Genomic DNA, 101,624 nt, shown 5'->3' with positions numbered 1-101,624 from the left:
TCCCTATGAAAACATCTGCAAGAGCTTCGGTTATGTCTGTTTTTCTAACAGTCCTTCCTGGCTCACTGAGTGATCTTTTGACTTGGGAACTAACAGAAAAAGAACAAAAGGGTAAACTGAAAACCAGTGATTGCAGGGAAGACCCTATAGTTCTCATCTTATAACTACACTTATCACCTATCTTCACCCAAGAGAAATCTTTTTAATATTAATGGCACAGTACAAAGAAGAATGACAGTATGACTTCAAGTAAATCTCCATTGTGAACTGCAGAACTTCCAACCTTTACCATTGGTGAGGATGAGTATATCCTCAAGGAAAATAACAGAAGAGAACTGGCCATATCAAGGTAACCTGCAAGAGAATGGGAGCTGTATGAAAACAGAAACTAAACTTACTTGAAGACACAGAGAACTCTTCACATGGAACTTCCTGCTCACTGGCAGCATTCTCAACTACACACCCAACCTGACAACACAGCTGTCAAATACCCCCTCTTGCCACCTCTCTTTGTGGTACATCTTATTACAGGCTCAAGGCCTAAAAATCATACTGAAAACACCATATAGATGTTTCGATTTGATCTTAAGATCAATTCTAATGTGGTTGTTAAATTTCCTCAGAAAAACTCTGGTGGCAGAATGTAATGAACATTCCTGCCTGACATATTCAGTCCAGGTCTGATCCGAGGTACTCTAAGTACCCTCCAGGAAGAGCTGTACTCAGGAACTCAGTACAAGTAACTACATTGCTACTCATTGACTAGCTTTATTCAAACAGGTTAGTACTGGATTTGGGAAGAATGCCTGTTTCCTATAAAAACCTGAATTTAAGAGCTAATGAGTCTGTTTTGCACAGCTGAATCCATGACACCCCAACCCAAATCACCAACACAACATTTTGAACATGTTAAATTTTATTAAAAATATTAACATTGTACAAATATTCCAATACAGTTATGGTACATGAACACTGTACCAAAAGCAGGTTTTTCTTAAAATGATTAAATGGAAAATGTCTTGCAAATTTCCCAATTTGGACATAGCTCATGTTACTGTATGCACACAAGGAATCTAGTGTCTGTAGACATTTTCAGTTCAATTCTAAAAATAGCCAGAGAATGTAACTCTAAACACTGTAGCGATTCTTTAAAGTACAATTCTATATTCTTTAGCAGGCCAGAGAAATTTCTTTGGCTGTTTCTTTTGGCCTTTACCTGTGAGAAATCAAAATAGACAATGTTCTAGGATTCTGAAACAGCTGCTACGTGAAATGGAAGCCCTTATTTGAGCAATTTAAGTGTTCTTCCATAGCCTCCTTCTCTTTCTGGTCCCATAAAGTGTATTTTGTTATAAATGCATAAGGTTAATAAATTTGCTCTCTTTATTTCTCTTAACTTACACAAACTCATCAAACTGAGTGTTTCTAATACCAACAATGCTCACAAGAACCATGCTTTTTTTAGTGCAAGCATTCAAGTTCTATACCTGATTGTTTTCTAGCACTCACACAACATGCATAAAATGTGCACAAAGAAACAAAACTTGAACCCAACCTTGAAATTGCTAGTTATTCTGTACGACTTCATTTGTGATACTCAGCTAGCCACTCTACAGTAAACTGAGAGCTAAGAATTACACTTACAACACTGACTAGCACATGTGTAACACCTACCAGATTCTGTCTGTACTGATACTGCCAACAGAAGGTTAAGCTCCACAAGAATAACGAGACAGTTCTTCTGACTTAAATAATTATATTTAATTTGTGATAAAAATTTTATTGAAATTATTTTTGTATAGTTATTAAATCGATTTCTCTCAATTTATATTTAATCATCATGAAATTCCCTGAGTATAAGCTGGGATAAGTTTTTGTTGCTGCCTAAGGAAATTTTTTGTGCTACTAGGTATTGACCTAGATTCTTAGGAATTCTAGGCAAGCGCTCCACCACTGATCCCGATTCTCGTTGCGTTACCTAGAATGAACTGGAGCTCACAATCTTCCTCTACAGACTCACCCAGTGCTGGGATTAATGTGAGCACCACCACATACAGTACAGAATTTTACTTTAGCAATCATTTAGTATTTTGAGTATTAGTTCTAGCAGTATCTACAAATCTTGTCAGTTGACAGGCATATAGCGTTTTTGTTTTATTTAGAACAGCTAGCTGCTGAGGACTGAACTTAATGCCTCAAACATATTAAGTATGAGCTCTCACTGAGCTACATCCTCCACTCTACTTTTATGTTTCCGTTCACATTCAAGGTCTTAAGACTTTAGCCATATAAATTTCCTATGGATCCCAAATTACCATTATCAATGTATCTTTAAGCCAATACCTTTTTGTATTAAATTGATAAAACTTTAAAAAGTTTAATAAAAATATACAGTATACTGTTTAAACCCTCCAGTCTAGGCAATAGCTTCTCATTTTCAATAAAAATTAGTGCGCAATAAATCTCCCTACATGCTAATATGCTAACTTACACAATAAAAATATAATAGACAACAAAGACACTAAAATCACAGTAAAATAAAATGTGATTGCTTCAATGGATGTTCTAGATTGTAAAGTATCTATTTTCTAAGTTATAACGGGGAATATTTCATTAATTAACATTTGTAGGTCTTTCCAGCCGATCTACTAATCTAAGAATGAGTGAAGTTCTTATTATATGTTCCTATTGAGAATACAAATACTATTTAAAATCTTTATTTTTCTATAAGGCCAACATAATTGCCTACTTATAAGATATGGGCAGCATTTTCCCACAATTCCCCACTAATGAATTTTAAAAAAAAAAGGAAAAGAAAAGAAATAGGAAAAAAAAGTTCTTACCAACAATTCCACTGGTTATGGTCCCCAGCGAACCCCACCTAGCAAGTCGACATCGTGACATGTCAGGGCAGGGCAGCCTCAACCTCGCTTCCCTGATAGTCAGGTGATAAAAGGAAGGAGTTAAAACAGGAAAAGAACACTTGCAGATTTCTGGATAACATCTGAAAATGATAAAAAAGCAAAACCAAAACAAAGCCAGAGCTTCTGGTAACCTCAAAATTACAACAACAGTAACATATATATATACACATATAAACATGATTTTTTAAAAAGAAAAAATCTCCAGAAAGAGTACCAATAGCTACTTCAAATTAAATATTAATATGAAATTACTAACCAATACTAACTTTTAAAAAACTTGATGTTTGCATTTCAAAAGTTAAGACCTGAACAACCAACTTCTAATGCAAAAGTAAACATGTTTGGTCCATGTATCTGTTCTTTTGCACTCTCCAGCAGTCACCTGAGCACTGGCGTACTCAGAACTCTACCCTCAGTTAACAGAAGCTCCCATTTCAGAGAAACAGAAACACATTCACAGGTCCAGTGCAGTCTTTCTATAAGGCTTTCTCTTCACTGCTCACTTAGGAAATTCCAAATCAGAGAGCAGCGCAAACAGCAAGTACAGCCAACTGTCCTGAGAACAGCTCAGTACAGGTAGATTGTCTTTGAAAGGTAGACTTCGAAAGGCAAACTTGTAATAAATTTTTAAGTCTTTAGAACAAACAAGGAATAGCCTTATAGCAAGTATTTACTGGAAGGGTTTGGTTTTACAAATAATACACAATTAATAAAACATAGGTATGATTATATTCAATGGGCAGGAGGCAAATGATGTAATGAGTTTCAAGAATAATTTTATAAGGCTTTATGATAAGAGTGGAATTTTATGTCCCTTCTCTTCTATAATTTAAAATACATAATTTATTTTGATGCATGCTAACCTTTGTATGACGGTTCATATCCTAAGAAAAATGATCTCTAATTAGGAGAAAGCATTGGGCTTTCTTTTGCAGAATAATCTCTGCAACTAAGAAAAATAAAACACAAATCTGCTATTTTTTTAAAAAAAAGAACTTTAAAACCATAATTAATTTTCCTTATCTTTTTTGATCAGGTAAATCTGAATTTAATTAGAAATCTGGCAACTTATTAGAACTTTTTGCTTTTAATTAGAATGGCTTCATATAAATATACACATTTAAACAACTGCTATAAATGAGTGATCAAATAAAAATTAGCATTCCATTATGGGGAAGGAATATACTCGTTAATGTCAGGAGGGTACCTACAAAGCGGCCTACCTCAATATAGGTATTACTTCCTAACACTTAGTCTGACAGGCTCATAAATAATGCTTCATTAACTAGGTTGGGGAGAAGAAAAAATATATGGAAAAGTAGACAAATAGGAGGTCAAATGCCTCAGAATTCATAATCTGTGACTATTTACTTATAAATAAACAAATAAATAAAATTCCCTACTGCAAATCTACAAAGTTCCTTGATTGACATTTGTCCGATGCCCATGACAAGGTGAGCACTGGTTTTTGGTGAATGCCAAGGCATAACTATTACACTATGACATCAAATAGGAAAAGCTCTAAAACAAATTTTTTTAAATGGGGTCATTGATTTTTAAGAAAACTTTTAAAGCAAAGATGAAAGGAAATCTCTGTAGATATATTTTTAATTAGTGAAAGGGACAGAAAATAAAGTGCCCACTTAAAATTCGAAGTAGAATATATAAAGGGTTTTGAAATGGAACTTGAGCTTCACTGTATTTGCTAAACTTTGTATTTTAGGGTGATTGGCAGAAGCACAATGAACTGCTTTTTCAGAATCACTTCCCTAATTTTATGACTAATATCTAATTAAATATTTTTAAAATCAATTAATTGTGTGTGAAGCTGTGTGTCACAATCACAGAGTCAGGTCTGACAGCACTTGCTGGGCCACCTTTCTAGCCTGTAACATGTATTTAAAAAAAATTTTTACTTGTACATTTTTTCCTTTCCAAGAAAGAAAAAAGTAATTTAAGTCTAATTTACACTCAAGGTTTTGAATTATATTTTCAAAATTTAAAGGCAGCATCTAAAGAATATCTGCTGTCTTTATGTATATACATGGGCATAAGTAAAATTAAAAACTGGACTGTAAACCTTACCAAGTAACACCCATGTTAACTACAACAGGCCACATAATTCCTTTATCAATTTCTACAAAATAAGACTATTTAAAGCCTGTTAAATTATTGTCCTATATAAATAAACTTTGAAAAAAATGTGGTATTTGGCTCTCATCAGCAATTGTTAATTTTAAAATTCAAAATGAAGTCAGGAAACTGAAACTATGGTTGACTGTGCCAACAAGGAATTAAATGGCATGTGATTCTGATACCTAAAACTGTGACCACAAAAGACACCAAACAGGAACAAAGCATAAAATGAGGGAGTCCATTTTAATTCCCCAGTGGTTTATAATTTAAAACATTTTAGGGAGATTAGAGATTCAGCTCAGTGGTTGCACATGTGCAAAGCTCTGGGTTCAAGTCCCAGCACCAAAAGGAAAAAAATTTCAAATAGAAAATTTAATTCTTCTGTTCTTTTCATTTAGCAAAAAGTCATTAGAATAAATTAATTTCTAAAAGAAACAAGGAAATAGATAATGCTATTATTTTGGTCGGCAAAAACTTAAGCCAGTAGACATAATAAAAATTTAAAAATAAAGAGAATTTAGCAGAAAGCCAGAGACACAACTACATGGTATTTAAAAGCCTCTTCTAAGGCATGACTGCTTCCCAAACCAAGTGTACTCAGCGATAGAAATCGTGGTCCTAAACCAGTAAGTAACTAAAGTAGGGGTGCTGAAGTTTAATCCATGGTGCAAGTGATGCCACAATACTAAGTTTTCTCTGTATTTGTATCTACTTATTCAGCCAATAAGATCTTCAGTCACAAAATATTCTTGATTGGATATATTGTGGGTCAAATAAATTGTAGTCTGCTTCCCCAGTTCCATTTTGCTTTAATGAAAATTATCCAATACCTGTTCAAAAACCTTTGAGTCTGTTTTGTTTTAAGGATAAAATTTCAAAATTAGAAGAGATTAAGAAAGAACACCAATCAATAAAATGCTATTGGGAATATGTGAATTTAGAATAATCCTCAAATCTGATATCCACAATACATGATGGAATAGACAAGAAATTTTTCATGAATTTGATCACTCACATAGGCAGTTCTACTTTGAAAACAGTATTCCTTCAAGGATTACGAATAAAATAATGTTTTAGGACACAATTGAATTTGAAATAGGTAATGTTTTGAATAGATTTTTGAGTTTTATTGAAATCTTACATGAACAAGAAATTGGAAATACAATCACATCAAAGAACAAATTGTCACGGCTTTGACGTTTAAGCCAAACAAATTTTGTAGGGCAGATTTCAAAAAGATGTGAAGTTATAACAATTTAAAAACACAGTTAACCTGCTTCTAGGAATGCAAAACATACAGTCATAGGTTATTTTCAATACAAGGAAACTTAAAATCTGTTTGCTTTAATTTCTTAAAACTACTAAGACAAAGCACTAGCTTGTACTTTTATTTACAGCATACTTCATACTCCTATGTAATCTATTCCAAATCCAAAAAAACGGAACTGTCCAAACCAAAGGTTCTGCAAAATCATGATTTAACAGTTTGTTCTGAAGCTAAAATGAATCCTGGAACGATAAAAGCATTGTGACCCCAGAATAAGGGAACTCTGCAAGCCCAATAATGTCCAAGAGCATTTAGAAAAGAAGAAAAATAAAAAGACTTGAGTATATACACAATAGTGATTTCTTCAGCTGAATACAAATGGCAGCAAACTGCTACTTAAAGATGAAACAGTTAAGCCAATTTTGTTTTGAAGAATGTAGGTCTAGAGCCAATCGTATCTTGCCAGTATCGTTTTCAAGCCCTCACTTGTCTATTTCCACTGTTGCCCATAAGTATCCTGATAAAATTCTTGGTTGTCATTATTGTAACCATAGTTACCGGAATAGTCACCACCTTGCTGAAGCGGCTGCTGAGCGATGGGTTGGGAACCCCAGTTCTGTTGGTTGTTGGTCTGACGACGTTTGGAATCAGGCTGGTTGTACCCATCTGCCTTTCTCTTGCCTCCTACATTGCCCCCTCGATTGCCCCGAGCTCCACGAGAACCACGGCCTCTCTGCTGTTGTGCAGGACCCCCTCTGCCACCCCTTGAGCCTCTTGGTGGTCCCAAAGGTGCCCCCCTCTGTGAATAGCCAGCTCTACCTCTTGGAGGTGGTGCTCCCCGCCCCCTTGGTGGTGGTGGAGCACCTCGCCCTCCCCTTCCTCCTCCTCTTCCTCTTACTGCATAGCCATCATCATAGCCGTAGTAGGGATCTTCATAGCCTCCACGATAGTCGTGATAATCATAACCATAGTAATCATCATAGTAGTCTTCATAGCCATAATAATCTGGAGGGTAGCCATATCCACCTCTCCCTCCACCACGACCCCGACCTCTCATTGGAGGTGGCATTCGGGGAGGAGGGTGATAATAATAATCTTCATACCTAGCAATGGAGGGAAGGGAGAAAAGGAACAACAAGTTAGTTTACTTCAACGTTCATACTGCCTTTATTATCTGAGCTTGTTACCACCATATTCTCTGTTCAAATAGTAAAATATAAACTCACGCAGTGCTTCTGGAGGCCTGTCTAGCAGCTTGGCGCTCTTTCCTTTTCTTGTCCGGTGGCTTAGCTAAGACAATTTCAATTTCTTCCCCTTCTATTTCTTTTCCATTCATTTCATCCATAGCCTAAATTACAAAAGTAAGTTTATTGTATAAGAAACAATATTTTAAAATGTAATATAAATAGGGAACTTGAGAGATGGCTCAGTGGGTAAGGTTTGAGAACTCTGGGCTAAATTTTAAGCACCAATATGGAATCTATATCACCAGTTCCAAACGATGTGGCATCCATCGTTTCCGTGGATGCTATGCATGTATGTCATGCAGAGACATACATGCAAGCAAAATACCTATACACTAAAAATGTTTTTAAATCTTCAAAAGGCATAAACTTATCACTGCCTCTACAAAACATTTTACTTAGTAAACATTTAACTTGCAAGAGTAGTCTAGCCAAAAATCTTTCTTTCATCTTATGCTTTACACATAAATTATTATTGAAAACAAAAAGCAATATTCTAATATTATATTTTAGGAGGTGAAAGAATCTGGAAAGATGGCTCAGCAGTAAAGAGTACTTGCTGCTCTTGCAGAGGACCCAGGTTTGATTGCCAGCACCTACATGGCAGCTCACAACCATCCCTAACTCCAGTTCCAGAGGATTTGATGCTCTCTTCTGAACTCTGAGGGCACCAGGTACACATGTAGAACATATACACACGCATAGATGAAACACCCATACACATAAAATAAACAAAAGGTTTTCTTTAAAAAAAAAACTTGCAATTACCCAAACTCCTTAATTCCAAATAATTCTTTTTTTCTTAATTGCTTATTTTTATTTTATTGTCATTGGTGTCTGGCCTGTATGAGGGTGTCAAAATTCCTTTAGCTGGAGTTACAGACAGCTGTGAGCTGTCATGTGGGTGCTGGAAATTGAACCTGAGTCCTCTGAAAGAACAGACAATATTCTTAATAGCTAAGCACCATCTCTCCAGCCCCCAAATAATTCATTCTTGAAGCAATTCACACCCAGGGAAAATACACAACAGAAAAAAACTAACTCTTCAGATCTCAATAAAGATGTGGTATTTAACATTCAAGTCTTGGACAGATGTTTCATGGATGGGAAATGAAAAGGTTATCTGTGAAATTTAGGAAGACACTAAGTCTAATTTTCCCTCACATCTAACACAGGACTTACTGTGCCTAAACCAAATGTAAGAGCCTTAAGCAACCACCAAGAAAGCAAAAACCACTGCTTGCTCTTTCTCTCTCTCCTTCCCTCTCCTTCTCCAAAACCATTGCTTCTTCTTTTCCCTCCCTCCCTCCCTCCTTCCCTCCCTCCCTCCCTCCCTCCCTCCCTCCCTCCCTCTCTCCACCCCCCTCCTCAGGGTTTCTACGTGCGGCTCCTGTCCTGGAACTCACTCTGTAATCCAGGATGGCCTTGAATTTAAAGGGATTTAATACTAGCCTACCCAGGCATGAGTCACCATCTCCATCTGCCATTTCGTTATTTAAAGAGTTTCTCTATCTAGCCTGGAACTATGTACACCAGGCTGGCCACGAACTCTACAGAAATTCACCTTCTTTTGACTATCAAATGCTCAGAAAACCACATTTATTTTTTAAAGTGCTGGATATCAAACCCAGAGCCTTGCACATGCTAGGCAGATTCTACCAATAAGCTACAGGACTGCTTCAATTAAAGCAATTTATTATCTTCCTGCTTCAGGGCTTGTAGCTAAGGAGTAAAACCCATGCCTAAATGTGAGTCTGATGTCCACCAGCACAGCACAAACACAAATAGTGTTAACGTCTATAAACAAGAGAACGAAATACCTATGTTCTATCTGCCCTGACCATCCAGAATTCTTCCCAGTTCCTAGATTAGAAATTTTTTAATCTCACAGGCTTCTTTAACGAATTATCCTACCAGGTCTTATATATATTTCGAGTTCTTGCAAATATTTCCTACTAACTCACCCAATTATTTAGCACCAAATCAAAAGCAATATTTATAAAGTATTATATAAATTTATCAAGCATGTTCTTTACCATAGAAATTTAAGAAGCCAAACATTAGAAAACTACTGCACACTAACTATGAATTTTATAATCAATTTTTCAACAGACTCCAGCAGAAAGCAAAGTGATTAATGCTATACTAGAACTAGAACTCAGAGACAGAGTTAAGGTCTAATGCTTGGGGTACGATGTTTGATCATCAGTACTATAAAAATAAGAAGAAAGCACACAAGCAAAGCCCTGTAGTAGTCAATGATTCTATAAGTCCTACTTCAAAGCAGCAGCCTAGGAGGAAAATGTTCAAATCAGAAACTAACAGCAAACTACTGTGCTATGTCAGCATATGTTAATCATCTGTCTAGAAAGAGGGAATCTCAACTGAGAAAATTTCTCACCAGATTAGCCTGTGGTTAAATCTGTGAAGTATTTTCCTATGAGATAGTCCAGTCCCCTGTGGAAGGTGCTACTCCTGGCCTGGTGGTCCTAGGTACTATAAGAAAGCAGCAAAGCAGGCTGCCAGGTGGTGGTGGCCCACACCTTTAATCTCAGTACTGGGGGGGCGGGCGGTGTAGAAGTAGGCAGATCCCTTTAAGTTGAACTCAAAGTCCAGCCTGGTTGACAGAGTGAGCTCCAGGACAACCCGAGGTACAGAGAGACCCTGTCTCAAAAACCAACAAAAAAGAAAGAAAAAGGAAAGAATAAAGAGAAAAGAGGGAGAGAAAGAAAAAAAAGAAAGAGCAGGCTGAGCAAGCCAATAAGCAGCAATCCTCCACTTGAGTTCCTGTCCCTGAATGATGAACTACAAGTTTAAAATGATATAATCCCTTTCTTCCCCAAGTTGCTTTTGGTCATGCTGTTATATCACAGCAACAGAAACCCTAACTAAGACAACCACCAACAGAGAATTTGGAAAAAAAACCAACAATGTTTGAGTTACTTAGTATTTTGGACCCATTTGCCTGATCATATTAAAACAAACAAACAATCAAAGAAAGAATACAGAAGAATTTTGATTTTCCTGCTTAAGGAAAGAGACGAGAATAAGAAAATGAAGGCTGGGGCTGGAGAGATGGCTCAGAGGTTGGGAGCACTGCCTGCTCTTCCAAAGGTCCTGAGTTCAATTCCCAGCAACCACATGGTGGCTCACAACCATCTGTAATGAGGTCTGGTGCCCTCTTCTGGCCTGCAGGCATACACGCAAAGCAGAGTATTGTATACATAATAAATAAATATTAAAAAAAAAAAAAAGAAAAAGAAAATGAAGGTTTCACCCATTAAGAGCTGGGGCTGTGGTGTATGCCTTTGATCCCAGCACTTGGGAGTGCAGAGGTAGGTGTGTACCCCTCCGTGAGTTCAAAGCTGATTTGTTCTAAATGGTGAGTTCCAGGTCTGCCAGGGCTACACAGAGAAACCCCATCTCAAAAAACAAAAATAAATACAACAGAAATGAAGAGTTAACTGATATTACACAGTATATCATACTTTTTGAGACAGGGTCTCTCTGTGTAGCTCTGGCTGTTCATGGAACTCGCTTCTGTAGACCAGGATGACTCAAACTCGGAGGTCCAACTACCTGTCTCCTGGGTGTTGGGATTAAAGTGTAACCACCTGGTTACACTATTAGTTATTTTTAAAAGTTCAAAGTTTGGCTAAATTGTGAAGACTATAACTAGGTGTGGCTCAGGGGAAAAGCACCTGCCTCACGTATGAGGCTCTGGGTTCAGACTGCAGTAACAAACACACAACCACTCAACATACAAACTCCAACATACAAACACCAACTTTATTTCCACTTTAAAAAGTTACTTTATGGGCTGTACAGCTGGCTCAGGTTAGGAGAATATAATGTTTTTCCAGAGGAACCAAGTTTGGTTCCCTCACTGGGTAGTTCACAACCACCTGTAACTCCAGCTCCAGTGAACTCAGCACCCTCTTCTGGACTTCTCTGAGCATCTGTATACTCACATTTGCACATGCCCTCAACACAAATATACCCTTATAAATTAATTAACTTAAAAAAAATCTTAGCCAGGCAGTGGTGGAGCATGTCTTTAATCCCAGCACTGGGGAGGCAGAGGCAGGTGGATCTCTGCGAGTTCAAGGACAGCCTGGTCTACAGAGCTAGTTCTAGAACAGTCAGAGCCACATAGAGAAACTTTGTGCCTTTGAAAAAAAAAAAAAGTAAGTATTTTATGTGTCTACCAATTTTGAAAACAAATAGTTAAAAAAGGAAGAAAAACCAAAACCAGCAAAGCTCCTACCTTGACAGCAGCTCCTCTGTCTTCAAAATGAACAAACGCATAATCTTTCAACTTCTTCACTCTCTCCAGTTTCCCAAATTCAGAAAATGACTTTTCTAATATTTCTTCAGTCACCGTAGTAGCCAAGTTTCTCACAAATAAAACTTTCACCTAACAGCAATAAATACACAAAATTGGCACTCCTAAATTTTAGTTTAAACCTTAAAATACTACTTCTGTATTCATGGCATAGGCTTTAGGCTTTTCAACTCTAAACTACCAAGTCTAAAAGTACAGTCATAGAAAGTCTGAGAAACATTAAGAAACGATTTTTGCATTAGCTACTATTTTACTAAGGCTTTTTAAAAAGCAACCAAGTTATACAAACTGTTGGCTCCTGCCTTCTCATCAAAATAGTCATCACTGAGCAAAATCTATTAGGCACCAACACATAATTATCATTACTAATTCGCAAATTTATCGTAATTTCTAAGTACCCCTCAAAACAAGTTTATCCATTTCACTCCTAAAGCTGTTGATATTCATTTAAAAACTGTACAAGCAAAGACTTACTTGGGCTGAGGAGAAAGAACAAAATCTAGAAACAAACTACAAAGCTTAAATTAAATCATTTAGAGTAGAGTAGCATTAATGGAGAGCATTAATGGAGAAAAAAAAGTCTATATTACACACCATATACCAAGATAAACAGATCAGAAGTGTAAAATAGTAATGTGGGGGTTGTATATCAGAGGAAATCAAGAGGGGATTGCTTTATAAAGTATTGGTGTCAGGGAAGGGGGAAATAATACAATCTCAAAAATTAAGTTTTAAAAGTCACATGGTGTGGAGCACCCTTTTATGACTTAAAAATCTAGAAGGCAAATGAAGGAATACTAACTACTGAGAACAGGGTTATACGGCAAAGCCATCATAAACAAAGTCAGAAGACAGATGATTAATATGGAAAAGAAATTTACAACTTACATCACAGAGACATCAAAGCATCAGAAAATAAGAAAAAGCTCAACAAATGAACAGAAAAATAAGTAAAATTCATGACATGATTGATATAGAAATACATGTTAACTCCTCATATATTAAACACTCAAACACAAAGTTAGTAAAAGAAACAAATCACCTACAGCACTAAACAAAAATATAAGTTTGATCATATACTATTTTGTCAGGTATGAGGGACACCTGCTACAGAGGAAAGCATGAGACTATCTTAATAATTGCATTTACCCTTTAGACTATAATTTTCCCCTAAGTATCTATCCTACAATATATTTGCCCTATATCAACACACACAGTACATTCTTACTATACTTATAACAGAAGATCAGAAACAATCCAATGTCTATCTACAGCTGAGTATACTATGGATATTAAAAACTTAAGACGCGCCTCGGGAGGCAGAGGCAGGCGGATCTCTGTGAGTTCCAGACCAACCTGGTCTACAAGAGCTAGTTCCAGGAAAGGCTTCAAAATTACAGAGAAATCCTGTGGGGGGAGGGGGGGGCACGCTATACGAGCTGATAAGGGTCAGGATATATGGGTGCTAAGAGACATTCTTTCCCTACTCATCACATCTCTGAAGGAGAGCTATAACTTGCAGTCAACAGATGAATAACCACCATGCTAATTTAACTAGCAGCATCATGTAACTTTTTAGTGTTACACATAATGTTGTATCTTCCCAGGGCTGATCACACAGAATGGTGAATAAAGCAAATATAGATTAATAAACACAAAAGGCTGCCTACAGCCACTCATTTGAGAATTAAATAAAATAACATATATTTTTATTTGCCTATACTTGTCTAAGTAAATGCTAGGAGAGTAATCTATCGATTATTAAAACTAGGTCCCTTATAAAAATCATAGCAGACATGATGGTAGGTGCGAACTTATTTATACTTTTCTGTGTGATTTTTTATTCTTGAATTAGGAAACTAATTCAAACAAAATAAAAAACTGAGCATACCCACTAAAACTGTTGCCTCAGATAAAGGGCTCTATGATTCAGAAAGATTTGAGCCCAGGCATAGTAGCACGTGTCTTAATCACATCACTTGCAGGGTGGGGACAATGCAGAGAGATGTGAGTTAATCTGTGTTTGAGGCCAGCCTGGTCTACTTGAGTTCTAGGACAGCCAAGGCTATGTAAAGAGACCCTATCTAAACAAACAAACAAAAAACAACAACAGATTTGGAAAGATTAGATTAATTCAAAGAGGAAAAATTTTTTCATACTTTTTAACCTCTCTACCTTTGCCTTTACATTTTCCATACTTTCAGACTGAGCTCTAGCCTCTAGACTAGACAGGCTTCCACTGGCTTTTGAAAAGAAAAAAAAAAGCTACTCCTTGGACTTGGACTGAAGTGTAACTAACTTAGTGGCAGAGTGCTTGCCTCACACTTAGGAAGCCACACGTATGAGGCTGTAGGTCTGGTCTGCAGCACAAAAACAAGCTTGGAATTGCACTTAAAAACTGTTCGAAAGAGTTCTAAAGTATATTTCATTTGTATAGATAGCACTTGCTAAGCACTGCGAAAATATAGTTTAAATACTAAATTAAACATATTCAGTAAGAAAAGGGTACCTGTAAGAGTTACATTTAGGTTTCAGTTGACTATAAAACTGACCCACCTTGCCAAAAAGGTTAAGTTGTGAGACTAGTGAGTAAAAGAGTAGAAGCTTTACCAAACACATAAGCTTTAAGTTAGAAAGAAAGCAAGATCTCGATTTGACTCAATTCCAAGTTAACAGAGGCTTCCTTACCACTCTGAAGCCTTTTCATTTTTCATGAATTTTGGGAGGTTTCTTTTGTTTAAGACAGGGTCTCAAAACTACCTATGTGGCCAACAACAGCCTAAGCTTCTTACCTTAATAGCTTTACCTACCAAGTATACTACTACCATACCCACTTTTATTTGGTATTGGGGGTGGAGCCCAGGGCTTCTAAACCCTATTTTGAACCAGAAAACAACAGTTATAAGGTTAAAATTTCACCATTTTCTGGTGGGGGTGGTGAGGTCGGAAGGTTTATTTTGAACTTCCAATTGGAAGTTTAGCAGGATTCAGTGTAAAGCAAAATTACTAGTTCTGTCTTGAGATCTCTGAAAAATTTTAGTATTCCAAATGCACGATACACCTTTTTTTAGACATTTTTATTTAAAAAAAAAAAACAGAAGAGGATTTGCTTTGTGTGTATAGGTAGTCAAAGCTACAGTGTAGTTTAAGACATTTATCCAGCCCAAATAAAACACAAGTCATCCAAGGTTCAGTAGTTAGCACAAAGCCACAATATACTAGAAGAAACAACGAAGACTGAAATTAAGCAAGAGGAAGTGAGGAAGGAAGGAAGGCAGGCAGGCAGGCGGATGGACATTTGACCGGACAACCAGGACTATTTTAGATTCCTACTCCATTTCCTGGATACTCATCTACTCAAGGAATGTAAGACAAAAAACAGGAAGCAGAACTCTTGAGAGCCTCTCTGGATCACCTCTGCTCAATCCCTCAACATTTTTTGCATACAAAGATACTATACCATACTAACAGAGACCAGAGTCTACAAACTAGACAGAGGGGAACATCTGCCTCTTTAAAATCTGGAATAACTGGGGGAGGGGGGGAAGCTCAAAACAAATAAACAAAAAATTCAGTCATGAATATCCAAACACAAATTTATAGTCATTAATAAAGTTGCTCCCGAGGAAAGAGCCATAACTGAAATACACAAACTCACTGCAAGCAGATGAATACCCTTCAGTCCCAAGAGTCATCCAAAAATTATAGTCTAAGAACCAGGACCCCCAAGCAAAGATCTGACAATGAGGAAATTGAGACTGGCTCTTTGTAGGATCTGTCGAGTCTATTTTGCCACGATCAGATATCAACAAGCATGTTTTGTCTTTTTTCATGGGGGGGGACTGGATATATTAAAATAAATTAACTATAAATATAAACAAGGCACAATTCACATTAATGTAACAAAAGTCATAGCGAGAGCTGGTTCGTGCCTATGTGTCTATACTACCAGCACTCAGAAGTCTGGGTAAGAGGACTGAGTTAGAAGCTGACCTGGGAGGGGCTGGAGTGATAGCTCAGTGGTTAAGAGCACTGGCTGCTCTTCCAGAGGACCCGGCAGCTCATGGCTGACTGTAATCCCAAATGCAGGGGATGTAACAAACACACACACACACACACACACACACACACACACACACACACACACACACACACACACGGCTGACTGTAACCCCCCAAATGCAGGGGATATAACACACACACACACACACACACACGCAGGCAAAATGCCAATGCACATAAGGAAAAAAAAAAAAGGCTGACCTGGGCTACACAGTGAGTTCCAGGTCAGTCTGAGCTAAATAGGGAAATTGTCCAAAAATGGAGAGAAAAAAATACTACTTTTGGCCAATGTATTGCTATTTTTCATGGTGCTAACATTAAATAAATGCTCAGTATATATAAAATACTTGTTTGAAGAAACTGGACTTCAGTTCTTTTGACATATCTGATCTGAAGGAAATTAACCAGAAGCTAAGACAGGCTTTGTCTTTGACAGACTTTTTGCTTTTCTAAACAATTAGAGTAAAGAGCAATTTGTATTTACTTTCACATGCACAAAGTTTGAGCTTTGACTATGAAACTAAAATGGTAACCTACTCCCAGCCCCAAGCAGCTGTATTTACCTTAGCCATGACTTCTGGATCTGGTTCTTCCACAGGGTCAGCCCATTCAACTGTAACTACATTTCCCCACACTTTTACTTTTCCACTCATCAGCCGGCGTCTGGCTTGTGCTGCTGACTTGTGATCCTCATATTCAAGGAAGCAGAACCCCCGATTCTTCTTTTTGTCATCGGGTTGATGATAGAGAATAACGTCCACCAAACCCTCTGTTAAACCAACAGCCAGATATATAAGCCAAAAGCATCCACCACACGTCTAGCGATTAGGCAGACCTAAATCCACTTGCCAATGAGCAAAAAAAAAAAAAAAATTGAAGCCTCACAGTAGTAAACATTAGATCAGCATTATTCAATGCAGGGTTCAGGACAGTATTACGTATTCTCTATTAATTTTATAGTTCTCAAAGTAGATTCAACTACTATGAAGTTTTGCAATTAATGATAAAACATGACTTCATAATTTATAAAGGCACTATCAGGACCTCAAGACTCCAATTACTCACATAAATGTAAGAGAACTAACTTTCAACAACTAATCAGACAAAAAGCAAACAAAACACAAGAAACTTTCCTTGTACCCAACCAAATAGCTACTATTTTTATCATGAAAAAAGATGATCAGCAATTATCTGTGTCTAGTCCCTCTAAGCTTAGTCCTTTCCTTTGCTGTCTAGGTCATATGAGCTAGCCAAGTACTTTATACACCCTTATAAACAAATGCTTCAAGTTTTTTCTAGTCTAGATTTCTCTGAGACCAAGGTGGATGAGCTGCTTAAAATGTCTTGGACAAATTTCACACCGAAAATCTATTTTCCCTACCTAATAAACGATCATCCATTATCAGCTAAGTCCTCAAGCCAGTCAAAAAATAATACTCACCCCCTTTATTTCATCTCTACGGTCCAAATCCATCACATTTATTTTCTCCCACCTCACTACTGCCCTGGTCCATGCTTCTCTCTAACATACTACTAATCCTGCTAAGCTCTAAGACCTTATCTACAGTACAATAGAAAAAGCACTCTGTAAAGATGAAACATCTGTTATTCCATGCATAATACCTCCAAACACCTTTTCATTCTGTATGCAATAAAATTCCATGCATAAGACTTTCAAATACCTTTTTATTATGTATACAATAAAATACAAACTTCTTACATGGTCTAATAGAATCCTGTCTACTTTATCTCACAGAATTGTGCTTTAAATTATCTTTAAACAATCATTAGCTTCCTATCAGTTACTTTAATAGAACAAGTTATTTCTTGAGTTTTATGGAAGGAGAGAAGGTTAGCATTCCCCTTGACAGGGACAGAAGTGACCCTTGGGACTAACAACATATATACAGTTTTTTAAAAAAAGTTATTTCTTGACTGTACTCTGTTCTTTGTAAGCAGTATACTTGAGTTTTCAGGTTTGATTGAAATAACATCTTATCAGAAATGCTAACCACGGAAACAGATATTAGATATTTTGTAGTTAAATACTCTGTATTTTCCCTTTCATAGTATTTTCCTACAATCTGGAAATATTTCTCTTTAATTTTTTGGTCTTAAGTCTTTTCCCAGACGCAGGCCCTATAAAGGCAAAGAACAGCAAAGAATAGCTTTCTTATTCACCACTGTATCCCAATGTTTAGCAGGTAGTTTAATAAGTACATGCTGGAGAAATAAGTAGAAGGACATGAACAGAAAGGAACTGCTATATAAATAGTCAATAAAGCAATTGACCAACACAAAATGAGCACTGGAAATCGAGGTTTCAGAGTGAGCAGAAGGTTTGAAGAAAAGATCCAGCTCTATTCTGGATAACTGAAGTCTGGCCTTAAATTGGCCATCTATATAGATTTTAAGAGTACTATGAGCAAATCAATTTAGGACAGAAGAGGGAGAATTGGCAACCTTCAGGTTAAAGAAAGGGTGAAATCAAGAGTATTGACAGCTTGAAGTAAAGGGAAAAGACAGTATGACTGGGTGACAAAAATATAAAGGAATATAGTTTTTATGAGACTATGAACTTAAATAGTTTTCACATCATAATCTAATATTATTTCTTCCTTTCTTTCTCTCATATGTGTAAGAGAGAGGATGGGGAGAGAGAAACAGAGCATGCCTGCGGGCATACCAGCAGATGCTCCTATGCCAGGATGCATCTGTGGAAGTCAAGAACAACTGTCATGAGTGGGTTCTCTCCTGTCAATTTGTGTAATCTGGAGACTGAATTCAAACCATAAGGCCTGTAGCAAGCACACCTTTACCAGATGAGCCATCTCACTGGTCCATCTCAACATTTAAAAGGTGAATGCAGACCAGGCATGGTGGCACACTTCTTGAATTCCACCATTCCAGAGGCAGAGGCAGAGATAGAGGCTGCTAAATCTCTGTAAATTCAAGGCCACCCATGTCTACATAGCCTGCTAAGGCTAGAGACTAGCTCAAAGATAGATAGATAGATAGATAGATAGATAGATAGATAGATAGATAGATAGATAGATAGATAGATAGATAGATAGATAGATAGATAGATAGATAGATAGAAAATGCTGCCTAAGGAAATGGCTCAGTAGGTTTGAGTACTTGCTGTGAAAGCAAGAGGACCTGAGTTCAAAACCCCAACACCCACATAACAAGTGAAATGGAATAGAAAATAAGATGAATCTTTTGTAATGAATCAAAATACAGTTTTACTCAATTCTTTCATATTATAAAGTCTTCTGTTTTGTTTCTAAGGTAGGGCTTCATATATCCCAGACTATCCTTGGGTTAGTTCTGTTGACAAACTCCTAACATCCAAGTTCGAGAAATACAAGCATGAACCCCTATGCATGACTGGTTATTTTTATTTAATTATGTGGATCTGTGATGTAAAATGTACTTCTCAACCAACTGCATGAATTGGAATCTTTTAAAAATTAAAAATAGGTCAACAGGAAGAAATGAGAAGTCTCTTCTCCCTAATACTACAACTACTGGAGGAAAAAGCTTTAACTTGAGGACTTAAGGCTATACCAAAAACCAAGCTTCGACAGAGACAAAATGAAAAGGAAATTAGATGAAATCATGAATACTTAGACACATTTAGTCCAACCATTATTAAAGCAGAAAGGAAGCAATTCGGATATGAGTCTTTCTTAGTTTACGGTATTATCTCCTTTGAGGGCAACACTTAATTTATAAATAATACAAGAGATTAACACAAACCAAATTCTATATTCATTTTTGTTTTACCTGTGACTTTACTGAACTCTTCCAGAATGTTTTCTTTAGTCTTATTCTTTGGAATGGATCCAACAAAAAGTCTGTTGTTTGCCACAGAAATGCACACTCCCAAGTGTTTACCAGGGCGAATCTCATAGCTGTCACACTGCAAAGAAGAAAAGAACCAGAGACCCCCAAACCACCCACAACTGAGGACAACTGATATTAATCTAAAGAGCCCCACAACTTAAGGTCAAATACTCACCAAGCTCCCTAAAACTTGCAGAGATATGAGTGTGTATTTTAAACTTGTTACAAACTCCAGTTACATCGTGGTTTTGTAACCTTTACTATTCATCCCTGTCAAAGGGGCTCAAGGATATTATTCATTTTAACATTGAATATTTTTCTTGGGGGGGGGGGTGAGACAGGGTTTCTCTATGTAGCTCTGGAAATCATTCTGTAGACCTAACTGCCTCTCTCTACCTCCCAAGTGCTGGGATTAAAGGCATGTACCACCACTAGACTGGCTACATATTTCAATTTTATCGACCTGAAAATTCTTTTCCAGAGAATCTCAGAAGGAATACCTAAAACTATTCAGAGTCCTTGAGGATAAAATTAGAATCAAATAAGCAATAGTCAAAGCAATAATATGTAAAAAGGAACAATTAGGTTTATTCAATGCTTAAAACACCCTTGAGTTTCACACTGTATACAAACCTCAATTCTAAATAGTTGTAAACTACCAAAATACTTTCAAAACTTTATGAATAAAAATATGTTTTATTTAAACTCACTATAGTGATGGATTTTTTTTTTTTTGGTTTTTCGAGACAGGGTTTCTCTGTGGTTTTGGTTCCTGTCCTGGAACTAGCTCTTGTAGACCAGGCTGGCCTCGAACTCACAGAGATCCGCCTGCCTCTGCCTCCCAAGTGCTGGGATTAAAGGCGTGCGCCACCACCACCCAGCCTTAGTGATGGATTCTTAAATAAATTTTAGTTTCTTATGTTTTAACATTACTTACCATTAGTTTACTAAAAAAGATGATTTCAAAGTCACCCACAAACTACCAAAAACGAGAAAATAATGACTTGAAATTGTCTTAATATTAAATAAACAAATTTAAAGAGAAAAATCTACCAGAAAAATTAAAACCCGGGCCAACCCAGGAAAGAACTAATTCAGACCTCACTAATGAAACCAAAGCATTTGATGGATAGGATACAGATGTGCTAAAAGGACAAGAACTGCTCTAGCCTTTAGCATATGCCCTCAGATGTCTGGAACACTGACACTGTTACTTTAACACACTGATAGAATCACCTTCATACAGTAAGAATACAAGTCACCTGCAAAACTAACTGCTGCTTTAATAAGCACAAATGGGAACAAGCCCTGGACAAAAAGAAAACAGTAAAAGGCTATTACACAGCAAAAGAGGACAGACTTAGAATACAATTTTTTAATGGTATAGCGGGATTGTGACACAAAACAGATTCACACTATTTCCTAAACCAAGTCCTAAAAAAGTCATTGTCATCTAGTTATGTTCTGCAGAACCATCTTAGCCTCCATTATACTAAGCGCCAAGCCTAAAGTCTGACAGCAAGAACTGACATTTTTATCTAAAAGAAAAATCTGAATTAGCTTTATACTAAATAAAAAAAACTGCTGAGTTTTTTTATTGCTAAGTTAACTAACCAATCTGTTAGTTAATTTAGAATATTAATCAGGAAGAATAAAGCAAAGATCACATACCAACTCAGTCAATATAAAGATATTAAAAGCAGAAACTAAAGAAAATGAAACCATGTTAACTGCATATGTTTTTGAACTGAAGTTTATTTTCTCAGACAGTAAGGACTTGGACAGTGGGTATTGATCACATACCAGCTTAACTGCTTCCTGGGCAGCTTCCTTCCCACAGAAGGTGATAAACGCATATCCTCTGTTCTGACCAGAAAGTGGATCCATCATGAGGCGTAGATCCCAGATAGGACCAGCCTTCTCAAAAAGGGGTACCAACTCATCCTCATATAAGTCTCTTGGGATTTTACCTACGAAGACCTGAAATAAAACTTCCTTGTTAGAACCCAACATAAGTATTTCATTTAGAGGCAGAGGCAGAATTTCTGTCTTTTGCTAGGGGATAAAAGCTAAAGTATTTAAGGTAGGAAAAGGATAATTTGAATCTGGCAGTCAGCTTAGAGTAAATATGGAACTTTTACTGTAACCTTGAAGTCAGGTAGGTGTGTTGGAACACTCCTTTAATCCCAGCACCAGAGAGGCAGAGGCAGGCGGATCTCTGTGAATTAGAGGTCAGCCTGGTCTACAAAGCAAGTTCCAGAATACCCAGCGCTGTTATACAGAAAAACCTTGTCTTGAAAAACGAAAATGAAAATTAAATAAAACAAACACAAAAAAGCCTTAAGGTTATCAACAGAAGTTAAGTGTATAAATAAAATGAAAACTGATAGTTGCAAAAATCTGTACTAATAACTTCAAAGATCTCTGTGAGTTACAGGCCAGCTTGGTCTATACAGTGAGATACTATTTAGAAGAAAGAATAAAGAAAAAGCTAGTCTGTACCTTCTAAAAATACAACACTCATTTTGTTTGTTTTTTGAAACAACATCATAACAGTCCAGGCTGTCCTGGAACTCCCTCTGCAGACCAGGCTGGCCTTGAACTCACAGAGACCCAACTACCTCTAATTTCCTTGCGCTGGGATTAAAGGCAACCGCCATCCCCCACTAACACTCATCATTTTCATAATAATTTAGTACGAAATTGACCAGGCTTTCATTGAGTTTTCTCAATACTAAAATCGTCATTATTTAAAAAGCAACCTTAATAGTTTCCAAAAAAAAATTCTTGTCTTTGGTCTATTCCTTTATAAAGCAAATTATTTGAAAATGAGGCATTATTATGTTGCCTAGGCCAGCCTCCAACTCCTGTGATTAAATAACCTTCTTCCTTCAGCCACCTTCCTAAGTACCTACCCTGTTTGGCAAGCACATTTAATTGTAAGGTAAGGAAAAAAATTCCTTTTTTACCATTTAAAGAAGTCAAAAAAAAAAAAAGGTCATGTTATTCTTTAATTATAACAAAGAAAAAATAAAATTACAAAGCTAAGTTATAAAATAACATTAAAGTAAAAATAAGTCATCATTTACACCAAATATTTGAAGTTTCTCAAACATCAACATTAAAACAAATTTTTTGGGGCTGGAGAGATGGCTCAGAGGTTAAGAGCATTGCCTGCTCTTCCAAAGGTCCTGAGTTCAATCCCCGGCAACCACATGGTGGCTCACAACCATCTGTAATGGGCTCTGGTGCCCTCTTCTGGCCTGCAGACATACAGACAGAATATTGTATACATAATAAATAAATAAATAAATATTAAAAAAAATAAAACAAATTTTTTGTTGTCCTTTTTTTTCCCAAGACAGGTTTCTCTGTGTAGCCCTGATTGTCCTGGAACTCTCTTTGTAGGCTAGGCTGGTTTCCAGCTTAGAGATCCACCTGCCTCTGCCTCCTGAGTACTGGATATTAGAGATGTGCATGACATACCCAGGTCAAAAACTATTTTTTGATGTAACATTTATAAGCCACAAATATGAAACAGTAAACTAATATTTATGAGAGGCATTTGCTATCTACAAACTCATCTACAGCAATACTTTAAATTCTGAACAATGACCAAAGCATAGATAACAAAGAAACAAGAGTACTCAGAAAGATGTGGAAAATATCACTGGGGCTGGGTAGATAGCTCAATGATAGTGTCTCCTTCAAACAAGAAAGGTCCTTGGTTCAATTCCTAGCACTGCAAGTAAGAAAGCAAAAATATTATTATTAATGGTCATGCCTGGTGGCACATCATTTATTCTTGCCTAGCCCTTAATCACTGCCCAGAGAGACCGTCTCTAATAAAAAACAAAACAACAACAAAAAAAAAACAACAACAAAAAATAAAACAGGATGGAGAGATGGCTCAGAGGTTAAGAGCATTGCCTGCTCTTCCAAAGGTCCTGAGTTCAATTCCCAACAACCACATGGTGGCTCACAACCATCTGTAATGAGGTCTGGTGCCCTCTTCTGGCCTGCAGGCATACAGACAGAATACTGTATTCATAATAAATAAATATTTTTTTTAAAAAAAAGGAAGGAAGGAAAAAAGAGCAGCCTAAAGGCTATAGCTGTCAATTTTAGTGAAGGGTGGTGGAAAGTCAGACAATAATGTCAAATTAAGTTAAACCATGCCTAGAAGTTTAAACCTTTTTCTAGATGTGTTGGGCAGAAAAAGAATGTGACTTACATTCTAAGGGAAGCATACTGATAACTGGGTAGAAAATTAAATGTATGAACAAGCTCACTCAGGGTTAACAGGACAATCCTGGCAAGCTATAACTGATGCTTAATCTAGTAATACATGACTGATTCGAATCTATACTTTTAGTTACTTGGAACAAGTAGTCTAATTAGTGAGCCAATTTCCTCATCTTGCAACCACACATTCAAGGTTCAACTTCTATGACACAGAAAATCCATATTAATTCTTTTCCTAAACAAGCTCTTATATGCTCACTACGTAGCTAAGGATGATCTAGAATTCTTGATTCTTCTACCTCCATCTCCAAAGTGCTGGGATCATATGCCTGTACCATCGTATCTGCCAACTAGAAATTCCTTTTCTGTTATATATCTATGAGTGTTTTGTCCACATGGATATCTGCTACTCAAAAAGCCCAAGAAAAGGCGTTTGATTCACTAGAACTGGAGTTACAATAAGCTTCCATGTCATTGGTGGGAGTCAAGTCTAGGTCTTCTCTCTACAAGAGCAGTTCTTTTTTTTTTTTTTTTTTTTTTTGGTTTTTCGAGACAGGGTTTCTCTGTGGCTTTGGAGCCTGTCCTGGAACTCACTCTGTAGACCAGGCTGGTCTCGAACTCACAGAGATCCGCCCGCCTCTGCCTCCCGAGTGCTGGGATTAAAGGCGTGCGCCACCATCGCCCGGCTACAAGAGCAGTTCTTATTCAGAGTCATCTCTCTAGTTCCTCTCTCCTCGGCCTGGCACTCCCTCTGTAGATCAGGCTGGCCTCAAACTCAAAAACAACAACAACAAAAAAAAACCAAAAAACCCACCAACAACAACAACAACAAAAAAAAGCGTGCCTCTGCCTCCCGAGTGCTGGAATTAAAGGTGTACACCATCACCACCACCACCATGCAGCCTTCTTCCTCTTTTTCAAGGCAGGATCTCATGTATATCAGGGACTAGTCCTCAACTCAATATGCAGAAAAAGACTTTGAACTTTTGAACCTTCTTTTTTTATCCTGGTGTTGTAATTACAAGCATGCACCACGTTTGCTTTATGCACTACTGTGCATTAAACACAAGGTCTCATGCACGCAGCCAAGCACTGCACCAACTGAGAGTTACATTCTCAACCTATAATCCATTTGAAGGAAGAGAGGATATTAGGAATTAAATGTAGAGCCTCACATATACTAGCCAAGTACCCTATAAGAACTGTATCTCTAACCCATGCTTAGAGCATTTTCTTTTTTATATAATTTAACTTTAGTTATTTGCATTGATGCCAGGGTGTCAGATCCCCTAGAACTAGAGTTACAGACAGCTGTGAGCTGTTGTGTGGGTGCTGAAATTTGAACCTGGGTCCTCTGGAAGAACAGTCACTGCTATTAACCACTGAGCCATTTCTCTAGCCCTTAGAGCATTTTAATGAGCTTATTTATATTTGTGGAGTTCAAAAATCATATTGACAGGAGGTTGGAAGTATAGCAAAAAGTAGGGAATGTGGTCTAATTAACATACACAGAACATGAAGGTCACTGCATCGGAGGGAATAGGTTCTAGAAAGTGAAAGCAAGTTTTGCTCTATCTTTCAATTATTATAATGAAATGATGTTTAATAATACTCTGAAATATATACAGCACAGCTACATCAGGTATTTATTTACATTACTTTTGTTAACATTTGTGCCATTATTTTTAGAACCAGGTAAGTTTGTTTCACTAATCTAAACTAAAATGAAAATGCATTATTTCAAAAGACACAATTTAGTAGTTGGTTAATAAATCAGACTACAGAAAAGGGTAAGAAAAGCAGGCAATTTACACTCTATTAGGAAAAGTTCAACCTGTGCTGGGCACGAGCCAACTCCCCAGTTCGAAGTTTACTACTGCAAAACATTTTCTCCCCATTCATAATGCAAGGCTTTCAAAGTCATATATTTGAAAGTCTCTTAAACCTACAAGCTCGGTAAAAACTTCATTAAGAAAAATGAAGAATGACCCACCATTTCTTTTGAATCTTTTTAAAAAACAACCAACTAATACAATGGCTATGGGCTGGGACCCTTTCACAGGGGTGGCATATCTGATAGCCTGCAGATCAGATTATTTACATTATGACTAAAGTCTTGATCCTCTGACCTGACCTCCCAAATATTCACCTTGGGCTTAGTCATGTGCCATCATAACCTACACTAATATTTGTATCTGTTTTCTTACAGCCATCATTAAAATTTCTTTGGTTTTAACTGACATCAGTGCTTCAGAATGGTCCAATATTAAAATTAAACTCATTAGATAACACTTTCTATAAGCTACTTCCAGAGGTATGTACTCATTAACAAACTGTTAAGCATTATCCTGAGAATGAGAAATGTGTAAGAATGATGGATGTTTCTGCTAGAGTTAAAGGGCATATAGTGCTCCTGAAGAGGACCCAAGTTCAATTCCAAGAACCAACTGCCTATAACTCCAGATCCTAGGGGTGTCTAATACCTAGGACCTCTACACACTGACACACACAAGTAGTACACAAAGACATAGGAAGAAACAAAAAAGGTGCTAGGTATGCCTTGAATCTCAGCACTCAGGAAGAGGAGGCAGATGACTCTCTCTGAGTTCAAGGCCAGCCTGGTCTACAGAGACCTATGGGTCTCTGCCTCCCACTGTGTATTGAGGTGTGGACGTTTTTCAGCAAGCCCAGCTTTCAGACTAATGCTGGCCTCAAGCATGTTACCCACTGAGAGACCCTGACTCAAAAATGTGAAAAGCAAGACTAAAGAGATGGCTCAGCGATTAACATTGGCTGTTTTTCCAGAGGACCCAGGTTTAATTCCCAGCATCCACATGGCAGCTCACAACTGTCTCTACACATATGTAAGCACTCTCATACACACAATAAACACATCTTTTTTAAAACATATGGTGGGAAGCAATTGAGAAAGCACCTAGCCTTAACCTCTGGCCTCAACAAGCACACTGAATGGTATAACACTAAGGACTACTTTCAAACTGTGCTGCTTGCCCTCTTGGAGGTGTTTCAGGAAACCTTAAAAACGAGGAAAATAAGAACCAGTTGAGGGCTGGAGAGATGCTCTTCCAGAAGTCCTGAGTTCAATTCCCAGCAACCATATGGTGGCTCACAGCCATCTGTAATGAGATCTGGTGCCCTCTTCTGGCCAGCAGGCATACAGAACACTGTATACATAATAAATAAATCTTAAAAAAAAAAAAAGAACCAGTTGATTCCATTTTTAGTCCAGTCATCTTGTAGATGTGTTTATAATAAAGAAAAAAAAACTGTTTTTGTTTTTCTAGACAGGGTTTCTCTATGGAGCTTCGGAGCCTGTCGTAGAACTCACTCTGTAGACCAGGCTGGCCTCGGACTCAGAGATCCGCCTGCTTCTGCCTCCTGAGTACTGGAATCTAAGGCATGCGCCAGCACTACTTGGCTTTAGTTTATTTCGGCAAGAAAATTCAAATGCTAAGAACAAACTCTAAGCCACAAACGCTGATGCAGTCTCAGCCACACAACAAATGTGAACACAGCCTGAGGTACATGAGACCCTTGCTTCAAACAAGCAAAGAAATATTAAAACTAACAGGGAAAAAAATACTACAAATTCAAAATAAGTGGGTCACAACCTCTCTCTCTGTGATGTTAGGACAGAACCTAAAGCCTTGAACATATAAAGGACTCTATCACTGACTATTATCTCCTCCCTCTCTCCATTTAGGTTTTTTTTTTTTTTTTTTTTTTTTTGGTTTTTCGAGACAGGGTTTCTCTGTAGCTTTGGAGCCTGTCCTGGAACTCCCTTGGTAGACCAGGCTGGCCTCGAACTCACAGAGATCCGCCTGTCTCTGCCTCCCAAGTGCTGGGATTACAGGAGTGCGCCACCACCGCCCGGCTCCATTTAGTTTTTTGTTTCTCGAAGCAGATCTACGTAGCCTGACTGGCCTCAAAACCCAAAGTGAGCTACTTTCCTCAAGAGCTGGGATTACAAATGTAAATTGCATCACTAACCACACCAGCCCTAACCCTTTTTTTCCTTCTATTTTGAGGTATGGTTTCGCTAACTGCCCAAACAGGCCTGGAACTTGAGGCTCTCCTGTCTCTAATTCCCAAGTAGCTATTAATGACAGGTCAAGAGAGAAAAAAAGACCAAAATATTACTTATTTGTATCCTATGTTTCATTGGTGATTCTTTCTATAAAGAACCTACATGGCTCAGAGTCCCAATTCCAACCTTACTGATAATCACATAATTTATTCTTTTATTATATTTATATTGGGGATAAGAGTATACACCAAGACACACGTGTTAATGTCAGAAGACAACTTGCAGGAGTTGGTTCTCTCCTTTCATCATGTGTCCTGGGGATCTAACTCAGGTCATTAGATGTGGCAATTAACACCTTAACCCACTGAGTCTTCTTACAAGCCACATTCTATGATTTAAAAACAGCCACAAACTAATAATACATAGATGGTTCTAGTGTTTCTAAACCGAAAAATGCTTAGAATCCCTTTTAATAGTAAACATTAAGAAACAGAATATTAACTATTATAACATGATAATGAATGTCAAAGAACAAAAGGCAATGACCATACTATACTAAGAGAACACAGACCTTAAAATTGATACTGTGAGCCAGGAGGTGGTGGTGCACACCTTTAATCCCAGCACTCAGGAGGCAGAGGCAGGCAGATCTGTGAGTTCAAGACCAGCCCGGTGTACAGAGTGAGTTTCAGGACAGACTCCAAAGCTACACAAAGAAACCCTGTCTCGAAAACCTGAGAAAAACCAAACAAACAAACAAATAAATGATACTGTGGCAGTGAAATGGCTCAGCCAGTAGAGGTACTTTCTACATAAGCCTAGTGACCTAAATCCAGTCCTTAAACCCACATCAGGGTAGAAAGAACCAACTCTACAAACTGTCCTCTAATCTCCACACATACATCTACACATCACACAAACACTTTTTTTTCTTTAAAGTAATGCTAACTACAGTCATCTTTGCTTATCCATTTACAAACAAAAAAATTATCTTTTCTTTAGGTCATCAAAGTTCTAGCTTTTGGTACTGGAGAGATGGCTCGGCGGTTAAGAGCATTGCCCGCTCTTCCAAAGGTTCTGAGTTCAATTCCAAGCAACCACATGGTAGCTCACAACTATCTGTAATGAGGTGCCCTCTTCTGGCCTGCAGGCATACATGCAGAGAAACGATTGTATACATAATAAACTTAATATATATATATGCTTTAGCTTTTATGACCATTCAATTTATAATAGCCTAAAGATGCCACTCTCTCCTTAAAAACTGTCCATATGGAAGGCTGAGTAAATTTTTAATTTCTTATGTCTCTAACAGACAACCTAAAACTTAACTCTAATGTCTAACAATGATACTCCCCAAATAATGAGCAGACACCATGATTATCTAAGAAGTTACCCTTATCCTCCTCACCCCTATCATGCTACTTAAGAAACTTCTACAAACAAGGGAATGTAGCACATGGCTGTAATCCCAGCCCCTGAGAGGCTAGACAGCAAGTTCAAGTCCAGCCTGGACTGTATGAGGTCCAGCAAATACCTCAGAGGGTTAAGTCACTTGTTAAACAAGCCTGATGATCTGAGTTCAGTCCCCAGAATTGACAGAAGGAACAGGCTCCCAAAAGCAGTTCTCTGACTTCCATCCTTCACACTCATATCCTACATCACACCCACACCCCAATGAGATTCTATCACTCACACACTCTCTCTCTCTCTCTCTCTCTCTCTCTCTCTCTCTCTCTCTCTCTCTCTCTCTCTCTCTCACACACACACACACACACACACACACACAACCTTTCATCAAATACTGTGTGCACTGTGTTCCTGGCTCTATGCTAAGTACTAAAAATAGACAATGGAAACATGAAATCCAAAAAAGTCCCTGCTATAATGGGTTATTTTATTGCCTAGTTTCTCCATTTAAAAGATAGGAGAATGCTACAATAAAAAGCACATGGGGAACTAGGGCTATAGGATGTAGGAGGAACCTAATGGGTAGGGTACTTGTCTATTGAGCACACAAGAACTCTGGGTTAGATGCTCAGCATTACATAAACCTGGTGTGCAGTAAACTTGTCACCCCAGCACTCCAGCAGTATGAGCAAGAAACTTTCACAAAAGTCAAGAGTTACTTCTTAGCCGGGCGGTGGTGGCGCACGCCTTTAATCCCAGCACTTGGGAGGCAGAGGCAGGCGATCTCTGTGAGTTCGAGACCAGCCTGGTCTACAGAGCTAGTTCCAGGACAGGCTTCAAAGCCACAGAGAAACCCTGACTCGAAGAAAAAAAAAAAAAAAAAAGAGTTACTTCTTAGCTGGGCAGGGGTGGTACACGCTTTAATCCCAGTACTTGGGAGGCAAAGGCAGACGGATCTCTGTAAGTTCGAGGCCAGCCAAAGAGAAACCCTGTCTCAGAAAATATAAGAGAAAAAAAAAGATACCATTTCAAATAAAAGGTCTGAGTCAAGGGTTCTACAAAATGGTAGAACACTTGTTCAGAATGCATGAGGCCCCAAACTCAAATTCTTAGCACCCCCCCAAATTAAGGCAAAAAAAAAAAAAAAACCAAACAAACACGAAAAACCACAGGGGGAGGGAGGGAAATAGGTAGGTAGACGGATAGATGATAGGTAGATAATGGCTTCTCCCTTTAGCAGTAGCTCAAATTCCGTATTTCTTTGTGCACACTTTAATCCCAGCACTAAGGAGGTGGAATGATCTTTGTGAGCTCAAGGCCAGCATAGTCTACAAAGCAAGTTTCAGGACAGTCAAAACTATTACACAGAGAAACCCTATCTCAAAAAAACAAAAACAAAAAAGAATTGAGATATCTACACCAAGATTATCCTTGCAACAGGCAGTGGTGGTGCACACCTTTACTCCCAGCACTCTGGTGGCAAAGGCAGGTGGATCTCTGAGTTCAAAGCCAGCCTGGTCTACAGAGTGAGTTCCAGGACATCCAGGGCTACACAGAGAAACCCTGTCTCAAAACACCAAAAAGAAAGAAAAAAAAAAAAAGATTAACCTTTGTAACAATGGCACAAAGTGGATATAGATAGCACCAAATATAACACTTTGAAAAGAATAAAGTACTTTACCCCCGTCATACACTAGATAATACAGTTAATGGACTGGAAAGAATTTTGGCAAAAGGATAAGACATACCTCTGTTCCAATTCCAGGTTGCACACCTGAGTAGACACTGTCTGGTGGAGGACCACCATACTTCCTTTGTCCTGTGGTTACATCCAGAGTATAACCAGTCCTCTCAAGCAAAGCCTAAACATAATTAATTACACATCTGTTATACTTGAAAATATAAACACACACAAATCAGTATAATAATCTTTTTTAAGTTACTATAGCATCTTATTAAATGTATTTTATGGAGGGTTGGAGAGATGACTCAGTGGGTTAAGAACACTGGCAGTTCTTCCAGAGGACCTGGGTTCAATTCCCAGAACCCACATGGCAGCTCACAACTCCAGGAGATCTGATACCTTCATACCAATGCGCATAAAATAAAGTTAAATAAATTTTTTTAAATGTATTTTATGGTGAGATTAAAACGAGGCACCTGAAAATATAACTTAGTTGATAAAGGTATTTATCTAGCTAGCTTGAAGCCCTGAGTTCTATCCCCAGTATCACGTAAAAACCTGGGATGGGGCCTGGCTATAGTAATGCATGCCTTTAATCCAAGCACTCAGGATGCAGAGAAGCAGATGGATCTCTACAGAGAGAGTTCTAGGACTGTCAGAGCTACACAGAGATGCTATGTCTCAAATAAAAGCAAAAAGCAAGCTTAGATTAGCAATTAAAAGAGTTTACTGGTCTTACAGAGGGTCATAGATTAGTTCCCAGCAATCTTGTGAACTATCTCATAATAAACTAACTGTAACTCCAGGTCCAGGGGCCCAATACCCTCTTCTGGCCTCCACGGGCACTGTAGTCATGTACACAAACCTATACTCGAACACACACGTATACATATAATTAAAAACAACACTAAAATATATAAAGGGGGTGGCTGGAGATAAGGCTCTGAAATAAAAAGCATCTACGGCTCTTGCAGAAGACCTAAGTTTGATTCCCAGCACACAAATGGAGGCTCATAACTGTCCTTAACTCCAGTTCCATTTATTTGTTGCATATTCTTACTATAACAAAGTCCAGAAAAACTGGAAATTCTCAAAGTATACTCTAAATCTGGCAACTACCAAATATAGTCAGATTTCAAAAGAAGAAACCTTATTATTTCTTGATTATCGTCCCATTTTATTAACTGTTATGTCATAGAAAATATGCCCTTGTCCTCAAAAAGCATGCACTATAGGTAGCATTCATATGAAAGACATATAGAGCATCTTTTGCTGGCAAACGAAATATACAATCTACCAAGAAAGAGAAGAGTTTTGCATGTTGTTTCTAATTATACAAAGCAACACCAGATTTACGTGTATTAGGTTTAGTTAACCCTAAGATTCCACAGGGATGGACGTCTTGGATCTTTCATTTTTCTACCTTTGATTCAAAGCTTTTAAAAACAAATATACATGTAATATCAAATACAACCAAGTATACATATTATACAAACTACATACAAATTAGCAATTGTACTGGTTGGATTGTCAACTTGATACAACCTAGACATATCTAGAAAAGACAATTAATAAAAACTCCATAAAACTGCCTGGCAAGTCTATGGGGTATATTCTTAATTAACGATTGATATAGGAGGGCTCAACACACGAAGGCAATGCCATCCCTAGACAGGTGGTCCCAGGGTGTATAAAAAGGCAAAATGGGCCAACTATGGGAAGGAAGGCAGTAAGTAAGGTTCTTCAACAGACTCTGCATCAGTTCCTGCCTCCAGGTTCCTGCCTTGAGTTTCTGCTCTGACTTTCCTCAGTGATGGACTGTGATGGAATAAACGTTTTCCTTCCCAAATTGCTTTTGGTCATAGTATTATCACAACAATAGATACTCTTAACTAATACAAAATATACACAAATTATTTCTCTTTTTTTAACTGTATCATTAGAAATACCAGGTTTATCTTGCACAAAGCCAGGAAACCAATGATGCCAGACAGTGAATTTCTATTGTACTGTCTTTTGAACTACACATACTATTTCCATAGTATACCCATCACTAAAGGCAAATAGACAGCCAATCAGCTAGTTAGTAAATGCAAATTGTTAAACTACTACCTCAAACCAGAATTGAAGGCGGTTAAAGAAAGGCTTTAATTAGGGATGAAGAAAAAGAGAGACACATACAGAGAGAGAGAGAGAGAGAGAGAGAGAGAGAGAGAGAGAGAGAGAGAGAGAGAGAGAGAAAAAGGCCTTCAGCAAAACAGAGGGGGTACTCCGGAAGTAAAAATCTTTAAAGGCGCCGGGCGATGGTGGTGCACGCCTTTAATCCCAGCACTCAGGAGGCAGAGGCAGGCAGATCTCTGTGAGTTCGAGCCCAGCCTGGTCTACAGAGCTAGTTCCAGGACAGGCTCCAAAGCCACAGAGAAACCCTGTCTCGAAAAAAAAAAATCTTTAAAGGCTGGGATCTTTGAGTCGTTAAGGGGTCAACCAGAGTTTTTATACAGTAGTTTGAATCTTTTTTTTTTTTTTTTTTTGGTTTTTCAGGACAGGGTTTCTCTGTAGCTTTGGAGCCTGTCCTGGAGTTAGCTCTTGTAGACCAGGCTGGCTGGCATTAGTTTGAAATTTTTAAAGGAATGCGACTAGGTCACTTTACAAATGGTGAGGATAAAAGTGTAAAGGCACATTACAAAGTTAGGTATATCTAAACATAAGCCACCATAACAAACAACTCCAACATTCAATACCATTCAAATTAAATCTGGTAGTCCTGCCCAGGATCAAGCACTTGTTTAGCAGGTGTGAAGCACTGGATCAGATCCCCCAAGGCTGGGGCTGGGGGTAATCTCTACAAAACAATACCCATTTACTAGGTCTTTCAAGAAAAGCCTATTTGTCTTTCAAAGCAGTTTATCTAAATAATAATGATGATTGGAGAGGGTGGACACTTTACATATGAATTCACTTAATCTCCACTACTCCAGGAGGTAAGCACAACCATTACCATTTATAAATAAACTGAGGTCAGGGAAAATTTAAAAAGAAAGTTAGTATACAACAGTTTTTCCCAAGGGAAAAAGTCCCAGACTTGCTCAATTCAGGCCTTTCACTTCAACACTCAGGAGGCTGAGGCAGGATCTCCATGAATTTGGGACCAGCCTGGGATACACAGTACCATGCCAGCTTGAGCTGCATAATGGGACCCTGTAGCAAACAAACAAAATATAAACAGTGCTTATAAAGAAAGTAAAAGCATGCATCTATGTCAGACGAAGGAAGGGCCTGAATTAGAGCTTTTGTACCAATACTGTAGCCCCTGCCCCCGTCGTGTTTACCTTGATCTTTGCCTCATCGGGCCCTTTTGTGGACTCCTGCACCTTGCTGCCCTGTTTCTCTCTCTGCCTGTAGGTCTTCATAACTCCACATAAAAATGCACTTTTGTTCTAAAACATGCAAGCAATCCAAAAGCAAGAATTACCAGGAATCTCTGAAGGGTCAAATACACAATGAAATTTCATTTTCATTCCATTCATTCAACAGATATTTTTATGGTAGTCACTATGTACCAGAGACAGGAACAGACAGCCTCAGGGAGCTTACCTTCAAAACTGGAGGGGGGAAAAACGTGTTCCATTTATTAATATTTAATTGAAGCTGGACTATCTTTCCAAGATGTCTAAAAGTATTTCTCACACAAAAATAGATCAAATAACCCAAAGAATATTTTTAATGTAAGTAATTCAAACTTATAAATCTTAATAATAACAATAATCAAACCATGGGTTAAGCTTTTGAAGGAACTTACTGTATAAAAAGGTGGAGAAGACTTTTGCTTTGTGCTTATGCTTCAGTAACTCTGACACAGATCTTTTTTCCCTTAAGTTTTTCAAAGGAGAGGTAGTCATACACACAAAAAGACCATTTCCCCACAGGCAAAAACAGGACTGTCACAGTTCAAAAGCTGCAGACTATTAACTGCTCAGAGGCATTTGCTAGTACTGACCTTACCTGAACATGAGATAAGTCACTTTCCTTGAACTGCTGTAGTACAGACAGAGCTCCTTCTTCATTAAACTCCCTGAGAGCATCAATTGCTCTTTCATCAAGATCGACATAAGCTACCAACCCTAAAAATCAAATTGAAAAGGGTTAACATTATTGCAAAGAGGCAAGCTAAACTGTCCTAGCGAGAGCTGTTACATTCATTTCTTACAATCTACAGTCTCATTTAACTATATGCATATATATAGTTATACAAATAAGATGTAGAAAGTACAAAAATCAAACATAAAATGTCAACTATAAGCATGAATTTTAACTGAAACAACAACAACAACAAAAAATCTCAAGATCCTAAAATGTTTCCAACTTTCCAAATAGCAGTAAGTTCTGAAAGTCTGATGCACATACCGCACTAAAGATGAACCATTCATTTAAGAAATTCTGGTTTATATTAGAGTGGCAAGAATACACTGTATTTCTTAATAAATATTCAAATCACAGGTTGTTTTAATTGTTCACCATGGAAGAGGTAGGAAAAAAATAGGAGAACCAATTTTACTTAATTCTTTCCACTCCAAAAAGTGTCAAAGGTTTTCCCTCCTTAGCACCAATGATAAATTAAAATGTATTTATCCAAGCATCTATTTTGCTGCAGTCAGAATGTGGAAAGGCATAATTTTCAATGATTCTACAAATGCAAGTGCAGCTTGCTAAATCAGCTCTCAATGTCGTATTTATGGCAGTCTTTTTCTCTTCTGAAATAACAAGCCAAGACTTAAAAGATGCTGTGGCATTCACAACACTGTCAATAATGACCATTTCTTTCAAATGTCAGTAAAAATGTTAGATTTTTAAATAAAGTATGCAGAATATATATGTGCTGCATTCTATATATGTAGTCTCCTTAACTCAAACAGAATATCTATGTTAAAAATAACTTAATACATAAGGCACCTTTTCAGAATTGATCCAATGTAAAATAGAAATATTTGACAGATTAACAGCCCCCTCCCCAAGTCCATATGAACCAACACCAAAAGTGATCCTATTCTGGAAAAGCCAAAAAGAACTTTATTTCATACAGTAAATAAATTGAAAATAAACGTGATGCCACTTGCAAAGTTATTGATTAAAAACGTTGCCATGTCACATTTTAAAAGCTCATGATGAGCATGGCTAAGTGACTTACTTGAATATTTCATACCATCACCCAAAGCCACAACTCAGGACAATCATCAACCCATCCTGTCAATACAATCCTACACCCAAACCATCAGCCTCTTAGCAGTAACAAAACACTATCCAGGGAGCATCTCTAAGCAGATCACTGCCAGTTCTCTAGGGCAGAATGTCACAGAAAGTTCCTGAGAACTGGTTTTCAAGTGGGACTATCACTCAGGAGTCATTTTTATAAGCCATTTTAGTATCTAAAATTAAATCTCAACTGTGAGATTTAAAATATTTTAAGAAAAAAAGCACAGCTATTTGTCTACTGCATTTGAAACTTATGTCTAAGAGAAACAATTCAATCCTCTCTCCTGATCTGAATAGGCACACAAACACAGAGGAAGAAAGTTTCCATCTATGGCCCCAAAGGAGGACACATTTATTTACGAACACCATTCCCTAAGGGTAAATATTTCTCTCCCTCTTTAAACTTCAAACCACTTACAACCAACCAAATTAAGATGTTCAAATTTGCTTAAGCACTTGAGCATGGGACTTACACATTAAGAAAAAAAAAACAAAAACAAAAAACAGCTGTTACAAACCAAACACTTCCAAATTACTGAGAGATGTGAATTTCTGTCTATTAGAAACTAGACAGGCCACAAACTCTCAAGGAGTCTGACATATTATCGTTTCAGACAGTACAGTCTAACTATTCTTCTTATTATGCCACCTAATCAGACCTAAGCTGATTTAACAGTCACTTTTAAAAAGCTAAAAGTAGAAAAGTAAAAGCAAAATGATGACTGATTTAGGTTAAGGGGGAAATGCAAAATTTGGTATGCTGAAACATACATTTTAATTGGTAGTAAATCTAAGACAAATTGATGTTCTGTTCTGAAACAACTAAGACTGCATATTCAACACTAAGAAGGCTTCAAAATAATAAAATAGGAATATCAAAGTCAAACCCAATATGCCCTCAATGAAGGGAAAGTATATTCAGCTCTACACAGATCAGAAACAGTAAGCATTATTTAACCTTAAAAATCTGTAAAATTCAACGTGGTTTGCCCTCACTTTCATAACCAGTCAGAAACAAGAAATGCATATTATACCTGTCTGAAATATTTCATCAAGTCTTTCTGCCACCTTCTGTGGGAGGCCTGCCTCTATCAGTGTCTTGTAGTGTTCTGTGTGAGTTACACTGGAAGTATCCATTGGTTCTTCCTCTTCTTTTAACTGTACCGCATTACCATTCACCTGATTAGCCATTTTATTATGCTGCTGGAAAAAATTCAGGAGCTATATTACATTAAGCCAGAAATAACTAGTTTGTAGGACAATGCATGACTTATCTGAACTAATTTGTACACATGCTGCTAATAACAACTATCCAGAATATCTTATGCCTTTTGTGAGCATCTGATCTAAATTTTCAATAATAATCTTGTGAAACTATAGAAAACGTACATGGAAGTATTAGATTCTTAAGCAACTTCATGTACTCTGGGTTAAAAGGGCTTGAATTTACTGAAGGTACAATTGCTGAGTAACAAAAGCAGCCATTGTGTTCTGGGGAGCAGATCAACAAACCACCACAAAATCCTAAAAGCCCCTCAGCTTATAGATTTCTAAAGTTTGGTTTAAAGCAGAATGAATACCCACACATCACTTAGTCAAGGTTTAAGAACTTTCCATTTTTCCTAGCTCTGCTTCAGAAACAACATAGCTATGAAATAAATCCATGTTGTATCTAGTTCAACGAGCTGGTGGCTTGGATTCTCTCCACCTAACTTAAAAAAACAAAAACACAACTTTCACATTAATTTTGTTCTAAGATTAATTTGCTATTCCCATTCACAGATTTAAAAGAAAAAATGACCAACTTTAAAAGCTAAGCCATTGTTTAAAGTCTACATAAAAATAAGTTGAGGTTGCTTTTTGCTTTAAAAAAATCAGAAGTACAAACTGAATTTTTCTTGTCAGTGAAAGAAAGCTGCAAAAAATGCTGAATGGACAACTTCCAAAAAACTTCACAAACACTATCTGCTTGGCATAAACTTCAGCCAGATTTCTCAGATTAGCCTACCAAAATCATTTTGTATGTTCAGCCTGTATATAATGCTGAAATGGACTAATTCCCTGAAGAGAGAGTAAATAATCACAAAAGCATACAAGGCCAGTCTATACTACCTCAGAGTCAGGGAATTTAAGTGTTTGTTTGCGGTGAAATTATAATGTGATGAAGATAACTGGTGGCACAATAAAGATATTGCGGAACATACTGAAATAAAGGCATGATGACGGTGGGTCTCAAGAAAATGCCTACTTTTCTTAAAGAAACTCAAGATAGACAGCTAAGAAGAAAATACAAGTCACCTAAAAGCACTAACTCCTAAAATAACCAATCACTTCCAGATTAACTCATCAAACACTATGCAAATGCGCCAGGTGATGTTTCTTGATGTAAAACAACTCTTCGCTAGAACATCCACTGGTATTTAGTTGAAGTTAATGAGAGGAGAAAGCCGAAGAGGGCCGGGAGGCAACAGCAGGAAGGAAAATGTGACCGGTGTTACTCTGAGAATGACCTGAACTGCATGACTTCCCAGCATCACGAAACTCTCTACAGAGACGCCGACTGTAGTCAAAGTCTGAAGAGATAAACGTTTCTCAAGGAAAGCCTCAGATTCTGATAAACTAGCAAAAAATGGAAACATCCAAAACTGGCGGCACAAGAAACTATTAGCACATAAGATGAGCATATTTACTGATTAATACAACCTAGTCCTCTCAGAAGTATTCTAAAATCCCCAGTCTTTTTGTGAACATAGAGTTGTGTTTTCCCATCCCCTCCCAAACACTACAGTAAGACCACCACAACTCAAAAGTTCTACCACAAGACCATCACAGCACTGCACCTGTGAATACTAGGTTACAGGAGAAGCAAATTAAAGGAGAAGTTCAATGAGTATCTGTTAAGGTGAAGTGTTTTTTTTTTAAAGTATGCGTGAAGCAAAATGACAAGTTATATTTTAAGCACAAGACAGTTATGACTATCACCGATATTGAAATTGTTTTAAAATTTCCATTTTGTCAACTTTAACCCAAAAAAAGTAAAATAGACTTCAGAAAATAAAACCTTCAGAACAAGACAAAAAGAAAACCTCAAGCCGAATACAAAGTGCTCATTTAAAAGACTTTTATATTATGAGACCATTTAAAACTCATGTCAATGCAACACAATGCCACACAGCCAAACCATATTTCTGGATGCAGCAAATAGACTAACGTAACTGGAATCTTTGACCTAAACTTTTTTTTTTTGAAAAAAAACAAAGCCATTTAAAGTAGGATTTATAAGGGCCACTGGGAGACTTGGGAAGTCAACACTAGCTCCTCCCTGACTTCTGGCGAGCATCTCTAAGCAAAATGTAAAGAGAAGGGCTTTAAAAGAACCAACGAAGGCTAACCGTTATCTCAAAGCTCGGTAGTGTCAAGCCCTTAATCACTACGACTGATTCCAAGGGCAGGAGGAAAAAGTATTCTCAAGCAGGTTAACAAGAAAGGACTGGCCCTTTCAAGAACCCCTGGGCTCTCGTCTTGAAATTCTGGCCACATGGTCACTACCGTGTAAGAAAAAGAAGCGCTTTTTCAATCTGGAGCGCCTAGGACATTTTCAGAATTACCTAGCTCAGGCGCCGCTCGAAACCAAGTGTCACGGCCTCTAGTAGTCATTTTTTCCTTCAAATCTAGGCTCCAAGCATGCAGGACGGGGATCGGGTAGGAGGCACCCCCCATACCTCGGCCCCTCAGCTCCGACTCCCACAAAAGTTTTGCTCCCCGCTCAGGTAACCCTGGGATTTGCACCCCGCCCTCGGCTCACCCCACCCCCTCGGGCGCGACCCGGTTCTCAACACATCCCACTCGATGCCCGGCGAGATGCGGGCCAGGCCCGATTGCGGGCCTAGGGGGAGAGCGCTGGGGTCAAGAAAAATGCCTGAAATCCTAACCCGGCCGGGCCGCCGAGAGCGGCGGGCGGAGGCGGGAAAAGCACCGCGAGACCGGCAGGCCGCGCGGAGGACAGCGGACCGAGAGACCGGGCACCGGAGGGGCTGAGGGTGATGAGCGAGAGAGGAAGCGCCGCGGCAGGACTCAGGCCCACGGCTGCGCGGTCGGCCCGAGCAGAAGCCGCCCCCGGCCCATCCCCACCCCCACCCTGGGGCCTCGGAGCAAAGACCCAAACTGCAGACCAGGTCGCTGAGCCCGGGCCCGGCCGAGTCCGGTCAAACCGGGACTCCCGGCCCCTCCCCCCACGGGCCGGCGCGAGACTCACCAGGGCAGAGCGGGGGGCCGGCGGCCGGGCCCGTGAGAATCAGCGCGAGGCGCTTTGAAAACGACTAGAAATGGCGCGCGCGCCACCCCCTCCCCCCCCTCACGGACCGAGACGCGATCCCGGCAGCACGCGGGGTTTCCCGGAACTACTTCCAGGGACTCCGTGCGGCCGAGCAATCAGCTCTGGAGGTTGCGTGACAGGCAGTTCAGCGGGCCAATAAGAGAGAGGGAGAGCGGCCCCCACGCCGGTGGCTCCGCGAGCCAATCGGCGTGGCCGTCGGGCTGAGCCAATGAGGGTTCTCAGCGCCACTGGCTGAGGCGCCTCCGGGGCGGGGGCATGCACACAAAGGGGTCTGTTGGTGGGAGCCCCTGGTAGTGGCGAGGCTGCGGGGCTGCAGGCCTTGCGTGGCCGAAGCTCCTCCCACTTCGTCTAGCACGGTTACGAGGCCGAAAATCTAGGCCTCGCGCCGCGTGGCCGCCTCCGGAGCCCCGCCCCCTCGGGTCCTTGCGGCCACGCTCTGCAATGGCGCTGCTACCCGGCGCGGGAGTTGCTTATCCCCCAACCTTCCCTCACGCCTTGCTGGCAGAGCGGATAGCGGAGGTCCCAACACACCCTTTTCCACGTTCGGCTCCGTCGCTAGATCACTTTGGCCCCAGTTGAAACACAACAGAAGGATGACTTGAATCGTTTGGCTGGAGATTTTTCGGTAGAAAAGCATCCCTTGGAACGATCGGGAAAAGTGCTTGTTTCCCTCCCTGGCTCCTTTCCACACAGAATAAAGTGGATCGGACTCAAGAGCCATGTTAACAGAAGTCAAGGACTCCAGAGTTTGGAGCATAGAGTAGGTGGGACACTGGATCTACCAGGAGGCAAAGCGTTCGTTTCCCCAAAGAGACTAATTCCTGTCATTCATAAACCTCGCACCTGTCACTCCTATCCCAAACCCAACTGCCAATTCAGTGAGGGTCGAGGGATCTGCTTCCAAATGTATCTGGAAATGAAGTTCCTCAAACCCAATAAACCAAATTGTTCATCGAGCCCTGCGTTTTTTAATGTACGTCTGAAAGAATGCACGTGTGGAGAGCTTGATGGCCTCTGTGACAGTGTTGAGAGGTGGGGCCTTTAATGGGAGGTGTTTCAGGCACTAGGACTCCACCCTCAGTGGGTTGATGCTGACTGTGGAAGGCCTTCAGGCTGTGAGCTTGATATCTGACTCTGGTTTTCTCTACATCTTTTGCACTCCCACCATAGGGTGACATTGCAAGAAGATTCTTACCCTGTGTGCCCAACAACGTTGGACTTCCCTGTCTATAGAACTTTAAAAATTGAAATCCTATTATGGGGGCTAGAGAGATGACTCAGAGGTTAAGAGCACTGCCTGCTGTTCCAGAGGTCCTGAGTTCAATTCCCAGCAGTTCAATTCTCACAACCATCTGGAGCAAGATCTGGTGCCCTCTTCTGGCGGGCAGGCATACATGCAGACAGAATACTGTATACATAGTGAATAAATAAATCTTAAAAAAAAAAAAAAAAACCTGACTTTGAGCCAAGTGTACTCTGAGTTCAAGGCCAAAGTGAGTTTCAGAACAGCACAGCCAGGACCGTTACACAGAAAAACCCTGTCGCAAAAGAGGGGTCTGATGCTAGCCCAGACCCTCAATTATTTCTCTTGACCAGATCCCAACATAACAGCCATGGAGGCACAAAGGGGTGGGGAGGGGAGAAGACACGACTCTAAATTATAAAGAAAGGAACAACAACCTTTGTTAGGTTAGCGACAGACAGCCTGCCTGGCAGGATATGTGACCCATCTCAGGTGTGGCCTATGGCTTGATGGCTTGGCTGCCATGCCATACAGAAATGGGCCTACAACTGACTTTGAATCTGTGCACCTTTGCAAAAAGCCTGGGCTGTAATCCCCAGTGCTGAATAGGGCTGAGAATCACAGGGATTGTCTCAAGGGATTGACATGGAGGGTGGAAGAGTGTAGTGAGCCGGACAGGATCGCCATTACAAGATGGCGCCGACATCCTGTCTTGTTGGAAATAAACAACTCCATATTTGGCTATGCCTTTGAGAGCAGCGCGTCCCCCAGTTCCCGAATGCTCGGTGGATAAGGGTCCTTGGGCCTATCCCGATGCGGTCTGGTGTCAGCTGTTGGTGGCAGCCAATCACAGGGCAACCCGTGTGCCAATTCCCTATTTAAGCAGCTGCCTCAGTGCCCTCGGCCCCTCGCTTCCTGCTCTTCCCTTCCTGCCCCTCGTTTCCTGCCCCCTTCGCTTCATGCTCCCCATCAATCAAGGGCACTCCAGTAAAGTGTGATCTGAGTAGAATCCTGGTGTGGTGGTTGTTCTTTCTCGCTGGTCGAGAAGTCTGCTGCAGAAGAGCAAGATACCCAGCATCCTCCTCTGCCCTTGGTCTGCACCTCCTTTCAGACACACACACACACACACACACACACGCATGCACGCACCTGTATTACCCCATCACAGGTATTCTGTCATAGCCATGCTAAAGAGGCTATGGCACCCATTCTGTAAAACACAGACATGCTGGGAACTGAGGCTGTGGTTCAGTGTTAGAGCATGTACTTCCATACAAAGGGCCCTAAGTTCAGACCCCAACTTGGAGGGAAAATAATAATAAAAGTTCTGGAAGCTGGAAAAACCCAGGTTCAATTCCAGCACCTACATGGTGGCTCACAAAAGTCTTGTTACTGTTATACCCAAATCCGTGGGTCCCCACAAAAGCCAACAAAGGAGACCAAATCCAATATGTAAAGGCAAAGAGCCTTTATTTTAATCAAGTTTGCAAACTCGGTCTCTCCACATGTCCAACGTATTGGAATAACCGGAGAGCCCCGAGCTCAATTAGAATTGGGTTTTTACAGTGGTTGCCACACCAGCACAGCAACTGTCTAAGTGAGGAACATCGGGATTAACACACAACACAACTTCAGGTTCTGCAGACAAGCCTTTATGCCACTTTCTCACACAGTATATATAGCCCTCAGCAGAGGAGGCTGAGCCAGCAAAAGCAAGCAGCTCATCACCTTAGGGGTAAACATCTTTAGAAACACTGCTGAAAACAACAGATTGTTCTTGTTTTCAGAAACAATCAACCGGGGCTGGAGAGATGACTCAGAGGTTAAGAGCATTGCCTGCTCTTCCAAAGGTCCTGAGTTCAATTCCCAGCAACCACATGGTGGCTCACAACCATCTGTAATGGGGTCTGGTGCCCTCTTCTGGCCTGCAGACGTACACACAGACAGAATATTGTATACATAATAAATAAATAAATATTTTTTTTAAAAAAAAGAAACAACCAACCACAAGAGTGCAAAACAGATCAAGTGGGGGTGCGAAGGCCTGTCCTCAAGGGACCCAACAATAATAAAGGTGGGGGTTAAGGGTCTCTGAGGTTCAGGACCCCTGATTGGCTTACATTCGTCTAGGGGTGTCCTGGTGAAATGCTGGCAGGTGTTTCTATCTACAGTGCATGGAATGCCAGGAATTTCCTTTGAATGGTCTGCTTTTGGATTGGGGTCAGGTAATCTGGGCCTGCCAGGCATTGTCTCAGGGTAAACTATTGAGACTCTAGACTCCATTTAAATTCATCTATGCCGGGCGGTGGTGGCGCACGCCTTTAATCCCAGCACTTGGGAGGCAGAGGCAGGCGGATCTCTGTGAGTTCGAGACCAGCCTGGTCTACAGAGCTAGTTCCAGGACAGGCTCCAAAGCCACAGAGAAACCCTGTCTTGAAAAACCAAAAAAAAAAAAAAAAAAATTCATCTATGACCAGAGTCCCAGGTGATAATGGTTGGAGGAAGTAAAGATTATCAGGGCTGGCCCTCACAGTTACTACAGTCTCAAAGGATCCATCTCCCTCTTCTGACCTTCTTAGACACTAGACACATGTAAGGTAAGGTATGCAGATATAAGGTATGCAAAGCACTAAATCATATAAAATAAATAATTAAAAAAAATTTAAATAAGCTTTTGTGTCTTGGAAAAATTCCAGGGCCCAGGACATTCAGATCAAAGCTTTCACATACACTGTTCACAATGTGAATGAAGACGTGCTTGCTTGTTTGCTGAGCCAGGTCCTGAAACTCACTATGTAGACCAGACTGGCCTCACTGAGTGCTGGGATCAAAGGTGTGTACTGTTGTGTCTGACCCATATCTTTTTGGTTAGGTGTTTTTGGTTTTGCTTCTATCTTTTGGTTTTTTTGCTTTTCTTCTTCTCCTTCTCTTGAATGAGAGTGTTTTGCCTACAAGTATTCTATTTACCATATGTGTGCCTGGTTCCTGCAGAGATCAGGAGAGGGTGTCAGACCCCTTGGAACTGGAATTACAGATGGTTGTGAGCCATCATGTAGGTGCTGAGTATTAAACTCAGATCCTCTGGAAGAGCAATAAGTGTTCTTAACCTCTAAGTCGACTTTCCAGCCCTTAACCAAAGGTTTTTTTTTTTTTTTGATTTTGGTTTTCCGAGACTGGGTTTCTCCGTAGCTTTTTGGTTCCTGTCCTGGAACTAGCTCTTTTTTTTTTTTTTTTTTTTGATTTTGGTTTTTCGAGACAGGGTTTCTCTGTGGCTTTGGAGCCTGTCCTGGAACTACCAGGCTGGTCTCGAACTCATAGAGATCCGCCTGCCTCTGCCTCCCTAGTGCTGGGATTAAAGGTGTGCGCCACCACCACCCGGCAACCAAAAGTATTTTTTTTTGTAATTTATTTATTATGTATTCAATGTTCTCTCTGTGTGTATGCCTGAAGGCCAGAAGAGGGCACCAAACTTCATTACAGATGGTTGTGAACCACCATGTGGTTGCTGGGAATTGAACTCAGGACTTTTGGAAGAGCAGGCAATGCTCTTAACCACTGAGCCATCTCTCCAGCCAACCAAAACTATTTTTAAATGGAAAGTATGTTTCCATTTTGGGGGAGCATCTTCATAGATAATTTTCACTTGTTGAACCCTAGAGTCCAATCACCGAGGAAGAGTCTCCCCAAGAGACCATATCTCACACCACAGTTGTTGTAAAAGCATGAGGATTTTATTAATTCTGTCATGACAGGGTCTTTTAGAATTCAAGGAGTCAGAAAGACCCCGAATGGCTGGTACAGGCTACTTTTAAAGGAAAAGGCCACAGAAGCAAGGGGGGTGTCTGGGGGATGTTCTTTATTATGACTGGCTTATTCAAAAGGGCTATTACCAATAATTGGCTGGAGAGCAGTTGCCAGATCAGATTAGGTAAGGGGGAACATCTGAGGGTCACTTTGTCCCCTTCCCAGGGACAGAGTCAAAACATCAGTAACTGGGCTGGAGAGATGGCTCAGTGGGTAAGAGCACTGTCTGCTCTTCCAAAGTCTCTTCTCTTACCCACTGAGCCATCTCTCCAGCCCGATAAATAAATATTTAAAAAAGAAAAACATCAGTAACTGGGTCAACACCTAAGGATTATCTTGCCCCTATTCAGGGAGAGGCCTCAGACATGGCTTCAGAATTGTCAGAAATGGCTTTAGGGTTATTTTAGAGTTCTACACACTATAATGTATTGTATTGACTGTGTCACGTATGCCGTCGCTGGCTTTCATATGGAACCCGGTGCCTCAGTGATATTAACTCAGTTTGTGGACGAAGTGAGGCTTACAGAGTTAAAATGGAACTGGCTTGTGAGAGGGACGGCTCAAGTGAGGTGAGGTGACCTAGATTCAAACTCTGGTGTCACTCTAAACTGCTCAGTCCTTAGTCTTCACTCCAGAAGAGACACCTCAGCCAGTAAGAGACCTCCCTCTACAAACCCTCCTGTTCTGCTGGGGACCATATTTCCCTCCAACCCTGAGTGCAAGCAACCACCACACACCACACCTTGTCAAGGTTGTGGCTCCAAATTTCTTTTTGTGTTAATAATTTGTTTCTTTGTTTGCTATTTGAGACAGGGTTTCTCTGTGTAACAGCTCTGGCTGTCCTTGAACTCACTTTGCAGACCAGGCCTGCCTCTGCCTTCTGAGTACTGGGATTAAAGGCATATGCCACCACACCCAGTATAATGTATTTATTTTTATTTTATGTGTATTGTTTTTTTCCTGAACGTATGTCTGTGTAAGCGTAAGGGTGTCAGAAGCCATGCGGTGCTGGGAATTAAACCCAGGTCCTCAAGAAGAGCAGTCAGTGCTCTTAACTGTTGAGCCATATCACCAACCCTGTGGTGCTTATTTTAATCCCAGCACTCAAGAGGCAGAGGCAGGCAGATCTCAGTGAGCTCGAGGCCAGCCTGGTCTACAGAGTGAGTTTCAGGACAGCCAGAAGTGTTATGCAGAGAAACCCTGTCTCGAAAAACCAAAGAAAAAAGAACAACAACAACAAAAAAAAAAACCGAACCAAAGTTATTGTGTGTGTGTGTGCACGTGCGCGCACGTGCATACACATACCAGTGTAGGCTAGAAAAAAATAGGATCACCTGGAGCAAGCAATCCAAGCAGTTGTGAGCTGCCCAACATGGGTATTGGGAGCCAAACTCCCATCTTCTGGAAGAACAGCAAATGCTCTTAACTCTCTTAACTCCTGATTTCATCTCTCTGGCCCTCCTGCATTCATCTTTTTTTTTAAAAAAAATTAGGAACGAAAAAGATGTGTCAATAGTTAAGAACACCTGTTGCTCTTGCAGAGGAACTAGGTTCCATTCTCAGCACCCACATGGAGTCTCACAACCATCATAACACCAGTTCTGGGGGGATCTGACCTTCTCTTGACCTTCACGGGCATCAAGCACGTATGGTACACATTCATGCATGCAGGCAAAACACTCACACGTAAATAAAATTAATAATAATCTATTTTTTTAGACAGGATCTTTTCATGTCTCCCTCGCTGTCCTGAAACTCACTCTGTAGACCAGGCTAGCCCTAAACTCACAGAGATCCCCCTGCCTCTGCCTCCCGAGTGCTGGGATTATAAGCATGTGCCACCATGCCCTGCTAATAAATCTAATTTGTATATGAGTGCAAGTGTTCACTGGGTCTGTAAGAAGGCATCTAATCCCCTGGCAGTCAGGATTCAGCCAACACTGGGTCCATAAGAAGGCATCTAATCCCCTGGCAGTCAGGATTCAGCCAACACTGGGTCCATAAGAAGGCATCTAATCCCCTGGCAGTTAGGATTCAGAACTGAACTAAGCTTCTGGAAGAGGAGTAAACATTCTTAACCCCTGCGCCTTCAACTTCCCTCCATTTTGAATGAATTCTCTTCTTAGGTTCAGATGAAGAATACTAGGAGGAAAAACAGAAAATTTACCTAACAGAGCTCTGCTTTCCCAGCCCAACTTTAAAAAAAGCAACCATCAATTCTGATTCCAGTTAAGGATTATGAAATCCAGCTTTAGAGTGTTAAATCCTCGGCTGCAACATTCTTCCATGCTGCCATAGCGGAATTCCCTGGCAGCTCACCACCATGGTCTCAGAGCACACACACAGTGGCACCAAAGTCCACCCCCATTTTACAGAGACCAGAGCAGGCAACAGCAGTTGATAGGACCTCTCCATTCCAGAAGCCACATCCCAGCAGGTTGCTTCACGTAACTCCTTTGACCCCAGTTATTTCCACTTCCCCATAGGCAGGCGGAAGAGCCACATGCCGTGGAGGCGGTAGTGCAAGTTTTTAACTCAAAGCCTGTTGGATTCTCAGATAAATATGAACCCATATTCAAACATAGGAGTTAAAGTACCCAGCTCCACAAATCTAATTCTACAGGGATTGTGAATCCTGTTGCCAGCAGCAGTGTGGTGCCGTGCAGTAATTATAGCATTCAGTCTAACTTTAGCACATGTTTGGAAATTCAACAAAACACTAAATAGACTGTGTATATAACTAAGCCCTCATTACCCTTAAGCTAAAATATCCACTGCAGGACGGGGCATGTGCTCTGTAATTATCGTGAATAATAACCACAATGTAAGGTTTTTCCATTTACGGCCTTCCAAATTCCAAACTTCACTAGACATCTTGCCAGCACTGCACTAGACAGGTCCTTTGCCCTGTGACTCTCCTGTCCTGGTCCTTCCTTCAGGGTCCTCTCCTCCAGACCGTTATCTGTTGGTGTTCCCAGGATTCCATACTTCGCAATACTCTCACTCCATCCAAGATTCCTCATTCCTTTCCAGGCTTTGGCCACCACTATTTTTTTCTTTTTTTGGGACAGAAGCTCACGTAACCCGATCAGTCCCCAAGCTCACTATGTAGCATGGAGGATGGCCTTGAATTTCCAGTTCTCCTGTCTGGCCCTCACCAGTGGTAGGGTTGTGCATTGTCCCACTAGGTTTACATGGTGCTGCGGATCAAAACCAGGACTTTGAGCCCGTCCGCTAAGCACTCCACTAAGTCACAACTCCAGCCCCACCCTATCCCACATCCGTGCTAGTCTCACTATTTGCGAGGTATGGTGTTTGTTTGTTTGTGACAAGATCTCACTATGCAGCCCGAGACTGGCAATCCTCTTGCTTCAGTCTCCCAAGCACTGAGATAACCAGCATGTGCCACCACGTCCAGTTTCCATGTTTCTTCTCTTTAAGATAAATCTATTTATTTATTTGTTTATTTATTATGTGTACAGTATTCTACCTGCATACCAGAAGAGGGCACCAGATCTCACTATAGATGGTTGTGAGCCACCATGTGGTTGCTGGGAATTGAACTCAGGACCTCAGGAAGAGCAGCCAGTGCTCTTAACCTCTGAGCCATCTCTCCAGCCCCCCGTCTTCATATTCTTTACTAAGATTTTCTAAATCCCCACGCCTCTACCCTGGCAGGAGGTACTTTTGTCCAGGCTGTTCCCCAACAGTAATGGGAATCTGGATCCTCAACTAAATAGTGCATTGATTTATGCGCTGAGCTTGAAGAATTTAAAGACTGACCAAATTTTTGTCAACTCTCCAAAGACTGTGCTGGATAATTTTATTATCTGCCTGCATGTATGCCTGCCATCCAGAAGAGGGCATTAGACCTCATTATAGATGGTTGTGAGCCACTATGTGGTTGCTGGGAATTGAACTCAGGACCTCTGGAAGAGCAGCCAGTGCTCCTAACCTCTGGGCCATCTCTCCAGCCCCTGTGCTGGATAATTTTATGTCAACCTTCTAGCTCCTTCCCGGTTTGAGTACCTGTCCTGACTTCCTTGACGGATAAACTATAATGTGAAAGTGTAAGCAAAATAACCCCCTTTCTTGCCAAATCGCTTTGGTCATGATAACTAAAAATAATGCTAACTAAGACAAGTTGGTATCATCAGTGGGGCATTGCTGTGACAGCCTGACCCTGCTGTCTGGGGAAGGACTGCAGAACTCGGGACAGCAATCACTGTGTGTTGCGGGCTCAGCGGGCTGTTCTGCAGGAGCTCGGGAGATGAGACTGCTGAGAGCAGAAGATGGTGGCCTGGCTTGTGGAGCTTCAGAGGGAAGTTTAAGGATTCTAGGGGTCATTTGTTATTTTGAATTAAGATTCTAAGGTTCTAGTTAGCTGGGGCTGAAGAATCAGCTGTGATTAAGAAGATACGAAAGTGAAAAGTTTGTTCTGCTGGGACACTTGATACTGTTGGTGGGAGCTAAGACATTAGCGGTGACTAAGAAGACACTAGCAGCCTTCCCCTTCTTCTCTCTTTACCCTCCTGTCCTCTTGGTCTCCTCTTGCCCCCCTCCTCACATGGTTCAGGGTCACATTCTCTCTGGACTCTCCCAGATGTCCCTGCCTCTGAGTATGTCTCCCTTTTATCTACAATAAACTTTCTCCTCCACCAGAAAAAAAGAAAAAAATGACACTAGAAAAGTTGAGCGGTAGTGGCGTACACCTTTAATCCCAGCACTCGGGAGGCAGAGGCAGGAGGATCTCTGTGAGTTCGAGGTCAGTTTGGTCTACAGAGCCGAGTTCCAGGACAGGCTCCAAAGCTACACAGAGAAACCCTGTCTCAAGGGGGGAAAAAGACACAAGACACTAACATCATTGCGGTGAAATCTTCTGGACAGTGTTTCCTGAGAGTACATGGATGCTGTGTTCCAGACACGGCCACGGTTGCAATGGCTGCAATGCTGTCAGCCAAACCTGATATAACATGCAAGAGTCACCCAGGTGGTACTGGTTTTGAAGGCACGAAGGGGCCATGGAAAGCAGCTGAGGCTTGGCACTGGGAGAGGCCAAGAAAGGCCACTGGGGAAGGTGCAGCGTCAGTGGCAGTTGAAGCCCCAGGACTGAAGGGGTCATGAAGAGAAGCTGAGGCTTGGCACCATGAAGAGGCTATTGGTGAAAGTGTGGCCCAGTTGCAGCAGAGCCCCCAGCATTTTGGAGATGCCGGTACCATGGGGTGGCCACAAGGAACAGCAGCAGGTATGGAGTGGAGCAGCCAGAGCTGTGTGCGCTGCAGAGGACGGAGCCTGAGAAGCCACACAAGCCCTTTGGAGGAGCCCACAAGACCACGAGTGAATCCCATAGTTATACTTCGGGATTTTGGTTTTGCTTTGTTCTGATTGTGACTCTTCCCTACTTCGTCCCTCATGAAGAAAATATTTAACTTAATTTTGATTTTTATAGAAGCCTATAGTTGAAAAATTTTGAACTTTTAAAAGAGATACTGGATTTCTAAAGAGACTGGATATTTTAAAGGGATTGAACTTTTGTTTCTTGTCTTGTTTTTTATCAAGACAGAGTTTCTCTGTGTAAGCCACTCACTGTCCTGGAACTTGCTCTGTAGACCAGACTGGCCTCAAACTCATTGATCCACCTGCCTCTGCCTCCCCACTGCTGGGATGAAAGGCGCGCTCCTCTGCAGCAGCTTCTACTGCAACCACCACCTGGCTCAGCAAGCACTCTTAACTACTGCGCCATCTCTCCAGCCCCACTGCCCCTTTTGTGCCTTCAGTGCTGGAGATCAAATTTGGGACCTTGGGAAGGTTTACCCCAAAGTGTGCCATGAAGAGATTTGCCTTTCAGGAAGATCATTAGAGCTGTATAGCAAAGGAGAAGGGACAGAGATTAAGGAAACTCATTATGTGGTTGTTTTATTAAGTAAAATGTCCTGGTGACAGTCTGCGTAACTGCTAATAGCCTGAATCCCAGTACATCATTTAAACCCTGCAACTTGATGAGGTAAATATATTAGACATAACTTTCCATTTATGGTTGAGAAACTCAAAGAAAAGGGAAAGTTAAAATTGCCCAAGTCATACGGTTGTCAGTGACAGTAGATAAAGGGTCAATAGCCAGGCATGGTGGTGTATGACTTTAATCCCAGTACTCGGGCAACAGAGGCAGGCAGATCTCTGTGAGTTCGAGACCAGTCTGGTCTACAAAGGAGGTTCCAGGACATTTAGGAAATGACATGAACTCAACAGCTAATTATGCAACTGACATTTGTCATTGATTGGGGAGGGGAAACTTCAAGGAGCAGGTGGCAAGGATAATATGCAAGTTTCCAGCTGGGAAGTTTTGGGAAGAGCAGGAGAAGCTGTGGGATGGGTGGGAGAAGTGTCTAGTGGGGCGTGAGTTTGATTTCAAGGTATCAGAACCCCCATCAGGAGCTGTAGAGAGGCAACTGCAGGGCTGTGGTGACGCTCAAAGCAAGAGCTGTGCCGCCATCAACCCCAACTTCAACGGAATGGAAAATGGAGCAAACCTACCTTGGGAGATGTTGACAGTGACCCCAACCTTGAAAACAAACGAGTTACAATGAGACTGCCTGTATTTTCTTCCACTGATTTTACCCTATCTCCTCCCCTCCCTCCCCGAGTCTGGCAGACTCTGTGTTGCAATCCTGTCTTCTTCTCAGGAGTCACCAGGCCTGCTAAACGGTCTACCTTATTTCTAAGCCTCAGAGATCCACCTGCCACCTGCCTGTTCCTGCCTCCCAAGGGCTGGCATTAAAGGTGTGTACTGTCCACCTAGTCTAGATTTTAGGATTTAATTATCATTTAAAATTGTGTTCATGTGTGTATCTGTGTCCGCGTGTGTAGGTATTTACTCTAGGAAGCCCCCAGAGAGTTTGAACAAAAGCTTCCTAAGGGCCAGTTTTCCCCAGGGTGTGGGAGTGCCAGCTAGCAACATCTTCTGAGACACCAGGGAACCAGTTAGCAAATCATCATTTCCGTGTCCTCCCTGGCGTCCTAACAGCCTGGAGACTGCTCTGTGCTCTCTTTGTAACCCTAAGCTGCTAGAAGACAGTTCGTACTGGAGCCAGTCTGCTTTGCTGGAAATGCTAGAGAAATAGTAACATCCCAAATATGCTATATGGTAGGCGCCTAGTTACTCTTCCGGTGAATTAATTTCCTCTAACTTCCTTTCCAGCCACCGAGGATGCTGAGCTGCTGGAAGATTCCGCTTGCTCTAGAACTGAGGACTGAAGTCAGGGCCTCCCCTACTCCACTACTGATAACATTTCCAGCAGCCCCCACACCTTTTCACATTTAAGTTGTGTTTATGTGTATAGTGAGTGTTTTGTTTCACGTATGTGTCCACCACAAAACCAGTACCTAGAGAAGCCCAGAAGAGGGCATCCAATCCTCTAGGACCGGAGTTAAAGAGTTTTGAAGAGCATAGGGGTGCTAGGAATCGAACCCAGGAAGGTGTTCTAAAAGAACGCAGGTGCTCTTAACCACTGAGCTATCCTTGAGAGTCTTTCAATGCTGTTCAGCCTAGGTCCAAATCCCTGCTTGATGTGGGAGTGATTTCTTATTAATAAAGAAACTGCCTAGACCCATTTGATAGGTCAACCCTTAGGTAGACAGAGAAAACAGAACAGAATGCTGGGAGAAAGAAGCTGAGTCAGGGAGTCGCCATGGTTCTCCCACTCCAGACAGACGCAGGTTAAGATCTTTCCTGGTAAGCCAGCTCGTGGGCTACACAGATTAATAGAAATGGGTTAGATCAATATGTAAGAGCTAGCCAATAAGAAACTGAAACTAATGGGTCAGGCAGTGTTTAAAAGAATACAGTTTCCGTGTAATTATTTTGGGTAAAGCTAGCCCTGCGGGTGGCCAGGTGCCGGGGACGCAACCCGCCGCTCCTAATTTCAACACCTGCTTGCCAGTGATTCCTTAAGGTGCTCTCCCAAGTAGCTGGGACACAGGCCTATGATACTATCCTCAGCAAGAAACAGCTTAATTTTTTATTACAATTATTATTTATTATAGGGCAACATATGGCAATCTGTTCTCACCTTCCATTCCAGGAATCCAGGGATCAAACTCAGGTTGCCAGATTTTATGGCCAAATGCCTTTCAGGCATCTTGCTACCACAAATTTTTTTTTTAAAGAATTATTTATTGGGCTGGAGAGATGGCTCAGTGGTTAAGAGCATTGCCTGCTCTTCCAAAGGTCATGAGTTCAATTCCCAGCAACCACATGGTGGCTCACAACCATCTGTAAGGAGGACTGGTGCCCTCTTCTGGCCTGCAGACATATACACAGACAGAATATTGTATACATAATAAATAAATAAATATTTTAAAAAAAAAGAATTATTTATTATGTATACAACATTCCTTCCATGTTTGCTTGCACGCCAGAAGAGGGCACCAGATCTCATTATAGATGGCTGTGAGCCACCATGTGGTTGCTGGGAATTGAACTCAGGACCTTCGGAAGAGCAGTCAGTGCTCTTAACCTCTGAGCCATCTCTTCAGCCCTTGCTACCACAAATTAAACATCTTTTTACTGGGTGGTGGCGGCAGACCCCTTTAATCCCAGCACTTGGAAGGCGGAGGCTGGTAGATCTCTGAGTTCGAGGACAGCCTGGTCTACAGAGTAAGTTCTAAGACACCTGAATTTACAAAGATCAACCCTGTCTCAAAAACACAAATCTAAAATAGAAATAATTTTTGGCATATATGAGAGCTTTGTTCGCATGTATGTGTGGGTACCACTCCTGGGCTTGATGCCCACAAAGGCCAGAAGAGGGTCTTGGATCCTCTGGAGTTATGGACAGTTGTAAGCCACTATGTGGGGCTGGGAATCGAACCTGCTCCTTTGCAAAAGCAGGAAGTGTTCTCAAATGCTGAGCCACCTCTCCAGCCCCTGCTCACCTTGAATCACAGGATCTGACTGTTCCTAAGAGACAGCCTGATTGTTTTGCTACTTTTTGTTTAATAACTTGTTTGGGGTAGGGGAACTGTCAGAGGACAACTACCGGGAGTTTGTTCTCGCTTCCTACCAAACTGAAGCCATCTTACTAGCTGTTTTAGTTGTTTTTGTTTTGTTTGTATGGAGACAGGGTCTAGCTATATATAGACCAGGCTGACCTCAAATTCAGAGATCTACCTGGCTCTGCCTCCTGAGCACTGGGGTAACAGGCATGCGCCACTGTGCCTGGTGCTGGCCCTTGGTAATGTTTCCAGAAACTAACTAACTCTCTCTCTCTCTCTCTCTCTCTCTCTCTCTCTCTCTCTCTCTCTCTCTAAGATTTCTTTGTTTATTCATCCATTTGAGTATCTGAGTGCTCTATCTGCATGTACGTCTTTATGCCAGAAGAGGGCAACTGATCCCACTACAGATGGTTGTGAGCCACCATGTGGCTGCTGGGAACTGAACTCAGGACCTCTGGAAGAGCAGCTCTCCAGCCTCTAGAAACGCTTTTTAAAACAAAGATTCTAACTTTTCCTTTTGGACGTGTTTTCCTTTTTCCTGCAAAGCTACTGAGATACTCATTCCCAATATCACCTTGCTTTTGCCACTGGCATGGACATCTTAGGAAACTATCTAGGCTTTTATACCAACCAGTTGAGATGTGGCATACCCAAAGAGCTCAAGACATTGACTGTACCTCAATTCCTACAGGAAGTCTATGCAAAATATCTGTACATCTATGCACAAAGCACAAATGTAAAGATGATCATGCCCAATTTTAATAAACCTGATGAGAGGCTCTGATAGCAACCTGTTTGAGATTACCAAAGTAACTCCATTGTTTTGACTTTAAAAATTATACCTTTAATTATAGAATATTGTTAGGATAATACAGCCATAGACAAGACACTAGGATAATTGACCAATACCAAGGGGATCCGCTCTCCACAACCACAGAACATGGGCACGGAGTGTCTGGGTATGTGCAGGAACAGCCAGGGGCCTGCAAACAGCAGGCATGCAAACAGCATTGGTGAAGTGTGGCAGATGCATGACTTCCACAGAGCTCAGCCCTGGGAGTGGGCAGCGGATGACTGCAGGAGGGAGGGCACTCAGCTGGCGCAGACAGGTATGGGGAGATGGGAAGGCAATCAGAGACCCTCCCTGAGCCTTTCATCTAGAAGGCAAAAGCAGCAAATGGCACACTAGCAAAACCTTTACATGAAGGCAGGAGGTGGCATTGCAGGGCTGGGGGGGATGGGAAAGGGGTAAAATGAAGTTGGATCGGAGGTGCTGTCTTCTACAAGCTACTCCCAAGCAGTCGCTCAGTGACTCAAAGACACGATGGGAGAACGCTGAAATCCAACCAAGTCATTGGCTACATACAGATGCCATATCTGAGTTTAGTTACCAAGAAGACATAAGTCACCTAACGGTTAAAATGTGAATACCCACGGCAGGCTAGATGTCGTACAGAATAGAAACCGTAGGCCCTGCCCCAAGTTCGTACTCAAATGGGAGGGGCCACTCGGAGTGGTTTTCATTCGGTTGCTTTTGAGGCTGTCCCTAGTGAGTGTCATGGTATCACCCAGCTGCGCTCACAGTGACTCTGTAGTGAAAGCACTAAATGCCAAATCCCAAAGAACTTCAACAAAAAAGTTTTTTGTTTTTCAAGACAGGGACTCTCCGTGTAGCCCTGGCTGTCCTGGAACTCGATCCTGTAAACCAGGCTGGCCTTACACAGAGATCTGCCAGCCTCTGCCTCCCAAGTGCTGGGATTAAAGGCATGTGCCACCCCCAATCCCCACCCCTGCAAAAAAAAAAAAGGTTTCTTGAAAAAAAACATGTTAACATTTGCAAGTTTGCACTAAGCACCATAAAAATGCACTGGGCCCCATCCCCTTCCATCCCCACGGGACGGAGTAAGCACCAATATCCGGGCTACTCATCATTCCTGCCTGGGCTGCGATAAAGGGAACTGAGGTACTGGGCAACACTGGGCGACTCTCACTGTAACTCTTTGTCCCTGGAGGCGGGAAACACACTCCTCTTTCGGTTTATTCATTTCTTCTGACGAGGCCAAAGAGGTTTCATCACAGGAGAAGATAACTCAGTCTGAGAAAGGGCAAAGGACCTAACTGTCCAGTCATTCTCTCACAGCTGATGGACACATACAAGCAAGAGTTTAGTTCTGTACAAAACCAAGCCTTACAGGAGAGTGCACGCTCACGCACTAGTGTTCAAATTCCCATAACACAAGAAAAATAAAGGACATCTCTCGCATGGAGTATGCCTACAGTTCTATCTTATGGTCTACATCACGTAAGAACATGCTGATTCTTAGGAATTCGGTCTCTGCTATTAGAATACACACTTCACTGTACATACACATGCCTTTATGCAAGCTACGATAGAGACTGGGCCGTGGCCCTATCAAACCCTAGAGTTAGCAGTACAAGGGCGAGTGACCTAACTGTTAAAGTTAGACGGCAAAGGACACAGAAATGATTGTCGCTCCCTGGGAAGGGCTCGGTGCTCCCTTCCCTGAAGGAGTCAACCCACTTCTACTCCTCCCATCATCACCTGCGGGCCTGTCCTTTCCTAAAGGCAGTTTCCACACTGCGATCTCTAAAGTGATTTCTGAAGACAATTGATAAACCTGATTAAAGACAGCATCAATGGGTATCTCTTGCTAAGGTCACCACCATCCAAGGGCCCTTGGTCCTCAACCTTGTACCCTTCTCCTTTCACACTGTATCCTCCGGTAGCTTTCAAAAGCGTGCAAGCTATACACAAGTGAGAAACAAGGAGAAATGATTCAGTCACTGCCTTCAGTGTGCAGAATCCTGTGCGCAAGATGGCAAGGTACCAATACGAGCTACTCAAGGAAAAAGCCCTTTGGAAGGGAAGTGCATGAGCCCGGCTACTGCGGTGTGTGAACAGTGGCTACTCAGGACAAGTCCTCTTGCCTTCTGCCAGAGCAGCTGCGGCCACCCTAGTCCAGTTCTACATTCCTGCTGCAGTCTTTTGGGGCCAAAGATACGAGAGGAAAAAACCAACTTTTTAAAAATCGACTCCATCTCCAGGCCTAAGTCTTCAGCTTTCAAGTTACTAGAGACGGGGGCTGCTTTTGATGAAGCGATTCATGTAATAAAATCGGTGAAGAAAACTAACTATTTTGGAGAAGGGGAAAACGTCCCCAACGCTGTGGGGTCGGAATTTCAAAGGGGTCGTATTCTTCCATGTTTGAAAATGTGGCCAACAATAAGGAAAGTCAGTCTTAAGGAACCTCACTGATATCAAATCAAATATAACTGTACCGCCACGAGTCATTTCTTACTCAGAAATACAGGACTTAGTCGGTATGGACTCTCTTGTGTTTAATAAGAGCTGAGCTCCGGCTGAAACTCTTGTCACACTCGGTACATTCGTAAGGCTTCTCTCCCGTGTGAACTCTTTGATGGGTGATGAGGTTGGAGCTTTGCGTAAACCCCTTTCCACACTGCACACACTCGTAGGGCTTTTCTCCCGTGTGAGTCCTCTGGTGCTTAATCAGATCTGACCTCTCCCCGAAGCTTCGCCAGCACTCGTTACACTCATAGGGCTTCTCCCCGGTGTGAATTTTCTGGTGTGTGATCAGATGGGAGCTGCGGCTGAAGCTTTTCCCACAGGCCGTGCACTCGTAGGGCTTCTCTCCCGTGTGCGTCCGCTGGTGCTGGACCAAGTGCGAGATGCGGCTGAAGTTCTCCCCGCACTCGTTGCAGTGGTACGGCTTTTCCCCGGTGTGGGCCCTGCGGTGCCGCACCAGGTCAGAGTTCTGACTGAAGTTCTTCCCGCACTCCTCACACTTGTAGGGCCTCTCGCCCGTGTGCACGCGGTAGTGCTTGATGAGGTCGGAGCGCTCGCTGAAGCCCCGTCCGCACTCGTTGCACTCGTAAGGCTTCTCACCCGTGTGCGTCCTCTGGTGCTGAGCCAGGTGCGAGCTCCGGCTGAAGCTCTTCCCGCATTCCTCGCACTCGTAGGGCTTCTCCCCGCTGTGGGTCCGCTGGTGCTGGATGAGGTGGGAGAGCCGGCAGAAGCTCTTCCCACACTCGTTACACTTGTGGGGCTTCTCCCCGGTGTGGATTGTCTGGTGCTGAATGAGGTGAGAGCTCCTTCCGAAGCTCTTCCCGCACTCGTTGCAGTCGTAGGGCCGCTCGCCCGTGTGTGTTCTCTGATGCTGGATAAGGTGGGAGCTGCGGCTGAAGCCCTTGCCGCATTCGTAACACTTGTAGGGTCTGTCTCCCGAGTGCGTTTTTTGGTGTCGATTGAGGTCTGAAATCTGACTGAAGGCCTTCCCACACTGAGAACATATGTGATAGCGGATGCCTGTGTGGACTTCTTTGTGGGCCAGCAGGTCAGTGACCTGCTGGAGAGGGTAGCTGACCCACTCCTCTGCGGTCAGCTCTCCCCACTGCCTTTCGGACCTGTCCCCACTTTCAAAGGCCTCTTCGCTTTCTGGGTTCTTCTCAGCATCCCCAATAGGCTCTTCGGACATGGTCACAAACTCCACATCTTCACTAAGCTCTTCTTTCGGGTTTGTTTCGTTCTCGCTCCTGATCTCAAAGTCTGTAAGGAGTAAATAATGCGGAGACGGTCAGTGCGTAAACATTCCTACTGTGTTCCTGGCACTAAACCAAGGGTTCTGTTTATTCCTCTATCCTCGGTGCTGCACAGTAAACCCAGGATTTTGGGTTCACCATTAGGTGCTCTACCCTCAGCTACACCATGCCCAGCTCCAGTACCAGGCCCTCTTTCTTTTACTTTTCTTTTGTTTTTTCTTTTTTCATCACAGGATTTCTCTGTAGCTTTGAAGTCTGTCCTGGAACTAGTTCTTACAGACCAGAATGGCCTTTAACTCACAGGCCTTTAACTACCTGCCTCTGCCTCCCGAGTGCTGGGATTAAAGGCGTGCGCCACCACTGCCCAGCTTCAGTCTACTTCAGCATCAGGTGAGAATGCAAAAGTGGGAAGTCCGTACATCATCCACAGGGGAGGGTGGACTGAGCTGAATGGCAACGGCAACACACCAAGTTCTTAACATGCATAACCGTGAATGCTCACATTTATCGCCAAAGTCCATCTCTGTGAAGGAGAGATCCATGGCTCAGAGCGGAGAAGTGGCTTTCCCCAGGAAATGGGAGACACAGTAGGGGCTGGAGAGGCGATACTGCTCTTACAGAGGACCTGGGTTTGGTTGCCAGTACCCACCCTGGGCAGCTCCCAACTACGAATTCCAGCTCTAGGGATGCAATGCACTCTGGCTCCTGTGAGCACTATACTCATATACACAAACCCACACTCTCACATACATGTACTTAAAAAATAAAAACAAAATCTAAATGTCCAACTCAAGTCTGCTAAATTCAGACTCTTCAGTTAATTGTCATTTAAGAAACTATCTACACTTGGGAGGCAGAGGCAGGTGGATCTCTTTGAGTTCAAGGTCAGTCTGGTTTACAAGAGTTAGTTCCCTGATAGGCTCCAAAACTACAGAGAAGCCCTGTCTTGAAAAACAAAAACAAACAAGCCAAAAAAAAAAGAAACTATCTATTCCTTTTTTTTTTTTTTGAAATAAAAACAACAAGAAACTTAAATTAGGGTATCTAAAAGACTCTAGAAAAATTTTGGAGCATGTGTTATTTTGTTTAACTTGTCAAGCTTTCTTTCTTTTTTTTAAAAAAAAATAAATCCTAAATATTTATTTATTTATTATGTATACAATGTTCTGTCTGTGTGTACGTCTGCAGGCCAGAAGAGGGCACCAGACCTCATTACAGATGGTTGTGAGCCACCATGTGGTTGCTGGGAATTGAACTCAGGACCTTTGGAAGAGCAGGCAATGCTCTTAACCACTGAGCCATCTCTCCAGCCCCTTGTCAAGCTTTCTTAATTATTATATTTACTCAGAAGCTACCAGATTTAAAAAAAAATATTTATTATTCATACAGTGTTTTGTCTGCATGTACGCCTGCATGGCAGAAGAGAGCACCAGATCTCATTACAGATGGCTGTGAGCCACCATGTGGTTGCTGGGAACTGAAAACAGAGCTTCTGGAAGAGCAGCCAGTGCTCTTAACCTCTGAGCCATCTCTCTAGGCCCCTATGAAGTTATTTCTTAACTATCTCTATCAGGAACATTCGTTTGTGACAGGGTCTAACTCACTATGTCAGCTGACACCGAATATTTCTTCCTGTTGACTCTACCTACCCAGTGCAGTGAACACTGGTGCACACCACAGAAGCAGCTCCTGTATTTTTAAAAGAAGTATTATGTATACAGTGTTCTGCCTGCATGTATGCCTGCAGGTCAGAAGAGGGCACCAGATCTCATTATAGATGGTTGTGAGCTGCCATGTGGTTGCTTTGGAAGGGCAGCAGCACTCTTAACCTCTGAGCCATTTCTCCAGCTCCATGTCTTCATCTCTTATTTGACAGAAAAAGTGATTTATAGATGTCACTTAAAGTCAGAGTATATAAAAGGCTGCACAGAGCAGCCCCTCTTTTGCAGAGGACTGTTGGGGAACAAATCTGACATTCTATGTATGCTAAGCATGTGCTATAGCACTCAACCACACATCAGAACCAACTCAAACCAGCTTTGGAACTACATATATTGCATATACTTCAATATTCCATATATTTCAAGTGTGAAAATAAAAATATACAACCAGCTCATAAGGAACTTCTATCAGACACTATATTTTCCAAACTGGGTTTCTTAGTACACACCAGAAAACTGTAAGTAGTTATGTTCATTAAAAAGGACCTATGGAAAAAAAATAAAAAGAAAAAGAACCTATGAGGGCTGGAGAGATGGCTCAGAGGTTAAGATCACTGACTGCTCTTCTAAAGGTCCTGAGTTCAATTCCCAGCAACCACATGGTGGCTCACAACCATCTGTAATGAGGTCTTGTGCCCTCTTCTGGCCTGCAGACATATACACAGAGAGAATATTGTACACATAATAAATAAATATTTAAAAAAAAAAGATAAAAGTCCAGAGGCAAAAAGTAGTCAGGATAATATAAGTTAAGAAGAGGCTGGAGAGATAGCTTAGAGGTCAAGAACAGTAAATGCTCTTCCAGAAGTCCTCAGTTCAATTCCCAGCAACCACATGATGGCTCACAACCCTCTATACTGAGATTTGGTGCCCTCTCCTGGCAGGTAAGCATACACACAGGGAGAATGCTGTTAACATGACAGAGATAGATAGATAGATAGATAGATAGATAGATAGATAGATAGATAGATAAAAATATGTAAGTTAAGAAAATCTGGCAAGAAACAAGACAAGCTAAAACTGGGTATTCATAAGTAATAATAAGTCTCTATGTGATTTATTTGGGAGCTGGGTGGTGGGCCCCTCAAAAAGCCGAAAGACTAAAAAATTCACACAATAGAAGAAGCCAAAGAAATTGGGATATTAGAGAAAGTCCAAGTCAAGAAAACCCCTCAGGTTACCTTTTGTTCTGAGGATAAAAACATTTTAAAATATCTTAGTCCTGTGCCTGGCTTTATGCACTGCTGAGAATCAAACCCAGGGTTTCAAGTATGCTAAGCACCCTCCCCACTGAGCGGCAGCCCCCAGCCTCATGAGTTCTTCTCTCAATGGGATTTGTGATCTAACCGTGCGAGGATTCCTCTGAGACAACGCGGCACACCTGAAGGATGAGCACCTCTGAAGCTGCTCGAGACGAGAACCTACCCAGATAAAGTACCTGAGGCAAAACTGCAGCCATGGAGCCAAAACAAACACAAAAGGGGCGGCTTCTGCCCTTCGGTGAACCTGCTTAGGAGCCCTCCTCTTCTAGCGCCCTAGAGAAAAAGCACCATTTACAGGGCATTTACAGGGCCTTTATGTCCTGGCAGGCACCACAGCGCCAGACCTGTTTGGTCAGCGATCTGTACAAACAGGCTGCCGGATGGCGAATGACTCATGGAATGAGGATCCTCAAAGTCTCTAAAACTGCAGAAACCATTTTTTTTCCCCGACCATATAACATAGATCATCCCACATTTAAAGCTTTGCATCACTAATTGTCTGGTTTCCCTTAAAAGCAAACAAACAAGTCTGCACTGAAAGACCTAAGTCATTTTGACAGGTTCAAAACAGGAGACGAGAAAAGGTAAAAATGCCCACTCACCCAGTGAGACAACATTTCCGTAATTCTCCTGCATCACGTCCCTGTAAAGGTCTCTTTGTGTAGGATCCAGAGGTCTCCATTCTTCCCGAGTGAGGTACATGGCCATATCTTCAAATGTCACAGGGGCCTGAAATCACACAATGCTTCCTCACTACTTAGCATCTAGGAGTTTAGTCCCAGCCTTTCTTCTTGAAATTAGAGACATGGTTAGAAATGTCGAGAAGGCATTGGCATTAAGTCTGATCTGTAGAGTGCAAAGAAGAAATAAGAAAGAAAGAAAAAAGACATGTGGTCAAAAGGCAGGGCGATCTACTAGCTGCCTCCTCGGGCAATCTACTAGATATCCCTGCCCACTTTGGGACACATCCTCTTCAGACCTAGAACTTACACGGCTCCAGACCTCTACCTGCAATGTTCTCCTTTTCTAAGACCAGTGACATTCTCTTCTTTATGGTCCAGTTCGAGCGCCAACTGTCGTTCTTCCTGCCCCCCTCCCCCCATTTGCTCTTCACTCCTTCCTCGGATACCGCATAGAGTTAATCACGCCACGATTTTGCTGTTCCCACACCACAACACTTTCTTGCTAAGGCAGAGGGTTTATCATATTGTATCAAGGTTAATCGGGTGCACCTCTCTCTCTACAGATAGTTTTGCAAGGAGGTTATTACCCATCTTGTTCGGTTTTATTCTCCTCAGTAGTTAAAGGCATACAGTAGATGTTCGATATATGCCTGTATGTGACTAAATTAGCCAGCACTAAGCCCCTGCAGCAAAATAGTGAAATGAGTTAACCCCAGGGAATTTCCTATAGGGTTTGCAGAACGGGGAAACACCGGGCGAGATGGGAAAGCAGAGGCGAGGTCCGGGAAGCCACCCCTGGCTTACCTGGGACCCAGCCATGAGCAGGGTGGCTGCCATCTCAGGCTCAAACGTTCGTCTCCTGGGAGAGAGAGCAGGAAAAGTAGCTAGTAGACAACGCTGAAGGAGATGAAAAGCAGGGAGCGAGGCGCGGCTAGAGGCCCTGCCCACTCCCTAGGGCTGGAGTTCTGATTGCCGGGTATGCAGGAACGGCCCAGGACCAGTCACTCTCCTCCTCTGACCCCCGAGCGTGACCCGCTCTCCGCGTCTCGGTTAATACCAAGTACAGGCAAGGCTAAAGTAAGGGAGGACAGCCCCTGGCTAGTGCCCCCCGCCCCCGGACTGGGGGTCAGGCCGATGCTATTAGGCGGAGGCTTTCAACCCAGCCCTACAGAACACCTCTGCTCTTCCATCTCCGGGCAAGGGCCTTTCCGGCAGCAGCCTCAACCAATCAGCAGAAAAACCTCATCAAACACGAGGCCAATCAGATGCCAAATCATCAGCCCTCCTCCTGCCGCGTGGCCGAGCATCTCCACCACGCGTGCGCGCGCCTCGCGGCCTGCCGGGACTTGGAGTTCCACTCTGGCGTACAAAGGCCACTTAGAGGCCAAGAGCTGGGGTGGAAAAAGAACAAAAGGGAGGAGACAGGGCAACGTCCTTCACTTTCTTCTCGGAGACCACAGCACGACTCAGTAAAGGAGGCTTCCCTGATTTTTTCTCATGGCCCTACGGCCGTCTTTGAGTCAGATATTATCCGCGAGTGTGGCGGCCTGGGCTGAACTCAGCTGGGATCAACCCTTATTTGACAGCCCAGTCCAGAGCGGGAAAAAGCTCCAGTTCCCTCCCTCGGGAGACTCCCAGGCCGCGGTGGAACTTTGGGCCCCGCCCACGTACTCGCAACACCTCCCAGTGCCGCCCGCAGCGCTTGCTCTCCGCGTCCAAGAACTACAACTCCCAAAAGAACTTGCGGTATTCGCAACCTGCCTGCAGACTACATATTCCAGTAGGCTTCGTGCTGCATGCCCTACGTGGGAGTGCAGTCTGCAGCCAGGATCCATTATCCTATTAACCCTGTAGGGAGCTTCTAGCGCTGTTTTATAGAGACCCGACCCAAGTGCACTTATTATCTAAAACGCCAGAACACTGAAATCAGAAGCGGGTAAGGAGCTAGGATGTGTAGGGAGATAGCTGGTCTCAGAATGGAGCCTCAAAGGAACTTGCACGATTGACGGTCTCTCTGCTGAAACATTCTTGAAGACCTCCCAACACCATGGAGACCCAGGGCCTGTGATGATTGAACCTGAAAGGGTCCTAAGGATGTTAGCAGTCTCTGTTTCGAAGAAGCCACAAACCCGGGTTAGGGCAGAATGAACAGGCTTACCTCCTGGTCTGTGAAACACCGCGGATCGCTGGTTCCAAGATCTTCGAGAGGCCTGAGATCCCCAAGCCTCAGAGTTCTAAAGAGCCCTGACGTTCGAAAAGATTCTAGAGATCACCAGCAGATTCCGGAGATCTCAGAGCCATGGGTAGAAATCCGAATCCATAGATGAACAGGCAAAGGCCAGAGTTTGATGGTAGGATTGAGCCCAAAGCTTCAAGATTTGCAGAGACCTCAGACTGTTCTGTTGCCCCGAGAAAACCACAAGCTCATAAACAGATCCCTGAGGCCACGACAGCTGACCAATAAACACCAACAGCAGCTAAGCTACATTCAGTAAGAGTCCTCCAAACAGTAGGACTTGGAGCCTTCAGCCGGGATGCAGGAATTAGACAATGGAAGACGAGGGCTAGGCAAAGCAGGCATTCTGCCTGGGTAAGAGCTTCCAGCTTGCTGTAGCCTTGGAGAGGGAAGTGATGGAAAAAGAATATAGCAGCTTATTAGGGACTCCCACCCTCTTCAAGTTATAAATATCCCAAGAACCTTGGCTTGATGCCCAGAAGCCTGTTGTCTCTGACTGAACAGGAGACTTCTCTGCCTGGGCTGGGAAAAAGGGCTTTTCTTTTGTTTTGCAGATACATCCACGCACTGAAGAACTTAAAAAAATTTTTTTTTCAAATATGATTCCCAGCCATGCTTTTATTAGTGTCCTGTTCCCAGTGCCCAGTTATTTATGGCTATGACTCAAGGATCTACAAATGAGCTAGCAGGACCCCTACCAGCCACAATGCAGCTTTTCTACCTGTGCTGCTCTTTCACTCCCAAAGCTGGGACACAAAAATGTGTCGATGCCACACAAAATTATTCCTTCTACCTACTGTAAAATTGATCCAGCCACCATGTAAATTAGAATCTTAAAGAATTTACAAGAGCCAGAAGAGTGTGGCCGTAAAGGTCAGACAGAGCAAAATCAGGGCCTAGGCTGTGTTTCTTCAGGAAAAACTCTCCAGACCCATTTCCTTTTTTTAAATTTATTTTATTTGATTTGTATTGGTTGGGGGGGGTGCGTTTATGCACATATGAGTACAGGTGCCTGAGGAAGCCAGAAGAGGGTCCAGTCCCCTGCTGGATTTACAAGTGATTGTGAGCCACTCTATGGGGGAGAGCACTGGACAACAAATTTGGGGCCTCTCCAAGAGCAGTATACACTTGTTGCTGCTCTTGTTTTGAGACAGGGTTTCTCTGAGTAGTCATGGCTGTTCTGGATCTCATTTTGTGGACCAGGCTGGCCTCAAACTCACAGAGATCCACCTGCCTCTGCCTTCCAAGTGCTGGGATTAAAGGCCTGCCACCCCTCCCCCTCTGAGCAGTATACACTTATAGCCACTGAGCTACCTCTCCAGCCCTGTCATCTCCCTTTTCTGTACAGTTGGAATTGTCATAGCTAAGGAAGCCGAGAAGGGATTTAAAGCACACCTGCACAGAATGAACAATCACAGATGTTTGGATGGATCCTACCTTTGGTAGCAGGAAAAACGTACAGAAAGGTCTGTGGGTATATTCGATGGCCTGAAGGTCTGGGAAATCATAGCAACTCTGGGGTGACCTTATCCTTACATTATTGTTTCTGCTGGAAATGCAGAAAGAACTGGAAACTGGGCCAGTGGGTGGGTTCAAGTTCATGATATATATATATATGTATTCAAGCCTAGTATTTGGGATTGCCAGCAGCCCAGAAAGTTGAGCTCTCACTCAGAGAAAACTGAGTCAGAGGTCAATAACCAAACTCCTAGAAACACAGAGGAGGCCTATACTGCTCATCAGCAGGTCTCTAGGGTGAGAAGAGGGCCCCGGTCCCACGCAGAAGGAGCTCCCCTTTCAGGGCTCTTCTAGCAGAGCCTTTGTAAACTCTGAGGCCTTTTGTCCCCTTGCTGTCAAGCTTTAAATCCTCGCCTGTCCCTCTCTTGCTATTCTTTTTATTCCCAAGGACTGCGCCTGGGGGCAGGATGGTTCTGTGCGCCCAGCTTGTCAGCCTCAGGAACGCTTTTTCTTTATCCACCTGGGAGTAGAGAGGAGGCGTGAACAGCGTGGGAAGCACCTGGGGGAGCGGGGCAGGAAGGACAGTGGCTGAAGGTCTTCCTGTGGCAGCTTACTGCTTAACTTCGAGGGTTGGGGCGTGGAGGGGGTTGGGGGGCTGTCCCCGGAGGAGGAGGCAGCTTCCTGCCCTATTGTTCAGTGTTATTCAAAAATACTGTTTTGGGTTTTCTCGAGTGAATTGGAAAGTTCTATCTGTCCCCATCATTCAGCAAATGATGAGCACCTTCCGTGTGGAGGCTTCAGCATGGCTTGGCCCTGGGAAACGAGGGCCTTCCTCGCACATGTTTAAAATATAAGCATTTGCTACTGGATCTGTGTTCCTGGGGGGCTCTTGGAATGGTTATTTTTAATAAACATTTTTTTTCTAAAGATTCATTTTATTAACTTCCCACGCTGTGTGTGTGTGTGTGTGTGTGTGTGTGTGTGTGTGTGTGTGTGTGCTTGCGTGCGCGCGCATGCATGCCTGTGACGATGCCCTGAGAACTCTTGAAAAGCCAGGAGTCGGTTCCCCTGGAGCTAGAATTACAGGCCATTGTGAGCCATCTAATGTGGGTACCTGAAACCAAACTCCAGTTCCCTAAAAGAACAAGCACTTCTAATCTCTGAACCAGCTCTCCAGCCCCATATTTTACTCAATCCTATGGTTATCTATGAGCAGCCCAACTGTAGTTTTTCTTTGCTATCAGAGGCATTAATCTGTTCAACAGTTTAAATTATGGCTCTGTGTTTGTAATTCTCTCAAGGAAATGACTTGGGTCTCCCTTGACCTTACAGCGGCTCCCAGACATGCATCCCGTCATGTCCCCATCTGCCACCTCCTATTCCCTAGGGATGAAGGAGGCTTTGCAGTGGAGGTGACATTCAAGCAGTCTGCAGGCTGTGGGCATGCCAGAGAGGAAGACTGTAGGAGGGAGAGCTTCAGTCTTGAACAGCTTGTGCAAAGGCACAGAGGCGGGAAAGGACAGCTCTGCTCTAGCCTGACTTGGGTTCCTTTGGAGGGAGGAGCGGCAGGGTGAAGAAGCAGGGCGAGGACAGTGTCTCATGTTCCCTTGCATGCCTGTCTCTGCCTTTGGCTGCAGATCAGTGAAGCTGGTAGTCAGTCCAGCACTAAGGCCCTGGGGGCTGGGCTAGGTGAGGAGAGCAGATGGGCCCTGCAGGAGGAGGGCAGGGCCCAGAGGACTGGGGCGCTTGGTCTCCTAATGCTTCTGCTGGTTTTCCCCAAAGAGAGGATTCTCCCAAAGATGTAGAGCATAGCTTTGAAATTGCATAACAAACTGATTTGGTACTGCCTAGACTGTTTAAAGACATCAACTGGAGCCGGGTTATTATCCCCTTTCTGTGCTAGATCCTAAACTAGGAATTGGACACCGCCCCCTACATGGCTGCAGGGCTGCTGGGAGGATTAAGTGTGAGAGTGACACAGGAGGACCTTAGCACATGGTGGCCATTGTCCAAGACAGGAGGGGGTTAAATGTATCACAGATGCTCTGTGTGGTGAAACTATATGAAGTGACTCAGAAGGTAACTGGGCATCTGAGTCCAAATCCAAGTTCTGTCTCCCAAGAACAAATTACTCCCTGAACTTTGGGCTCCTCAGCTTATAAAGAGTCTAATAATACAAAGAGCTCTAGTGGTTGCCAGGATGGGGGAAGGTGTGGGCTTGCAGGAGGGAAAGGCTTCACATGTGTTAGACTCCCAGAGTCTACCACTGAGCCAGTCAGCCTTTAAGAGATGAAAAACTAAGCCAGGCGGTGGTGCCGCATTCCTTTAATCCCAGCACTTGGGAGGCAGAAACAGGTGGATCTCTGTGGGTTTGAGGTCAGCCTGGTCTATAAGAGCTAGTTCCAGGACAGCCAGGGCTACACAGAGAAATCCTGTCTCAGAAAACAAAAACAAAAACCCAAGACTTGGAAGATGGCTCAGTCAATACAGTGCTTGTTGTACTATTTGGTCCCCTGCACCCATGTAAAAGCTGGGTGTAGTGGCATACTGTAATTCCATCGCTGGGGATGGAGACAGGAGAGTCCCTGCGGCTTACTAATTGGTGAGCTCCAGGTTCAATGAAGAGAACTTGCAAACACAAACACACACACACACACACACACACACACACACACACACACACACACAAGAACATGTACATGCACACAACAAAAAACCTGCTAGACAGACTGGTTGTCAATGTGAAGGTTATAACTGAACTAAACTGCCAAACTATGAATTTCAAATGGTTAAGATGATTTTCCTGGGTGTATTTTACTACAATCCTATTGATTGACCATGGATCTCTCTGTGTTGGTTGACCTGGTCAAGAAATTCTGAATTCATTCTCCCCCTCCCCCAAAGGTTTCTCTGTATAACGCTGGCTGTCCTGGAACTCATTGTATAGACCAGGCTGGACTTAAACTCACAGTGATCTATCTGCCTTTCCCTGCCTCCTGAGTGCCGGTACTAAAGGCATGTGCCACCATCGCTCAGTTCAAGTAATTTTTAAAAAAATATTTATTTATTTATTGTGTATACAATATTCTGTCTGTGTCTATGCCTGCAGGCCAGAAGAGGGCACCAGACCTCATTACAGATGGTTGTGAGCCACCATGTAGTTGCTGGGAATTGAACTCAGGACCTTTGGAAGAGCAGGCAATGCTTTTAACCTCTGAGCCAGCTCTCCAGCCACTCAAGTAATTTTTTTTGGTTTTTTTTTTTTTTTTGGTTTTTCGAGACAGGGTTTCTCTGTGGCTTTGGAGCCTGTCCTGGAACTAGCTCTTGTAGACCAGGCTGGTCTCGAACTCACAGAGATCCGCCTGCCTCTGCCTCCCGAGTGCTGGGATTAAAGGCGTGCGCCACCATCGCCCGGCTTACTCAAGTAATTTTTAAAAAGGTTATGATCCCACCAATTCAAGTCGGTCTGTACTTTCAGTTACTTAGGAGGCAAAAGTAGGAGGATGCCAAGTTCAAAGTCAGCCTGGGAAGCTTAGGTGAGAATCATCTCAAAAAAATAAAATGAAAAAGGGCCGGGCAGTGGTGGCGCACGCCTTTAATCCCAGCACTTGGGAGGCAGAGGCAGGAGGATCTCTATGAGTTCAAGACCAGCCTGGTCTACTAGAGCTAGTTCCAGTACAGGCTCTAAAGCTATAGAAAACCCTGTATCGAAAAACCAAAAAGAAAAAAGAAAAAGAAACGGGTGGAGGGGCTGGGCTGGAGTTCAGTGGTAAAGCGCTTGCCTGGCATGCTTAAAGTCCTAGGCTCCATCGCCATTAGCTCCACAACAAAACAATACCCATTTCTGGGGCCAGAGGGTTCTTTGAGAAAGCCAGTGTCAGGTGCTCTTAGCGAAAGGAGTAGCTGAAAGAAGCGTGTATGAAGCAGGATTCTAAACATTCTGCACATGCTGTTAACTTTGTGCTGGGAGTCAGTATTACCACTTTGCAAGTGGAAAACTGGAAGCGTGGAGAGCTACGTAGTGTGCCCCAGACACCCACTTAGGAAATTCCCAGTGACTGGCAGATGCTAGGGCACTGTGAGACAAAGAAGCATTTTAAAATCATGGGCTGCAACAAGAGACTGAGCTAGAATCATGGTACTGAGAGGTACGGGAGCTCTGAGGCCTGGGGGTGGGAACTGTGATGGAATGCGTCTGTCAGAGGCCAGCTTGAGGAATGGGTGCAATTTGCACGGGCCTGGGGTGGGGGAAGTTGAACAGCTAGCCATAGGTGGGAAGGGCCGTGTGGTAACGAATAAGGCAAAAAGCCCACTTAGGCTGGAGCAACAAGAGAGCACAGCAGAGTGGAAGATGAGCCATTTAAGATGGGGGAAGGGAGATGGCAGGATGGCAGGGTGGCTCAGTGGTTAAGAGCACTGGCTGCTCTTCCAGAGGACCAGGGTTCAACTACCAGCCTGTGACTCCAGTTCCAGGGGATCTGGCACTCATACAGGCATACATGTAGGCAAAACAAGTAAAAGGTGGGGGGGGGGGGAGCATTTTCCAAACCATTCAAAAAACAAAATATCCAGGCAGACAGCAGATGGAGGGATGCTTTGCAGGGTGGATAAAATATTTGAACTTTATTTGTGGGCTGATGGAAATGTGCTGAGGATAACTGGGCAGGCACTCAGGGTGAGTTGACAAAGGTGGAATAGGGAGGCCACTGCACTGGGAGAGAATCTTGAGAAGCCATGTTGATGGTGGCAGTAATGGAGAGAAGGCTTCACAATGGAGGGACTTTGCTACATCTGAGAGGCCCCGGGTGACATAGTCTTGAGTTAAAGAGAAGGGAGGACTCAGCGAGATGATTAAGATGGGGGGGGGATATGAGAGGAAACAACACTAAAGAGATGGCTCAGCGGTTAAGAGCACTGACTGCTCTTCCAGAGGACCCGGGTTCAATTCCCAGCAACCACATGGCAGCTCACAACTGTCTGAAAATGCAGTTCCATGAGATCTGACACCTTCACACCAATGAACATAAAGTTAAACAAATCATTTAAAAAAACAAAAACAAAAACAAAAAAACCCCCAAAGAGGTCCAGGGTTCAATTCCCAGCACTCACATTGTGGCTCACAAGCTTCTGGAATTCCAGTTCCAGAGTTCCCTCTCCTGACTTGTGCGGGCACCAGGCATGTTCGTCAAATACATAACCAGGGTTGAGGACAGGATGGAGAGTGTTTGCCAAGCATTCACAAGGCACCACATAAACTGGGCATACTATTGCACACCTGTAATGCCAGTTAAGCGGGAAGCGCAGGAGCTCAAGGCCATTGTTAATTATGTCTGAGTTAGAAGCCCACCAGGGTCCCTTTTCCCAGTCTCTCTCTCTCACACACACATAATAAAGACTTTGATACCATATTTTAGATGTCCGTAACACTCCCGACCCCTTCCATTGTTGGGGATCAGATAACCAAGGGGTCCCATGCATATAAGGCAACGTTTTACCAACTGAGTTATATCCCAGTCCATGTGTGATTGATCTTTGGAAGATACAAATACCTTCTAAACTAGCTGTCGGTTATTTAATTGGCTTTTACTTACTTTCAATATCTTTTTGCTGAAATAACTTGGTGAGATCTTTTCTCCAAACTCCCAAAACATGTCTTCTCTCTGCTTCACCTCATCCAACCTTGTCCTTTTCCTCCTTCGGGGAAGCAATCTTGCCCTCCTGAGTGGTAGATGTTAATGCCAATTTGCCTAAGGCTTGGTATCCACAGCCATGGAGTTAAGTGGCATCCCAACAGTCCACAAATATCAGAGAGGCCAGTGTGGCTGAGGAACCATGTACGGTGAGGCCAGAGCCTGCCCTGCAGAACCTCTAAGCCCTTCCAAGAGCATGGGGGTGGCAGAGCAGGGGACTTGAAGGCAGTCGCCCCTGCGTCTCACAAAGCTTGTATCCAGTCCTTGCCATTGAAATCGCATGAACTGGATGGGTCCTGGTTGGGGCCAGGAAAACACACTGGGAGGGTATTATAAAACCTATGGGCCGGGCGATGGTGGCGCACGCCTTTAATCCCAGCACTCGGGAGGCAGAGGCAGGCGGATCTCTGTGAGTTCGAGACCAGCCTGGTCTACAGAGCGAGTTCCAGGACAGGCTCCAAAGCTACAGAGAAACCCTGTCTCGAAAAACCAAAAAAAAAAAAAAAAACCTATGGACCGTTCAGTCTTTTGTGTCCTTTTGTGAAGGAGCACAGGTGGACTTGCAGCAGCTTGTTCCTTTGCTGTTTAATCTGATTCATCTCCTTTGTAAACAGTAAGGTTACTCACGAAGAAAGCTCAGTAGGTACGGTGCTTGGTGCTTGCCACCGAGGTTGAGGACCTAAGTTAGGTCCCCAGGACCCATGTGATGGAAGGAGAAAACGGAAAAAGCCAGTTCTTACAAGTTGTCTTCTATACACACATTGTGGTATGTGTGTGCACTTGCACATACATACAATATGAATGAATGAATGTAAAAAAAAATTTTTTTTTGAGACAGGGTTTCTCTGTAGCTTTGGAGCCTGTCCTAGAACTTGTTCTGTAGTCCAGGCTGACTTTGAACTTAGAGATCTGCCTGCCTCTGCCTCCAAGTGCTGGGATTAAAGGTGTGCACTACCACCACCCAGCTTTAAATTTTTTTATTTCACATGCACTGGCATCTTGCCTGCACTGTGTAAGGGTGTCGGATCCCCTGGAACTGGAGTTACAGATAGTTGTAAGCTGTCATGTGGGTGCTGAGAATTGAACCCAGGTCCTCTGGAAGAGCAGTCAGTGCACTTAACCACTGAGCCATCTCTCCAGCCCCATCTGTGACATTTTTCAAGGGTAAAATGTTACCACTATAACTCCTGTTATTAACAGCTTTATAATACTGAATATTCATTGCTTGATTCTAAAACTGGAATTTTTATTTTATAAAGGATATGTAATGCTTTCTTTACCTTTAAAAAAATATATTTTAGGGCTGGAGAGATGACTCAGAGGTTAAGAGCACTGCCTGCTCTTCCAAAGGTCCTGAGTTCAATTCCCAGCAACCACATGGTGGCTCACAACCATCTGTAATGGGGTCTGGTGCCCTCTGCTGGCCTGCAGGCATACACACAGACAGAATATTGTACACTTAATAAATAAATAAATATTTTAAAAAATATATATATTTTAGTTCACTACGTATAGGTGGGGGAAATGTAAAATTAAAAAAAAAAACATGCAGGGGCTGGAGAGATGGCTCAGTGGTTAAGAGCATTGCCTGCTCTTCCAAAGGTCCTGAGTTCAATTCCCAGCAACCACATGGTGGCTCACAACCATCTGAAATGAGATCTGATGCCCTCTTCTGGCTGCAGACACACAGACAGAATATTGTATACATAATAAATAAATAAAAAAAAAACATGCAAAGCAACCCTGACTAGCATTATTAGATTGACAGTGGGTCACGCTTTTCTTCTGGTTTATGAACATTTGGATGGAGGATTAGATACATTTGCTGTTTGTTAGTCAGAAGGCAAGAAGCAATGGAGAATTAAATCATGCAGAGAGAAATCTAGGCATCTGAGCACTCCCTACTTAGAGTGTGATTCATGGTCAGAAGCACTGGCAGCACCTAGGAAGTTGCTGGAATTAAAAACTCTTCAGCCTCATCCGGGACCTACTGAGTCAGATGCTGAATATCAACATGACCCCAGGGTCAACTTCAAGGAGCACCTAGATTTCTAAGTGCTGTCCCTCGGCACCTCTGGGGGGTGACGATTGTGCCTCAGAAGTGGCACACATCATCATCCAGTGTGCAAGCCCATTTCCCTGCCAGGCAGAGACCAGCGAGAAGGTAGGGCTGGGGTTGTGAGCAGCTCTGGCTCTCCCAGTATTGCACATGGTGACGGGAAGCAGATATGGATACGTCCTGCTCTGTCTTTAGGAGCTTCGGGTGTGAAACCTGTTCAGAGGATCGTCAGTCTTTCCACAGGACACTTACTGGTTTAAAAGCTGAAGGCAGCTAGGAGGTTGGTGGCCCAGCATTCAGAAGTCAGAGGCAGGCAGACCCTTGTGAGTTCAAGGCCAGCCTGGTCTACAGAGGGAGTTCCAGGACAGGCTCCAAAGCTACAGAGAAAGCCTGTCTCGAAAAACAAAACAAAAGAAAGAAAGGAAGGAAGGAAGGAAGGAAGGAAGGAAGGAAGGAAGGAAGGAAGGAAGGAAGGAAGGAAGAGAAAAAAACCACAGTTCACCACACCTGCATCAAAGGCTGTTCTCAAAGTTTCTAGCTTTGCCTAAAGTTCTCTTCAGCATAAAGAACAAGCTGATGTCAACACGGGAGAAGTTCAACAAAGCTACTATGTTCTGCTTACTTCTTGGAAGCTCAGACTACAGAGAGCTGTAAGGAACACACTGGGTCTGGACAGGCTCTGCTGCTCAGGACCCTCGAGGGGGCCAGAAGTCATGGGCAGTACTGCAATCCCTCCTTCATGCAGATATACTGTTCCTGCCTGGAATGATCCAGAGGCCTCAGAGGCCTTTAAAACAGCTATGACCAGGACACAGCAGCGTTTGGGAAGAAATTCCTATCTGCAGAAGCCAAACCACACTGCCAGCCTTCAGAGACTCATTGCTTAGATCACACTGGCCTTGAACTTGTGGTTATCCCACCTCTACCTCCCAAGCACTGGGACTCAACATGTATACCACCACACATGGATTTTTTTTGTCTAATTTTTTTAAGGTTTATTTTATTTCTCTGAGTGTTTTGCCTATATGAATGTATATGTACCACATGTATGCCTGGTCCTCTCAGAGATCAGAAGAGGGAATCAGATCCCCTGGAGTTTTGGATAGTTGTGAGACACCATGTGGGTGCTGGCAACTGAATCTGGGTCCTCTGAAAGAGCAGTTTCATCACCAAGCCATTTCTCCAGCCCAGATGTTTTGTTTAAAGGTGGAGTTTGGAGCTGGGGGTGTAGCTATATTGGTAGAGCGCTTGCCTAGCAGGCATGAGGCCCTAGGTTCTATCTCCAGCATAAACTGGGCTTGGTGGCACAGACCTCGGACCCCAAGTCTTGAAAATGGAGGCTAGAGAACCAGATGTTCAAGGCATCCTCAACCACACACAGAGCTTAAGTCTATCCTGGGTTATATGAGATCCTATCTCAAAATGCAATAAAATAATAAAATGGAAATGAAATAAAGGAAATTAAGAGATGGTTTTGTTTCCTAGGCTGGATTTGAACTCCCAGACTCAGGTGATCATCTTCAGCCTCCCAAGCAGTTGGAATCACAAGCAAACAGCACCATGCCAGGCTTGGTATTACCCACCCCTCCCCTTCCTTTCTTCTCTCCTTCCCCTCTATATGGGGATGGATCTGTTCCATCCTGGGTGGAGCCCAGAGCCAACCACTGAATTATACTCCCAGCCCCAGTCTGCTATTTTCCAGTAGGGGAGAGGGAACGAAAGATCTGCCAGGCCATGTCAAAGATAAGACTCCTGATTTGATGCTGACATTCTGTGTAGGTGCTGGGGTAAGCATCACATCCCACGAGCCAATCATTTTTCATGACGAATTAGTAATTGGCACCCCCCCACACACACACACTAAACCCTAGCCTCATCCAGAACTCAGCATTTTCTTTCATTTGAAATTTTATTGTTGTTCCGGGTCACATGGTCTCTGCTTGCTGCTTGATCTTCCTCACCTTGTCCACTGTTATCCTGGCGGGTCATTCGGTCAGCAGAACTATAAAACCAAGAGGCAACCGTGTAAGAGGTCTCATCGAGTCTCATAGACAAACTGATGGATACAGCCAGACGTGGTGCTACCTGCCTTTAATCCCAGCTCTCAGGAGGCACAGGAAGGTGAATCCCTGTGAGTTTGAAGCCAGCCTGGTCTGTGTAAGGAGTTCCAGGACAGCCAGGGCTACATAGAAAGTCCCTGACTCAAAACGACAACAAAAATAACATGGTGGTCACAAACCACTTGGTTGGACTTTAGTCCACATGGCAGTGGACATGAACTAAAAATACTGTCAGAAGACAAGATGTAACCTCCCTTGGGTCCTGCCTTTCCAACAGGCACAGAGGAGCAGACAGAATACCCTTTCCCCATAGCAACCATCATTACTCCACACTGATCTTTGCTAGGCCATGGTAATATGTTTAAATCCATTTCACCCAGTATCTTTTCTATGGTCTTCTTAAATTACATTTTTATAATTGTGTGTTTGTGTGTGTGTATGTTTCACTGGAGATCAAACCTAGGACCTCATTCATATCAGAACATGCTCTAGGCCTGAGCCACCCCCCCTACCGCCCCCCCCCAGCAAAGAGTATCTGGAAGGATTCTGTTTGGCCCTCACCACTGAAAACCAGACCATTGCCCCTGCAGGAGCCAGGCCCCTAGGTCACAACACTTGGTGGTAAAAAGCCTTTTCCAGAGCTTCCTAAGAAGGACAGGACACTCAGGTCACCTCAGGGCTACTCTACTGTGACAGGGCTCAGCTTCCCCATCTTAGCCATGTGTGGCCAGGTTCAAGGGCAATAGCCTTTGTGAAAGTGTTTCACAGAGGTCTGGTCTGAGTGCACAGTGCTCCTGTTCCCCTTCCCTCTGGTCCCTAGGAAGCCAAGCCCATCCATGTTCAACAGACAGCCTTGCCCACCCTATAATAAACTCTGAGCCACCACCCATCCCAGCTACTGCCCTTCCGAACTAACACTCCCTCCCCAGCAACCACCTGCCACGGTTACTGTACTGCAGGCTGGCGAGCCTCCCGCCTGCTAGCACAGGGCCCTCTTCCTGTCTGTAGGTATACTATTCCTCATGGAGGGCAGCATCTGGGGATGACGGGGAGGGGGAAAGACACGAGCATACAGACCTTCCAGCGATTCCCACATTCGTTGCAAAAGACAAAGGTGGTCATGGGCTCGTCAGCACTGCGTGTCTGCACCTAACGGAGAGAAGAATCATTCATAAGGTCACCCCACCACCACCACCGCTCTAGGGCCTGCTGTGGCACCCGCCATCTTCAGAAGTAAATTCAAATCCCACAGGCTGTCACTGATATTCAGCGGACTTTGGTAATCTCCTTGACATGGATGTATAAACCTCTTTTCCTCTGGTCATGCCTCAGCCTGGCCTTTGTACTTGTACTCTACGTGAGCCTTCTGAACCCGTTTCTCTTCTTTTGCTCCAAGCCTCACTTCTTACCAGAAGCCTTCCCAGACTCACCCCCTGAACACACTGTATCTGACATGCCTGTCTGAGCCAGAGGTGCCTGGGAAATCACCTTGTCTATTGTCACCCTGCAAGTGGCTGAGACCCAGAGAGGAAAGGGGGCTTGCAGATCACCGGGATGGGTTGGGTTATGCTGTGTTTCCCCATTTCCAGTCCTCTATATCCTTCAGGTTCAGAGACATGGGTTTCCACCCCAAGAATCTGGAGTTCCAGCTGCCCTTCTGATTCTCTCTAAAGGCAACCTGGTGGCTTCTGCTGGGATCAGCAGTAGGGGCCGAGCCCTCTGCTGGTACGTGGCTCCAGCTGTCCGTCAGCCTTGTCGCCACACCCACAGCGGTAAGGAGGAAGAGCAGGAGTGGGCTTTTGCAGGAGAGACTAAACATTGCTAGCTGAGCAGCTCACTTCTGAAGGGCAGTGCCGTGCAAGTGCCCAGAACGAATCCTGTCTAGAACAGACAGGAAGGAACACAGGAGCTTACACAGACGTCCCCCAATTCCAGAACTGGAACCCTTCCAGAGAACTTTCCAGAAAATAAAATGGGTGACTATACTTCCACTGTAGCCACAGGATACTGAGGGCAAAGTGCTCCTGCTAGTCCCTCCCCACTTTTGAGGCAAAGTCTCATATTTATTTATTTTTTTTAAAGATTTGTTTATTTATTTATTATGTATGCAACATTCTGCCTCCATGTATGCCCGCACGCCAGAGGAGGGCGCCAGATCTCATTACAGATGGTTGTGAGCCACCATGTGGTTGCTGGGAATTGAACTCAGGACCTCTGGAAGAGCAGCCAGTGCTCTTAACCACTGAGCCATCTCTCCAGCCCCAAAGTCTCATATTTATGTATCCAAAAATAACCTTGGATTTCTGATCCTCCTCCCTCTCTTCAAAAAGTTCTTTATTACATTTTGTTTTGTGTGCATGTATGTGGCTGCACATGCCAAGGCATGTGTGGAGCTCAGAGGACAATGTGCAGAGTTGGTTCTCTCCCTTTTACCATCTGGGTCGTCAGGTTTGGCATCAAGCCCCTTTACCTAGTGAGCCATCTCGCTAGCCCACTCCCTCTACCTCTCTGGTGCTGGGATTAGCCTGCACCACCACTTCTGGTCTCTGTGGTGCTGGGGATCAAACCCACTGCTTCACACAGGCCCCCACCCCCACCCCACTGATCTGCCAACAGAGCTACATTCCCAACCCTATGTCTTTTGAAGAGATGCTATGTGTGTATTCATGCAGGTGCATGCTGAGGCCAGAAGGGGACATCAGATCCCCTGAATCTGGAGTTACAAGTATTTGTGGACCATCCAATATGGGTGCTGGGATCTGAACTTGGCCCTCTGATAGAGCAATGACCCAAAAATCTCTCTAACCCATTCTTCCCCCTTTTAGATGGGTTTCCCTGTGTATCCGAGGCTGGCTTTACCTCCCCCCAATCCTGTCCTCTTGTCTCATATTCCCCTAGTGATAAAAATACAGACACGTGCCACCATGCATGGCTACTCTTGATGGATTTTGCTTGCTGAGCAGATAAAGAAACGAAGAGAGTTCTAGAATCACTAAATATGAGTTAGAAATCAATATTGCTACTCTAAGGACAGAACCTAGCAATAGGCCATTCTTGGGACTTAGGGGAAGGTCTGTTCCCCATCCCCACCCTAGTCTCCTATGGTTCCTGAGTATCTTCATCCTCAGGAACCCCCTTAGTCATCACCAGACAAGCTGACTGGACGCCTCAGAAAGGTTTGGACCCAAAAGCCCATCATGGTGGTGCACACATGAAATCCCACACTTAGGAGGCAAGAGGATCAGAAATTTCAGGGTAGCTGAGCGGTGGTGGCGCATGCCTTTAATCCTAGCACTTGGAAGACTAGTGGATCTCTGTGAGTTTGGGGCCAGCCTGGTCTACAGGGCGAGTTCCAGGACAGGTTTCAAAGTTACACAGAGAAATCCTGTCTCGAAAACAAAAACAAAAAAGAGAAAGAAAGAAAAGGAAGAAAGAAAGAAAAAGAGAGAAATTCCAAGGTAGCTTTAGCTACAAAGTAAGTTCAAGGCCCTATCTCAAAATAACCAAGTATGATAAAAAGAAATGCCCAAATCTGAGTTCAAAGTCTTCCTGCCATTGGCCTGCCTGGGCACTATAGGCTGAGGAGCTGAGTTTCACACTGCTACGTTTCCTTCCAGCATAAGTGATGCTCCTGAAGTCTGTGCCCAGCAGTGTTCATGGAGGACAGTGTGGTCTAAGTTGGGGTCTGGAGCTCACTCTCACTTCAGGACAGACAGGACACACCAGCCCTGCTCCATGGACACGCGCAGCTCATTCCACAATCTGAACATTCTCCAGAAAACCACAAGGCACCGAGGTAGCATCTTCAAGCTTGTCATTCACCCAGTGGTCTGAAGAGTTCAGTTTCTGTTCCTCTCAGCACCTCCATGGGCATCTCTCTGCTCCCCCTGCTACGGCCCCACCCCACTCCACCTCACCTCTACCTACCTGGTTGTAGGTGCAATTCTTCTTCTTGCACTTGCTACACCGCAAGAGGTCAGTGGTGGTGCCGCCTGTCTTGGCCATCTGGTGCTCACGGATGGCCTCCTGGGTCATGGCGTTCCTCAACTCCCTCAGCTCATCGCTGGCCATTTCCTGGAGAGAAATGGGTCTGTTTCAGGGTGGGTGGGGGAGCCTGCCCTTTGCTAGGTTTCTAGAGTCTGAGCTGAGAGGGAAGTACTATACTAGGAACATAGAGCTGGGAGAGACGTTGGACCCTCCTGGTCCCTCCTGACCTGGGAAAGGCCTGTCCTGGAGGAGTCTCCTCTCCATCCTGGCTGGAATGTCCAACCTGGCAGTTCTAGCTGGGCCAAGGTCAGCTGGGAATGTGTGGGACAGCAGCAGGTGTTGATAGCTGGAGTTAGTACTGTGGGGCCATTCCTTTAGGACAGTGCTCACCTTGTCTGCCAGGCCTCGGCCCGAGCGACTGCTGCTCACCCATGTCCCATTGCTTTCCACTCTGGGCTTTAACCAGGGTCTGCTCCAGCTAGGACCACATGCTCTCCAGCCCGTCTGCTGGTGGGAACCATGACCTATGGGCTACGCTATCCAGCAGGTCCCCCCAGGAACCAGGGTCACAGGTCTGTGTAATCACTGTGGACATTGTGGACATACACCCCAGACAGCTGTCCCAGACACACCCAGAGTCTGTGATCCTTCTGGAGATGCAGTATCAGCCTCACCAGTCTCTTCCCTTTCCTGTCTGACCGCTGTTCACTGAACCCCTTCAGGCCGATCTCTGAGTATAAGCCTTCAAGCCTCTGCCAAAGAAAGGCTGGGCAGACCCACTTAGGTAGAGGCAGCACTAGTTATAAGTGGTGTGTGGACCAGAGGGCAGCCAAGGCTCATAGGGAGGGGGGGCCTGTTTTCGGCTAATTATTGTTTTATTGTTATTATTTATTTGAGATATAGTCTCCTGTATCCCAGACTGTCCTTGGACTTGCTACTTAGTGCAGGCTGGCCTTGAACTCCTGATAGTCCTGCTTCTATCTCCCAAGTGCTGGGTTTACAGGGTGAGTCACACCTAGCTTGGGGATCAAACACATATTTGAACATACTTGGCAAGCTCTCTACCAATTGACTATACCCTCAGCCATGGCTTTGGGTGTGTGTGAGTGTGTGTATGTGTGTTGAGACAGGTTTTTGCTACCTCTATAGCCCAGGCTGGCCTCAAATTCATGGTAATTTCCTATATCAGCTTCCCAAGTGACTGCAGGTATGTGCTACCTCATCTGGCTTTGAAACCACTATTCTCACGGAAGCAAAATGTGTCTTATACTTCTTAAAGAAACTGACTGCGTGGGTCAAAAGGCAACCACAGAATGAAGGTCTCTGTGGCCTTCACATGTGGAAGTCCCACCCCTAAGATCTGTGTTTGGAGACAGCCTCTTTTGTAGGCGACTAGGGAATAGGATGGCGCCCTCGTGAAGAAAACAGGCGCAAGACCCCCTCACTCATCCATCGTGTGAGCTGACATGGGCATTTGTGTCAGACATCACATCAGCCATCACTCACTCTGTATATCATATATACCACACACCATCAGACACACAACACACAATACGTCACACACACATCCCAGATACTCGCTCCACACATTATACACAGAGCATACGTCATGCTCCTCTACTCCGGACCACAACACCCAGAATCCCACCCAGTCTTTAGGAGCTTAACACTTCCTCTCGCCTTCTCTGGGTCTCTTCATTTCTCGATTTGAAGACCGATAGGGAGTCCCCTGGCAGCTGTGGAAGCTAATCACACCCAAGGATGTGCCAATGATCTTTCCAAGATGTGGGTTCTGAGATGTGTGGGTACCCATCTGTCCAACGAGAGTCTGAGCTGGTGGGGGCTGGGCTGGGCTGAAGGGCACCTAGATCGTGTCCCCAGAGCTACAGCCACTGCTCTCAGAGCTGGGCAGCAGGAGGGCTCTGGTCAGCGCCCTGCACCAAGGCCCTGTGATCCTCCTCACCTCTGCTGTCATCTTGGCAATGAGCCCTGGGGAAATGGCCCCACTGAGCACATTCTGCCTCAGGCTGGGGTTCCGGGGGTCCTTCAGATTGCTGATGCGGCTGCGCACACGGTTCCGGTACTTCATGTCTGTGCTCTTGAGTTCCTGGTAGATATGTGTCTGGGTCAAGGGCCATTTTGCCATCCATGGTGGAAATGGGAGCCTGCTCCAGGGGTCAGGGGTCATCTCTGTGGCCTCTGCTTAATGGGCTTCTGTTTAGAGCCCTGGGATCATCCAGGTATCAGAGATAGGAACAGCCTCCAAGAAGAGGCCGGATTACAGCAAGCTCTGTGGTATCAGGAACTCCAGGAAGAGGCAGGCTGCTTTGTCTGAATCTCTCCTGCACCTCAGGTGAGTCCCAGAACTTCAGTGCCTCAGTTCCCTTTTCGTTTAAAAGCAAGCAAGCAAACAAACAAACAGGGCTGTTGGGCAGCATCAAGAAGTTATCAGTGTGGGGTCTGGAACAAGCCCATATCCGGGAACTGCTATCACGAGAATACTGAGGGTAACCTCTAGTTTGAAATGACCACAGAGCTGGGGAGCAACTGACAAAGGAAAAGGCCAAGAGCCACATGTTTCTGGCTCTGAAAAGTGCAAAAACCACTGGAAGCTGAGCATGGGGTCATGTATACCTTTAACCCAGCACTTGGGAGGCAGAGGCAGGCAGATCTTTGTGTTTGAGGCCAGCCTGCTCTACATAGCAAGTTTCAGAACAGCCAAGGCTAGAGACCCTACCTCAAAAACCAAAACAAACAAAACAACAACAAAATCCAGTGGGCAGTCCTATTCTCCTCTGCCACCTCCAATTTCTTTCGAGACAAGTATAGCCTAGGATAGCTTAGAACTCTATGTAGCTGAGGATGATGTAGCCAAGGATAGCCTAGAACTCTCTAATCTTCTTACTCTCATCTCTTGGCTGCTAGAATTACAGGCAAGCACTATGCCAACCAAACTGCACCCCCGGCCTCTCCCACAGTGCCTGCTCAGAGCTCTCCCTCCCTCTCAGACACAGCCCTTCATCCCAGGGATCCACTTTGGGAATGACTGGCCAGTTACTTCTCCCGCAAGTAGACGAGGAAGCTGAGACTTGGGAAGGGTTCAGTTCCTTGCTCAAAGTCAGAGGGCAAAGTCCTAGTGGGGTTAGGGCCGCAAGCCAGGCTTCTTCTTAACAGCAATGCTCTGTTCACTCATGGGCAGGAAGTCACCCCTGGCCACGGACCACAGTTCTGTCCAAGCCCAGCAGCCCAGATCCTCCCCCTCCTGCTCTGGAGACACAGGGCAGGGCTGGGGAGGCCAGACTCATTTTCTTGGTCTCCTGAGCCAAGTGAAGGAAGCAAGACAAAGCTGTTGCTGGGAAAAAGCACAGCCAAGACAGAGACCAGGGCAACACGCAGAGCGGAGCAGCTGACTTCCAGGAACTGGTGGAAAGGAGGTGGAGTTGTGGCTTTTGCCCCATCTTTGTTGGAATGTCATCCAGATATTAGTACAATAAGAGCATGAAAATAAGAGAATATGCCACTAAGCCTTTGGGAGCCAGAGTTTTAAACTCTGAGTTTAACACTGCCATTCAGAACGTCTGTAGTGTGTGGATCTGTGGATATGGGGGGACGCTTGGGAACACCAGCCTTTTTCTGATTTCTCCTGCACACACCAGTATCACTGGGGACAATCAGGAGGAAAGTAGTCCTGGAAACTCTGGGGATCCTTCATAAGGTCACACCCATGCCTCATCCATGCAATATTAGTTCAGGGTTACTCCACAGAGGACAGATCTTTTGAGGGACACAGAGCATATGAGCCCTGTATTCAGATTTCACTTAGCTGTGAGAAAAAGCAAATAAGCAGATTTCTGTGGCTTCAGCTCCTCTCCTAACAAGAAGGACAGACAATGGAGGAAGCAAATGAGGAAGAAAGACAGAAGTGGAACCAGGTACCAGGCCACTCACTCTGCTTCAAGTTGGGCTTGGAAGCCACTGCCTGTCCTGGAGACAGTGAAGATGAAGTCCTGAGACCCCCCAAAGCTCTGGGATCACATTAACCAGAAAATGTGAGAATGTATTTGCTGAGAGACTGGGAAATGCAAAATCTGTGGAGGTATGGCTGGATACCCAATGAACAATGGCTAACAGAAACCACAGAGGCTATACTGGGGTATACTAGGGTTGGCTTTAGGCAGGAGATGGAAACAGGCAAGCTAGCTGCTCACAGTCTGGACCCCGGCCTCCCAGGCAGACCCAGTCACACATCTCATTCCCCCAGAGTTTCTGCCCCTTCATCCCACACTTCATCTAAACATGCAAACCTCTGTCTGCAGGGAGAGAAAGCATACCATCCTTGCCACGGCATGCAACCCTTTCCCTAAGAAGCAAATCAGAAGGTGATCGGTGGTGGCACATGTCTTTAACCCCAGCACTTGGGAGGCAGAAGACCTCTAAGTCTGAGGCTAGCCTGGTTTACAGAGGAGTTCCAGCACAGCAAAGGCTACACAGAAAAACCTTGTCTCCAAAAACAAAAGAAAAAGTGGGGGGCTGGAGAGATGCATCAGCAGTTAAAAGAGCACTGGCTACTTTCAGGGAATGTGGGGTTCAATTCCCAGCACCCACAGGACAGCTCACAAGTGTCTGTAACTCCAGTTCCAGGCGATCAGAAACCAATGTATCTAAAATAAAGTGAAATAAATTATTTTTCCAAAAAAGGTAGAAAGTGAGGAGGTGAAATTACTGGGGGAAGTACATAGAAAGTATATGCATGCACCCAGGACCCACTAGGCATGTTGCTGTGTGCCTTCAATACCAGCACTCTGGAGGCAGAGGCAGGCAGATCTCGGTGAGTTTGAAGCTAACCTGGCCTAGAGAGAGAGGGGAGAGAGAGAGAGAGAGAGAGAGAGAGAGAGAGAGAGAGAGAGAGAGAGAGAAAGAGAGAGAGAGAGAGAGAGCTCTGCCAAGCCAGGGGTACCCAGTGAGATTCAATTATAAAATGTACTTTCTTATACACAGAACCATAGAACGAAGGCTTTTAGTCCAGCTGTGATCCTCGGAGTCCCCAGCCTTAGTTTCCTTAGTGTGTATGCAATGAGACCACCAGCATGCACCACGGGGATGGTTGAGAGTTTCCTGACACAGTGCCCGCCTGATGGCATCACAGGGTGCACTTCGGGAGCTGCGCCCATCAGAGGAGGCAGGAGAACAGTGCGTATGAAGCAGGCTGCCCTCTGTCCGTTCAGACCCGGCAGGCAATGACTTGACCAGCTGAGGTGTGTGTAACATGGTCTGTCTGGTACAGCAGCTAAGCCCTCAGGTTCTGGAGTCACACTTTCAGGGTTCAAAGCCCAGCTCTGTTAGCTGCAGGAGCTCTGGCATTGAACAGAGCCTCCTCGGGCCTCCGGATAAACCCAGGGAACCCACCGAGAGGCAAGGCAAGACCTAACAGCAACGTCAGCTGCACGTAGGAGCTCTCGTTCAAGGGCAGAGCAGGGAGCTGTTCCCAGAGCTGCTCCCACATCCCACCAACTAGACAGTCTAGGCAGCCCTAGCTCCATACGACAAGAGGATATGGTCTTCTATTTCTGAGGCCAGCTTGTCACAGTTGACTCCATAGTCCTTGAAATCATCTAAAAAGAGATCAGGAAACAGACATCAACCCTGTGTGACTTTGCCAGGGATGACACCTGGATCCCTACTGGAAACCCTATCTCAAAATAAGTAAGTAAGCAAATAAGTAAATAAATAAATGGCATCTCATCTCTGCTTGTTCTCCCTCACCCCCGGCCCACGCCCTCACCTTCTGCCTTCAGGGCTGCTGACAGCATCTCCACACACTTGTCCCGGACGGAGTCTCCGGTGAGATAGCAGGGGGCCAGGAGACACACAGAGGGGGCAAATGTGGGAGTTGTGGGGCTGCTGGGGGTCTTGGGAGTTTCCGCTTTAGATCTGCCGCTGTTAGATCTGAGGGTGACAATCAATAGTGGACATTAGACAAACAAACCACTTTTGGAGGGTAGCATCCCCTGAGGTTTCCATGGGTGCTCTCCTCTAGTTCCCAAAATAGCTTTCGGACGCAGGTGCTGTTTTAGATTCTTGACAAAGATCACTGCATTTATTCCTCATAGCGAGTCCATGAGGTCCACACTATGATTATCCCACACTAGAGGTGTCGCCTTAGAAACAGATGAGTTAGCTGGGCGGTGGTGGCGCACGCCTTTAATCCCAGCACTCGAGGCAGAGGCCGGCGGATCTCTGAGTTTGAGGCCAGCCTGGTCGACAGAGTGAGTTCCATGACAGTCAGAGCAAATCCTGTCCTGAAAACAAACAAAGAAAAAACAAAACAAAGAAATAGATGTGTTATGAGAATGAGCTTGAGGCCCATTGTAGAAGTGAGTGTCTTTTAATCTCAGCTCTTTTTTTTTGTTTGTTTTGTTTTGTTTTTTTGAGACAGGGTTTCTCTGTAGCTTTGAAGCCTGTCCTGGAACTTGCTCTGTAGACCAGGCTGGCCTCAAACTCACACAGATCCCCGTCTCTGCCTCCCGAATGCTGGGATTAAAGGCGTGTGCCACCACGCCTGGCTGCTGCACCTTCCCAGATCAGCCAGTCTCCTCTAAGTCCCGGCACAAGTGCCCGCTCTTAGAAAATCTTGCCTGCCACCTCGAGGACAACTCAGTTACTGCAAGTGTGCAGGAGCTGCCTGGCCAAAGTCAAGATTACAGGCACCTGAGCTGAATGCAACTTCCATAAACTCTGTTACCACAGAGCCCTTCGCGTGCGTGCATGCGTGCGTGTCTGTCTGTCTGTCTGTGCATGCGGGTTACAGCCACCGTCCCCAGAACACCTGCTCATTCCTGCTGCCTCCCATTTGCACTGCTTCCCCAGGGTCCTCCTGACATCGTCCTCTGAGTTAGCAGGCCAGCTCCCAGCTCGAACTCTCCTTCCTCTGTGAGGCACGCCCTGACATTCTTCCTGTGTGCCTACTGCACGGGATGCACACTCCATTGAATCCAAGTTATGGGACCAAGGAATCTAAGCTAGCATTTTTGGTGTGTGACCTCTGTACTGTGTCCTGTTGTGCCCCAGAAAAATCTGTACCCATGGCCAATATTTACAATAGGAAATGTCATATCAAGACTATGAATGTTTAGCTTTCCTTAAAAGCTGGAAGCCTGGGAGAGATGAGTCGGCAGTCGAGAGCACTGACTCTTCTTGCAGAGAGGATCTGTTACCTTCCCAGCATGGCTCACAACCACCTGTAACGCCAGGCCCAGGAGAACCAATGCCCTGTCCTGACCGCTGAGCTCCTACACATGTATGGTGCATAGAAACTTCAGCAAGGAGACACATATACACATAAATTAAAGAACAACAACAAAAACACATAAAACTGGAAGGTTGTGGGTTGATGAGATGGTTGTTTTCCACCAAACCTAACAACCTGACAATCTGAGCTCCATCCCAGAACCCACACAGTGGGAGGAGAGAGGCAACCCCTACAAGCTGCGCGCTTTGACCTCCACATGTATGTCCATACACAACCAACCAATCAAAGTAACTGGAAGACTGGGGACAGAGAGATGGGCACGTAAGCCTGGGCCCTAGGTTTGATCCTTAGAATCCACATAAGGATAGAAAGAGAGATCTGGCTTCACAAAGCTGTCCTCTGACCCCATCACATACGCCCACACACACACGAGCACATGCTCTCACATACATCTGCCTCTGTCTCCCGAGTCCTGGGATTAAAGGTGTGTGCCACCACTTCCTGGCCTCTAGTGGTTTAGCTCTGCACTCTGATCTTCAGGTAAGCTTCATTTGTTAAAACACAAACAAAATATCACCACATCTCACATCCACTCATCAAATGCCACTGCAGATAGATCTTGGATCTATTCCTTTTTCTACCTCCATCACCATCAAAGTGATCTGAGCCACAGATCATCCCAGCAACCTCCTGGCTGTTCTCTCCTTCTGCTCGGAGCCCTGCAACCCACTCTGATGCAGCCACCAGAGCAAGCCTGATAACTCTGATGATGCCACTCCCAAGCCAGTGGCCCCAGTTTCTAAAGGACCCGTGTGGGACTGGACTCATCCATGCATTGCTTCCCCCAGTCTGCTCCTGCAGATCCTTGCCACTGCTCTGTCAGGCTGCCTTCACACACCTAGGGCCCTTGGATAAGTATGACCCCACTACCTGCATAACCAGCTTCCTTACCTCTTATTATACAGCCTAGGCTGGCCTTGAGTTTACAGCAATCCCTCCATCTCCAAAACACCTTTTTTTGTTTGTTTGTTTGTTTGGTTGGTTTTCAAGACTGGACTTCTCTATGGAGCCCTGGCTGTCCTTACTGAGCTCAGCTTGACCTTGGGGATGGTACTCAGTGATGGAGTGACAGGGACCTGTCAGCATTCATACCCAAAGGTCCTAGGATTTGGAGGAAACAGTGTCTGGGGTTTCCCCCTTTCTCCTGCTTCAGGCTTCCCCTGCTGAGCAGAGCTCCACCCCAGACCCCATCCTGATGAACAAGGCAGTGGAGGGGGTGAGTCAGCAGCTTCCTTTACCTTTCCACTGAGGGCCTTTTTGGAGAGGAGGTGGCAGACGACCTGGAGTCTACAGAGTCTCTCCTGAAAGACACAAAACTGGAGTTGATGCTGTCTTTTAGCTGGCAGCGGCTCTGCTCTCCAGGAGAGGAACCCCTGGGGCAAGGCATGTTGGGTGGAAGATGAAGTACCCTCCCTGGGCCACAGCGGCCAGGGAAAGGGAGGTTCAGAAGTGCCCAGCCCCACCGGACAGAAATTCAAGGAAGGGAACAGATGTCTGCAGCAATGCTACATCCATGCACCCTGTGATGTCAATCACTCTCCTGAGAATTCTCAGCAGGCCCCTCTCCTGCTGCCAGGCAGCTGGGCTCCTGGGGTCGCTATGTGTCTGGAGCTGGAGAGACTGAGGTGGGCTTCAGGCTCCCCTGCAGGCTATAAGCGGAGGTGGGGAGAAGAACACAGGCATGGAGGAGGTAGACAAGTAGCTGAGTACGAATGTGAATACAACAGGGACAGGATTGGGCATGTGCTATGCACAAAGTCTTATAAGAAAACAACGTCCAGGAGGGAAAAAAAAAGATGGAAAAAAATCCACCCAAATCCTGTAACCATGACGTTAGCATGACGAGGTCAGAGGTAAAAACACCTTCACTTTCCACATGCACCGAGCAACTTCCACTCTCAAACGCACAGTTTCCTCTCACCGTTCTTATAAAATTCATGTTTGTAAATGGTACCCTCATCTTACCTAATTCCACAGCTCCCATTTTCTAGTATACTGAACAACTTATTTCCTTGTTATATTTATTATGCAACAGCCCTCCATGAAAGTTACAGAAGAGCTGTGTGTGAGGGCTGCGCTGGGCTGGACCTCAGTGGTAGAGCGCTTGTTTAGCATGGGTAAGGCTCTCAGTTCCATCCCCAACACTGTGAAGAGAGGTCACTAGGAACAGGGAAGAGGGGAGAGGGGAGGCAGCGAGGAGAGGGGAGGGGAGAAAAAGAGAAGAGGAGGGGGCAGATGCTAAACCTGATGACCTGAGTTCGATATCCCAAATCCACAAGGTAGAAGGACAGAAGTGATTCCTAGAAGCTGTCCCCTGACCCCCACATGTGTGTGTGTATACACACTAATTCTATAAGTTTGTGCATTGAACAATTCTGAAGATTCTGAAGGTGTGTATGTGCAGTGTGATATCATCTACCACCAACCTACTAACTAACAGGTGGTCAAACATAAATTCCAAGAGGTTAGGAGACTTTCGGGTTATAGGGACTGAGGAAGATGTAGTCACTTTTTGAAAGCTTTTCTTTTGAAATAGGGGCTGGCCTCCAACTCCTGTCTCAAGCTATCCTCCTGCCTCAGCTTCCCCAATGCCTCATCTACATATCTATAAAATCTTTAATCTACCATGATAAATGAGGCATTTGTGTCTTATCCAAAGCACACAGCTTTGGGGAACACCGGCTAGGCTAGGCAAGAGGAATGGGACATGGAGTTGAGACCTCTCTACAGAGGTCTCCCACATCATAGCTGTGGGATCTGGGAAGTCCTTACTCCCAGGATCCTCTGCTTCCAGGTGATTTAACACAGATGCTGAGTAAATACTGAATTACTTCCCCTTTTCAAGGCTCTGGCCCCACTGGCCCCGCAGACCTGACAAAGGTGGGATGTGGGCTGGGTTACCAGGCAACAACACTGCCAGTGCAAATGACTCGGTTCGTAAAGTGTGTCTAGACAGGAAACGCTGCAAACAGACTCCGGATAATTAGTGGAGAGCCACAGCTTTCAAGCTGAGGATCCTGTCAGTGGCGACTGCTCTTGTCGGACACTAAGGCTTTGCTTAGAGGACGGCACGATGCTGGGGACATGGGGACCCCTCTGAGCAGGGGTTCACACTTCCATCGTGGTCTTCTTTCTTTGTACCTGAAGGGCTAGAGAACAGCTGTGCAGCCTCCTGGGAGAACCCTTATTTGTTTTTGCTTTGTTTCGTTTTGGAGGCAGTGATCTTGCTATGTAGCCCAGGCTAGCCACAAACCCATGATCTCCTGCTCCTACCTCTTAAGTGATGTGTTTATAGTCATGTGCACTGCGCCTGGCCCCTGTCAGTATCTCAAGGATAGCAAGGCCAGGGCTGCACGGCTGACATGCTTCGCATCCCTTCACCCTTCTAGGGGAAGCCAGTGCGTGTGACTCAGTCAGACTGAGCCAAAGACCCCAGGGTGAGCCGCTGATAGAGAATGAGACAAGTGTGGGCCCCCTCCACTCCAGTCCGGGAAAGAAGTACCTGGTTTGGGGCTCTCCCCCTCCTTTCTTCCTCGGTGGAGAAAGACCTGCGTCTGGTTTCCAGTCTGAACAGCCGAGCCCTTTTTCTTTCTTCTTTGCTTTGTCTCTTTCTTCTCTCTCTCCTTTGGCAGTTCTGGGGGAGTCTGAAAATGAAAGAGTGGCATTGTCTCTCCACTCAGCGCCTTCTCAGGACAGCCCTGTGTGGCTTTGGGCACTGAGAATAAAGGGCCAGGACTAGGGGACAGTCGCCTGCATGTCCACTAAACGCACACATGCATGTGCACATATTCACATACACATATATGCATGCATGTACACACATGCACACACGCATAACATGTATACCTCACATGGGGACACGAACATAGAAGTACACCCATCAATGCAGAGTCAGGCAATGTGCACATGTATGTGCACAAACAGAAACATATAGAGACACACAAGAAAGGTTAGATGCTACATATAGATCCTACACTTGTCCCCACAACACCATGAACTCCATAATTCAGGGGTCGCCTGCCATTAATTAAATAACTCGGTGACACAAGTTGAGCGTCCTCTCCCATACGCTGAGAAGAAGTACCGCCTCCTAGCAGTTAGCCCCTTCTCACCCAGTAGCCGCTTCCAGTTTTTAATGAGGACTTTGGCCAAGGACACCACCTCCTTGTCTGAGCAGTGCTTGCGAACTCCATTGACGGCGACTCCAATCCTGGTGGTCTGTGAGGAAAGGATTAGGGGAGCTGACCCACAGGACTGGTTACTCTTTCTGAAGGGAGCGTCAGTCAGCTCAGCTATCACTTCTCTCCAACCTAGACCTCCCCAGGATCTGTGTCCTAACTCTGAGTCATCTATTGTAGAACAAGGGTCTGACCCGCTACCCTGACTGAGACCCAAGCCTATACTTTTGGGAACTTTGGTGGAGAGCTGGGTTGAGAGGACGTTGGCTGTAATTAGGACCCTGTACCATTTGCAGTCCACTAGATACATTGAAAGAAAGTCTTGACTTAGACCCACCTCTGGCTACCATATCTTAGATCTGTGTTTGTCTTTTGGGGCCAGAAGTCTCTGGTAAAGTTTGGGGGTACATGGGAAATCTAAGGAGGATTTGAAAGCAAAGGGGCAGACCCCCTCTCCCTGGGTCTGGGCCACTTAGATCCCACAGGCCTTAACTTTGGATAGAGATTCAAGGAAACCGCCTTCTCCCTAAACCCAAGGACTCTGACCCCCACAAGCCTGGGAAAGAACTGGCCCTCAAGAGATGCTCCCCATGTCCCAGCTCCATGTCTCAGAAACCTCCACAGGGTCTTTCCCTCCCACAGAGGTGCTACCCCAAGGGGCCCCCACACCTGTAGCAGCTGGATGGTCATCTGGCAATTGTTCAGCTTCTTCAGAAGGTCGAGGGCCCCTTCCTGTGGGAAGTCACAAGAAGAGCCCTGAGGCACAGGTGGTGCCGCAGGCCACTCTGAGTGCTGTGGGCTCTGGGGAGAACAGATGGATGTGTGGACCAAGGACAGATGTGGGCGCACAGAGGAGGAGAGGCGGGAAAGGTTGGCCTCAGAGCACTTGGCTAGCTGTGCCTCCCACCACCTCCCTCCACCGAGTTCTAGCCTTTCCCTCTGCTTCACTTTCTGCCCAGCATGTCCCTATGTCCGTGTCTTGTGTCTGCCTCAGAATGGAGTCACTGTTGCTCCGTGGCGGGTGGGCTGGGGATTGTCTCACTATGCTGCCTAGGCTGGCTGGGAACTAATGGGATCTTTCCACCTCAACCTCCCAAAGCGACTGGGATTGTACAGGCTCCAGCTGCTGCACCTGGCACTTTGGGGCTTTTAGATCAGCTTTATGGAGGTCTAACTGGCATGCGATAAGCCACGTGTATTGTTGTATACAACTGTATACGTTTTTCTTCCTTTTCGCTTATCTATCTCAGTGTGGTGTGTTTATGTGGGTCCATGTGTGTTTGGATGCCTGTGTGGAGAACAGAGGTTGACATCTGTCTTTCTCTGGCACTCTCCTCCATCTGTATTGAACAAGGTCTCTCAATGGATCCCAGAGCTTGTCCATCTGGCTAGCCCCAGCTAATCAACCTGTGCCTCCAGCACATGCTGAGAGCACAGGCCGACAGCTGATCGGTGCTGGGAATTGAAGTCCAGTCTTCAAACTGATGCAGCGAGCACTTCACCAGCTGAACCATCTCCCTAAGTTGGTTATTTTTTTTTCAGTTTTTTTTAATTTAAAAATGTTTAATTATGTGTATTCATATGTGTAATTTAAAGATTTTAATTTATTTTAAATGTATGTTTTCTCTACATGCATGTACGTGTGCCACATGTGTGCCTGGTACCTGTGGAGGTCAGACGAAGGCATTGGACTCCTCCCAAAACTGGAGTTACAAATGGTTGTGGGCCATCACCTAGGTTCTGAGAGCTGTACTGAGGTCCTCTGTAAGAACAGCCGGTGCTCTTAACTGCTGAGTCGTCTCTCCAGCCCCAGGTGTATGTTTTACATTATGTGTATGTTTTGCTCATGTGTCTCTGAGCAGGTATGTGCATGTGAACATGGGATGTCATACTCCTAGAGCTGGAATTACAGGTGGTTGTGAGCTGTGGGTGTCAAAACCTGAACTCTGGTCCTCTGAAGAGCAGTCTGCATTCTTAACCACTGAGCCATCTCTCCAGCTCTAACCGCTGGGCTATCTCTCCAGTTCTAACCGCTGAGCCATCTCTCCAGCTCTAACTGCTGGGCCATCTCTCCAGTTCTAACCACTGAGCCATCTCTCCAGCTCTAACCACTGAGCCATCTCTCCAGCTCTAACGGCTGGGCCATCTCTCCAGCTCCCCTGAATGATATTTTTTGTTTTTTGTTTTTTTTCAAGACAAGGTTTCTCTGTGTAGTCCTGGAACTCACTCTGGAGACCAGGCTGGCCTGGAACTCAGAGATATGTTTGCCTTTGCCTCTGCCTCCTGGAGTCCTGAATTGGCACTTTAAGAATATTGGGGTGGGGGCTGGAGAGATGGCTCAATGGTTGTGAGCACTGACTGTTTTTCCAGAGGACTTGGGTTCGATTCCCAGCACCCACATGACAGCTCAAAACTGTCTATAGCTCCATGATCTGACACCTTCACACACACATACATGCAGGCAAAACACCAATGCACATAAAATAAAAAATTAGGAGAAAAAAGGATACTTTTTTTCATGTATTTATCTTGTTGGGGGAAGGCAGGCCACGTGCCTGCCAAGGTGCATGTGTGGAGGACAGACGGCACTTGTTGGAGCAGCCTCTCTCCTTCTACCATGTGGGTCCCAGAGATCACACTCAGGTCACCAGACTTATGCACTAACCCATCTCTCTAGCCTGCCTCTGAGTCCTGACACACGTATAATCCTCATGAAACCATCACCACCAAGAACACGGGCATCACTTCAGAAATTCCCGCGGGTTCTTTGTAATGTGTGCCTCCTATTACCGCCATATCACACAACCAACATTCTCCTTGCATCGCTGCAGGTGACTTGTGTGTCTGTTTGTGTGCATGTGACATGCATGTGATAGGTGTGTGCTCGTGGTGGAGACCAGAGGTTAATTTTGGATTTTTTTTTCCTCAGGTATATTTGCCTTGTTTTTTTTGAGACAGTCTCTCTCAACAGGACCACAGGATCAACAGTTAGGCTTGGCTGGACCATGAGTTCTAGGCATCTAGCTGTCTCCAGTGAGTGCTGGGGCTTGAACTCAGGTTGTACACTAAGCACTTTGCCAACTGACTTATCTCCCCAGCCTTGACTTTGTTGTTGTTGTTTTGTTTGTTTGTTGAGACAGGATCTCTCTATGCAGCCTGGCTGTACTAGAATTTGCAATGTAGATTACATGGTCTTTTTTTCCCTTAAAGGTATTATGTATAAGTGTTCTACCTGCATATATGCCTACATACCAGAAGAGGGCACCAGATCTCATTGTAGATGGTTGTGAGCCACCATGTGGTTGCTGGGAATTGAACTCAGGTCCTCTGGAAGAACAGCCTGTGCTCTTATTCTCTGAGCCATCTCTCCAGCATCCTCCCCTTTGATTACACTGGTCATTATTATTATTATTATTATTATTATTATTATTATGTATACAGTGTTCTGTCTGTGTGTATGCCTGCAGGCCAGAAGAGGGCACTAGACCCCATTACGGATGGTTGTGAGCCAACATGTGGTTGCTGGGAACTGAACTCAGGACCTTTGGAAGAGCAGGCAATGCTCTTAACCACTGAGCCATCTCTCCAGCCCAATTATGTAGGGATAAGTCCCGCCCCTTAGGGGGCGTGTTCGCCTCGGGCTAATGTCTGCCTATAAATTTGGCGAGCGTGCTCCGAGCTGTCTCTTCTACTCTCCTGGTCTCCACGGGAACGGTGGTTCTGTAAGTCTATTTCTACATTAAAACTATATATATTTTTACAAACTGTCTGCATTCGTTTACGCCGCTACACAATTACACTGGTCTTAAACTCGCAGAGATCCACCAGCCTTTGTCCCCTAACTGCTGAGATTAAAGGTGTGTCACTAAGCTCAACTCCAGACTTTGTATTTTTTTTTATTATGTATACATTGTTCTGCCTGCATACAAGAAAAGGGCACCAGATCCCATTACAGATAGTTCTGAGATGCTATGTGGTTGCTGGGGATTGAACTCAGGACCTCTGGAAGAGCAGTCAGTGCTCTTAACCTCTGAGCCAACTCTCCAGCCCCTAGACTTTGTATTCTTAAGGATGTTTTATAACAGCTCGATATGTAGCTCAAGTTGGCTTCTCCTGCATCAAGCTCACAGATGCTGAGACTAAAGGCTTGTGCCGCCATGCCTGGCCATTTTAAGTATTTTATATAAGAAGTGTGGCATAAACAAACCTTTAATCCAGCACTCGGGGCAGAGGACAGAGGCAAGCAGATCTCAGTGAGTTGCTGGTCTACAAAGCAAGTTCCAGGAGAGCCAGGACTGTTACACAGAGAAACCCTGTCTCAACCCCCTGCCCAAAAGTGTAGCATAAGCTTCTTTTTTACTTTGCTAGCTTACTGTTTCTGAGATCCATCCATACTGCCTTAGATCTACAGGACACACAGCTCCTTTCTGTTACTTTTCTATAATTCAGAGTAATTTTTCTGTCATGCATATCTGTTTATCTAATGATATAAAATAATTAGAGTTCCTGGTACATAGTAAGAGTCCAGTGGATTTCAGCTGCTCTCTGAGTATAGAAACACAAGACAGAACGAGACAGGGGCTGGAGAGGTGGCTCAGTGGCTGAAGCCCTTGCTGCTTCAGAGACTCAGTTCCCAGCACTCACAGGGTGGCTCACAACTCGCCACCCTCTTCTGGTCTCCATGGGCCCCGCAGGCACGCGGTGCCCAGATAAACATGCATGCCGGAAAAGTTTCCAAACACATAGAATAAAAATAAATGTTTTTTTAAAGATCAAACAGAGTAGAAAGCAGGAGCAGAGAAAGAAGGAAGCTTGGAGTTGAAAACCTGTCTGCCAGGTCCTAAACACACCTTCAGCCCATTTTAGCCTTCTCCTGCCTGGCACCTGCATCCTAGAAGCCAGCCCTGGCTATCTTCAGATTAGTCCCCTGAGGAACACAAACTAACTATGTCCTGTATGTCCCTTGCTTGGTTCCAGCTCCCAGCCTCCCCTTGCCAGGACCTGGACCACATCCTGTGAGCTGCCCTCTGTTAGTCCTTAGTCTCCCTTAGCACTGAGGTTCAGTGTTTCCAGAATGACCTGCAGACGGGTGTGTCTGAACTCGGAGGCACACAAACTCCATGCTTGATGTTAGCGAAAGGCTTACTATGTGCTGGAACACTTAAGTCCTTAATGTCCACTGACTTCTCACAAGAAGGAGGTGGGAAGGTAGTGCTTGCTTATACACAAAGCTTGGAGCCAGCACTGTGTACCAGGGTGGTAATTCACAACTAGAATCTCAGCTCTTGGGAGGTGGAGGCAGGAAGAGCGGAAGTTCAAGGCCATTCTCAGTCAGGTACAGAGTTTGAGGTAGGCCTTCTATATAAGATCTTGTCTCAAAAACACACAAACCACCCACCCACCTCTCAGAAGGCCCCTAACAAGTGGGTCCTAGTTACCACTCCACTTTTACAGAACTATTAACCCATTTATAGAAGAGGAAACCAAGAAGCTTTGTAAAGACTGGGTTGGACCGGGCAGTGGTGGCACAAGCCTTTAATCCCAATAGACAGAGGCAGGCGGATCTCTGTGAGTTCAAAGCCAGCCTGGTCTACAGAGCGAGTTTTAGGACAGCCAGAGCTATACAGAGAAACCTTGTCTCAGGAAAACAACAACAACAACAAAAAACCTAGGCTAGAATGAACAATGGCCTTGGAGCTTCACATACTATACTAAGCCACAGATCTGCCAATACATACAGTTGTGGAATACCAACACGGGTTATCACATGATGGTGCATACCGACAGCCAGTTCCCAGGAGAACACTGACTTGTAGCATTTGCTGGTTTCTGTGATGTAACTATTCCTCCAGCGATGACTCTCAAGCTACCAACATGCTGTTTCTGAACCGGGTTTTCTTTTACGTTTATAGCATGTATGTGCATACGTGCACGTGCCATAGCCTCCGTGTGGAGGCCAGAAGATGGCCCAGTGTCGTCAGCTGTCTCTTACCACATGGTGTTTCATTCTTGTTTTTCTTTTTTCTTTTTTTTTTTTTTTTTTTTGGTTTTTCGAGACAGGGTTTCTCTGTGGTTTTGGAGCCTGTCCTGGAATTAGCTCTTGTAGACCAGGCTGGTCTCGAACTCACAGAGATCCGCCTGCCTCTGCCTCCCAAGTGCTGGGATTAAAGGCGTGCGCCACCACCGCCCGGCTTTTTTTGAGACAGGGTTTCTCCTGACTGTCCTAGAACTCAGCAATCCACCTGCCTCTGCCTCCTGAGTACTGGGATTAAAGGTGTGCACCGCCATGCCCAGCTCACCACATGTTCTGAACTCAGTTCGACAGGCTTAGTGGCAAGCACCTTTACCCACTGAGTCGTCTTGCTAGTTCAAGGTTTGTTCTTTTTTTCAAACCCCCGGTCCCTGATGTGGGGCAGAACTGGCAGGGGAGACCCTGTACGAGTTCTTTTCACCATAAGCATATTAACGTTTTTCAAATGTCTATGTTTAACAGTTTGCAAACTACCTGAAAATCCCGTAACCAGAGCTCAATCATTTGCAGCTCACCACCGAGTACCTCTTTCTGTATGACTGGGTCATACTGAGGAGTAACGCCCACGGGCTTGCCTTGTAGGCAGGCTCACAAAGGCTGCTTGCCCATCAGGCTGGATGTGCCTCGTTGGCTCATTGTGTGGTGAACAGTCTCTCTGGTGCAGCTGTGGAGTCGCGAGTACGCAGCCTGAGACACCCCCCACCCCACCCCACCCCCCACCCCCGGTGTCTCTTTGTCCCTGTGTGAGGATGTCTGAAGGTGTAAATGAGGCTGTTGGCTTTGCATTTCCTGGTGAAGTCCTGCTGTCGACTTTCAGGATTAAACTCACACTGTCAGAGTGTACCAGGCCTGTCCTGATGGACAGCGTCAGGAGCCGCCTCTCACACACAGGCAAGTAGAAGTGGCTTGCGAGGTGGCATGTGCGTGGCTCTGTGGATGTGGCATTGTGTGTAGGTCTAGCTGTACACGGGGGCTCGTCTCTTCCGTGCTGTGTTCGCTGGTGCGCGCTCACAGTATCTGACAGAGCCCCAAGTCGCTGAGCTGCAACGTGGACGCTGTCTTATTATTGCAGGAAGCAATTCCCTCTTGGACTAACCACCACTGGGCGGGCCCACGTTCACTCTCAGCACAGGCCCGCCTTTCCCAGGCGGAAGCCCAGAGCTCTGTGCCTACCCAAACCCTGCTAGAGTCCAGGCACAGACTCCAGGCACAGATGAGGCTCTACACTGGCTCTGTCCTGTAAGAGGACCCTGTGGCCAGACATACTGCTTTCCTGGCGACAGCCCTGTCACTTCCATAGGCCCTCATTCCCAAGAGGCACCACTACCTCTTCCCATTTCACGGAAGAGGAAACTGAGGCCCCAAGAAGAGAAGCAGAGTGGCTGGCTTAGGACTGTAAAAGGATTGAGAGGGAAGCCATAGGAGGCCCCTTAAGCTTTCCAACCCGGCTGTCTTCCCGGAGCCTCCTGGGTTTCCTCCTCCCCCTAATCCTTCTCACCTGGAAGTCCAGACTTCCTTTGCTCATCAGAGTGTCTGGGTGAGCAAGGGGTTAGGCTTAGACAGCCTGTCTACCTGAAGTGCCACTCAGTTTCTTAGTTGGGCTCTGCCATCTCCAGCTGGGGAAGTGTCCCGTAACTTGAGGTTAGGTTTTGCTGGCGACTTTGGGGGTGGCCCAGAGCACCTCAGCGGAGGATGGGAGCTGAGGGAGGAACTGCAGCCTGGGCGGTGCAGGTGAGAGGCATCTTTCTGCATCCGCTCCAGCCCTGCAGAAGCAAGCCTCGCTCACCTCAGTCACCTGCCTCAGACCTGCTATTGGCTTTGCACACCTGTCTCACCCCTCACCCCTCCCTACTGCCCCGAGATGCTCTTCCCCAGGAATTCAATCTTCGTGTAGACGAGGAAACGGCAGCTCTCGACATTGTGCCAACGCCCCCATCTCATTGTTGCCCTGCAACTATGCAACTATTCCAGGATGTCTGATACCCCCTTGGCTCCTCAGACCTCAGTCGCTCTTCCTGGCTCTGAAACCTCTCCTGGGGGACCCCAGCGTTTTTCAACTTTCCTGGAATGTACTCGCGCAATGAAGGTCTCGGTGTAACACGTTGCTAGACACTACGAGAAGAAAAGGACCCCGCGGCGAGTCTGCGTGGAGGGCCTTATCCACCGGGTTCCCTGTCTTCTCCCTCCGGCCTTGTCCTCCCTCCCTCCATGTTCACGCCCTCCAGAATTGGCACAGGCGCCAGCCACCAGCCTGAGGCAAAGATCGCTAGATAGATAGATCAAACATTAACTTTCCTTTTGGCTCTCGCTGAGCGCGGCTGGGACTGAGAGATCAGGGACCCTCGCGCAGGGCTGCGGACCATCCTCCCGGCACAGATCCCTTACGCACTCCTCCCCCGCTGGGGCAGCCCAGGCCTCCTCCTTTCCTCCCCCGCCCCCCGCCCCGCACCTGTTCACCTCCGCCCGCCAGGGCCCCATCCCGTGGCCAAGGAAAAAGTTGCAAACAGACTCCTGGCACCCCAGCTAAGGCCCTTCGCTCTGGTCTTGCAGGCCCACTCCCGGGCGGCGGGGTGCAAATGCAGCTCGGCGGCCGAGTTTCTCTGATCTTTTCCAAGTCACCCAGAATTTGTCTCTCCAACTCCCGCCGTGCCTGCAGCTCCCCAGCCTTGCCCTCTCAAAATCCTCGCCCCGGGTTCGTGTCTCTCCTCACGCTCTCACTGCACAGCGCAGGTAGCCCACGAATACACCCGATTTGTCCACACTGACTTGCACCAGTCGCGCCTCGGGAGAAGGGAGGGGGCTACACGATCCTCTCCAGACCTGGCCACGCACGCACACACACACCCTAAGTGCCCAGCAAGTAGCGCGGGACTCCCCTGCCTGGCAGCCTGCCACCCGCCTCCAGTCCGGAGTCCCGAGCGCTCCCTTCGGGCACACGGCCGGCACGCCCACCAAGCCCGTGGCTGGCCGGGTCGCTCCTCCGTGGCCCAGGGGTTGCGTTGCAAACTTTGCAGCCTCACCGTCTTCTTCCGGGCCACCATCTTCTCCAGCTTTTTGGAGATCCTCAGCAGCTCCTCTTCCAGGCCCATGTTGGTCCACGACGCCGCGCGGGGTTAGGGGTGCAGAGCAGCAGCCGGCGCCAAAGCGCGGAGCGCAAGCGGCACGGGCCGCAACAGTCCACTCAAGCCCGGCGGGGGCGGGGCATGCCCCTCCCAGCGCTGGGGGAGGGGTGGCGGGCACTAAATATAGACTTCAAGGACTGCCCGGGCAAAGATTGCTTGAGCCAGGCGGGTCTCACCTTTGGGGGAAGAACCAGGCTGGGAGAAGGGGCTCTTCCCTTCCGACCCTCGTAGGGGTGCCCCCGGGCTGCAGGGACATTTGGGCATGAGGCTTCGACTGGGGTGTGAGTGCAGCTGAGGGAAGTTCTGAGCTCCCGAGTCTTAGCATCTCCCAGAAGAACTTAGTTCCGTGGCTATGCCCAAACCGAGAAGTTGGTACATTCATCGCATCTTGGTGCAGATCCTGAAG

At 44.5% G+C, this 101,624-nt stretch overlaps 3 protein-coding genes and 2 non-coding genes across 14 annotated transcripts; 1 reads left to right on the top strand and 4 right to left on the bottom strand.

Moving 5' to 3' along the window:
* Positions 1-6,163: 6,163 nt before the first annotated feature.
* Positions 6,164-40,842, bottom strand: Hnrnpr (heterogeneous nuclear ribonucleoprotein R). 5 transcript variants are annotated; one of them, XM_075946579.1, is made up of 11 exons: positions 40,720-40,832; positions 37,499-37,664; positions 35,217-35,335; positions 34,544-34,651; positions 31,279-31,392; positions 21,631-21,807; positions 19,768-19,903; positions 16,542-16,747; positions 11,839-11,988; positions 7,554-7,675; positions 6,164-7,430 (listed from the first exon to the last, which is right to left on the bottom strand). In XM_075946579.1, the coding sequence occupies exons 2-11, from the start codon at positions 37,653-37,655 to the stop codon at positions 6,818-6,820; spliced, it is 1,902 nt and encodes a 633-aa protein (XP_075802694.1). In that variant the 5' UTR covers positions 37,656-37,664; positions 40,720-40,832; the 3' UTR covers positions 6,164-6,817. The 5 variants fall into 5 exon arrangements, with proteins under 5 accessions (XP_075802694.1, XP_075802695.1, XP_075802698.1 ...); XM_075946580.1 differs by having other exon boundaries at positions 37,499-37,667; positions 40,720-40,822; XM_075946583.1 differs by lacking the exon at positions 37,499-37,664 and having other exon boundaries at positions 40,720-40,842.
* Positions 17,808-17,930, top strand: LOC142834533 (U6atac minor spliceosomal RNA). Its single transcript, XR_012907624.1, has one exon. It is a non-coding gene; the product is annotated as a U6atac minor spliceosomal RNA (small nuclear RNA).
* On the bottom strand, positions 33,144-33,272 carry LOC142834513 (small nucleolar RNA SNORA8). Its single transcript, XR_012907604.1, has one exon. It is a non-coding gene; the product is annotated as a small nucleolar RNA SNORA8 (small nucleolar RNA).
* Positions 40,843-55,659: 14,817 nt separating the features above from the next.
* Positions 55,660-65,745, bottom strand: Znf436 (zinc finger protein 436). 5 transcript variants are annotated; one of them, XM_075944700.1, is made up of 5 exons: positions 65,247-65,713; positions 64,265-64,479; positions 63,893-63,947; positions 63,008-63,134; positions 55,660-59,429 (listed from the first exon to the last, which is right to left on the bottom strand). In XM_075944700.1, the coding sequence occupies exons 2-5, from the start codon at positions 64,276-64,278 to the stop codon at positions 58,177-58,179; spliced, it is 1,449 nt and encodes a 482-aa protein (XP_075800815.1). In that variant the 5' UTR covers positions 64,279-64,479; positions 65,247-65,713; the 3' UTR covers positions 55,660-58,176. The 5 variants fall into 5 exon arrangements, with proteins under 5 accessions (XP_075800815.1, XP_075800816.1, XP_075800817.1 ...); XM_075944701.1 differs by lacking the exon at positions 64,265-64,479 and having other exon boundaries at positions 65,247-65,745; XM_075944702.1 differs by having other exon boundaries at positions 63,008-63,251; positions 63,893-64,479.
* Positions 65,746-76,421: 10,676 nt separating this feature from the next.
* Tcea3 (transcription elongation factor A3) lies at positions 76,422-101,300 on the bottom strand. 2 transcript variants are annotated; one of them, XM_075946183.1, is made up of 11 exons: positions 101,117-101,300; positions 92,735-92,866; positions 92,000-92,105; positions 91,390-91,531; positions 89,126-89,188; positions 86,361-86,524; positions 86,135-86,190; positions 82,542-82,697; positions 80,519-80,665; positions 77,669-77,740; positions 76,422-76,533 (listed from the first exon to the last, which is right to left on the bottom strand). In XM_075946183.1, exons 1-11 carry the CDS (start codon positions 101,183-101,185, stop codon positions 76,525-76,527), a joined length of 1,116 nt encoding a protein of 371 aa, XP_075802298.1. In that variant the 5' UTR covers positions 101,186-101,300; the 3' UTR covers positions 76,422-76,524. The 2 variants fall into 2 exon arrangements, with proteins under 2 accessions (XP_075802298.1, XP_075802299.1); XM_075946184.1 differs by having other exon boundaries at positions 92,735-92,797; positions 101,117-101,298.
* Between the last annotated feature and the right edge of the window lie 324 nt (positions 101,301-101,624).

Source organism: Microtus pennsylvanicus, chromosome 13, assembly GCF_037038515.1.
Source record: "Microtus pennsylvanicus isolate mMicPen1 chromosome 13, mMicPen1.hap1, whole genome shotgun sequence".
NCBI classification, from domain to species: domain Eukaryota; kingdom Metazoa; phylum Chordata; class Mammalia; order Rodentia; family Cricetidae; genus Microtus; species Microtus pennsylvanicus.
This window is presented reverse-complemented; position numbering and strand designations above follow the sequence as displayed.

Bases quoted from the DNA above. Each gene is read 5' to 3' on its own strand.
- Hnrnpr (XM_075946579.1), bottom strand. From the start codon at position 37,655: ATGGCTAATCAGGTGAATGGTAATGCGGTACAGTTAAAAGAAGAGGAA. The intron at 31,393-34,543 runs GTAAACACGACG...AATTATGTTTAG, and splicing joins CCGATGAGGCAAAGATCAAG to GCTTTGCTTGAGAGGACTGG. The intron at 11,989-16,541 runs GTAAATACAGCT...TATTGCTGTTAG, and splicing joins ATCCAGAAGTCATGGCTAAG to GTGAAAGTTTTATTTGTGAG.
- Znf436 (XM_075944700.1), bottom strand. The intron at 63,135-63,892 runs GTAAGCCAGGGG...GTGTGATTTCAG, and splicing joins TGCTCATGGCTGGGTCCCAG to GCCCCTGTGACATTTGAAGA. The intron at 59,430-63,007 runs GTGAGTGGGCAT...TACTCCTTACAG, and splicing joins CGGAAATGTTGTCTCACTGG to ACTTTGAGATCAGGAGCGAG.
- Tcea3 (XM_075946183.1), bottom strand. From the start codon at position 101,185: ATGGGCCTGGAAGAGGAGCTGCTGAGGATCTCCAAAAAGCTGGAGAAG. The intron at 86,191-86,360 runs GTGAGGGCGTGG...ATCTCTTTTTAG, and splicing joins AGCAGCCCTGAAGGCAGAAG to ATGATTTCAAGGACTATGGA. The intron at 80,666-82,541 runs GTGAGGAGGATC...ATTTCTCTCCAG, and splicing joins TTGCCAAGATGACAGCAGAG to GAAATGGCCAGCGATGAGCT.